General features: G+C 40.7%; 1 protein-coding gene and 1 long non-coding RNA gene across 3 annotated transcripts; both read right to left on the minus strand.

Annotated features, from left to right (window-relative positions):
• Nucleotides 1–1,015: 1,015 nt before the first annotated feature.
• Nucleotides 1,016–69,160, minus strand: LOC132111029 (vascular endothelial growth factor receptor 1-like). Of its 2 annotated transcripts, XM_059518204.1 has the most exons (10): nucleotides 69,033–69,160; nucleotides 68,473–68,790; nucleotides 68,061–68,369; nucleotides 12,265–12,336; nucleotides 12,097–12,144; nucleotides 2,115–2,192; nucleotides 1,790–1,818; nucleotides 1,621–1,695; nucleotides 1,451–1,519; nucleotides 1,016–1,252 (listed from the first exon to the last, which is right to left on the minus strand). In XM_059518204.1, exons 1-10 carry the CDS (start codon nucleotides 69,091–69,093, stop codon nucleotides 1,160–1,162), a joined length of 1,152 nt encoding a protein of 383 aa, XP_059374187.1. In that variant the 5' UTR covers nucleotides 69,094–69,160; the 3' UTR covers nucleotides 1,016–1,159. The 2 variants fall into 2 exon arrangements, with proteins under 2 accessions (XP_059374187.1, XP_059374188.1); XM_059518205.1 differs by lacking the exons at nucleotides 12,265–12,336; nucleotides 68,061–68,369; nucleotides 68,473–68,790; nucleotides 69,033–69,160 and adding exons at nucleotides 15,540–15,827; nucleotides 15,931–16,257; nucleotides 16,593–16,805.
• Nucleotides 69,161–98,177: 29,017 nt separating this feature from the next.
• Nucleotides 98,178–121,978, minus strand: LOC132111037 (uncharacterized). The gene is made up of 3 exons (XR_009424717.1): nucleotides 121,509–121,978; nucleotides 121,005–121,251; nucleotides 98,178–98,939 (listed from the first exon to the last, which is right to left on the minus strand). It is a non-coding gene; the product is annotated as an uncharacterized LOC132111037 (long non-coding RNA).
• Nucleotides 121,979–144,179: the final 22,201 nt, after the last annotated feature.

Genomic DNA, 144,179 nt, shown 5'->3' on the forward strand with positions numbered 1-144,179 from the left:
TCTCTGCGTTCTTTCTAAAATCCCTAGATGGTAAGGGCTTCGCGCTGCTGCTTCGTGCCCTTTTCTTGAGTTGGTTTAAGCCCCGTTCATCTTGGGCACCACTCCACCTAGGTATCCTCGGATACCTATCTAGAACAGGGCGCCGCTACTAGAGTGCTGTAGGGACAGCCCTTTCGGCAGGTTTTTGCGAAAGCTAGCAGTAGCCCCTGTGTGACAGGCAAAGACTTGGTAGAGGAAAGTGCCAGGCTCTTAGCCGTATCCCTTTAAAGGAATCCCCGTGATTCCAAGCCTTTAGCTCTACCCCGGGCCAAGGCCCTACAGGATAAGTTGGGTATGTAGCTTAGGCCTTTGGCCGTAAGGGATAATGTCATAAGGCAGCCGTCAGACCGTCCCAGGGGCGACTCCCGGTGAAGAGAAAAGCGGTAGAGTTGGTACTTAGTGTTTGCCATGATTCTGGTCTGCACTCCCCTCAGCATGGCGGCGTGGGTATACTGTTCCCCATAGTGTCCCCTCAGAGGACGCAGTTCGAAGTTCCCTTGAAAGGGAACGTCTCAGGTTACGAATGTAACCATGGTTCCCTGAGAGGGAACGAGACACTGCGTCCTCTAGCTCCCTGCCATGCTTCGGACGCAAGCTTCACGAAGAAGATAGTGACGGGTCCTACGGGCGCGTATTTATAGTCGCGCTGGTAGTGACGTCAGAGGCTGTCGCCGGCCAACACGTTGGCGTTTTTCAAAGTATGCTTCAGACACGGGTCACGACGAGGTGTTCCCCATAGTGTCCCCTCAGAGGACGCAGTGTCTCGTTCCCTCTCAGGGAACCATGGTTACATTCGTAACCTGAGACGTTCCTTGTCGTCACAATATATGGGTAAGTTGTCACAAGAGCAAGCTTACTTTAGAAGCAAAACAGCCAGATAGAGTAATGAGGCTTTTTAATATTTGACTACAAACACAGTATTTGAATGAACATAATGAAAACAAAAACAAAAAATCATGAATGAAATGAAAGCAAGAGTAGTTTCTTCTGCATTTGGTTGAAATATCTGAGATACGTTTTATATAACTCTTCCACATATATGATGAATCTCATCAATGGTGGAAGCGTCACATCTGCTGCTGATGTGAGGAGCTCATGCACTGATCTGTATCATGAATCTTTATTTGTTCTTGTTCACAGAGGCGTAAAGTTCACCCAGCGGCTCATTTTGTGTTCCTCTGATGGCAGCGTAAGTCACTGAATCATCTTGATCCTGAAAGAACAGCACAGAGTTTCTCCGTCAGTGTCTGAACCACAGCCGCATGTTGATAAAGCTTCATTTATCTGAGATTCAGATTCAGAAACACATCTCAGCAGTGTATAGACGAGAGAAGCTGCTGTGCTTTTCTCTGAATAGGACTGAACAGCAGTCAGTGATGAAGAACAAGAGAATGATCTGCTGTCTACTCACTTTGACTGATTTCACTGGCTTTTTACTGGAAGAAGAGACTTCAGAGTAAGTCACATCATCTGTCTGCTCCTAAACGTTTAACACACAGAACAGACGTGTGTCACTGTAATGTGTCAAATAATATGAGATTATAGACCAGAACTGAACGTTTAATGCTTTATTTGACTCACATTGTCTCTCGCAGCAGCAGGAGTGGACATGTTGATCGTCTCATACGTCACTTTATCTTCATTCTCATCTTTGACCTTCAGACAACAAACAGTTCAGACTGAGGATTCACTCTTTATTGAGCTTTAAAGACAGAAATCAGATCTAAATCACTGGTATTACTGAACTCACCACCGATTCACCGATCCCTCTTTTATTACCTGAAAAAACATGCCTCAAATGATTATTTATAATAAAAGACACATTCAAACACAGAACATTAACAAAGCTAATGATGTTGAGGCAAGAAGCATTAAATGTAATGAATTAAACAATGTTTGTTTGACTTGATAACTCTTCGAGACTGACATTACAGGAATAAACCTGAGTTTGAGGATCTCAGAGTCACATGTTTCTGTGATACACACAATCTGAACATGATGAGCTTGTTTGCTGATCATCACAGTGAGATCTGAACAGTTTTTAATTGTTATAAAGGAGTAAATGTGAAAGTCACCAGCTCTTTTTCTGCAGATCAGCCAGAGAACAGCAGTCAGGAAAACAGCGGCCGCAGCGGCAGCAGAAATCACTATCACTGAAGAAGAGACAGTCATAGTCAGGGACGGGACGGCCCATCGATCACCATCACAGTCAAAGAGAAAGACAACAGCCATCGAGTCAAGAGAGGAGGAATGAGATTCAAACACTGAGATGACAATGTACCTGTAGTATCCAGGGAGTCTGGGACTGCTGTCGTTGTTGTAGCTGGAGCTGTAAAAGATGAATGTTAGTTCAGATGAATCACACTGCAGAATATGACAAACATATTTTAATCAGTTAATACACAAGAAAACTCTAGCATGATGCAGTGCACAGATGAGGACAGTGTACCTGTAGTTTTCTGTGTTTTTGTAGGTGAGGGATTCTGAGAGTCTGGGTCTGCTGTCGTTGTTGTAGCTGGAGCTGTAAAAGATGAATGTTAGTTCAGATGAATCACACTGTAGAACAGAGATCTCCAAAGTGTCCCCGTCATTTTCTATACTGTACTTTCCAGTTGCCTGTATTTCTTTACCAAAAAGTAGCATACTTCAAGTTAATTTTAATAAGTATACTTTATGGAGTAAGTATAAATAAATCAGTGTTCTAGTAGTATACTTAAGTAAGTGTACTGTTTCAATTCTCCTTGGGACTGAATTGGCCCACTTTCTAGTATATAAAAGTATACTTTTAAGTATTCTTTAAGTATAACAGTAGCAAACTTTGAGTACACAACTAGTTTACTTCTGTTTGTAGTTTGTACTGCAGTTATACTAAAAGTGAACTTATAGTTATACTATGGGGCGGTTGAATGCTTGAATCTGATTGGCTGATGAACGTTCTGAGGTGTGACATTATTTTCTGGGAAACGCATGGTGAATGTAGTTCCATGCAGCTCTCCTGACCACATTACAGTTCATATCACTTCACATAGTTAATAGTAATAACGGTCACACAGTTTGCACAAACAGCTGTTGTCAGCGCTGCTCTGATGATTTCATCAGTTAGCCATATAGTGTAGCAACTAACCACACGTGACATTTCTCACTAACGAGGTAATAACAGTGCTGTATGGAGGCGCTGCAGCAGAAGAGTGACACAGAGAAACGTTAGCCTTATTCACACAAGCTCTCTCTCTCCCCCCCTTTCTCTCTCTCTCTCTCTCTCAATTTTCAATTCAATTCAATATTGCTTTATTGGCATGAATGTAAATGATACAATTTTGCCAAAGCTTAGTGTACATATACAGAAAATAATAAAATAAATAATAATAATTAAATGACTGTGTCTCTGTCGCTCTTGTTCTCTTTCTAATAACTTCATTAATAACTGCATTAGAATAACCAGCTTTAAAACTATGTTTTGGTACTAGCAAAAGAGACAGTGGATGAGATGCAGAAGAAATAGTCCTTCTCACAATAGTGATTTAAGTACAAAAACCGGACGAATCCCTTTAAATAATCATGGGATCGATGTCTTGAGGTGTGGTAACCGTAGTATAAGTGTATAATAATTGACTCCAGACCGCATCACCACCTCGGTGTGCATTATTTTTCTAATAATTCAACGGCTGTCGTCAATTATTCCTTACGTATACTGATCGTTTACTAATTAAATACTTTGTACACTTTGAAGTATAGTCTCAGTAAACTATTAGTTTAGTAAATTTATACTGCAATTATAATCATAAGTTTTCTTTATGAAAATAGTGAAATTTACATCATACTTTAAGTATACGACTATGTCCCTATTTAGGTTTTAATGTGTATATATTCTGTTATTTGAACATACAAAACATCCAAATAAAGAATAGGATATCTGCTTGTGAACAAAAACATTTTATTCTAGCTTCATGCATTCTTTTTTTTTAACCCCTTAACTGTTACCTGCCCGTATACGGGCAACCTAAATTTACTTCAATATATTACAATTATATCCTAATCTAATCTTGACAAACTATATATCGTTGGAAAGGTCTAAGACTCCCAAATATATATTTTACCAATATTTTTTGTTAAAAATTATGTAGGAAAAGTAATAGATTAATTTATGACAAGAGTGCACCCTCAGAAATCTACATTACAAAAGGAGTTCTGACCTTTGTTTAAAAAAAAAGACTTCCTCGTTGCCTTTTTCTCTATCACGTTTTAGAAATCATCAGAAGTTATATATCACTTGAAAACATAAAATCTCAAAATTCATCCTTTAAAACCCATTTTAAAATCAGACATTGCATTACCATGTACACTAAGTAGACATCGAAAACGCCTCTTTTACCGCTGCGGGTGCCGCCGCCACGACGTTTGTAAAGTGCATTTGCAGCTTTTGCAGCAAATAGACGTCAGTTTCCCTCACTGATGTATTACATTTGACTGCTTCAGTCATGGAAAATGAAAGAAAAACACTATAGTTTAAATATTTAATATTCACAGATGAAAGTTTGGTATTTATGAAGTTATGTGCATTTCTTAGGTCGAATTCAAGCAGGATAAATGTCAAGCCTGTGCCTGAGTCTGTGCTTATATTTTTCTAATCTACATGGTATTAATATTTTAGATTTGACAGATTTAAAAGGTGTGCTGTATTATTTATATTATATTAATTATCCGTTATATTATTAAAAATAAATTGTGGTTTATTTCGCATCAGAGCATTAAAGTGGTAGCCTATTTTAGGGGGGTTGGCTACATGGATTAATATGCAAAGGTCAATATTTTAATATATTATGCCTATATTTTAATTTATATTTTAAATATAAATATATTTTTTCCTTTAATAAAACAACATGCATTTTTGTTATTCGTTACCTGTCCTTTATTTTGACATAACTTATTGGGATAAAGACATTTGTCTGTAAACTGATTAAGAAATTGTTGCATGTTTAAACGTGAAGCACTGTATAATTTCGTTCCCATTATTTAGGCATAATTAGCCTAAAACAAGAAACTAATAAATTAAACCTGCACGATTAATTCTTTGAAACTCTAAAGAATTAATAAAACGTCCTCACCATTAAACTCAAGTTCTCTCACTATAATCAACAAAATACACACAATGAAAAAAAAAGCTTAATGACCTGTTAATATTTTTTCTAGTTTATATTCCCATCTCGTTATGCCACTGGTTTAGAATTTTTTTTTTTTTCTTTTTTTTTTTTAGAACTTATTTGTAAATAGAGCAGTCACTGTCTGTGTGTCTACACCAGACACGAGAGTTGTCATCTGTGCCCCACAGCGAAAAGTGTGTCTAAACTTGATGACATCACACTATAGTGTCAAATCATCTGAACACAGTGTCAGAACATTTCATCATAAACAGAACGAGCATCAGTTCACTGATGGGGATCGAGTCCAGTGCATCCATCACTGGGTTCTGTTGTCTTTTGTTGGATCGTTCCACTCGTGTCCAGTGTAGACCTGGCATGCGTTTTTTATTGTTTTGTTTTACAGCCCTGCTTTTTTTTAAATGTTTTAATTAAATATCTGTATTGACTGCATGGTCATATTATCGAATTATTTACTGCCATGCGACGTACAAAAGTAAAGCTTGGCGAGTCGATGAACGAGCATTGCTGCAGGTTGATTTTCGGCGGATGTGCTGTGCTTGTGTTGCCGCGGCCGTCTTCATTTCGTCTGGTGAAACATCTCTCTCACTCGCAGCAGAGTCTGTGAGAAGCAACAACTTCCCCTCCACGCTCTGATACCAGAAACACGCTTCACCTTCACTCCGTGAATAAAGTATTTCAGTATGTTTGAAATGTTATGTTCATAACAAAGCATATAAAATAATAATAATAATAATAATAATAATAATAAATAACAGGATAGTTTCAAAGTGGCTTAAGCTATGTGTAAACTTTTTTCCCTATATCACATGCCAAACTAATAACATTGTAAGCATTACATCTTTAATTGCTGCTTTCTGCTGTGAAGATTTTGTTTATGATGAAAATAAAAGTATATTTTTGTCAGTTTTTTTTATCTAAACAGATCGATTAACTTCAAGATTTCAAAATCAGATAGCATGCTGATAATGTAGTAGCACTGTAAGATTACATTTGTTTGAACGCATTATTGCAAAAGCAATTGAGTGTGAATCTGTTTAAATCATGCTTTAACCCGAAAATAATCAGTAAAAGAAACGGACGGAGAGAGCCAGCACTGTGAATATAACCAAAGGAAAAAACAGTCCTATATAAACCGGTTCAGCAAGTGAAAGCCTCATAAGACACTGTCCATATGAAAGAGCAATTCACACCTTTATCTCGACCCCCACATCCATGAATAACTACCCAACCCCCTCCAGCTGAACACAATTCGGTCTGTGTTTTGGCTCTGAGGAACGGTGTGTTACTCGGCTGAAACATGCTTGCATTCAGCAGCACTACTCTTTGTATTCATTATATTCTCGCAGCCCATATTATTATTTTCACAAGACTATAATGATAATAACAAATCATCAATTAATAATTAATCATTATTTTACGAAAATCATTGTTATTTGTGATCGTGGGAGTTTGAGGAAGGCTTTAAGACAAAGCGGAATCCTCTGTTCCCGCCTCACAGCGCACGGGTCTCCGCTCAGTGACGCAGCTTCACTGTCTGCGGTTTGACAGATTGAGGCGAATACAACTTATTGATCATGAGCCCAACATTTAGCAAGCAGGAAAACATTCATTCTACCTGAAGGAAGACGTATTTCATTGAGCTAATGCTGTTAGAGAGAGAGAGAGAGAGAGAGAGAGAGAGAGAGGGAGAGAGAGAGAGAAACGAGTCTAGGGCTATTCTTAAACTTGGAGCTCATTATATTGAAGTACAAATCCAAACACCAGAAATGTTATGCATTTTATTTATTCACATGCTGTATGGTTGAAATAATATTTTAGTTCACAACTTTAAGTTCCGTTGTTTAAAAAAATGCTTTATTGGCTAATGTTTCATAAACCTTCAGTTGTTATGCTCTAAAATCCATGAATCCAAAATCCATTATTAATTTCACAGTATTTTTACCACCTAAATGACTAATCTTTAAAGTCACAATTCTGTAATGGTCAAAATTACTCAGGCCAATGGTATTTTTTAATGACATTATTTTATTATTATTATTTTTTTTTTTTTTTTAATAATTGTAGATTACATAAATAGGTAAAGCAAAACAAATATTCGGATTAAAATGAACAATTCCTGTATAAAATGGGACAGCAACCTTTATATCAGTGGTTCTCAACCTTTTTTTCCAGCGGGCCGCACTATGGTCTAAGTGCAAGTCTACGCATATAATTTACATATTACGTCAGCAATACAAACCAACCTGATTTATAATATTATAGCCTAACTATTATGATATATAATTTATTACATTCATTGAAATAAACAATTCTACTCCCCATAAATAAAACACCTGATGCTGTCGGGACCAATTTTGTGAGATTCAGCTTGAAAGGAGTAACACAAAGAAGTTGCGATTGTAACGCCTGTGTTATACTTTCCGCATGAGCAATCCGGATGCAGACATGACCAGCGCAGACGCAGACTTCTTCAATTTATACTTCCGAGAGCGTACGCTGATGGCCAGCTCTGCATTTGCCCAGAATTATTGCTCATCTGACTGTCTTTATATTATTTTATTGACGGATGGCACAGGTTCGAGTAGCAATGAGCTTCTTCACTCTGCCTGCACATGTGCAATTTTGCTTTTGAAGCCTACTGACCACGCACACCTGTCCGCGCGGTCGTCTGCTCAGAGCCTCGGCACACACTCTCCAATGACGATATTTACGTCACGCCTACCTGTCCATAGCGGACTCGCGGACGCAGAAAGTTTGACAGAGGCTTTAAGATGCAGGCTTGCATGACCTGACGCGCAACATTTCTCTCCAGAGATATTTTGCCACATTTCTTCAATTAAGGATTGCTACGTAGTGTATGGTGTTTCTATTTGCCTGAACTTCTTCAAGTGAGTTGCTATTCACAGTTTGTACATGTTCATTCGCTGGCATTTTTTTAATTTCTTTTTTTCTCCCTTAAAAAACAAATGTGTCCATTCTGATGCGCAATTTTACCTTAAAGGCAATTAACCTAATGGCTGTTGATGACTATTTGAATTGAATTCTGCCAAAGTGCGCGCTTGTATGTGTTCGTTAAATGCTTATGCCAGTAGGTCTGCTCATGTCTGAAAATAATATATGAAAAAAAAATCACATAAAAACATTAGGACATAGCGTATATTTCATTAGTAGCATTTTTTTTTAAATTTATGTAAAAACTTAAATTTTACAAACTGATAAAGTTTTTTTTTTATTTTTTTTTATTCAGCATGTGGTGCGGGCCGCATTTGAATTCGTGACGGGTGCGGGTTGAGAACCACTGCTTTATATCAAACATTTTTAAATCGTCCACAGCTGAGTTTTGCGGGAGGCTGATCTGCGCCAGATCACGTGAAGTGAATGTAATGAACAAAGTCATTTTCAAGTGCAATGAAAAAAAAAAATAATAAAAAACCATGGATAACCTAGATTAGTCCCAGGCTCTGTTCTGAAGTAAAATAATTATAATTACTGTTAACCAAGAGTAACAAATTTTAACGGATTAATCGCCTATTTTCATTTGCTGAATGTTTTCTTTATTTTTAATTTTTTAAACACGCTAAAAAATAAATTAAGTTTGTCAGAGGAAAAAAATATATGAGTCAATACGTTTCATTTTAAGGGATTAATCACCTATTTTCGTTTGCTGCATGCTTTTTTTTTAAACGCTAAAAAATAAATCAGAGTTTGTGAGAGGAAAAAAATAGGCTATAAGAAAATATTTTACAACAAATCCTTTAAATTTAACAAATTTATCAGAACAAAACAATAATTAAAAATATATAATTCTAATGGATAAATATAATTGCAGTATATAATAATATAGGCTTAGTAATAAAAAAAAAATAATAATAATTTAAAGCTAAGCATAAGGTAAGCTTGGGCTTTCTCAATCGGGAGAAGTCAAACGTTTCCATATTTGTGATGTTGCCCATTTGAAGCTTAACTATTATTCATGAGGTAAATAGGCTGTGTGCATTTCAGTATCGATGGAAAAAAAATCATAATTAACAATATGTCAAAGTGCTCACGCTGAATGTCTGGTGAACGACTGCTGTTTCCAGTGAATATGTGCACGAGGCACCAGCACGCTCAAACAGCTGAAACAAATAATACTTAATTTTTGGTCACACATAAGGCATAATTCAAAAATGCAAAGTGTTGGTAGTTTGAAAAATCAAGAATAATAACAGAGTTAATAATAATTATTGCTAAATGCTGGACCGTTCCCATTTCGCTCTGCATATGGAACCTGAAGATTTTTTTTAAACCAAGAATGAACCGAAATGAAAATGAAATTTAAACATTTAGCTTATATATATATATATATATATATATATATATACACACACATACATACATAGGCCTTATATTTATTTACTGTTTAATAAAAATATATGATCCTTTGTGTAAAGGTCTTTTAATTTTTGTTTAGTAGACTGTAGCCTAAGACTATCCTACATTATAAAAATTAACAAATTGTAAAAAAAATTATTTTCTTTTTTTTTTAAATGTTACAATGTTATATCATAACGTTATTGTTGTTTTACTTACTGCTATCTCATTTTATAATTACATTCATTTTGCAATGCGTCCCTTTGCGCCACCTGGCGGTAGTTTCGTGAATGATTTCAGCACGCGACTGAATTACAGTACTGTACGCGCGGCGGTAAGGCCCAGATAGGCTGGCCACCTACTGTAAATGGCACATCAAAATCATGTTACAGAATGTTTTCAGTCATGAATTATAAAAATTTACGTTTGTATCATGCACATTCAAGTCTATCTTCAAAAACGTGAGTGACAGTTAAGGGGTTAAACACTTAAAAAATAAATATCATTTTAAACCAAAAGCTGAAAAAAGACTATGAATTGGATTCAGAATGATAATCAAAACGTAGATGGAGTCGATCAACAACCCAAAGCTAGACTTAATAATTACCTCTCGATCATTTAATTCTATATTTATACATTATACATTTATTCACTTAGCTGACGCTTTTATCCAAAGCGACTTACAATTGCCACATATGTCAGAGGTCGCACACCTCTGGAGCAACTAGGGGTTAAGTGTCTTGCTCAGGGACACATTGGTGTCTCACAGTGGATTCGAACCCGGGTCTCTCACACCAAAGACATGTGTCTTATCCACTGCGCTAGCACCACCCCCACCATATTTCTATATGATCGTGAAAGAACGAATCATTCGATATAACCGGATCTTCTTGAACCAGTTCACCAAATCGAACTGAATCGTTTTAAACGGTTCGCGTCTCCAATACGCATTAATCCACAAATGACTTAAGATGTTAACTTTTTTAATGTGGCTGACACTCCCTCTGAGTTCAAACAAACCCGGAGTAATTCAGAATAGGAAGAACTCACTATAGGTTCAGCAGTTTCTATCACCGGCTGGTTGATTAAAGGGTTAGTTCACCCAATTTGCTAAATTATGTCATTAATAACTCACCCTCATGTTGTTCCAAACCCGTAAGACCTCCGTTTATCTTCTGCTTTGTTTTGAACTCTCTCACAACAGGCACGGAAGAGAAGACAATGCTGAATAAAGTCATAGTTTTTGCTATTTTTGGACCAAAATGTATTTTCGATGCTTCAAAATATTCTAACTGACCCTCTGATGTCACATGGACTACTTTGATGATGTTTTTCTTACCTTTCTGGACATAGACAGTAGACCGTACACACAGCTTCAATGGAGGGACTGAGAGCTCTCGGACTAAATCTAAAATATCTTAAACTGTGTTCCGAAGATAAATGGAGGTCTTACGGGTTTGGAACGACATGAGGGTGAGTCATTAATGACATAATTTTGGTTTTTGGGGGAACTAACCCTTTAATAGAAGGATGTGCGATTAATCGAAATCGTAATAAAATCACACATGCGTGATTTCTAAATCGCTTTATAGCATGATATTCCGAGTCCCTGACCTCCCACAGTATGCTTTCCAAACCAATAAAAATGCAGCGCGCCCAAGCACGAGAACAGAACAGACTGGGCCTAACTCCAGGTTCACACACTGTTTGTGATTCATTTTTTCGAGCCCATGTTAATGGATCAGTGCATTCACTGCACACAGTAAAAGATGTGAACAGAAAAGGTTAGAAATAGAAAGGTGTGGAAAGAATGAATATCTAGCACATGAGCATAGAGAGAGTTGTGAGTGCACAGGACACAGTTTGAGCGAAGGAAACATGTTTTAAGTGTGCCCTCTCCAAGCGAGAGCAGCATGTATCTGAGCACACGTGTCTGGTTTTGTGACAGAGCAAAGGAAATCTGCGTGTGAACAAAGAGATTTCAACAACAAAGTGCTTTCGTGTTACAATAACACGCTCTCACTGCTGATTCTGCACCTCATACACATACTTTATACTCACTGCAGACGGAGAACGTGTGAACCTGTATAATGTATAACACATCTATTTCAACACCTGAGGCACCGCTACAATGAGCTCTATGAACAATGTATGGCAAAAAGAAAAACAATCACTGGACACGGGTTGTATTTTTTTTTGCCATATGTCTAGACATTTTGTTTGACATCTTTACTTAGTGATTATTTTGACTTATGTCTGTTCTAGAGACCTTACAACTTTTTCATAAAGCTTTAATTGGTTTCTTTTGGAAACATGTTTCAAATTTATAGTGAATGCATTTATTACTTTAAAGCATGTATGTGTGTGTCAAAATAGTGATTAAAATTGAAGTCGCAAAACTGATCAAAAAATCGTGATATTGTCCAAATCGCACAGCCCTAATTTAAAACTACATCTTTTCCACCTGTACAGGTAATACACAAGATAACTCTAGCATGATGCACAGCACTGAATGAGAAAGACTGTGATGATGACAATGTACCTGTAGTATCCTGAGAGTCTGGGACTGCTGTCGTTGTTGTAGCTGGAGCTGTAAAAGATGAATGTTAGTTCAGATGAATCACACTGTAGAATATGACAATCATATTTTAATCAGTTAATACACAAGAAAACTCTAGCATGATGCAGTGCACAGATGAGGACAGTGTACCTGTAGTTTTCTGTGTTTTTGTAGGTGAGGGATTCTGAGAGTCTGGGACTGCTGTCGTTGTTTTAGCTGGAGCTGTAAAAGATGAATGTTAGTTCAGATGAATCACACTGTAGAACAGAGATCTCCAAAGTGTCCCCAAATCATTTTCTATACTGTACTTTCCAGTTGCCCTTTTTAAATAATCTGAAATGTGCTGATTTACTACTTAAGTGATAGTGTCTGTAGTGTCGTCTGCCAGTTCTCTGAAGAAGCACACTCAGTCTGGGGTTTTTCTCTCAGAAGAAAAGACTTTATTTCGAGAGTTCCTTGCAAGGAGATCTCCCGAATGTTATTTGGTATCTCCTTATATACACTATATGGGGCGGTTCCACATAGTCAAACTTTTCCTTATGATTACAATTTTAATACCTCCCTGCATGGTTTAGTATGAAGAAAGGCCCTGTCTATATGTCTGACCATATGTTTCTCATCAGTTTTGTACATTCCAGCACGTAGGCAAATTCCTTTCTATACTTAACCTATAGGATTATAATGGAATAATAACTGGCAACAAAAATGGCTAGATTCACATTGATTATATACTTGATTGATTAAAATTTTACTAATAAAAATCTTCCACATGTCCACTTGTATAAAACACAAAATGGCTAAATAAACCATAGACACTTAAAGTAGGCACTGAAGTAGGTTTTTATAGCTGTATTTCTCATATCTGTGTGATCGTATTCACTGATGGTTTTGGGATCATGGTGAAGAGTGTTTGAGGTTTGATAATCAGATTTTTTTTTTTTTTGTGACAGTTGACAGTTTCCCCCAGTTAACCCTTCCCTGATTGTTTAAAGCAGTCATGATGTTTTTTTTTTTTTTTGAAAATTGTTATTTTCAAAATATACGGGGACAACTGTCATTGACAGAAAGAGCATGATGAAATTGTGTGCTTAAAGGTGAGATGTGTAATATTTACAATGATCTATTAACAGAAATGCAATATATTATACATATCTATGTTTTCAGAGGTGTATAAAGAACTTAATGAACTGTTATGTTTCTATTACTTGAGATTGAGCTCTTATATCTACATACACCGGGTCTCCTTACACAGAAGTCACCATCATGTTTCTACAGTAGCCCTAAAGGGACAAACTGCTCTACACACTGTGTTTCATCACTTTGTTTTTCTTGCGAATGAAACCCTGAAACAATGATGAACAAGTACAATAACATTCGCAATACCTCGATGTATTGAATAATTAAGTAAATATAATTCCTTGATTCACCTTTATAATAAATCTCCTTGCTCTCTCTGTCTTTAGCAATGACATCTTGACCTGTGTGGGCCACCGTAGCTTCTCTAAAGGGAGGACTGAACCGCTAGATGCTAATCAACACCTCACGCTAAAATCTACACAAGGTTTGCACTGCGGCTGCTGTCAGATCTTAACTGACGCACATCCTGATTATTTTATCACTTATAACAATAAAGAATATCCTAAAAAAGATTTGTCGTCTGTGCTGGTCATCAGATATTGAGACGAGAGAAGTAGAGGAGAGCAGACCACAGTGTGACACTTTTGACTTCCTCAGTTTGTGTGAATCTACATGAGCTTCATAGAATAATTATTTTAACCACAGTCCTTTCACACTTGTCTAGTGCAAATACATCGCTCTGTTTCATGATTACACTGTATACATTTGTCTTTATTTACCCTCAAAAAATTAAGTTAAATGTGACAATGAAAAAAATATACAAGACAAACTAAAATATTTTGTCAATAAAACAAAATAATAAATTATTATATTAATTAATAATAGTTATAATAAAATTGTAATTAATAAAAGTTAATAATAAAAAATTCTTAACTTTTAAAAATAAAATAATTACTTTTTTAAGAATAAAAAATGATCTGAATTTAGAGTTTGACAATGAACACATTGCATCTAAGACTTAATCAATAATGAATAAATTGCATCCATGCTTGGGACGGTCCACATAAACGAGCAAAAATGCTTTAGATTTCTTGAAATAATCCGCTTCTGATCATTAAAGATTGACTGTCAGTCTTTCTTCACCTGTTCTTCCTGGTTTCTCATTAAAACTCATTAAAGTAAACGGTGTAAATGACATCTCTAATGTCACAGAAGAGCAGACTGTAACATTGTTACTACGAGCCTCATCTGAGCAACTCATTACTGTCTTCTGATAGATATCAAAGCATTAATAAACCGATAAACTGATAAAGAACAGATCGGAGATTAAAATAATAGCAGATTTATCTCATTATAAATGAATACTAATAACTCAGATGAAAAATGTACTTTTACTTTGGTAAAATAAATGTTCAGAGATATCTTTAAAATCCAGTAAATGTTGTTCTGCTAGCGTGTGTGTAAATATAAACCATGTGTGTATCATCTAACCCTGTGTTACTGTGTGTCCCGCTTCTCTACAAACACTAGATAATAAATAATAGTTCAACAATCAAACTTCACGACTTCACACTGAACGAGAGAAAGAGTCTCAGACTGGCTTTAAATACGTTTGGAGCGGCTTGACATTTAAAAAATACTATCAAAGATTGTTTAAATCAATGAAGTTTGTAAAAAATATATAAAGTTTGTAATGAATAGCACTATATATACTGTAGGCCTATGTATTTTATTCACATATTTTCCCATTTTAGTCCTGAACTGAATATCATTAAATGTAAATTATTTGGAGTGAGGGGAAGTAAAATAGATCTTTATAATGTTTGTTAACGTTTGGTTTTAATTTCTGGTAAAAGTGTTAAATTTCCTCTGAATGTAATAATAAAATATGATTCTACATCGATGAGACTTGTCTGTTTTTGTTGTTTTCTATCAAGTTTGACCAGTTGGGACTTATTTTCTGGAGAATACAGTATAATATAATGTGAAGCGTTTGTACCAATAAAACAAGCACATTATGTTCAACACTAGCACATTAACTTTAGTCTTAAACTCTGGTGTAATTATTATGGTCCCTGGATCTAAAACATGTGAAAACCCCAGACGCAGAATATGACAATCATATTTGAACTTTGATCACATTACATTAAAAGTTAAAAGTTTCAATTCCTTCGTTCCCAGCAGCAATTCTTGAGCTGTTAAACTCGACTACAGTTCATTAGTTTGCAGAAGTGCTTTGAGTTTCTTCTGTCAGACTGAAAGAAGCTTTTGTTCCTCAGTTTTTGGCACAAACAGTCTTTAATATTAACATTATGAGTCTAACACTGATAGAGGAGATGTTTTCTCACCTGAACTCTTCTTGACTTGATCTCTGTGAGTAACTTCACATCTCCACTCTCTGTTGGGATCTTCATTCAGGAGTGTTGTAGTCAGAGAGATGATACAGGGATCTGATGAGGATGATATCTGATATCTGGAGTCTGATATATTCAGTTTAACACCAGCCGGATTCACCCAGAACAGATGAATCTTCTCAGAACGGATCCATTCATCACAAGAGAGTCGAGGATATGAATACAGCTGACAGGAGAGAGACACAGAGAGATCTGAACTGATCTGAGTCTGTGAGGATGAGACTGAAACACAGAATAACACACACATCACACACTCTTCAACCATCAGGAGACAGTAAATCAAGAAATTGTCATTTTTAAATCAATCACATAATCGTTTAATTACCATGAAGAACATGCAGATAAACACGTGTGTCATTTTTTAGTCGTGGTCCTCCCACACCAGTCCATTGTTGGCAGATGTAAGATCCATAATCTTCTGTTGAGATGTTCCTGATGTTCAGAGAGCAGTTAGACTCCAGACTCAGTCTCTCATGTCTCTCTGTGTCTTTCTTCTTTATCCCTAAATGAATCAGTTCAACTGCTGCTGAATGTCTGAATCTGTTATAGATCCATGTAGTTGATGTGCAGTCCTGAAGAGCATTATTACAGGGCAGACGGACATCTTCACCAGAACTGATGAACACATGAACATCATCCTCTCCACTGATACCTGAAACACAAGAACATCTGAGTGATCATTATGATATCTATTAATAAATGAAACATAAATCACACCATCACAGAAAGCAGAAGGTTCAGATCAGTCTTTTTCAGCAGTTATTACAAACACACTCTCCAGAATAAACTCTTGTTCTTCATCAGAGAGCTGTTCAAATCACAAACACACTCTTCATCAGAGAAGAATTCAGAGATGTTTGAGAGTGAATCTGTCTAGTTTGAGTGCGTTCAGGAATAATCAGTGTGTTCTGTATGAAACACAAGAATAAACTCTTTCTCAGACTGATTGCACTGAATGTCTTGAAGAGAAAACACAGATGTCTTTACCTGTGAGAAGTGAAGAGAGAGCGATCAGTCCCAGCAGACACAGATGACACTCAGACATTTTCTCTTTCTCTTCATTATTTGCTCTCAACTCTTTCTTTAAATACTCTCAGCTCCTCCTGTGGTTTTAACTTCCTCTGATCTGAGTGTTGATATTCTTCTAGATCTGCACTATATGTCTGTGCATTATGAAGAAGTGCTGCTTTACATTGTGTGAAACATGTTCTTCAGTGTGATAAAGTGCATTCTGTCAACCACACATCTGCTCTGAACACAGTTTATAAGATATTCTTTCCTTTTGCACACGAGTGTTTTACTGATGGTTTTACTTCTGTCTTTGAGCAGTTTCCTGCATTCTGTCAAAATCTAGAAATTATTAGTGATAAAACTGGTTTCCATTATGATTCACAAGTGTGTGTTGAAATGATGAAGATCAATAATATGTTGATAACACGAGCAGTAACTGCACACGAGCGTCAGTAAAGCACTCACTGAAAGGAAAGATGGTAAAACTACTTTACCTCTGGACCTCTGCAAATGCAAACTAAAACGAGCCAAGATATCCATGAAACTGTGCAAGAGCCTGGTACATTAGGACGACAGCCTATTTGGGCATTACCGCTGCGGCATTAACTGAATTCAGCCGCGTGTTAAAATAATTCGCTTAACTACCGCCAGGTGGCGCAAAGGGACGAATTTTGAACTGACTGTAATAATAAAATGACAGTTTGTAAACGAAGATGAAAGGACAAGTAAAGCATCAATAGCATTATATTATAACATTTTAACATCCTTAAAACCCATTATAAAATTTAAAGTAAGAGTTAATTTAAAAACGTGGGATAGTTTTAGGCTGCAGTAAAAATGTAAAAGAAAGACTTTTACACAAAGCCTTACTGCATGCTATTGTCATTAAACAGTCATTACTATATATATATATATATATATATATATATATATATATATATATATATATATATATATATATATATATAATATTAAATGTTCTAATCCGTGTGTGTTCCTATATATATATATATATATAGGAACACACACACAAGGATTAAAAAAATATATATATATTTTCATTCTGGTTTAAAAAATAAATAAATAAATAAAATCCTTCAAGTTCCATATGAGGAACGAAATGAGAACGGTCCAGCATTAAGACCGCACTAACAGCAATAATTCTTATTAACTGCTATTGTTCTTGATTTTTCAAACTGTCTCCAATTATGCCTTAACTGTGTGAGCAAAAATTGAGTATGGTATATTTCAGCTGTTTTATGGTGCCTCACGCGTACATGTTCATTGTAAACAGCGAAGTTCAGCATGAGCAGCGTTCTTGTCACAGTGTCTGGGTTGTGTTCCCTGGGTTTCCACTAGATGTCCTCCTTTCCCCACGGTGCCTGTCACTTCATTAGTCACATTCCTCACGTCCCTGCCTAATCAGTGCACCCAGCTGTCACTAGTTATCAATTATCTCACTCTGCCAATTTCCCATTAGCGTTTGTCTCTCCTTGTGTATTTATACCTGGTCTGTCTTAGTATGTGTCACGGAGTCCTTGTTGAATGTGAATTCATGTCCGTCAATCAGTCTTGCCCTTGCCCTGCATTCATGTTTGTTCATGTGTTGGATGGATGTTTTGATATTGACCCCTGCCTGGACTGTTTATGCCTTTTGGATTACCCCTTAATAAAAGACTTACCTGCAATTGGTTCTCTCCCCGTGTTTCCTTGGATCCCGGACGTGACAGGTCTACAGTAGCATATTTTTGCTCATTATAATATTTTTCCGTCGATACTGAAACACACGTGAACCACAAAGCCTATTTTACCTAATAAATAATAGTTTAGCTGCAAATACGCAACATCACGAATATGGAAACATTTGGATGTGTCCAGAATGAGAGAGGTAAACCCAACAGGTAAGTTAAGTGGATATACTGTATATCAATTTATTTTATTACACGGTGACAAGGCTAGTCACCGTGAACCTTTCAGAGTCGGGTCAAGTCACTGGTGATCTTCACGGACAGAGTCAAGTCACTGGTGATCTTCAGGGACAGAGTCAAGTCACTGGTGATCTTCAGGGACTGAGTCAAGTCACCGGGGATCTTCATGAACAAATGCAAGTCACCAATAATCTTCATGAGCAGAGTCAAGTCAGCACCGATCCTCTGGAATACAGTATAAACACCATGGGATTACCAGAGTTTCGTCCTCCCGTTGGTCTGGCCGCACGGATGTGGTGCTCTTCTGCTCCGCCCTGGGGGGCTCTCGCCCTGACCACATGGTGGTGGTGGTCTTCTGCCCCACCCTGGGGAACTCCAGCCTCTACCACAAGGATATGGTGGTCTTCTGCTCCGCCCTGGGGGACTCTGGCCTCAACCACAAGGTTTTGGTGGTCTTCTGCTCCGCCCTGGAGGGCTTCCGCCTTGACCACAGGGGTGTGGGGGTCTTCTGCTCCGCCCTGGGGGGCTTCCGCCCTTACCACCCCTCCGTCCCTCCTATACTCCCCCTGAACCTCCTCCGGTCCACCTCCCTCTGAGTCTCCCTGGTTTATGTTTACACTTCTGGTGTCTGTTCCCTGTTTTTTTTTTTTTTTCCTGTCCCTCCGTCCCTCCCCCTGAGCCTCCACCTGTCCGCCTCCCTCCTGGTCTCTGTTTTTTGTCTGTCGTGAAGCGTCTGGAAGCCGCTCCGTAGAGGGGGGGTAGTGTCACAGTGTCTGGGTTGTGTTCCCTGGGTTTCCACTAGATGTCCTCCTTTCCCCACGGTGCCTTTCACTTCATTAGTCACATTCCTCACGTCCCTGCCTAATCAGTGCACCCAGCTGTCACTAGTTATCAATTATCTCACTCTGCCAATTTCCCATTAGCATTTGTCTCTCCTTGTGTATTTATACCCGGTCTGTCTTAGTATGTGTCACGGAGTCCTTTTTGAATGTGAATTCATGTCCGTCAATAAGTCTTGCCCTTGCCCTGCGTTCATGTTTGTTTATGTGTTGGATGGATGTTTTGATATTGACCCCTGCCTGGACTGTTTATGCCTTTTGGATTACCCCTTAATAAAAGACTTACCTGCAATTGGTTCTCTCCCCGTGTTTCCTTGGATCCCGGACGTGACAGGTCTACAGTAGCATATTTTTGCTCATTATAATATTTTTCCGTCGATACTGAAACACACGTGAACCACAAAGCCTATTTTACCTAATAAATAATAGTTTAGCTGCAAATACGCAACATCACGAATATGGAAACATTTGGATGTGTCCAGAATGAGAGAGGTAAACCCAACAGGTAAGTTAAGTGGATATACTGTATATCAATTTATTTTATTTACTTATTTATTTCGTGTTTATCCCATTTTTTTTCATTGCATATGAAAATTTAAGAATAAAAAAAATCCTCCTACCCCTTAAAAATTCCCTTCACATTCACTTGTGCGCTCTTGCGCAACACCTTCCTCTCCGTTGCTCAATTGTGGACGACGTAAAAGTGTTTGATATAAAAGTTGCTGTCCCATTTTATACATGAATTTGTTAATTTAAAAAAAAAAATCTAATTATTCTGTTACTTTCATGGTAACATGCAATCAAGGTCTTCTGTTATATAGGCTATATTTAATATTCACTGTGGCATTTTCACCCGTTTAAACTTAAAATTCCATGAGATTTTAAATTCAGTTCAATAGTATTAAAAATTCAGATTTAAACTAATATAAAAACGCATTAAATTGCTTAAATTATTTCTATAAGTTAAAGTAGCCAACCTTAAAAATGTGTTGTCATGACTTTTTTTTACAGTCTTATAACAAGCGGTATTCGTTTTCCTTTTTTTAGGGCTCAAGCCTGGAGGGCGACAGCCCTATTGTTTTCCTTAGGATTATTTTCTATTATTATTATTATTTTTTTTTTTCTAACGTTACGGGGGCTTTGGGATCCTTAACATGCTCGAAAACTCTTGAAATTTGCACACACCTTGGAACCTGCGGCCATTAGGGCCGGGCAGAGACTGATACACGGGGCTCTACAGCGCCCCCTGGAATACTGAGGGCCATATATCATACATACTTGCACGTAGACACATGAAACTCGGTACACATGTAGAGCTCATCAAAGCAAATAACTTTCGTACTGCATGTCAAAGGCTCCCTCCAACAGGAAGTTGGCTATTTAGGGTTTAGTATTCATATTTTTCGTCAAAGTTGTGGGGGCTTTCGGGTCCTTAACATACTCAAAAACTCTTGAAAATTTGCGCACACTTTGTTTCACAGAAACCTGGCTAAAACCTGATGATTACATTATTTTAAATGAGTCCATCCCCCAAGATCACTGTTATAAACATGAGCCGCGTCTAAAAGGCAAAGGTGGAGGTGTTGCTTCAATTTATAACAACGTTTTCAGGATTTCTCAGAGGGCAGGCTTCAAGTATAACTCGTTTGAAGTAATGGTGCTTCATATAACATTATCCAGAGAAACAAATGTTAATGATAAATCCCCTGTTATGTTTGTACTGGCTACTGTATACAGGCCACCAGGGCACCATACAGACTTTATTAAAGAGTTTGGTGATTTTACGAGTTAGTTCTGGCTGCAGATAAAGTTTTTATAGTTGGTGATTTTAATATCCCTGTTGATAATGAAAAAGATGCACTGGGATCAGCATTTATAGACATTCTGAACTCTATTGGTGTTAGACAACACGTTTCAGGACCTACTCATTGTCGAAATCATACTCTAGATTTAATACTGTCACATGGAATTGATGTTGATGGTGTTGAAATTATTCAGCCAAGTGATGATATCTCAGATCATTATTTAGTTCTGTGCAAACTTCATATAGCCAAAATTGTAAATTCTACTTGTTACAAGTATGAAAGAACCATCACTTCTACCACAAAAGACTGCTTTTTAAGTTATCTTCCTGATGTAAACAAATTCCTGAGCATATCCAAAACCTCAGAACAACTTGATGATGTAACAGAAACTATGGACTCTCTCTTTTCTAGCACTTTAAATAAAGTTGCTCCATTACGCTTAAGGAAGGTTAAGGAAAACAGTTTGACACCATGGTATAATGAGCATACTCGCACCCTAAAGAGGGCAGCCCGAAAAATGGAGCGCAGCTGGAGGAAAACAAAACTAGAGGTATTTCATATTGCTTTGCGGGAAAGTAACCTATCCTACAGAAAAGTATTAAAAACTGCTAGATCCGATTACTTTTCTTCTCTTTTAGAAGAAAACAAACATAACCCCAGGTATTTATTCAATACAGTTGCTAAATTAATGAAAAATAAAGCCTCAACAAGTGTTGACATTTCCCAACACCACAGCAGTACTGAAATTATGAACTACTTTACTTCAAAAATCTATACTATTAGAGATAAAATTGCAACCATTCAGCCGTCAGCTACAGTATCGCATCAGTGCACTATAGACCCCCTGAGGAACAGTTCCACTGGTTCTCTACTATAGGAGAGGAAAGATTTTATAAACTTGTTAAATCATCTAAACCAACAACATGTATATTAGACCCTCTACCATCTAAGCTCCTAAAAGAGGTGCTTCCTGAAGTCATAGATCCTCTTCTGACTATTATTAATTCCTCATTGTCATTAGGATATGTCCCCAAAACCTTCAAACTGGCTGTTATTAAGCCTCTCATCAAAAAACCACAACTTGACCCCAAAGAACATCAATTACAGACCCATCTCGAATCTCCCTTTTCTGTCCAAGATACTAGAAAAGGTGGTATCCTCACAATTATATTCCTTCTTAGAGAAAAATGGTATATGTCAGGATTTAGACCGTATCATAGTACTGAGACTGCTCTCCTTAGAGTTACAAATGATCTACTCTTATCATCTGATCATGGGTGTATTTCTCTATTAGTTTTATTGGATCTTAGTGCTGCGTTTGACACAATTGACCACACCATTCTTTTGCATAGACTTAAACACTTTGTTGGCATTAATGGAAGTGCATTAGCATGGTTTAAATCGTACTTACATGACCGCCATCAGTTCATAGCAGTGAATGAAGATGTGGCATATCGATCACAAGTGCAGTAAGGAGTACCTCAAGGCTCAGTACTAGGGCCGCTACTCTTCACGCTTTATATGTTACCCTTGGGAGATATCATCAGGAAACATGGTGCTAGCTTATGCTGATGATACTCAGCTCTATATTTCTTCACAGCCCAGTGAAACACACCAATTTGAAAAACTAATGGAATGTATAGTCGATATAAAAAACTGGATGACGAGTAATTTCTTACTGCTAAATCCTGAAAAAACAGAGGTGTTAATTATAGGACCTAAAAACTCTGCTTGTAATAACCTAGAACACTGTCTTAGACTTGATGGTTGCTCTGTCAATTCTTCATCATCAGTTAGGAACCTAGGTGTGCTATTTGATCGCAATCTTTCCTTAGAAAGCAACGTTTCTAGCATTTGTAAAACTGCATTTTGCCATCTCAAAAATGTATCTAAATTACGGCCTATGCTCTCAATGTAAAATGCAGAAATGTTAATCCATGCATTTATGACCTCAAAGTTAGATTATTGTAATGCTTTATTGGGTGGTTGTTCTGCACGCTTAGTAAACAAACTATAGCTAGTCCAAAATGCAGCAGCAAGAGTTCTTACTAGAACCAGGAAGTATGACCATATTTGCCCGGTCCTGTAAACACTGCACTGGCTCCCTATCAAACATTGTATAGGTTTTAAAATATTGCTTATTACTTATAAAGCCCTGAATGGTTTAGCACCTCAGTATTTGAATGAGCTCCTTTTACATTATAATCCTCTACGTCCGATACGTTCTCAAAACTCAGGCAATTTGATAATACCTAGAATATCAAAATCTACTGCGGGAGGCAGATCCTTTTCCTATTTGGCGCCTAAACTCTGGAATAACCTACCTAACATTGTTCGGGAGGCAGACACACTCTTGCAGTTTAAATCTAGATTAAAGACCCATCTCTTTAACCTGGCATACACATAACATACTAATATGCTTTTAATATCCAAATCCGGTAAAGGATTTTTAGGCTGCATTAATTAGTTAAACCGGAACCGGAAACACTTCCCATAACACCCTATGTACTTGCTACATCATTAGAAGAATGGCATCTACGCTAATATTTGTCTGTTTCTCTCTTATTCCGAGGTCACCGTAGCCACCAGATCCAGTCTGTGTCCAGATCAGAGGGTCACTGCAGTCACCCGGATCCAGTACGTATCCAGACCAGATGGTGGATCAACACCTAGAAAGGACCTCTACATCCCTGAAAGACAGCAGAGAACAGGACAACTAGAGCCCCAGATACAGATCCCCTGTAAAGACCTTGTCTAAGAGGACCACCAGGACAAGACCACAGGAAACAGATGATTCTTCTGCACAATCTGACTTTGCTGCAGCCTGGAATTGAACTACTGGTTTCGTCTGGTCAAAGGAGAACTGGCTCCCCAACTGAGCCTGGTTTCTCCCAAGGTTTTTTTCTCCATTCTGTCACCGATGGAGTTTCGGTTCCTTGCCGCTGTCGCCTCTGGCTTGCTTAGTTGGAGTCACTACAGCAATATCGTTGACTTGATTGCAAATAAATGCAAAGACATTATTTAACCTGTTAACCTGCACCAGAACGCCCTCGTCTTCAAAGCCTCTCCACACGCACGTGTCAGTGATTATGAATAGATTAATGAAACAGGAAAAATTTAATCTTGACAAACTATGTCATTATAAAGATCTAAGCCTCAAGCATTGACGATAGATCGCTGTTTTTCAATGGAAAGCTTATAAAGACTGTATTTGCTACATTTGTGTAAGCAGTACACATAAAAAACATGAACATTAGAAACGCTTTACATACCAGATCCGTCGTAATAAGGAGTCATAAACACATCCACAGCTGTAAATCCCGGTTTAGTTAGGAAGGTAAGGGTCCACTGAACGACATCTCATGAAGCACGTTTAGTCCAACGAAGCAATAACGTTGTAATATGGATCATAATTCCTTTGTTTACATTTCATTTCTTCAGCGAGAGAATTGTTTGCGTCCATTATGGAATGACTCACGGTCAGAAACTGCATCTTGGTAGTAAAAACACGGCATGGTTTTGCAGCGTACAGTGTCACAAACAGAATGAGGCGATCCACCGGAAAAAAGAAAGAATGAAAAATAGGCAGAAGATAGTTTATTTGAATTTGGCGCTCTCTCCTGAGAGCTGGTGACGCGCTCTGACGCACCTGTCAGCTGATGGAGGCGGAACTTATAGCGATCGCATTTTTCCTTTCTTTCTTTTAATTTTAGACAGTTTTTATATATGTGAGAGTGTGTTTTATGTTGAATGTGAATGTATGTGCATGATTACCATCTGTTTGAGTGCAAATCAGCCCAAATCAGCTCGCTATTACTGAATGGTCACGGCTATCAAAGTGAACGCGTCTATATGAATAGAGAGAGTGGATAATTTACTTTGGCACATTTGTGTTATTACCATCTGTATAAGTGGCCATCAGCACATCAGCACTTATTTGCATCGTAATTCATTGTAAAATATGCATCTCTAGCAATCTCAGGATGTTCTATATTGGCAAACAAAGTTAAATCTTTTTGTTTTTTTCTTATTATTCTTATTTTTCTTACTCAAATTATTCTTATTGTATTTTCTAGTGCTCAAATAAATCATTTATATGATGTCTAAGTTTCTGTCTAGTGTTTTATAATTAAAAAAAAAACTATGCAGTGGTATGTTTACTGACTAAATAGTTTGTAGAAGCCTTCAATACTATTGGGAAATATATTTTCTTATATTTGGGGGGTGGGGGTGTAGACATAGTCTCATAAAAATATAGCAGGAGTCTCATTTTTCATGATATTTTATTCAGATTTGAAATAGAAACTCATGAGACATGTGGCTTTCAATCCATTACTTTTGTAGATTGCTCCAGGACTCATTTCATGTATTTTTATATCAAATAAAAAAATATTTTTTAATTTTATTTATTTCTTTATTTGAAAGGGGACAGTGTACATTAATAAACATTAAAACAATGTAAATGTACCCGAGTTAGCTCAAAAGTGCTAATTTTCATCGGTAGTCCCCCAGCCAGATTTAAACAAGGCAACCTTTAAAAAATAATCACAAGTACAAAATCACATACAATAATAAAAATAAAATTGCATACAACACATTATGGTTAATAAGTACAATTCATATAAAAATTATATAATATTTAAATACACACATAAAAGCATTAGTGCCCACAAGTTTGGCTCTTTACAAGCCATTTTTTTGCATTCTTTTTGAATGAAAAGAATGACGAAGACTCTCTAATGGTTGCCGGCACTGTGTTCCATTGCTGAACTGCTCTTACGAAGAAGACAGCCTGACCAAAAGCTGTTTTTCTCCGGGGTATGATGCAGTCTTCCCTCACTGCCCCTCTAGATAAATAACTGGGTCGTCTGCATACATCAAAGTGTCACAGTTCTTACACAAAGATGGTAACTCGTTAATGAATAAACTAAAAAGAATTGGACCTAAAATTGAACCCTGTGGAACACCAGTTGATAATAGTAAGGGGGTGGAATTATATTGGTCAATTCTTACACTTTGTGAACGAGATAAAAGATATGAGTTAATTAGACTAATAAATTTTAAAGAAAAATTAAATTCATGAAGTTTATTCAGTAAAACTGAATGGTTAACTGTATCGAATGCTTTACGAAGATCTAAAAATATTCCTCCCACTATCCCTCCTTTGTCTATATTTGATTTAACCTTTTCCAGAAAATAACATGTTGCTGTCTCTGTAGAATGATAAGCCCTTGTTGGGAACTCAGAAACGAAGACCAGGAGACTCTTGGGTAATCTTCAGCAGGATTCTTTATTGAGAACGGTCTGCGTGGCGCTGCAGTCATCAAGAAGTCTAACTTGTCCCTAAGACATTGTAGTTTATGTACATTTTAAGGGGGCGGGATACACAGAGGTGGAGACAAACCTAAACAAAGCATGCAAATGCAATCAGGAAGGTGCCAGTAACTGAAGGAGCCTTGATCTCATCAGCATAACAGTGTCATTTAAATGCATAGGTGCCTGATAGTATCGCCCATACCTTCACATTATCATGGAGACAAAAGGCACAGCTGTGCCTTGAGCTTAAAAAGCCAAATGGCAAGGAAGAGACAAAGACAAAAGGACATTATCTCAGACACCTGATGTTCCTGATTTACCTCCAAAATGTATACCAAAACGTTTTCAGTTCATATGCTATTACATTGGAACCTAGGTTTAACATTTTATAAATTTGTAATCCCACACCCTAAACCCAAACTGCATTGAGTGCAAAGGAAAATAACTGCAATTAAGATGATTTGTTTAGCAACCAATTTTTCAAAAACTTTAGATACTGTTGGCAAAATGCTGATCGGTCGGTAATTAGATATAAGAAGGGAGTTGCCACCTTTAAATATAGGAATGACACTAGCAATTTTCCATGACTCAGGAAATTTCCCGTGATCTAGTGACACATTGATGATATGTGTTAATGGACCCTTAATGGACCCTTAATTGACTGACCTATTTGTTTTAGCATAAGTGTATCCATCCTATACACATCTTTTGCTCTTGAAGACTTAAGCTCTATAATTGCCTTTTCCACATCGGATATAGATACAGATTTTGGATACAGTGGGGGCTCAATTAACACATCTAAAGTAATGACAGGTAAGTTGTTATACTCCACAGGGAAACTTTTAGCTATAGTATCCACAGAATCAACAAAATACTAATTTAGTGTCTGTGCCACAGCAGCTGGATCCTGCAAAAGCATGCCATTATTCTTTAGCTGTATTGAATTATTACTAGAAGAAGTTTTACCTGTTAATTTATTAATTTAAAAATCAATAATAGACTGAACAGTTCCATGTCTGTAACATTTACCACTCTCATCTTTTAAGTCATAAGGCACTAGGTATGTGTGTGTGATATGAATAAATAATTGTAAAAATTAATATAGTTACATTTCTGAAATAAAAATAGTAAAATCAGCCCTGTGCTGCTCAGTGCTCCTGTAGCCTACCCCAGAGCGCCCTCTCGCGGCTGTAAATGGGACTTATATATGTTTTTTTCCTCATCATGACGTATTTTTGGACTGATGCAACTTATACCGAAAAATACGGGTAACAATATTATTATTATTTATTATGAGAGTAACTGACACAGACTAGAACTTTAATGTTTCACCAAATTCAGCTCAGATCTTCAGTCTTGTCTGACTCGTGTTGCTGTATAACTGGCCAGACTTACCTTCCCAAGAAATCCTATTTAATTTTATTTCATAAATGTAACTATATTTATTTCCACTTCACTGTTATCCAAGGAGACAGAACTATTTGCACTGTTTTTATCAGTGGGACAATATTTATACAATACTACAACCTAGAAATAATTTAACGGGGTCTCTTGCAAGTCGCAGCAGCATGAAATTATGTGCCCAGCATCATCTGATTCAAATATTATGCTAATTAACAGTGAGTGTAGTTTCAGACATTACTGTGCTTCACAAGACCAAGCTGGAGGTGGAGCGATTCGACCACCTCGACCAATAATGAAATATTGAAGCCATAAACCGAAATGATCAAAACGTACACGGACCAACGTGCTTGTCCATGTTCTCTCACTTGAATCCTCTTCTTGAGATTTGAGTCTCTTGACCTTCTGCAAGCCCCGCCTCGTTCACGCAGTGATTGAAATGGCGGTAGGGGCGGACACGTGATCGGCTCGGAATGCATTTTCAATGTGCGCATTGAATTTTGCTACATTCAATGCGGGACACTGAATGAAAATAAAATCGTAAGTGTCTTGACTGTGATTGTTAATGCATTTAAGAAAAATAGCATTTAAATGATCATTTTGCCACAGTTTTTGCTTGAACATGTTATACATATCTAATCATTTCTGTAATACATTTTCATTTTAATTTTGCAACTTATAAAGCGTTACAATTAGTATTCATTTTACATATTAAAACTGGTGTATGAAATGCCAAATGAAAATTATGTAATTTAATTTTCATTTTCATTTTGCACCAAACGTTGCACAAATGTATTGGAAAATGTAAATGTAAATACAGAAATGCATTGTCATTTTACATATTGCATTGTCATTTTGCATATTACATTCTAAATTGAAAATCGCTACCCATGTGCTTCCATAGCTCAGGGGTGCTGGTTGCTCTATTACTTTACACATTTTTTGTAAAGTTCACACTGCCGGTTGAAATCTTGCATACTAAGGACACAATTTGTAATACCATCTTAAACAACTGGTATGACAAGGAGGCGTATTGATATGAGCAAACAAACAAGATCAATGGCGTCTTTGGGTACGGAGAGTACACCTTGGCTGTTACACTTGCAATTTCAAATCGTTACCATCACTGAAGAAAACGCAAAGAAACTCTTTGTAAGAAATCAACAAACAATGCCATCATAATATGCATTTGCCTACTTTTGTCGGGTGACATCCATCAGTTTCCTGGTCCAACTGGCCGAACAAACAGAGCAAACCTTCCTAATGCGCCTAGGATGCCTATGCGGGGTTGGCTTTTGCACGGATGGTGTGCTGGATCTGCGGCCTGATTCACCGGAGGGGCAGTGGTTCGCGTCCGCGGAGAGTGCACCTGCAGCTGCCATTGTCAGCCTTGAGCTTGGTGATGCTTCTATACGGCACTTGGGTTTGGACGATCCGGGGCTTTGCCGTGGATCGCAGGGTGGACGTCCTGCGGCGACAGGAGAGGCTACCGCGGAGGTGAGAGGCCCAAGCGAGGGCGGTCTTCACGGAGTCGGCGGGGTGAGCACCGCTAACATCCACAAATGCTTTACAGTAAATAAAGCAATACGCATGAACCGGAAGTGGAAGGTTGTTCACACTGTAAACAATGCACGCTTAATCTGGGATCAAAAAGCCAAACCAAAAGGTCTCTTTGGCGGACATTTAAATATCCGGATCTTAAAATCAAAAAGCGATCAAATTATCCACATGATGACTGTATCAAATCTGGATCCGAAACTTGGCTGCATAAAAATTCCCCTACTGCTGCGCTTTTAGTTCCGGGGTATGTCTCCTACAGGAGAGATAGAACTGATGCTAAAGGGGGAGGGGTAATGATCTATGTGAGAGACAGTATACAGTGCAGTGAAATTCAGTGGAAATCCCCAATTGATTTAGAATGTGTTGGGTTAAATTTATCTCTTGCACCTCAGATGTCTCTAACATTAATAGTTTTATATCGACCACCATCTGCTAACATAGATTTTTATGACAAGTTCAAGGAAATGTTAACTGAACAGAGATGACATCACTGAATTCAATGATGAACTGCCTTTAACTATCATTTTGCATTATTGACACACTGTTTCCTAATGAATGTTGTTCAGTTGCTTTGACGCAATGTATTTTGTTTAAAGCGCTATATAAATAAAGGTGACTGACTTGACTTGATTTGAAGACTTTATATTTCCACATATTTTCACATCAAAACATTTTGAAGCATGATCTATGTGAGGAAAATCATTAACATAGTCATATACAAGTACGGATTTTGCATTGAAATAAGTGACAAAATAAAAATAAAAATATATCTGTGAATATGTTGTATGATAATTAACATACATTTGAAGCATCATCAGATAAAATGGACTATTAAAAACTTTAGAAAGCATTCTGTAAAATGTAATGATTAGATGAATCAAGTTTAGAAAATGACCATGTTGATCACTGTATTTAATAGTATATTTAAAAGATTCAGAATAGTATGGAAAATATTCCTTAAAGTTGCATGCAAACATCCATAGCATTAACATGAAGATAAATCTTGCAGTAATATGTTATTTGTAGAGTATTTTACTCTATTGTATTAATCAGTTTCCTCTGGGTGCTGCGTGTCCTTCCTCCCTGTAAAATAATTCAACACAAAAGCATTGACTGAGCTCTCATGAGTGCAGATAGTTCCAGATCAATGTGAATCATCTCAAAAACTCACCAGCTCTTCCTGCACAGATGATCTGAAGAAGAATCACAGTAGGAGCAGCAAACACTGCAAACTCTACAATAATCACAATCACTGCAGGACAGAGGACAGAAAGTAAGAAGAGAAACCGTAAATGACTGAAGGCAAGGCTGATTAACTATCGTTTGTTTGTTTAGTTTATTTATATAGCACGATTCAACAACAGTTGTTGACCATTGCACACAATGGTGATGTACATATAGAGGGACAACAAGCTCAGGACAACTCAAATATTATAAGCCTTAAGTATTACTTTAAACAGAGATTCTGTAGTGATTATCCTAATAGATAAAGCAAGTCTCCCTTTCTTTTTAACTGTTACCTGTGAACCTTCAACAGTTTCTGATTTGATAACCTTAAACATCTAGCAGTCACAAGTTTAGCCCATTTAAAACCTTAAAAACAAAGAGTAAAATCTTAAACTCTCTTCTAAAACAGATCTGCAGTCACTGCTGAGAGTAAGACGGGTGATGTGCTCAAATTTATGTGTGACAGTAAGAAGTCTACCAGCTGCATTTTGGACTATGAATGATTATGGCATTAAAAAGCCTAGATTTACTTACAGTTTCAGTGGTGTAAAATGAACAGCATTCAAAGGAAAGGCAAGTTTATTTATATAGCACATTTCGTACACAATGGTAATTCAAAGTGCTCAACATAAAAGAAAGTAAAATGATCATGAAGACATCGCTCAGTGCTTATTCAATAAATGCACAGCTAAACAGTTGAGTTTTGAGTCTAGATTTAAATGTGACAAGTGTTTTAGGACATCTGATCTATTCTGGAAGCTGATTCCAACTGTGGACGGCATAGTAACTAAAGGCGGACTGCCCTTGTTTTGTGTGAACCCTTGGTATTTCTAACTGACTCGATCCTAAAGATCTGAGTGGTCTGTAAGGTTTATATTCAGTGAACAATAATGAAGTCATGATGAGAAAGGGTGTGCAATAGATTTTTAACCCGCCTGCTGCATCTCACCACAGCGGTATCTGGGAACGTCAAATTTGTACAGTGAGCAACAACTCTTAGAAGATGAAGGACTACACACTCTCTTATGCGAAGTTGAGAGCATCATCAATGGGAGACCTTTAACCACATATACAGATCACCCCAACGACCTTGAGCCACTGACGCCGAACCATCTGCTCGTGTTGAAAACACAGCCTAGTTTTCCACCTGGTGTGTTTACTAAGGAGGATGTCTGGAGACAAATACAATGTATGGCAGATCTGTTCTGGCGAAGGTGGACTCACGAATACCTACTGCTTCTGCAAGAACGACAAAAATTACTTGGCCTAAAGAGAAGTTTCAAGGTTGGAGATGTTGTACTCGTCGCAGATTCGTTCCTGCCAAGAAACTCCTGGATGTTAGGCAGAATTATGAGGGTGATGCCCGACGCCAAAGGCATTGTCAGAAGTTCTGAAGTTTGGACGAAGACCAGCATCATTCAAAGACCCATAACTAAACTTTAAACTAAACGTTTGTTGCAGGGAGAAGACTTGAATAGAATAGAAACTATCAGTTGAATAGTCTGTGAGAAGTATTTAGTTGGTTATACTTACCAGTTAATGTTTACATTTACATACTTTCCTGTGAAGAGAAGAAGGTTCTTGCTAAAAGGAATTTAGAAAGTGTTAAATGTAAAAGTGTAAATGACTTCAGTTTAAATTTAAGTTGATAATTGATATGTTAAGGCCTAGTCAATTAGGGACCGGGATATGTTGAAGCCATTTCTATGGAAGTAATAATATTTTGAGTTTATTTTGTAAACTCTGAGAAAAACCTGTTTTGCAAATGAAACATAGAAATTGGAATGTAAACAGTTAGCCAGTGATGTAGTATAACATAATTTGATTGGCTGTTAGATTTAGTATGAAAGAAATAGAACCCTATGAAACAGTCAGAAGCCACTGGACTTTTGGAGCAACACAGTCTTTTGACCTATGCAAAACTGCACAGTTAATTTGTAAGAAAAGTAAATATCCTAAGTTTTTTATGTTTTAAGATTTATAATTAAACAGTCAAATGAAGAACTTTGGATTCAAGACTTTTATTCACTGACGTTTTGTGTTGAGTACAAAAGAACTCTGAAGTCCTAAGCTAGTGAGTCTGCTTGTTGCGCTCACAGTGACTGTGATATGTTGTCCTGGCTTCCCTTGCTGTTTTCCAGTCTGTCTGTGAGGAGCTCTGTGGGCGAGGCTCAGCCGGGATGGTGTCCATCAGCACTCATTCTCTACTATAGGAGAGGAAGAATTGTATAAACTTGTTAAATCATCTAAACCAACAACATGTATGTTAGACCCTATACCATCTAAGCTACTAAAAGAGGTGCTTCCAGAAGTCATAGATCCTCTTCTGACTATTATTAATTCCTCATTGTCATTAGGATATGTCCCCAAAACCTTCAAAATGACTCAGGGTCTCCACGCGGTAGTAAAAATAATTTACCAAAATTGAGGCTCTTGAAAGGTAGTAAAAAGTAACAAACGCAATATGACTTAGTAGTAAATTTTTCAACACCACCTCAGTATACAACGAGTTTCCATTTTTTTGCTTAATATTTGTGTCTCCATGTTTTAACTTCATCTAGCCTAGTTTAAAAATATATACGGTAACCAAGACCGTGAGTGAGTGGGAGTTGATAGCAATGAAGTAGAAGTAAACTAACTTACGTAGAGTATCGTGCGTGGTTGATAGGCTATCAGCGACGCCAACAACATTTTCCGCCTTTTTGCCTCAGTTGATATAAGCCACATTTTTCTACCAAATTTACAATGTGCAATGGGGAAATGTAAGTTTTAGTGAACTTGGGTCGATGACCCATCATTTAAAGACTGGCTTAAGCCCGTCATGGGGAATGACCGGGAAGCATTTTGCAACTGTCTACAGAAAAACTCAGTGGATCGAACATGCACCAGCAGCGGCTTCGCGTGAGGGGGGAGCAGCTCCCTGTTTCGTTGTTTTGTGATGCTAGCAGCAGTACACAGATCATGCAAATCATGCCAAATTAAGGTCAGCTGTTGTCTCACTACCTCAGCAGCAAACCAGTGCAGACCTTACTCAGCCCTCAGGGCTGAGGTTCTTTGGAGCCTGAACACCACAGCCAACCATCATTCATATAATTCGAATCAGGGCATTGGGGAATTGTTCCAAAACATGTTCAGTGACTCCGAAATAGCCAAAAGTTTTGCGTGTGGCAAGGATAAAACAGTGTACATACTTGGATTCGGCATTGCTCCACATTTTAAGAAGCTTCTAATAAATAGCATCAGTGATTCTGGGCCATATGTTCTAATGTTTGACGAGTCTCTGAACAAGTCAGCGAAGAAGAAGCAAATGGATATTCACGTGCGGTTCTAGAAAGATGACCGCGTGACGTCTTCATGTTTTGGGTCGCAGTTCCTTGGACATGCAATGGCTGAAGACTTGCTGCAAAGCATTAAAGTAAGTTTATATTTTCTTGTTTGTTCTATCTTATTGTCGTTATATCCCCATTTGAACATTTTTATGTCATAGTTAGCCTAAGCTTTAGCCTTTAGAGTGAACACTGTTTCCCAATAGTAGCCTATTATTTTGTGTGTGTCGTGTTTTTTTGGTATATTTCTGAAAGATGAATACTACAAATGAAAAAAAAAAGATTGACAGATACTTACTGGGACTGTATTTACTGTCTACTGTTTCCAAGACGTTTGTATATTTTATTTACACAGTAGGAATCACATACTACAACATATATTCATACCAACATGATCAAGTTTGTGACTACACAGTTTTACTTTAGCATGACTTCAGCATGTCACACTTCGGTACTTTATTTTTTTTTTAAATAAACATTTTTTGTGTGTCAATTCACAGGAGTGTGTTGCACAACTCAACTTGAGACACCTGCTGTCTGTCAGTATGGATGGCCCAAATGTCAATTTCAAGCTAATGAAGAACTGGGTTCCTCTTAAAAGTGTTGACATCGGCCTGGATGCTGAATCTGCCATCAAGGTAATTACTGCGCAGATAATTTCAATATCATGTGTGAATTGTGCTGTTGGCATAAATAGAGTTACTTAGAACCGGTAGAAAATGAATGAGTAACAATGAGCATGATTTAACCACCTCTGTGCTAAGCAATATAGCTGTGGTATTTGGTATTGTGGCTAAAACTGAACCACAGCCATAAGGATATACCAAATCTCTTTTTAACTCCAGTTAAATTGTTAGAATTTTTTACATTTGTAACTTGTCATGGTTTCATTTCCAGTCAATGCTGTGTACTGTGTACGATCAATCAATGTACTGTATATGCATCCTGAACTCATCCTGAACTATACTCACATATCCCATCACCACACACACCTTTGCAATACACTACAGCCCCTGTCCCACCCCCACACTCCTCCCCCACACATCACAATTTCTTCCCTCACTCATACACATACCCACACACAATCTCTTTTTCACACGCACATCTCCATCTCCTCTGTCTTTTTTATATATCTTAACCCCAATCCCCCTCACACACAACACCATCCAGCACTCAAACACACAAACATGTCTCTCTCACACACGTGCGTGCACACACACATTTTTCTAGTAGAATTATACTCTCATTTTAAATGCTTCACACTCATACACCATACACCAATTTAGGCTACTAGACTTGCATGTCCCATGTATATATGCCCCTCCCTGTTTAAATTCCTCCCTGCATTACGCCCCCCCTCACCACCACCAGCACCACACACACACACAGCAAACAACCAACATCATTTCACCACATTTTACACAAGTATCTCTATGTATGTGACAAATAAATATCCTTGTATGAATATCAATGTTCTCTATTTGTTGGGCCCTTCAGGAGGCAAGGAGGCAAGATAGGGGAGCTTTCTATGCTAACCTTCAGGAAAGAATGTTTGCAGTGCCTTTTTAAGGTGGTCGGGAAATTGCAGGACAAATTCCCCCTAAAGTTTCCTATGGTTAGGCACATTGCATGCCTTGATCCCACAAGAATCCACCAAGAACCGGAGTGGTGCATCAAGCAAATGAAGAGTGTAGTGCCGACATTCCTTCAGGGAAACAAATTGACAGGTGGCATTCCAGCTGGTGAGAAAATATATGCAGTATGTAAAGGGACAGTAGAAGTGGAAAGTTCATTCAAATGAATGCCATGTTCTGAGGGTGTTCTATTTTGGTAATAGCAGTTAAGCCGACTGAAATGTACTTAAATGTCATTAATGATTATATCTTTGTCAATATTGTAGGTGATGTTATCATACAGCAGTTTGTATCCTTGACCCCAGTGGAAGGATGAGATGAACGCTTCCTGGCCTTTAAACCAATGAAGGACCGCCTTGATGTGTTTCTTTACACAACTCTCAGCATGCATTACCCTGACTTACTACGGTTTTGCAAGAGTCTCCTTCTTCTATCCCATGGCCAAGCCACTGTTGAAAGAGCATTTTCAATTAATAAAGAGGTGGAAACATGCAATATAATTCATTACATTTATATAGCGCTTTTCTAGGCACTCAAAGCGCTTAACATAGACAGGGGGTATCTCCTCATCCACCACCAGTGTGCAGCATCCACCTGGATGATGCGACGGCAGCCATATTGTGCCAGAACGCCCACCACACAACAGCTTACTGGTGGAGAGGAGACAGAGTAATGAAGCCAATCAGCAGATATGTGGATTGTTAGGAGGCCATGATGGGCAAATTTAGCTATGATGCCGAGGTCACACCTCTACTCTTTTCGAAAGACATTCTTGGATTTTTAATGACCACAGAGAGTCAGGACCTCGGTTTAATGTCTCATCTGAAGGACGGTGCTTGTTGACAGTATATTGTCCCCATCACTACACTGGGGGGCTAGGACCCACACAGACCACAGGGTGAGCACCCCCTGCTGGCCTCACTAGCACCTCTTCCAGCAGCAACCTAGTTTTCTCAGGAGGTCTCCCATCCAGGTACTGACCAGGCTCAGCCCTGCTTAGCTTCAGTGAGAAACCGGTCTTGGGCTCCAGGGTGATATGGCTGCCGGCAATGTCCAGGATAGAATGCTGGAATCACTTCGATTAGTCTGTGACCGGATCAGCAGTTTTTGCGGTGTTTTAAAAGTGCCTCTGACAAAGGAGCTCCTTGCCTCTGCCTCATCTGCAAGATCTCAGTATAGACTGTACCTGGAGAATGAAAGAAAAGCAAGGAGAGTGCTGCACATGCTCTAAAGAGGAAGGCAGTGTAGGAGGAGCTTTTGGACCTTAGAACCCAGCTTGAGGTACTAAGCCGTGTTTGTGACTTTAAAATGTCACTTGAAAATGACGTGGACAAGTTGGCCGAGCAGGCTGAGGGAAAGGTCAGGTCCAAAATGGCTGAACTTATCAACAAGTCCAACACACTTTGCAGAAGGTAAAAAGAAAAAAAGAAGAGCTCCACCAACTGGAGGGAAAAAATTGAAGAGAAGTCCTCACAATTGAGACTTTTGTGACTCTGCCTCTCCCCTCCGTCTTAATCTCACAATACTTAATTCTCTCCCTTCTTGTCCGTTCATCTCTTGCTTCTCTTATCACTTTCCTCCCTCTCTAAGATAACTCAAGGGCTAGGGTTAAGGTAAGGACAACTGAAACTCAACTCAACACTACAAAAAAACATATGACAATAATTAATGATCACAATTAAACATTAGTGTACCTAATATGTATGATGGGTGTGACAGTGTCACATTTATACCCTAGTAAGTGGTGCTTTGAATAGTGGTGCCCCCCCCCACCAAAAAAGGGCTGCTGCTTGATGTCGTGTTGGTAGTAAAAATATTGGTGGTAAAAAAGGTAGTAAAAGGAAGTAAATTCATCTCTATGATTCCTGCATACACCCTGTGACTGTAATTAAGCCTCTCATAAAAAAAATCACAACTTGACCCCAAAGAACTAGATAATTATAAGCCGATCTCGAATCTCCCTTTTCTGTGCAAGATACTAGAAAAAGGTAGTATCCTCACAATTATATTCCTTCTTAGAGAAAAACGGTATATGTGAGGATTTCCAGTCAGGATTTAGACCGTATCATAGTACTGAGACTGCTCTCCTTAGAGTTACAAATGACCTGCTCATATCATCTGATCGGGGTTGTATCTCTCTGTTAGTTATATTGGATCTTAGTGCTGCATTTGGCACAATTGACCACAACATTATTTTGCATAGACTAGAACACATTGTTGCCATTAATGGAAGTGCATTAGCATGGTTTAAATTGTACTTATATGACCGCCATCAATTCGTAGCAGTGAATGAAGTGGTATCATATTGATCACAAGGGCCACTACTCTTCACAATTTATATGTTACCCTTGGGAGATATCATCAGGAAACATGGTGTTAGCTTTCACTGTTATGCTGATGATACTCAGCTCTATATTTCTTCATGGCCCGGTGAAACACACCAATTTGAAAAACTAATGGAATGCATAGTCGATATAAAAAGCTGGATGACGAGTAATTTCTTACTGCTAAATTCTGAAAAAACAGAGGTGTTAATTATAGGACCTAAAAACTCTGCATGTAATAACCTAGAACACTGTCTAAGACTTGATGGCTGCTCTGTCAATTCTTTATCATCAGTTAAGAACCTAGGTGTGTTATTTGATAGCAATCTTTCCTTAGAAGGCCACGTTTCTAGCATTTGTAAAACTAAATTTTTCCATCTCAAAAATATATCTAAATTACGGCCTATGCTCTCAATGTCGAATGCAGAAATGTTAATCCATGCATTTATGACCTCAAGGTTAGATTATTGTAATGCTTTATTGGGTGGTTGTTCTGCACGTTTAGTAAACAAACTACAGCTAGTCCAAAATGCAGCAGCAAGAGTTCTTACTAGAACCAGGAAGTATGGCCATATTAGCCAGGTCCTGTCAACACTGCACTGGCTCCATGTCAAACGTCGTATAGATTTTAAAATATTGCTTATTACTTATAAAGCCCTGGATAGTTTAGCACCTCAGTACATGAATCAGCTCTTGTTACATTATAATCCTCCATGTCTGCTGTGTTCGCAAAACTCAGGCAATTTGATAATTGTAACGACTGGGTAAAAGGAGTGGCAGGAAGCAAGTGCGAGTAATGCATATTTAATATATGAATGACACAGTACATAAAGATGGGAACACAGATAATATTTGGCTGGGGAAACACAGTTCAGGAAGATGCAGGTGAGTGAAGGATCCAAAGGGCGGTGATGAGTTGGCAGCAGAAGAGGGTGACACAGGAACTGCGGGGAAGCGAGCCGAGAGGTAAGTGATGATCCAGTGGTGATATGCGATGAGTGGACGGGTTTCCGGGGAGACACGGACATCCAACGCAGAAACACTCAAGAGAGCAAAATATGAGATGGGTAATAGGAAACAACGCTCTGACAAACACAAGATGCTAGATAGGCCAATATATAGGGATGAGTAATTAGTGACAGCTGTTGCTGATGACAATTAGCGGAGACGCTCACAAGCAACAATCAGTGCTGATGCGTAACACACAGACTTCACCCACATAGTGAAAAACCCCAAGATCACGGTTTACCAACTGTGACAGTAACCCCCCCCCTCCAATTAAGGAACGCATCCTGGAGTTCCCAGAAGGGCCTACCTGCTGATTGTAATCATCAATAAGGGAGTGATCCAGTATGTCCCTAGCAGATACCCAACTCCTTTCCTCCGGACCGTACTGGAAGTACTGGAATCCTCATCTCCTCCGTCTCGAGTCCAGAATCCGATTTGCCGAATAAGTTAGCTCCCCATCTAGGCGGATTAATACGTGAATAAAACACGGGCTTAATTTTTGACACATGGAAGGCGGGATGAATCCTCCTGTACGCCGGAGGTAGTTTGAGGCGCACTGTCACCGGACTAATGATCTTGGTGACAGGAAATGGGCCAATAAATTTGGGAGCTAATTTATTAGAAACGGAGCAGAGCGGAATGTTGTTAGTAGAAAGCCACACTTTTTGACCCACGACGTATACGGGAAGCTTCGACCGCTGGCGATCGGCCTTGGCCTTAATGCGCTCCCTTATCTGGAGCAGAGTCTCACGGGCTCTGGTCTGGGTGCGGTGGCACCCCTGGACAAACGCGTGAGTGGAGGGGACCGCAACTTCAGACTCCAGACTAGGAAAAACAGGTGGCTGGTAACCTAAGCTACACTGAAACGGAGAGAGGCCCGTGGCTGACACTGGTAACGAGTTGTGAGCGTACTACACTATAGAGGGTTGTTGGCTCCAGTAAGAAGGATTCTTTGAGACTAAACATCGCAACATTCTCTCTAAATCCTGGTTGGCTCGCTCAGATTGCCGTTACTCTGAGGGTGATAACCCGAAGACAGACTAACCGTCGCTCCTAACATTTTGAAAAATTCTTTCCAAAATTTGGATATAAATTGGGATCCCCTGTCAGAAACCAAATCTACCGGGAGGCCATGTAACCGAAAGACATGATCAAGGACAGTGACCACTGTCTCCTTGGCTGTAGGTAATTTGGGCAAGGGAATGAAATTTGCCGAGAACCGGTCCACTACGGTCAAAACGACCGTCATGCCATTAGAGGGCGGGAGGGCGGTAACAAAATCTAGAGTGATATGTGACCAGGGTCTTGAAGGGACAGACAGCGGTTGAAGAAGCCTATCTGGAGGTCGGTTAGATGACTTACCACTGGCGCAAACTGAGCAAGCCAAAACAAAATTGTGAACATTGCGAGCCATAAGTGGCCACCAGAATCGTTGTTTAACTAAACCCTTGGTTCAGCTTATCCCTGGATGACAAACAACATTACAGAAGTGACCCCACCGAATAACCTCGGACCGTAACTCTTCTGGCACAAATAAATGATTCGGTGGGCATCCGGGCGGAGGCGTTACCCCTTCTAAGGCCGTCTTGACCTTCGATTCGACCTCCCATACGAGTGCTTAGACGACTATTTTATCAGGTAAAATACACTCGGGAGTCACCGGGCGTTCGGAAGGATCAAAAAGACGTGACAAAGAATCGGGTTTAACGTTTTTGGAACCGGGCGGTACGACAGAGAAAAATCAAGGCGGTCGAAAAAAAGTGCCCACCAAGCCTGCCTGGAATTGAGTCTTTTGGCAGAACTGATGTATTAGAAGTTTTTATGATCGGTCCAAAAAATTAAAGGTACACCTGACCCTTCCAACCAGTGACACCACTCCTCTAAAGCTAATTTGACAGCCAACAATTCTCTGTTACCAATGTCATAATTGCGTTCAGCAGGAGATAAACGATGGGAGAAAAATGCGCAGGGATGCATCTTATCGTCCGAGGCAGCACGTTGGGAAAGAACTGCACCTACTCCCACCTCTGATGCGTCGACATCCACCATGAACTGCCGTGTGGGATCAGGGGCTACTAAGATGGGAGCCGAAACGAAGTGGCTCTTGAGGTTGGTAAATGCAGTTTCGGCTTTATTAGACCACCTGAACGGAGTACTGGGGGAGGTCAAGGCGTTCAGAGGTGAGACTATTTGGCTGAAATTACGAATAAAACGTCGATAAAAATTGGCGACCCCCAGAAACCGCTGTAGGGCCTTACGGGAATCTGGACTTGGCCAATCTATCACAGCCTTAACCTTGTCAGGATCCATACGTATTCCCTCGGACAAGAAGATATACCCTAGGAAGGGAACAGACTGTGCATGGAATACGCATTTCTCCTCCTTGACAAAAAGACCATTCTCAAGCAATATCTGAAGCACTAGTCTGATGTGTTGCACATGTTCCTGGAGAGATGAAGAAAAAATCAGTATGTCATCCAGGTAAACATATATAAACTGATCTACCATGTCTCTCAACACGTCATTAACGCATGCTTGAAAAAACCCCTGGCGAGTTGGAGAGCCCGAACGGCATCACCAAATATTCAAAGTGCCCTCTAGGGGTGTTAAAGGCGGTTTTCCACTCATCCCGCTTCCTGATGCGGACCAAATGATAAGCATTATGTAAATCCAGTTTAGTGAATATGGATGCTCCCTGTAACCTCTCGAAAGCTGAAGACATCAACGGCAAAGGATAGGTATTCTTTATTGTGATGTTGTTCAGCTCTCGGTAGTCAATACAAGGTTGCAGAGAACCATCCTTCTTACCCACAAAAAAGAATCCCACCCCCACTGGAGAAGAGGAAGGGCGGATGAACCTCGATGCCAAGGAATCAGAAATGTATTTCTCCATGGCCTCCCTCTCTGGAATAGAAAAAGCGTAAAGCTTGCCCTTAGGTGGAGACTTACCTGGAACTAAGTCTATGGCATGATGGTTCTCCGGGTGGATGCCCGGATTAATCGCCTTGGTAAACAAACCAGTCCATCACGCCTTCACATCTCTCCGGAACGGGGTCACTCGATTCAAGAGAACATGGTCGGTCACAGTCATAGGGACGATGCGGAGGAAGAAAAGCAGCGCGGGACTTACTGAACACTTCCTTCAGGTCCAAGTGCTCTGCAGGCACGTTTGATAAAGCCATGGTCTCCTCCTGAAAGACAGAAACAGGTACAACAGGACAAGCAGAAACCAGACAAGACTCATGACAACTTTCACTCCACAGGTACAACAGGACAAGCAGAAACCAGACAAGACTCATGACAACTTTCACTCCACAAAGTGACAGTGTTGGAACCCCAATCCACTCGTGGATTGTGTTTAACCAACCAGGGGTGACCTAAAACAATGGGAGCGACAGGGGAGTCCATGAGGTAAAAGGAAATGGTTTCTGTGTGTTTTCCTGAAGTGAGCAGAGTTAAGGGTTCAGTGGTTTGAGTGACATGTGGCAGTTCCTGGCCATTGAGTGCGGTGACATGGATAGCACGAGACACGGGAAGGACAGGAAGGTTCAGGTGACGTGCAAGGACAGTGTCAATGAAATTACCCTCGGCTCCAGAGTCCAGAAGGGCGTGACAGTTGTGAGTGTGGTTCTCCCACCGCAGTTTCACCGGAAGGAGAGTTGAAGATGTGGTTGAGGACTTCAGCGGAGATCCCACCCGATAGTAGACTCAAACTTACTACAGGGCTGGCTTTTCTTAGCAGGCATGAATGAAGGGTATGACCCGAGCCACCGCAATACATACACAGGCCCTGGGACCTCCGCCACCGACAAATTCCCTCGTCGGAGGTCTGATAGTTGGTGAGCGGCCTCCCTGCCGGCCGTAGCCTGATCGAAAAACCCTCTTCATCTCCTCAGAGAGGGAGAGGAACGGGGTGCAACACGGATGATGGTTCTTCCACACCGTCGTCCCCCTTAAAGTGGCCCTGCCAGAAAGTAAAGTGAGAGCAAACGCAACCTTGGACTCTTCCATCACGAAGGTGCGGGGTTGTAATGCAAAGTGCATGGAACACTTGTTGAGGTAGGTTTTGCAAAAGTCAGGCTCACCGAAGTAACTCTCTGGCGCCGGAAGTCGCGGCTCTGGCCAGAAGTGGTCATGGAAGACCTCCCGGGGGATGGGCGGCGCAGGCGGTGCGGATGGCGCAGCGAGAGAGGACAGCTGATGGATCCGCTGGGTGAGCTCGAACACCTGTGTCCCCAGCGCTTGGATCGCGCGTCCGGTGTTAACAATACTCTCCTGCTGCTAATCCATGCGGGTGACGCTGTGATGAATGAAGTCGGAGAGTGAAGTGGTGCTCGCTGCTTCCATGGTGGGTCAGAGCGTTCTGTAACGACTGGGTGAAAGGAGTGGCAGGAAGCAAGTGCGAGTAATGCATATTTAATATATGAATGACACAGTACATAAAGATGGGAACACAGATAATATTTGGCTGGGGAAACACAGTCCAGGAAGATGCAGGTGAGTGAAGGATCCGAAGGGCGGTGATGAGTTTGCAGCAGGAGAGGGTGACACAGGAACTGCGGGGAAGCGAGCCGAGAGGTAAGTGATGATCCAGTGGTGATATGCGATGAGTGGACGGGGTTCCGGGGAAACACGGACATCCAACGCAGAAACACACAAGAGAGCAAAACATGAGACGGGTAACAGGAAACAACGCTCTGACAAACACAAGATGCTAGATAGGCCAATATATAGGGATGAGTAATGAGTGACAGCTGTTGCTGATGACAATTAGCGGAGACGCCCACAAAAAAACAATCAGTGCTGACGGGTAACACACAGACTTCACCCACATAGTGAAAAACCCCGAGATCATGGTTTACCAACCGTGACAATAATACCAAGAATATCGAAATCAACTGCGGGCGGCAGATCCTTTTCCTATTTGGCGCCTGAACTCTGGAATAACCTACCTAAAATTGTTTGGGAGGCAGACACACTCTTGCAGTTTAAATATAGATTAAAGACCCATCTCTTTAACCTGGCTTACACATAACACACTAATATGCTTCTAATATCCAAATCCGTTAAAGGATTTTTAGGCTGCATTAATTAGGTAAACCGGAACTGGGAACACTTCCCATAACACCCGATGTACTTGCTACATCATTAGAAGAATGCCATCTATGCTAATATTAGTCTGTTTCTCTCTTATTCCGAGGTCACCGTAGCCACCAGATCCAGTCTGTATCCAGATCAGAGGGTCACTGCAGTCACCCGGATCCAGTACGTATCCAGACCAGATGGTGGATCAGCACCTAGAAAGCACAGCCCTAAAAGACAGCGGAGACCAGGACAACTAGAGCCCCAGATACAGATCCCCTGTAAAGACCTTGTCCCAGATGACCACCAGGACAAGACCACAGGAAACAGATGATTCTTCTGCACAATCTGACTTTTCTGCAGCCTGGAATTGAACTGCTGGTTTCGTCTGGTCAGAGGAGAACTGGCACCCCGACTGAGCCTGGTTTCTCTCAAGGTTTTCTCTCCATTCTGTCACTTCAAAATGAAGTTTTGGTTCCTTGCCGCTGTCCCCTCTGGCTTGCTTAGTTGGGGTCACTTCATTTACAGCGATATCGGTGACTTGATTGCAAATTAATGCACAGACACTATTTAAACTGAACAGAGATGACATCACTGAATTCAATGATGAACTGCCTTTAACTGTCATTTTGCATTATTGACACACTGTTTTTCTAATGAATGTTGTTCAGTTGCTTTGACGCATTGTATTTTGTATAAAGCTCTATATAAATAAAGGTGACTTGACTTGACTTGCTGAATTGATTGACACACTCTGCTGAAGGATGATGGAGGAAAAAGTAGATATTGTCCTTAAACACTCTAGCACCAAGTTTGTTTGGGTGGAGGCCATCCAGTTTAAACAGTTCTCTATGGCCCCAGAAAAGATTGAAGTTGTCAATGAAATTCACTCCTTTTATATTGAAAGATCTTTGTAGCCATGTGTTCAGCCCAAGCATCCGTGAAAACATATTTGTTCCCCTTGCTGGGAGTGGTCCATTGATGAATGACTGAACTTTGAGTCTTCCAAGGGTTTCAAAGAGATCACTGAAGTCTTTCTTAAGGAGTTATGACTGCTCTTTCTGAATATCATTCTTCCCCACGTGGATGATTATTCGATCTGCAATCTTGTGCTTCATCAGAATATTCTGAAGTTCCTTGTTCACATCAGAGACCGTTGCTTGAGGAAAGCAGCATGTTGTTGTAGTCCTGCTACTAATGTTTCTGATAATAGAGTCACCCACTATCAGAGTCTTGGGCTCGGCTGCGCTCTGAGCTGAATGCCAAAGACATTTCATTCCAGTTTTTTTATTTCATTTTATTACATTTTTTTGCTTTAGAGATTCAAAGCTCATGATCAGCGGCTCTAATGTCTCTAGAGAAAACACAGTTTATATCTTGATACTGATTCTAGAAGAAACCACTGGAGGATGGATTTGAGCTAAGATTGAAAAAAAGAAATAATAATATTTGAATGCATAAAAACATCACATTAAAATCATTCTTTCTGCAAACTATAAGTTCTCTTACGAGAGCTCTCTCGTACTGCGTCTTAGCTAAGACGCTACGGGAAAAGTCTCTTTTCACGAAATACAAAAGCAAAAAATTATCCTTAATTTTGTATTTTTGTAAAGCGCATTTGCAGCAGTACACAGCCATAGGCGAGACGGCTCGTTCGCTCATTGGCTTTTTCTGCGGCAACTGCACAGCTTATCGAGCGCGGGCTGACGCTTTGCGCCCTTCTTGCCACTTCCCGGTGAAACGGGTGTGGCCCAACCTATAAAAGGAGCTCGAAAAGGCTGACTCACCTGATTTTTCATCTCTTCAGCGAAGCTCACGCATCGCTGGATCACGGAGGAAGCAAGCGTCGTCTGAGAAAGCACATCAGCAGGACGAGCCATTCTGAAACTGCTGGCATCGCCGCCTTCCACTGCCGTTCCTGCTGCGCTATCCGGCGCCTATATCCTTTCAATTCTGTTATATCCAAGCTGTTCTTATGTGTGTGTGTTCGCCCTGCGACACACACTCGTAAAAGAGCTCGCGTCTTTTTTAAGATGCCTTCCTACGGCTCGTCAGAGCCCCACTCAGCGAGGGAGACCAGTACGTCATCTGTGTCTCCTGCCTGGGTGAAGATCATGCAGCGCTCGCACTCGCTGACGGCGGATGCCCCCACTGCGAGCTGTTGCCATGGTGACTCTGAGGACTCGCCTGGCCTTTTTCTCTGAGCCTGCATTCTCCGCTGTGCTGAGGCGCCGTAAAAGCATCGCTTCCAGCGGATTCCGGGACCGTCTTCAGCTCAACCGAGCTCGCCGGTTCGCCCAGCTTCACCGGCCCCCCCTGCATCGCTTCCCGGTGGGCAGCGCCTGCTGTTTGCCGGCGCTGTTTGCCCCCTCTTGTTCCCGGCTGGATGGTATTTCCCTTTCGGATGAGCGTACTTCTCAAAGCCCGCCTCATATCTTCCTGAGCTTCACGAAGAGGTGGCGAAGGCTTGGAACGCTCCATATTCAGCGCGAACTCGTTCGTCTGTCTCACTACCATTCTCCACACTGATGATGCTAAAAACAGGAACTACCACTCTCTTCCGCCGGTGGAACAGGCAATAGCGACGCACCTTTGTCCGCCCTCTGCTGGACGGCGGCAAAAGCGGTGTTGCCATCTAAAGCCTGCTGTGTGACGCTGCGTCGGCACTACTAACGATGGCTGCTTCATCGAAGCGCAGGTGTACGAGTTCCGCTGTGGCCGAGCTCTCACCCAAGCGTGCCGCTGTTTCAGTTCCAGGAATTGTGACTGTCTCAGCGTTGTCTGCAATGCGCAAGCCTGCACAGTTGCCCGCTTGCCTGCACACGAAAGCCGTTATCACAACAGCTTCAGCAACGCAGCTCGAGACCCCCGTTCTCGCTCTACCAGCCGTCGCCCCACGCCGCGGGGACCGCGGCAGAGGATTACGGTGAGGACGGGAGCCCCGAAGCCATCCTAGGAAAGCCATCTATGCATGCTGCATGACGCTGTGTCGGCACTACACACGTTGGCTGCTTCATCGAAGCGCCGGTGTATGAGTTCCGCTGTGGCCAGGCTCTCATCTAAGCGCGCCGCTGTTTCAGTTCCAGAGATTTTGACTGTTACAGCGTTTTTTTTGCAATGCGCAAGCCTGTACGGTTGCCCGCTTGCCTGCACACAAAAACGGTTATCACAGCTACCCAGATATTTCCCGAAAAAGTGTGTAATTTCTGGTGTCCCGGCCACGGCCGATGGTGCTATAAATGAAGTGACGATGCCCACTGCTCAGTGCCCACCTCCACATATAAGCACAGCCCTTCACACAGGGCTCGCGCCCATAAAAGCGACTCAAGTCGATCACGTGCACTACATAGTAGACGTGCCCACTCCTCAGTGCCCACAATCACTATGTCACACGCGTCATGTGGTTTCTGTAAAAACGAAACCCGTGCACGTTCGTCCGGCCACGGCCGATGGTGCTATAAATGTAGTGACGATGCCCACTCCTCAGTGCCCATCTCCACATGTAAGCACAGCCCTGCACACAGGGCCTGCGCCCATAAAAGCGACTCAAGTCGATCGCGCACACTGCATAGTAAGCGTGCCCACCCCTCAGTGCCCACAATTACTATGTCACACACGTCATGTGGTTTCTGTAAAAACAAAACCCGTGCACACTCGTCCGGCCACAGCCGATGGTGCTATAAATGCAGTGATGATGCCCAATCCTCAGTGTCCATCTCCACATGTAAGCACAGCCCTGCACACAGGGCTCGCGCACATAAGATCGACACAGGTCGGTCGAGCGCGCCGCATAGTAAACGTGCCCACTCCCCAGTGCCCACATACACTATGTCACATACGGCGCGTGGCTTCTGTAAAATCGAGGCCCGTGCACGTACGCTCTGCACAGGCAGACAGCGAGTTGAAAGTGGTAAATGTGCACATATGCAGCCCACAGTTACTCGCAGACATATCGAGTCCCACGGGACCTGCTCAGCCTTCCCCCAGTCGGTTAAGCGCCGTGACGGGGTCGAGGAGGAGCGATCTGCCCGCTGTGATCAGCGCGCTCCCCGCCTCAAATGCGCAGCACACCCGAGCGCCGCCGTTGCCCGGTCAACAGAGCGTGCTTCGCATCCAGCCCTTAGCCATTCATGCAGATGCATGGTCAGCGCTTCCAGGGGTTTCGGATTGGGTGATCGCTACAGTTTTTTCGACGCCCTCCGCACTTTTCAGCGCGCGTCGAAACTATGGCCAAAACAGAAGTAGCACACATACTTCGGGCCGAAATATCAAAACTGTTGAGCAAAGGGGCTGTAGAGCCTGTGTCTCAAGCTCAAGCGAGGGGGGGCTGTACAGCAGATACTTTCTGGTGCCCAAGAGAGACGGGGATCTCAGGCCCATACTGGATCTAAGACAGCTGAACAAGGCATTGATGAAACGCAGTTTCAAAATGCTTACGACCAGGAAACTCCTCGCTCAGATTCGCAGAGGGGACTGGTTCATGTCAATAGATCTGAGGGACGCGTATTTTCAAATAAAGATAGTGTCAAACCACAGGCGATATTTGAGATTCGCCTTCGAGGGCCAGGCATACCAGTTTACAGTCCTCCGTGGCTCCTCGTACGTTTACGAGGTGCATGGATGCAGCGCTCGCTCCTCTCAGACTCAGAGACATGCGAGTGCTGGATTATTTGGACGACTGGCTGGTTCTGGCCCGATCACGAGCAGAGCTTGTGGACCACAGGGCCGTTTTACTCGATCACCTTGAGAAGCTCGGCCTCAGTGTCAATTGGGCGAAGAGTTCGCTGAACCCCAGTCAGATGATTCTGTTTCTGGGTATAGTTCTGAACTCGTGTTCCATGACAGCGCGGCTGTCACCACAGCGCGTGATGGGCATTCAGCGCGCAGCAAGTTCTTTCCGCTGCGGCGCGACCGTGTCGCTCAAACACTGTCAGAAGATGCTGGGCCTCATGGCCTCAGCATCTCCGGCTCTGCAGCTGGGCCTGCTCCGCATGCGCCCCCTGCAGTTCTGGCTGAAGACGTGGGTGCCGCGCAGAGCGTGGGCGTCTGGCCGGCTGCATCTCAAGGTCAATCAGAGCTGTGTCACAGCTCTGGCACCTTGGACAGCGAACGGTTGGTACCGATCAGGTGCAAGCCTGGGGACTTCCCCGAATGTGAAGATGGTGTAGGGCAAGGGCAGACCGTCCTTTGGCCTATGGTCAGAACGGGAAAAGCTCCATCATATCAACTGTCTGGAAATGCTGGCAGTGGAGAACGCGCTGATGCGCTTTTGTCCCCAAATCAAGGATCACCACGTCTTAGTCCGTTCGGGCAACATGTCTGTGGTGTCCTACATAAATCGCCAGGGCGGTCTGGGTTCCTGAAACCTGTACAGGCTAGCGGAACGCCTCCTGGTTTGGGCTCAGCGCGACATGCGTTCGCTGAGGGCAGTGCACGTGCCTGGGCTACAGAATCTGGGTCCAGACAGGCTGTCCAGAGGCAACGTTCCTACGGGCGAATGGTCTCTACACCCGCAAACAGTCCGGCTGTTGTGGGAGAGATTTGGCAGGGCGGAGGTGGACCTCTTCGCGTCCCACGAAAACGCTCACTGCCCTGCATTCTTTTCCAAGAACGAAAGTGCGCTGTCATGGGAATGGCCGTGCTGCCCGCTTTATGCTTTCCCTCCCGTCTCCCTCCTTCCGCAGGTGATAGAACGGGTGAGAGAAACGAGATGTTCAATACTGCTTGTAGCACCTCTTTTGAGGAACCAACCATGGTTCCCAGATTTGATGCAGTTAGCAGATGTCGCCCCGTGGCCAGTACCGTTGAGGGGGGACCTCCTCTCGCGGGCCTCGCCGTCTACATTTATCAGGTTCTATAACCTGGAGGTTCCCGCCTTGCAAGCAAGGCTGCTGTCGGTATAGTCGAATCAGGGCCCTGAGGGGAATTCTGAGTTCATGAGCGCTATGCGCTGCCGACTGTTATATGGGCAGTATTGCGTAAGACCCGCATTGCCACATTGGTCAGGCTTGCCTCGGCTGTGTGATGTCATAGTGCCGCATCTACGGATGCTGCTAGATATGGGACGGAGGGCTTTCCCCCTTTTCTGTCCTGGACTCTCTGTGAGTCCCTCAGGTGACTGTGCACTGTAAATCCTGGGCGTTGCTTCAGGTTTATTGGTGTGTGATCCCTGCGCGCACGGCGTTTTGCATTGGGTTCCCGTAGCGTCTTAGCTGAGACGCAGTACGAGAGAGCTCTCGTAAGAGAACGTACTCGGTTACTAAACGTAACCTCGGTTCTCTTTAGAAGAGCGAACGAGTACTGTGTTCTCTGCCGTGCGCACGATTCACTCTGGTTCGCTTCGGCGATGAAATAAATCAGGTGAGTCAGCCTTTTCGAGCTCCTTTTTATAGGTTGGGCCACACCCGTTTCGGCGGGAAGTTGTTCTTATTGGTCTGATGTTGCATCAGCCCGCGCTCGATAGGCTGTGCAGTTGCCGCAGAACAAGCCAATGAGCGAACGAGCCGTCTCGCCTATGGCTGTGTACTGCTGCAAATGCGCTTTACAAAAATACAAAATTAAGGATAATTTTTTGCTTCAGTATTTCGTGAAAAGAGACTTTTCCCGTAGCGTCTTAGCTAAGACGCAGTACTCGTTCGCTCTTCTAGAGAGAACCGAGGTTACGTTTAGTAACCCAGTACGTTTATCTCAAATGCATTTGTCCTACACAAGGTTTGTGAAAAGCTGGACATGTAAATTAGTTTCTAAAGTTATACTGTAAATGTCACTGTAAAGCACTGAAATGAGTTGTTACAAACACACCAGGTTCCACCTCCACACAATGACAACGCACACCCTCACCGGAGTTCTAAATCACATCTACCTGATCCTCATTACCAGCCTATCACCGCAGCACCATAAAAGCCACACACACGCACTCAAACATTGTCCGGTCACGTTCGCGACAAGATCATTCCTGTATGCTTACTATAAGGACTAACTCCTCTTCTACTCTCTCCAGCGATTCCCTCCGAAGACCCAGTTCCCCAAGTGTGCGTGTGTGTGGCTCACCGTCCCTCCAAGAAGTCTTCACCCTACCTTCACGGATCCATCCTCATTGTCACTCATCACTACCTGCTCCTCTGCTTGTGTCTGTGTACAATAAACATCTTCATTCTGTTACTCCTCAGCTTCCCGAGTGATCCGTAACATGAGTAAGGCATGCATAAATACCTAAATAAATACTCTTCTGTGTAGTAGCTGCAGGTCTGTGAGCATCTGTATTCATCTCAGAGTTTGATGTAATCTGTTTATCTGTAGAAGTTGGAGAATGTTAGTTCAGATGCATAGTCAAAAAAATTTAATAAACATTCATCTCTAAACGTCTGTTTAGCAAAAAGAGCCCTGTATCCCCTCAGATGCTACAGACAACAGTCTATACCATGATGCATTTCTATAAACAGCTGTTTAGGACCCTGAGTATCCAGCTTTTTAGCTGCCCTAGTGAAATAATGGTATACTTAAGCACAATGTATTCATATTTGCTTACTAGTATAACTAAATGTATTTGTGGCACACTGTAAGTTATTATACTTAAAGCCTGCTAAACTGGAACAACTAATTTTGCACTAAATGCCTGCGGGTGTCGCTGTTGGACAGTGTTTTCTCTACTTCCTGTTGGCCTTCTGTAGCAAATCGTAGCTCCGTGTAGCTGTTTTTATTTTATTTTATCTTACTATCACTCTCTGTTTTTTTAAAGTGGTAAAATATAACTTAATTCACACCATATTTCTGATATTATCGATCAATCTTATCAGATTAACTTTGATCGTTCACATTTATTTTATATCCGTGAGTGCAGTACACCTGCAAAGCGTTAGCACTCGTTAGCTTGTCATTAGCGTTTTCATTCGAACCTATCGCTGTTTTCTTTTCTCCTCTCGCTCCAGTTTTTCACAAGTTCATCAAACAACCGCAGTAAGAATTTTCATCAAGCACGGTGAGTAATGGCTCCTCCTGTCATTGTTACTTGCACCTCTTGCCACATGTACAGTTTATCTATCTCTGTCGCTGATGAGGGATTCACATGTGATAAATGCAGGGAAATAGTTAGGCTGACAGAGAAGATTTCAGAATTAGAGACACGCATCCAAACTTTAATTGAGGACAGTAAGAATGTTAGGGCTCTAGATACGTCTTTGGATGCGTCTAGCGCAGGGATTCCTGTACATTGTTCGGTTCCGGAAACAGAGCCCCTGCAGCAGGGCAACTGGGTGACGGTGAGGCAGCGTAGTCGTGGGTCAAAACACCACTCTTCTGTTCCGATCAAAACATTAAACCGGTTCTCCCCACTCAGTGATGCACCCACTGAGAAACCTGATGAAAGTGCTCTAGTTATTGGTGATTCTATTGTACGGAACGTGAATATAGAGACACCAGCCACCATAGTCAAATGTTTACCGGGAGCCAGAGCGCCTGACATCTTGGCAAATTTAAAAGTGCTGGCTAATGCTAAACGTAAATACAGTAAGATTGTTATTCATGCCGGCGCTAATGATGTTCGACTTCGCCAGTCGGAGATCACTAAAAATAACATAACAGAGGTGTGTGAACTTGCAAGCACGATATCAGACACTGTAATATGCTCTGGTCCCCTCCCTGCTTACCGTGGTGATGAGATGCATAGCAGATTGTCATCACTCAATGGCTGGATGTCTAAGTGGTTCCCACAGAATAACATAGGTTTCATAGACAATTTGACGAGCTTTTGGGGCAGACCTGACCTGTTTAAAAGAGATGGTCTTCATCCCTCCTGGGGTGGCGCCACTCTTCTCTCTAGAAATATGGCAAATAGTCTTAGTGTTTATACTTGACTAACTGGGGCCCAGGTCAGGAAGCAGACAGACTGGCTAAACCGATCGTCTGCTAGCTGCCTCCCGTCACAGAGGTCAGTTAATTCTCAGCACATAGAGACTCTTTCACCTAGATATCACACTATAGAGACTGTGTCTGTTCCCCGAACTAGAAAAAACAAAAAACGTCCAAACAGAGTTAAGATTAACAATTTAATTGAGGTTCAACAAATAAAAAACAGAAGCAATATGGATAAACAAATGATAAAGCTTGGCTTATTGAATATCAGATCCCTTTCTACGAAAACACTTTTTATAAATAATATGATCACTGATCATAATATAGATGTACTCTGTTTGACAGAAACCTGGCTAAAACCTGATGATTACATTATTTTAAATGAGTCCACCCCCCAAGATTACTGTTATAAACACGAGCCGCGTCTAAAAGGCAAAGGTGGAGGTGTTGCTTCAATTTATAAGAACGTTTTCAGGATTTTTCAGAGGGCAGGCTTCAAGTATAACTCGTTTGAAGTAATGGTGCTTCATATAACATTGTCCAGAGAAACAAATGTTAATGATAAATCCCCTGTTACGTTTGTACTGGCTACTGTATACAGGCCACCAGGGCACCATACAGACTTTATTAAAGAGTTTGGTGATTTTACATCCGAGTTAGTTCTGGCTGCAGATAAAGTCTTAATAGTTGGTGATTTTAATATCCATGTTGATAATGAAAAAGCATTGGGATATGCATTTATAGACATTCTGAACTCTATTGGTGTTAGACAACACGTTTCAGGACCTACTCATTGTCGAAATCATACTCTAGATTTAATACTGTCACATGGAATTGATGTTGATGGTGTTGAAATTATTCAGCCAAGCGATGATATCTCAGATCATTATTTAGTTCTGTGCAAACTTCATATAGCCAAAATTGTAAATTCTACTTCTTGTTACAAGTATGGAAGAACCATCACTTCTAACACAAAAGACTGCTTTTTAAGTTATCTTTCTGATGTAACCAAATTCCTTAGCATATCCAAAACCTCAGAACAACTTGATGATGTAACAGAAACTATGGACTCTCTCTTTTCTAGCACTTTAAATAAAGTTGCTCCTTTACGCTTAAGGAAGGTTAAGGAAAACAGTTTGACACCATGGTATAATGAGCATACTCGCACCCTAAAGAGAGCAGCCCGAGAAATGGAGTGCAGCTGGAGGAAAACAAAACTAGAGGTATTTCGTATTGCTTGGCGGGAAAGTAACATATCCTACAGAAAAGAATTAAAAACTGCTAGATCCGATAACTTTTCTTCTCTTTTAGAAGAAAACAAACATAACCCCAGGTATTTATTCAATACAGTGGCTAAATTAATGAAAAATAAAGCCTCAACAAGTGTTCCCACATTTCCCAACACCACAGCAGTAATGACTTTATGAACTACTTTACTTCTAAAATCGATACTATAAGAGATAAAATTGCAACCACAGGAAGAATTGTATAAACTTGTTAAATCATCTAAACCAGCAACATGTATGTTAGACCCTATACCATCTAAGCTCCTAAAAGAGGTGCTTCCAGAAGTCATAGATCCTCTTCTGACTATTATTAATTCCTCATTGTCATTATGATATGTCCCTAAAACCTTCAAACTGGCTGTTATTAAGCCTCTCATCAAAAAACCACAACTTGACCCCAAAGAACTAGTTAATTATAGACCAATCTCGAATCTCCCTTTTCTGTCCAAGATACTAGAAAAGGTGGTATCCTCACAATTATCTTCTTTCTTAGAGAAAAATGGTATATATGAGGATTTCCAGTCAGGATTTAGACCGTATCATAGTACTGAGACTGCTCTCCTTAGAGTTACAAATGATCTGCTCTTATCATCTGATCGTGGGTGTATCTCTCTATTAGTTTTATTGGATCTTAGTGCTGCGTTTGACACAATTGACCACAACATTCTTTTGCATAGACTTGAACACTTTGTTGGCATCAGTGGAAGTGCATTAGCATGGTTTAAATCGTACTTATATGACCGCCATCAGTTCGTAGCAGTGAATGAAGATGTATCCTATCGATCATAAGTGCAGTACGGAGTACCTCAAGGCTCAGTACTAGGGCCGCTACTCTTCACGCTTTATATGTTACCCTTGGGAGATATCATCAGGAAACATGGTGTTAGCTTTCACTGGTATGCTGATGATACTCCGCTCTATATTTCTTCGCAGCCCAGTGAAACACACCAATTTGAAAAACTAATGGATTGCATAGTCGATATAAAAAACTGGATGACGAGTAATTTCTTACTGCTAAATTCTGAAAAAACAGAGGTGTTAATTATAGGACCTAAAAACTCCGCTTGTAATAACCTAGAACACTGTCTTAGACTTGATGGTTGCTCTGTCAATTCTTCGTCATCAGTTAGGAACCTAGGTGTGCTATTTGATCGCAATCTTTCCTTAGAAAGCCACGTTTCTAGCATTTGTAAAACTGCATTTTTCCATCTCAAAAATATATCTCAATTGCGGCCTATGCTCTCAATGTCAAATGCAGAAATGTTAATCCATGCATTTATGACCTCAAGGTTAGATTATTGTAATGCTTTATTGGGTGGTTGTTCTGCATGCTTAGTAAACAAACTACAGCTAGTCCATAATGCAGCAGCAAGAGTTCTTACTAGAACCAGGAAGTATGACCATATTAGCCCGGTCCTGTCAACACTGCACTGGCTCCCTATCAAGCATCGTATAGATTTTAAAATATTGCTTATTACTTATAAAGCCCTGAATGGTTTGGCGCCTCAGTATTTGAATGAGCTCCTTTTACATTATAATCCTCTACGTCCGATACGTTCTCAAAACTCAGGAAATTTGATAATACCTAGAATATCAAAATCAACTGCGGGCAACAGATCCTTTTCATATTTGGCGCCTAAACTCTGGAATAACCTACCTAACATTGTTCGGGAGGCAGACACACTCTTGCAGTTTAAATCTAGATTAAAGACCCATCTCTTTAACCTGGCATGCACATAACATACTAATATGCTTTTATTATCCAAATCCGTTAAAGGATTTTTAGGCTGCATTAATTAGGTAAACCGGAACCGGACACTTCCCATAACACCCTATCTACTTGCTACATCATTAGAAGAATGGCATCTACGCTAATATTTGTCTGTTTCTCTCTTTTTTCCGAGGTCACCGTGGCCACCAGATCCAGTCTGTGTCCAGATCAGAGGGTCACTGCAGTCACCCGGATCCAATACGTATCCAGACCAGATGCTGGATCAGCACCTAGAAAGGACCTCTACATCCCTGAAAGACAGCGGAGACCAGGACAACTAGAGCCCCAGATACAGATCCCCTGTAAAGACCTTGTCTCAGAGGAGCACCAGGACAAGACCACAGGAAACAGATGATTCTTCTGCACAATCTGACTTTGCTACAGTCTGGAATTGAACTTCTGGTTTCGTCTGGTCAGAGGAGAACTGGCCCCCCAACTGAGCCTAGTTTCTCCATTCTGTCACCGATGGAGTTTCGGTTCCTTGCCGCTGTCGCCTCTGGCTTGCTTAGTTGGGGACACTTCATCTACAGCGATATCGTTGACTTGATTGCAAATAAATGCACAGACACTATTTAACTGAACAGAGATGACATCACTGAATTCAATGATGAACTGCCTTTAACTATCATTTTTGCATTATTGACACACTGTTTTCCTAATGAATGTTGTTCAGTTGCTTTGACGCAATGTATTTTGTTTAAAGCGCTACATAAATAAAGGTGACTTTGACTTTGACTACATATATTTAGTTGTCTGAATTTTAACTAAAGTTGTATTAAATATACTTGTTTGTGCTAAAGTGAAGCTATTCCTATCATAATTAAGTACACTTTAAATATCAATACTTATATTTAAGTTTTTAAAATGCAGAATTCACTCGGCATAACCTTCAAATGTATTTTGGTGACATTACCTTTATAATTCAGTTACATTGTAAGAGTGTTGAACAACAAACTGAGGTCAAGTTAAGGTCATTACAATAAATACATAACTTCCATGACAGATAGAGACAAATTATTAACAATTCAAACAGCATCAAACATAAAATGCACCAACCATGTTCTAAGATAAAAAAGAACACTGAAAGAAACAAACATTAAAAAAAGATTTTGTAACAGCAACAACACGCAAATTAATGTTTTTGCTGAATTTGCTTTTGATTTTCTTAAAGACTTTGGGCCTTATTTTAACGATGTAAACGCAAAGTGTAAAGCGCACAGTGCAGGTGCAGGTGCACTCAGGGCGTGTCCAAATCCACTTTTGCTATTTTAATGATGGAAAACGGTCCGTGCGTGAGTGCACCATTATTCTCTTAATGAGTAATGGGCGTAAGATTCAATATACCAGAGTGTCATCACCCATTCCCTTTAAGAGCGAGATGCGCTCGCTCCATTGCGGGTCACTATTTACATGGCCAGATTTGTTGGCGGAAAAGCTGAACGCTTCTCAAGCGAAGAAACCGATCTGCTTGTGCCTGAAGTTAAAGCGTGCGAGCAGATCATCTACAGGACAAGCAGGAATACACCAAAGCTTCCCGAGGTGAAGAAGGTGTGGGATGAAGTGTTGGATGCAGGCTTTCAAATATGAGCCAGTTAATATATGTGTGTGTGTGTGTGTGTGTGTGTGTTTTGGCATGATTTTTCAATTAATTAGCCAATTTTATTCATCATTATAAGTAGTAATAGGCTGGATAGGTAGCCTAATTCTAATACATGCTATGACTATCCATCATTACATTTTTATATTTATGTAGCCTACACAATATTATTCTTTTACTCTGTAATCCTTTTGATTTTAATATTTGGCATGTTTGTATGATGCGCATCCCTGTGTTTAATAAGCCAGGGCACACTGTGGAGCCACTCAGGTGCATTTTCTACCAACGCACTCTTTAAATATCAAAAAAAATATTGTGCCATTGACTTTAGACTTTGGACCAGGTTTGAGCTGGTCTATGGCGCAGTCTATTTTCAGCTCCTTAAAACAGCAGTGCGCCTGAACACATCTTTTTTAGGCCGGCATTAGGGGCAGCTGTGGCATAATGGTTAGAGAGCCGGACTAAATATAAGAAGGTTGCTGGTTCGAGTCACAGTGCTGGCAGGAGTTGTAGGTGGGAGGGAGTTAATGAACAGTGCTCTCTTCCACCCTCAATACTCATGGCTGAAGTGCCCTTGAGCAAGGCACTGAACCCCAAGTTGCTCCCTGGGCGCTGGATCTATAGCTGCCCACTGCTTCAGGTGTGTGTTCACGTGTTCACATTCAGAGTATGGGTAACCATACTATGTCATGACTTTCACTAAGAGTTTGAGAGAGTTTGACTCCTAACCCTAGGGTTGTGGGTTTGAATCTCGGGCCGGCAATACCATGACTTAGGTGCCCTTGAGCAAGACACTGAACCCCCAACTGCTCCCCGTGCTGGCTGCCCACTGCTCCGGGTGTGTGTGTGTGTGTGTGTGTGTGTGTGTGTTCAGTGCTCTGTGTGTGTGCACTTTGGATGGGTTAAATGCAGAGCACGAATTCTGAGTATGGGTCACCATACTTGGCTGAATGTCACGTCACTTTTTTTCACTTTTCATTTGCTAATTAAACAACAAACAACATGTTTGCACATGTTGCATGGTTATCGTACAGCAAACATTTACATATCTACAATAAAAAAAAAAAAATCTCTCCCCAGCATATGCAATTTATTTCCACTCGGCTACTTACACGCACATGCAGCGGAGAAAGAGACATAGATTATATCTCATCTCCATCCCCGCCGGAAAAACAATGTCTGCAGTATGGGAATACTTTGGATATAAAAAAAAAAATTAACGTGTGGTTGTCCTTGAGGACAGATCCGATTTGCAAAAAAAATGTGGACTCAAAGTGGCTGCAAAAGCAGACAATACATCCAACATCTTCATTCATATTCACTGACCCCACCTGAAGCTGTGTCACACTAATAAGTTACAAGTTAAAGCCGTATGATTTCCATGATGCAGAGGGAACCCTGGTGCAGTTGTGAACATGGAATTTATAATATAAAGAGGATAAATAAAACACTCAATCTGATGGATGGATAAGTCAAAGGTAAATATAATGTGTGTCTGTGAATATGTATGTGCAAATAGACAGCTATATGAATAATCTGCTTGTTTCTGCATGTCTCTGAGTGATGCCGTTTTATCTACTACATACTAAAGTAAGATTTGTTCACTCAAATAACCTGTTCTTGTTCTTTTAAGAGTCATTGTTACTGATAAGAATTATTGTTTTATATATATACCGTGATAACTGTAAAATTATATACTGTTATTGTTTAATATATTATTATTATTATTATTCTATTACTAATATATTATTGTTTAATATATTTCGTGATATTTTTTCTGAGACGATTATCATATTGTGAAAATCTCATACCATTACAACCCTAGTGGAAATGACATGAAAAAAGAATTTGTTAAAGTAAAAGAGGCAAGGTCTGAGGGCATTCATACAACTTTTCTTTTTAATACGTACCAGGCTGTAAATATCCTGTATTAAACCCATACTACTTACAGTAGCAGAAGGAACATCATGATTTGCAGTGAGGAACTGTATCAGTACGTCACGTCAATATTGCTTCCAGTGTATCAGTCAAACACACAGTATACAACAGAAGTGAGTACACCCATTGCATCCCTATAAATCATGATACAACACTCTTCAAGGTGAAGAGTGCAGTATTTACAGACCAGATCAGGATAAATTGAAATGTAGACACATCTATTTTCTGTAAATCTGCTTTGAGAAGTTCATTAACTCTAAATGAAGGCATAAAGTGCAAAAACAGCAGCAGTGCACTGACCCTAGACTTGGTTGACATTACCTCTTCATCTTCAAAGACAATCAACACTAGAGGTCGACCGATATTTGATTTTTCCAATACCAAACGCTAGGTTGGACCACACTGGCCGATACCGATCAATTAACCGATAGTTTTTAAAATGGATACTGAACAAAAACTAAGTGCTTTATTTAAAAAAATATATATATATATATAAAAAAATAAAAAACAGTACTGAACCATACTAGTAGTAGTAGTAATAAAAGTAATAATAATAATAATAACAGTAATAGTAAATGTTGAAATAACCACACTCTAATACGGCCCTAAGAAATCAGTAAAAAAAAAAATTCATTTTATTTATTTCCAAATTCTGTTATTACATTTTTCTGGATTCTGTTTTTTCCATTTAAATTTTCTCTATTTTAATAGTTAAATTAACATGTATTTAATCATAAAGCAAGTCTAATTATTACAAATCATGAAACTTATACATTTTCAAATCAATTTAATAAAAGTTTAACAAAAATTACATGATTAGGCCCCAATGAAATGTTTTATTTTTTCTAAATAAAACATAGGGCCCTACAATTATATCAGCACAATGTTACTCTCACACTTTAACTGATTTTATTATTGAACACTTAATGATTATCTAATCAAAATAAGAGAGCGGCGCTGAGTCTAGGAGAACTCACCGGTATCACACACACTCTGGACGCGTCTCGTTCAAGATTAAATAATGAGGTAAAGAGAAGTTTGAAGTTCAGTGTTTAAAAAATGGAGCAAACGGAAAGAGCGATCTACATTATAGCTCTACAAATGAAGAATACAGACTTTATTAGAGCCACAGAAAGACAAATGTTTTGATGATAATGCTCAATATACAATTCATTATGTACATTAACAATGATTTGGGGTGAATATAATGTAATTTAATGGACAACTATATGAATGGCGCTCTAAGGCGCGTCAGGATTTTCTGTCTGTAGATCGCTCTGTTCAGCGTGCAGCGTCACGTGTCTAAACACACAGCACATGCTGTCAGTGATTTCAGCCACTAGAGGCCGCTCCTGCACTGTATAATGAAAACAGATCCTTCTCAGCCGCTCCAGCAATGGACCCAAACCAGGAAACTATCAGCCACTCCAGCAAAGGATGAAACGCGGAAAACTATCGGCATAGATTTTTGCCGATAACCGATTGTCCCAACAATCAACTATCAGTGCCGATTAATCAGGATGTGTGTCCATTTAAAACCATGTAGTACTTCTCAAAAACTTGCAATATTTTTCACATCATGTCTTCCAGAGCTGTTGGTCAACTGGATTTAATTTGGAAAAACTTTCAGAGGTGTATAAGCTAAATGTTACTGAGATGTAATTGAATTTTTATTAATAAAACATCCAAATAAATATAATTTAATAAATATATAATAAATCAACACACCTTTACACAAACCCAAAGCAATTTTAAGAATAGTGCAAGCGGAAAAATAACACAAAAGATCTTTTTTGTAATCCATATTAAGAAAGTCTATAATAACTGGAACTTTCCAGAACCAACTCATATTCTTCTGAAGCATAATTACTCTGAATCAAAGGCAAACTGGAATTTAATGTTATTCATTCTGCCAATACTTCACGAGTTCATATTTACTTATAATTAAATAAAAGTTATGCGTATTTGGCGTGCTGTCCGGGAGAGGGGTCTGAGCTCGGCATCAGGCCCAGCCCAAAGTGCTTCCCCAAGTTCTTCTCCCCGAGCTAGGGTAGAAACTTGGCTGAAGGTGTGGGATCGGGGTGGAGGAGGGATTCTGAAAGTCGAGAGATAATGAAGGTAGGGCGTATTGATTATTTATAGGTGTTTCTCTCTTGAGCTGATTGGTAAACAGTGTAATCACTAATGATGGACTGGCTGTGTTAATTATCTGTGCATGCTCCTCCCGAAATTTGTTTATGAAACATCACGATTTCACATTTACTTATAATTAAATAAAGGTAATGCATATTTGGCGTGCTGTCCAGGGAGAGAGCTCCGAACCCGGCAAGACTCCCAAGCCAAGACAGCAGCCATATACGCACATTTACGACTCCCCGAAAAGTTGGGCTTAATGTTAGAGGAGTGCTGGACGTCATTTGGTATATAATTATTGTGGCAGTATCTAGGAAGAGAATTTGACCTCCATGGAAGCTTCCACTTAAAAATAGAGAGATGACGACTCCTGCTGGAGATGCAATTATTGCGGCAGTAGGGAAGATAGAAAAGGCTCCTGCGGGAGCTGACACTGCTGCAGCAGTGAGAAAGTACAGAAAAGGCTTCTGCTGTGGCAGTAGGGAAAGACAAGAAAGGCTCCTGCGGGAGCAAAGACTGCTGCAGCAGTGAGGAGACATAGATAGAGGCTCCTGCGGGAGCGAGTTAAAAATTCCTGGGTAACCTACTGTGTTGCCGGCTTAGCAATTGGTTGCCTGATTTGACAATTCTCCAAGCCTTGTCCACATTAATACGTTCCTGTTGAAAAGCATCTTTTCCTCTCGTTTTGGCCTTCCAGCCACTCTCCAGAGCGGATAAATTTAGAAAATGCTACACATTTCACATTGTAGTATGGACTGGAAACAGAGGCTTTTTGAAAACGATAAAGTGAAAATGTTAGTGATGGGAAGTTCGGTTCTTTTCTGCAAACCGGTTCTTTCAGAGAGTTCGATCCAATAAACCAGTTGGAAAAAGAATGCCCTTCATTCAAGCCTTCGGTTTAACCGCGCTCATAACATTAGCACAGAATCAGTTCAGAATCAATCACAAAAAAAAAAAAAAAAACAGTTCAGTTCAGACGGGCCGTGTATCTGTCTGCTTTACGCTGATTCACGTATGTGCAATATCATCAGCTCCTCAGTTCTCAAAACGAATGCATCCAAAAGAAACTGTTCTCAGATCAGTGTACTGCTGATCCGAAAACGGATGAAACCGGTTCTTGACTCGAGATTGAGAACCGCTCCAGCAGTGTACGTGTACATTTGTTATATGGCTCTGCTTGTTGTTCATCTTCAGTTCTCTCTTCACAGCAGTACAGTTAGAGTACTGTTTGAGTAAATGAATTACTCAGGGCTATTGGTTTATTTTGACTCGGAAGGAGTCCCACCCAGAAATTTTTCATGTTTTGGGAATGTTTTCAGCGGCAAGTTTTATTTTAGTTCCCAGAATGTTCTGCTAAAAGGTAGAATAACATTCTCATAAAACATTCTAAAAATGTCTATTGATAACATTGTTAGGACATTATCCTCTATCATACTAATAAAGCTTCCCATCACACTAGATGTGGACTTACATTGCTCAGAAGTCAAATGTTGGTTGAAAGTGTAAACCCAACTTATGTTTGATGTCAAACTCCAGCATAAAAAATTAAAAAAACAGTATAACCAACTTCACTTATCATAAACAATATTGACTTTCTGTCATAATTGTAAACAAGTTCTTTTTGAGATTAACAGAGGTGTTGATGGTTTATTGAAAATAAGTGTAGTTTGACATCACCATTATGGTGATCAGTACTTAGGCAGTATGACTCTTTTCAATGTTACTTTTGATTTGACTGCTGTAACTATATTTGTTATGGCGAAAGCAGTGAAAGAAAAATGTCATCAAAGTGATGTTGGTTACTTGTTGATGTTAAATATTTCGTCATGTAATGATCTGATCAACTGGTTTTATCTGGAGTCTAATCTATGATAATAGTATAATATTAGTGGCTACAGCAAATGTGTTGCATCGCATAGGATCCTGCAAACTTATATATCATATGTATTTTTAAGTATCATTATTCATGAACCATTGAATGCTTAGACACACAGAGACCTCAAGAAGTAGTGTATGAATCTCAACAATGGTGACATGCTTCATGCTGCAATGTATTCTGGGTACATCATACAAAACTCATCCATGGCACCCAGAATGCATTGCGGCATGAAGCATGTCACCATTGTTGAGATTCATACAGTAATTCTTGAGGTCTCTGTGTGTCTAAACATACAGTGAATCTTGATGTTTGTGAGACAAAGAAAATTAATCTTTTCAGATCCTTGAAATTATCTGGTCTCAGGCTGTTGACCCATTGAGTCACTTTAACAAATAATATGCAACTAATACCATACATTAGATTGGTTAAAACCAGGTAACCAGACCTTGCATGTTGTGATGTCTTAATCATCTGCAAGCAACCAGCGTCATCTAACCGCATGTTATCTTGTTATTTTTGCCATAATAAACATCACATCAGTTAAAGAACAACACTGACAAATCAAGTGTCAAATTGCACAACTAAAGCCAACACTTCCACCATTATGGGGACATCAAACCAAACTATTACTTTTAAACAGACATCAAAATCAACATCAAATCCTCTGCTTAAATCTTAATAAGAATGTTAGGGATAACGATCTTATAATGTTATTAATAAACATTTTTTTAATGTTTTTAGATAAAACCACCCACTAAAAACATTATTAGAACAATGCATGGTAATGTTCTTAGAACATTTTTAGAACAAAAAAATTCTAGCTGGGGTGTCAGCCACATTAAAAAAGTTAACTGCTTAAGTCATTTGTGGATTAATGCATATTGGAGACGTGAATGATTCAGTTCGATTTGGTGAACTGGTTCAACTGATTAGTTCACGAGACGGACATTACTAGAAAATGTATTCAATTTATATTTTACTTTTAATTCAGTTGCAATGTCAGCACAGGCATTACAAATAGCTTTTACACACTTGTCAGATTCTGCGAGCTATGAAGCTTGTCTATGCGGGTTTGTTACACTTCACGAGTAATTACTCACCTATCATACATGCAATAATCCACTGTTTACATCTGGTAGTTCTGTAATCCGGTATAATATTGACGAACATTCACCTCAGACACAACCCACCATTCACCAAAACAAGACGCTTAACTTCCTATTTTGAAGTTCATTCCAGTTGTGACGTCGACCTCACCTGAATGGTGGCCAGTGAACCAATTTTGTAAGGACTGATTTGTACTTAAATAAAAGTACAGAAGTACTTGTTTTTAAAAGTACTTAAGTATCAAAAGTAAAAAGTAAATGTCAATGTATTGTTTTATTACTGTTACATTGTTGTATGTAATACTTAGAGTACCATATGCCTCTGAATCTATGCCTGCCTACCCTCATATCAATATCAAATATATTTCTAGAATACAGTTCCAGTAGTAGGACTGAATGTGAGATTAATGCACTCAATAACGTCCATAATGGTTCCCTCGAATAGTGCCCTATTTTTTTATTTATTTTGTGGCTTTTAGTATGAATATGTTAGACTTACTGTTACCTAACTAATATGATTCACCAGGCATTTGCCCTGTCGATCAAGAGACTGATTACAGCAGTTCACACTACAGCAATAATGAACCAAAATTAATCACCAAATGACCAGCGTTACCTACTGCATACTATACGCTACTATACAGTACTCTTCATGCTTTATATGTTACCCTTGAGAGATATCATCAGGAAACATGGTGTTAGCTTTCACTGTTATGCTGATGATACTCAGCTCTATATTTCTTCGCGGCCCGGTGAAACACACCAATTTGAAAAACTAATGGATTGCATAGTCGATATAAAAAAACTGGATGACGAGTAATTTCTTACTGCTAAATTCTGAAAAAAACAGAGGTGTTAATTATAGGACCTAAAAACTCTGCTTGTAATAACCTAGAACACTGTCTAAGACTTGATGGTTGCTCTGTCAATTCTTCGTCATCAGTTAGGAACCTAGGTGTGCTATTTGATCGCAATCTTTCCTTAGAAAGCCACGTTTCTAGCATTTGTAAAACTGCATTTTGCCATCTCAAAAACAAAAAACAAAAAATTACAGCCTATGTTTTCAATGTCAAATGCAGAAATGTTAATCCATGCATTTATGACCTCAAGGTTAGATTATTGTAATGCTTTATTGGGTGGTTGTTCTGCACGCTTAGTAAACAAACTACAGCTAGTCCAAAATGCAGCAGCAAGAGTTCTTACTAGAACCAGGAAGTATGACCATATTAGCCCGGTCCTGTCAACACTGCACTGGCTCCCTATCAAGCATCGCATAGATTTTAAAATATTGCTTGTTACTTATAAAGCCCTGAATGGTTTAGCACCTCAGTATTTGAATGAGCTCCTTTTACATTATAATCCTCTATGTCAGCTACGTTCTCAAAACTCAGGCAATTTGATAATATCTAGAATATCAAAATCAACTGCAGGCGGCAGATCCTTTTCCTATTTGGCGCCTAAACTCTGGAATAACCTACCTAACATTGTTCGAGAGGCAGACACACTCTTGCAGTTTAAATCTAGATTAAAGACCCATCTCTTTAACCTGGCTTACACATAACATACTAATATGCTTTTATTATCCAAATCCGTTAAAGGATTTTTAGGCTGCATTAATTAGGTAAACCGGAACCGGAAACACTTCCCATAACACCCTATGTACTTGCTACATCATTAGAAGAATGGCATCTACGCTAATATTTGTCTGTTTCTCTCTTGTTCCGAGGTCACCGTGGCCACCAGATCCAGTCTGTGTCCAGATCATAGGGTCACTGCAGTCACCCGGATCCAGTACGTATCCAGACCAGATGCTGGATCAGCACCTAGAAAGGACCTCTACATCCCTGAAAGACAGCGGAGACCAGGGCAACTAGAGCCCCAGATAAAGATCCCCTGTAAAGACCTTGTCTCAGAGGAGCACCAGGACAAGACCACAGGAAACAGATGATTCTTCTGCACAATCTGACTTTGCTGCAGCCTGGAATTGAACTACTGGTTTCGTCTGGTCAGAGGAGAACTGGTCCCCAACTGAGCCTGGTTTCTCCCAAGGTTTTTTTCTCCATTCTGTCACCGATGGAGTTTCGGTTCCTTGCCGCTGTCGCCTCTGGCTTGCTTAGTTGGGGACACTTCATCTACAGCGATATCGTTGACTTGATTGCAAATGACTGCACAGACACTATTTAACTGAACAGAGATGACATCACTGTTTTCCTAATTAATGTTGTTCAGTTGCTTTGATGCAATCCTTTTTGTTTAAAGTGCTATATAAATAAAGGTAACTTGACTTGACATCTACTTCCGTACCGTGATTCCCACAATGCATTGCGACGTGACGTAATGATCCCGACCTCTATACTGTTTATGCATCAGTGAATCAAGCCAGTGACTCAACAATCAACTTCACATAGTTTCTCTTAGTAGCATGAAACAATTTAAATTGTGATTAACTACAGAGAGCGATTAAAGAAGCTCCCTTTATATTGTTTGGAGCTGTCAATCACACATCGAGTGTGTCTGCACACTTGCCCAAACTGCCGTTATACTGCACAACGAAGTTCTTACTGTATTCATGTCGATATTGTGTTTGCTGTTAGTTGTGGTGAAAGCATTTTGTGAGAGAAATCGCGTTGCAATGACGAGATCACTGCATTCACGCGATAAACAGGCTCTATCTACTCAATACTCATCACTGCAATGATTCATGTGATGGGAAAAGATCTAAAAAATAATGCTTTAATCAGCACTTCCATGATTTGTTATTCTCGACAGCTGTAATAGTAAAAAAAACGTAGTAAAATTATTGGAGAGGGGATCCCCATGTAATACACATTTTGAATGCAAAGATGTCAGCCAATCACAACAGTTGTCGTTTACTCTGAGTCAAAGAGTATAGAAGTAACAAGAGGCGAAACTCAATAGAACGTTCCATAGCAACAAACACACCCATGCGCAGAGCTGCAGCTCCGCCATCTTGGACTGAACGCAACACAGCTGTCATAGAATTGAATGATACCGGTTCCAAGTCAAAAGCGGTTTAGGGAAATAAATAGTAGTTTCTAGTTTTTAATATCTCTATAGCAGACATCCCATGTCTCTAAAATGTGAAACACAACTTGTTCAGATTTGTTGCTTTCATTTTCTTGCAGTTATAGTGTAAGATATATTTTGTAATATATATATATATATATATATATATATATTATATAGAATATAAATATTTAATAAACTCAAACTTATATAACTTTTTTTCTGTTTCACTTTTCATAATTTATTTCACTTCAACAATAAGTTAAATAATTGTTAGTATATTTGCAAAGTACTATTAAAACAGGGAATATATTACAAACATAATAAAGTATGCTTTTTCTTCACAATATATCTGTGAATATGATATTCTATCAGAGGGCCTTCTGAAATTGAGTTAAGTTTCTCACCTGATCTCTTGACAGTGTGTGTGACTGAAGTCTTGACTTGATCTCTGTGAGTAACTTCACATCTCCACTCTCTGTTGTGATCTTCATTCAGGAGTGTTATATTCAGAGAGATGATACAGGGATCTGATGAGGATGATATCTGATATCTGGAGTCTGATATATTCAGTTTAACACCAGTCTGATTCACCCAGAACAGATGAATCCTCTCAGAACGGATCCATTCATCACAAGAGAGTCGAGGATATGAATACAGCTGACAGGAGAGAGACACAGAGAGATCTGAACTGATCTGAGTCTGTGAGGATGAGACTGAAACACAGAATAACACACACATCACACACTCTTCAACCATCAGGAGACAGTAAATCAAGAAATTGTCATTTTTAAATCAATCACATAATCGTTTAATTACCATGAAGAACATGGAGATAAACACCAGCATCAGGTTTTAGTCGTGGTCCTCCCACACCAGTCCATTGTTGGCAGATGTAAGATCCATAATCTTCTGTTGAGATGTTCCTGATGTTCAGAGAGCAGTTAGACCCCAGACTCAGTCTCTCTTGTCTCTCTGTGTCTTTCTTTATCCCTAAAGTAATCAGTTCAACTGCTGCTGAATGTCTGATATAAAGCCATGTAGTTGATGTGCAGTCCTGAAGAGCATTATTACAGGGCAGACGGACATCTTCACCAGATCTGATGAACACATGAACATCATCCTCTCCACTGATACCTGAAACACAAGAACATCTGAGTGATCATTATGATATATATTAATAAATGACGCTTCATAAACTAGCCCCTGTGACAGCAGGTCATTCTCAGTATCAGATATCAGTGCATTCAGGAATAAAACAGTATTTCAGATGTGACTGAGATCAGAACAACGTCAGGAAGAATCAATAATGTTCAAACTCACTCAATACCAGCTCTAGTAAAACACTTGAACATATATTAATATAATAATGTGTTTACCTGTGAGAAGTGAAGAGAGAATAGCCAGTCCCAGCAGAAACAAATGACACGTATCAGCCATTTCTCTTTCTCTCAGTCTTTCCAGATCCTCAGCAGCTTCTGCAGTTGAGATGTTGAGACTGACACAAAATTCAACCAGCTACACCAAAGAAGTGAAAAGATTAAAAGAGTTAATTTCCTTCAGTCTCACTTTCAAACCTCAACAGTGAGATCACAGCTCTGAAAGTAACACAGGAAAGATGTGATGTCACACGAGATACAAGGCTTACTATCCACAGCAAAGGTTCTGCAAAGAGTGTGAATATATGAAGTATATGAAATATGTGAAAACAGGGCCACGTATACTTGCAAAAGAAGTGAAGCGTTGCAAAATAAAATTAAGTTTTGCAAACAAAAATAAAGAATTGCAAAATATAAATCAAACAAAACAAAAGCAATGATTTTGCTATACATATTTTCCATGGCCATATTTACTAAATTATTTGCATCTCTGCTGTTATTTCAGTCAAGTGTGAGCTTTTCCCTTTTGCGCTGCACGTTTCTCTTTGTGACACTGTTTTGACAGGGGGTGGGGTCAAGGGATGGGGGCGTGTACAACAGGCCTGGACACGCCTCCCAGGAAGTGACATCATCTTCCCGAGACGCTGCTCACTGGTCCAGGTACAATCATTGAGCAGAGGCATGCAGGTGGATCGTTTCCTTTTATTCACTAGCATTAAAACATGCATGTTTTCATTGTACTAACTTTATTAACAAATGTGTACGAGTATTGTTAGTGTTTAGTCGAGTTAAAGAAGTTGTTAACATGAACATCTGCTGTTTATTTCTCTCGATGTGCACACTTTTATTTATTTATTTGGTTAACTGCATGGGTATTAACAGTGTTTCTTTAAAGTCTCTTAACCTGTGGGACGACGTCAGCACACAGAAGTGTTTTTTGTTCACATTAGTTCAGAGTTAATTCACATTAGTTCAGAGTTAATGCTATATGTAAGAAAAGGCAATTAACTTCATAAACTATACATCATTGAACAGGTGTAAGACTCAAGCTTCATGTAGCAGGGTGGTATAACACTTAATGCTATTGGCTGGTGCCATGCTAAAACTTTAAATCTATCAGAGCTCATTGTGAGGGTTATAAAACGAGAGTGTTTTGTGTCTCGGGATGCATCCATGAACCACTCTTTCTCTGTGGATCCTTCCAGGTGTGAACTGAGAGTAGATGTCGTATCAGTGATGCTGCACATCTGCGTATAGATACACGGGATGGTAATATCAGTGCAAAATCCATTTTTATATCAATATCTCGATATTATTATTTTTTGTACGATATTCAGTATAAACCTTGTTTGCATTTGCTTTTAAATAATAAAAAACATTATTTTATTTTGCCCCATTAAAAAAAATAAAAAAATAAATAAAAAATTAATTTAGATAGAACAGCTTTTGTTACAAAGTAAATACAAAATATTTAGTGCACATTTAAATGGTTAAACAAAATCTAGACCAAGTGATCACGAACTGTTTATTACTAAATGAACACATGAATATGTAACTGAAAAAGGGTTGGGTACCGAAACCCGGTGCTAATGCCGCATTCCAGCCATTTTCCAAACTTATACTCATCACAAACTGCTTTGTTTTGAACTGAACTGTGTTCATGAGATAAATGGAGGTCTCACGGGTTTGGAACAACATGAGGGTAAGTTATTAATGACATAATTTTCATTTTTGGGTGAACTATCCCTTTAATGTCATGTGTGAAAGGAACCGATGATCTAAAGGGTATTTTAGCTGCACCATTGGAGTAAGACAGGGCTGCGTTTAATCGTTTCTTAAATGAATATATAACAGTGTTGAAGAATAATTGTAAAGGTAATCAGATTGAAAGTATGACAGTAATGACCTTGCTATATGCTGATGATATGGTTAATATAGCAGATACACTTGGAGGGTTACAGAAACAGATTGAACATTTAACTAATGGTTTTTAGAAGAGGGGACTCTCTAAATAAAGATGAAACATTTTATTTTGCTGGTGAACAAATTGAAGTCGTTAATTGTTATAAATATCTTGGTATGTGGGTTATACCAGAATTGTCACGGTGGAAAACCCGACAACTTTTAGCAAGCCAAGGCAAGAAAGCAATGCTTGCTTTGTTCGTAAACATAAAATTAGCTGCAATCAATCTTTGTATTTGTTTGATGGCATGTGTGATGGGATGAATATTGCTAGCACAACCCCCACTGCTGGAGAACAGGAAGAACTCACTATAGGTTCAGCAGTGTCTATCACCGGCTGGTTGATTAAAGGGTTATTTCGCCCAATTTGCTAAATTATGTCATTGATAACTCACCCTCATGTCGTTCCAAACCCGTGAGACCTCCGTTTATCTTCTGAACACAGTTTAAGATATTTTAGATGTAGTCCGAGAGCTCTCAGTCCCTCCATTGAAACTGTGTGTACGGTCTACTGTCCATGTCCAGAAAGGTAAGAAAAACATCATCAAAGTAGTCCATGTGACATCAGAGGGTCAGTTAGAATATTTTGAAGCATCGAAAATACATTTTGGTCCAAAAATAGCAAAAACTATGACTTTATTCAGCATTGTCTTCTCTTCCGTGTCTGTTGTGAGAGAGAGTTCAAAACAAAGCAGTTTGTGATATCCGGTTCACGAACGAATCATTCGATGTAACCGGATCTTCTTGAACCAGTTCACCAAATCGAACTGAATCGTTTTAAACGGTTCGCGTCTCCAATACGCATTAATCCACAAATGACTTAAGCTGTTAACTTGTTTAATGTGGCTGACACTCCCTCTGAGTTCAAACAAACCAATATCCCGGAGTAATTCATTTACTCAAACAGTACACTGACTGAACTGCTGTGAAGAGAGAACTGAAGATGAACACCGAGCCGAGCCAGATAATGACTCGTTCTTGATTCAGCCCAGATAGGTCCTCTTTTACTGTATACTGTATTGAAAAAATCTCAACACCTGAGTGTGGTTCCTGTTTCTCATTAGCAATGGAATAAAATACAGGGAATATATTTGTGTTTCAATTCACAATATGAACAGCTGTTCACTTTGACTTTAGCCTATAAAAGTTATGTTTAGAACATGATGTTATGTGTTCTGACATACAGTGTGAAAGCTTTTGTAAATTTGACTGTAAAATGACATTGATTTGGTCTTGGTTTAGCTTGTGTGTAAAAGAAGTTCAAGCATTTTTGATGTGTGTTAACTCTATGCATTTTGTGTCAAAGCAACAAGAAATGTGTTAATTGTATAGCCTACAAAGACGGATGTTGTGCTAACCATGTTAAGAGTTTAGGAAACTTGTTAAAGGTATTGAAAAAACTGTCATAGCGATTGTAAAAAACTGTAAATCCAGCTTCAGCGATAAATACAAATGAATGTGGTGTTTCCAGTGCTTCCACCTTCATTACTCTTATCTGGTCTACTCTTACATTAGGTCTTATCTGGACATATACATACGTTCACTGTTTCTCTCGAACGGTACAGTGTATAACTGTTTCATTGTAACTTGGTGTTTCTGTAGGACATATATATGTGTATGTGTGTGTGTGTGAGTGTGTGTGTGTTCACTAACAAGTCTAAAACAAGACACCTTTCATCTGAAATTGCAATCAGCAGTGTTTGAAATCTCTTCTGTTTTGAATGTGTGCTTCACAGTTTTGACAGCAGTGTGTTAGCATTTGAACAAAGTGCTGTAAATCCACAGTGTTGTGCAGGTTGTGGTTAAAGTCATGGGATAAGTGTGTAGAGTTTTGAAAACTGTGTTGAAGCAATGAAAAACGAACTAGAGTTTGGTCCACATGAACTGCTGCTGTGCAGACTGTAGTTAGAGTTTTGTACATGTGACTCCAGTTGTGCTCGCTGTCGTTTAGCAATCGAAAGAAACTGTAACGCTCTCACGCTTCCTGGTTATTATCACATGCTCATGATCATCTTCCTCTCTGTTCACTGTAATCTCCTCCTCATCCTCGGTCACTACACTTTCTTCTACCTCAACCTCAGCTGCCTCCTCAAGCTCTTCAAGCATTGTCCCTCGTCCTATCCAATAACAAAATCACATCTAGAACTCTTTTTCCATGTTCTCACTCATGACCTCATATGCATTTTCTGCAATTTAATTTTTATATAAGGCCTAAAACTTTGTACTATGCTCTCAACATCTACACTTACTCTGGTTTTCAAGTGATCAGGATCGGATAACTCTCGATTCACAAGGTGTTCACAGAAGTCTATGACTTTATACTCTGGAGGAGGAGTGTGTGAAAAACAGATTATATACATCAAATAAATCAATAGCTTAGCTATGAAATCTAAAGCTTTAGAAGCACAATACATCTAATATAAGTTATAATTTAAGTTGAAATGTGAACAAGAACCACTCTATTGTACCAAATGTTTATTTAAAATATAAAGTAATATTATGCTTTGAAATCATTTTCTGCTCTCTCTCACCCCCCTCTCTCTCTATGTGTGTGTGTGTGTGTGTGTGAGTGTGTGTGTGTGTGTGTGTGTGTGTGTGTGTGTGTGTGTCTGTGTGTGTGTGTGTGTGTGTGTGTGTGTGTGTGTGTTTGTCTGTGTGTGTGTGTGTGTGTGTGTGTGTGTGTGTGTGTGTGTGTGTTTGTGTGTGTGTGTGTGTGTGTGTGTGTATGTGTTTATTACCATATTATTTAAGGTTAGGTAAGTGTCTCTTTAGCTTGAAATGTTTATGTGTGTTATATGAAATATAAAAATGTAGAAAGTTGATTGTGATGGTAGGTTTAGGGGATGATACTGTATAAAATCATTAATATAATGTAAAAATGGATATGAAAGGTTCTACATATAATGTAGAAACTTAAATTTTCTGTGAAACGAAATTGCAAAAAGGTGTTTTATAAAAACATTAATGTGAACTGAATTGTGTTTATGGAAAGCCTTCATAACATGTGACAGGTCAGAGGATCCCGATATCGTTCGGCCTGTTTAATCAACATGAATTCTTCTCTCTTAAAATGGATATTCTTGTACTTCTTTTTGTCATTGATTCTGTTTGTCACATCTGTGTAGGAAGAGTCAAACCTCAGCTCTAGCGTGACACGTGTGTAATGTGACTCAAACAGATGTCACGTCACATACCGGAGGTCCGGCGTCTGACCGTAACCAGCTCTTATTTGATGATATATCTCAAACAGATGTCATTAACAGACAGCGTGAGTCTTCTCTGATTTTAACCAGAGGTCAGGTAGATATATCACAAACACGTATCCTAACACATCCTCAGTTCAACAGCTAAACGTGATCTATTATAAAGCAGCTGCGCGTACTGGTCTGTGTCTGTATTAATAACAGATATTATAACACTTGTCATAAGGTTCATCCAAATCTTCACGAGCTTGAGAGGCGTCTGTTCACCGTGGGCAAGCTAAAATACTTAAGTACTCAAATGTGGGAATTCTTATTTTACTTATATGGCATGAACTCTTCTTATCTGCATGGAAATGGCCCAGTGCATGCTGGGACTGATGTAAGGTGTTTCCAGGATTCCTTAAAGGGGAAGTTCACCCAAAAATGAGAATAGTGATTAATTCCTCACCCTCATGTTGATTCACACTCATAAGAACTTAGTTCATCTTCATGAAGATATTTAGATGAAATCCGAAAGCTTTCTGTTCCTCCAACAAAACTTACAGATTCAAGGTCGAGAACTGTAAGAAAGACATCAGAGTAATACACGTCACACACTTTAACCCCAGTTTTATGAAGAGATGTGATATTCTAAATATTGTAGAAACTTAATTTTCTGTAAAGTTGCTTTGTAACAATTTGTATTGTAAAAAGCGCTATACAAATAAACTTGAATTGAATGTGAGTGCTTTAACACTATTAACCACCTATTTACAAAATAATTGATCAAGTGCATTAACGTGACAGTGTCGTCTCTTGTGTGAACACAACATGAACGCAGTGTGGTGCTCTTGTGAAAGTGCATTGCGGATCAATGTTTCAGTAAATAAAATGGTAAATTATGTTTTTGTTTTGTGCAAATGTTGCACTCACATCACTTCATCAGACTGAGGTTAAAGCTCTGGAGCCACATGAAGTACTTTAACGAGGAAAGACTACTGTTCTGGAGCTTGAATATGTAAGTTCATCTCTAGACTTTGCTTGTTTTCAGAGTATGGAACGAATAAAGTTTTTGCTTTAGAGATGCTAAATGTAGTTTTAGATGTGGATTTCTTATGCTGTTCCGGTTTATATCGTGATATTCCGGGAGAAAGTGAATAACTGTCACAATCAGACAGGTGTAACAAGAATCGCTAGTAAGATTAACATATTCAGGATCCAGTTTTAACTAATCAGTGGAGATATAAATGTAATTAAATAACTTCTGTCTTTTCTAATACTGATTCTTCATTTAGTTCAGGAAGATGTGTGTGTGTGTGTGTGTGTGTGTGTGTGTGTGTGTGTGTGTGTGCGCGTGTGTGCGTGTGTGTGTGCGCGTGTGAGCCCAAGTGCTCCCCAAAAAGCAATTAGAACGGGACAGCAGCCAGGTACGCAAATTTACGTCTCCCCAAAAAGCTGTGCTTAAATGTTAGATGGGTGCTGGGCGTCCTTTGGTGTATAAATGTTACGGCAGTGTCTATTTGACTTCCATGGAAGCATCCACTTGAAAGAGAGAGATGGGAACTCCCACTGGAGACGCGATTATTGCGGCAGTTGGGAAGATCGAAAAGGCTCCTGCGGGAGCATACACTGCTGCGGCAGTGAGAATAATATAGAAAAGGCTCCTGCGGGAGCATGCACTGCTGCGTCAGTGAGGAAATATGGAGAGGCACCTGCGGGAGCATACACTGCTGCGGCAGTAAGGGAATATGGAAAGGCTCCTGCGGGAGCTGGCACTGCTGCGGCAGTGGAAAAATATGGAATGGCTCCTGCGGGAGCTGACACTGCTGCGGCAGTGAGAAAATATGGAGAGGCTCCTGCGGGAGCATACACTGCTGTGGCAGTGAGAAAATATGGAAAAGGCTCTTGCGGGAGCTGACACTGCTGCGGCAGTGTAGAAATGCGAAAAGGCTCCTGCGGGAGCATACACTGCTGCGGAAGTGAGAAAATATGGAGAGGCTCCTGCGGGAGCATACACTGCTGCAGCATTGGGGGATACAGAAAAGCTCCTGCGGGAGCTGGCACTGCTACTGCAGTGGAAAAATACGGAATGGCTCCTGCGGGAGCTGACACTGCTGCGGCAGTGAGAAAATATGGAGAGGCTCCTGCAGAAGCATACACTGCTGCGGCAGTGAGAAAATATGGAGAGGCTCCTGCGGGAGCATACACTGCTGCGGCAGTGATGATAATATGGAGAGGCTCCTGCGGGAGCTGACACTGCTGCGGCATTGGGGGATACAGAAAAGCTCCTGCGGGAGCAGACACTTCTGCAGCAGTGAGGGAATATGGATGGGCTCCTGCGGGAGCTGGCACTGCTGCGGCACATGAGGGAAATATGGAAAGGCTCCTGCGGGAGCATACATGACTGTAGCAGTGAGGAAATACATAAAGGTTATTGTGGGAGCTGACATTGCTGCGGCAGTGAAAAAATACGGAAAAGCTCCTGCGGGAGCTGCCACTACTGCGGCGGTGAGGGAAATATGGAAAGGCTCCTGCGAGAGCATACATTGCTAAGGTAGTGAGGGAATGCGGAAAGGCTCCTGCGGGAGCGGGGTGCCATTGGAATGAGAAATGGAGATGGCTAGGGAAAAAAGGGTGACTGATGAGGGTTTGGTGGGCTTTCTTGAGATTTAAGAGGTCTGATCGGATGTAGCTCTTAAAAACTTCTGATGACCAGCGACCGAGTGTTTGGATCTGATGTTGGGAAAGGCCATTTTGAGCCTCTGTGATAGCTGCACCTATTCTGAGGGAATGGCTGGAGAAATCATCAGCTGAGATAGGAGAAAGACATAAGACAGACTTTAGGCATTTTTAGAACCAAAAAACGGGAGACAGGGCGGCTGGAGTCATCTGTGAAAAAGAGGGTCGGAAAGGGATTTGGCTTGGGATTTCCTGAGCTGAAGGAAGGCTAGGGGAGTTTGGTATTGGAGAATAGGTGAATGGAGGTTAAAAATATAAATAAAGTGGCCCTTCATTGTCTGGTCTGTCTTACTTTGCTTTACATGAAATGACATGGCTTCATCGTCCAGGACTGCTGGATCAGAAATGGTGGGGTGGATGTTCGGTTTAAAGCTGGAAGTGGTAGTGAGCTCTTAGCATCTGAGAAAGCCAAAGAAGGCTAGGATAAACATGGCATCTAGCGTACGAGCGATGTGGACGGAATGGTAACCTTTGCGGAGCGTGGAAATGCATTTAGTCAGGATTTCAAAGGTTAAGGGCTGCCTGGTGTCTGGGCGCGTGGGGTGGGCTCTTTGAATGCCTTGATGAGAAGGGAGGTCTGTGAATTGGCTATTAGGGGTGAGGATGAACCGAATATGAGTTGTTAACATTGAGGTGCAAAATAAATGAAGTGATAGAGAGCAGGGAAGAATCGGGGAACAGTAGATTATAGGCAGAATGGAATGCTTTAAAACATTTCCCTGCTGTTAAGTATGATTGCAGGGTACTTGGGGAAATGTCTTGGAGAATAGCATCTCTTGAAGTTTCGAGAAGGAGTCTCAGAGGATGATTCAGAGGAATATTAGTTCTGAATAAGGAGGTACTGGGGTTGGGAGTGGTTCTGCCTGCGGTGCCAACAGCCTGAATTTCTGAAAGGCAAAACTTGCCTCAGGAATGTGTTTTGAGGTTATGATGAACTGATCGTTAGCGGAGATCTAGATTAAACGTCTTTGAAAGGTCATTAAGGTGGGTGAATGAGAACGGCCATTATTAATTCAATGTACAGTAGCCTCGTTATTGCAGTGAATAACGATGCTGGACCATTCTTTTCCCCACAGAAAGGCTGCCAGGACAAGATGATATAGCTCGAAAAGGGGTGAGGATATTAATGGCTGGGGAAAATCTAACGGCTGGGAGGGCCATGTAGAAGCGGACCAGTGATTTTGGTGAAATCCTCCGAAACCGATGGAGGGGGCGGCGGCTTTTGATTATTGGTGATTCCATAGGCTCTCTCTCGCGCACCTGCGCGGTTTAAAAAATCCAATAGTTATGATTTTTAAGAACAAAGGGTTTAGCTCCACCCATGCATGATAATATCGTGCATTGTCAATCTTACAGGCTGACGATATGAAAAATGACCATATCGCCCAACTCTAACGGGAGCGAGAACTGCTGCGGCACTGAGGAAATATGGAAAAAAGGATCCTGCCGGAGCGGGCACTGCTGCGGCAGCGGGGAAATACAGATGGACGCTCCTGCTGGAGCAGGCACTGCTGGGATGCTGGAGTGAGGATGGTCTATTATGGATGGATAAGGGGATGTTTAAAGAGGGTTAGTTATGGTGGATCACGAGTTTGAGTGAACAGGGATGGACTGGCGTTAAGGGGGACTTGGCTGATGAGGGTTCGGTGATCTTCTTTTATATGGAGACATTAGGGTATGGCGGAACAGAGAAGTAATGAGGAGCATGAGAGGAGGAGGAAAGATAGCTGCTGGAGCTGCCTGCGGAGATGTGCTTACGCTTGGGACGGTTCTGGTAGTGGAATAAAGAGAGGATAAATGGCGGGCATTGGGGCCTGTGCCATTAGAGGAGGAATGCTCATACTTGGGATAGCTCTGGGAGTGGAAGAGAGAGGGGAAAGGAGGGGAATGGCGGACAACGGGCCTGAGCCAAGGGTGTTTGGAGGGATGGGTAGGGCGGAACATAGAGAAGGAAGGGGGAGCAAGAGAGGAGGAGGAAAGATAGCTGCTGGAGCCACCTGCGGAGACGTGCTCACGCTTGGGACGGCTTCGGAAGTGGATGAAAAGAGGGGGAAAGAGGAGGTGAACGGCGGGTATAGGGGACTGCGCCAATATGAGAGGCAATGTCACACTGGGGTTAGACTGTGGGGCTGCAGGCCATGAGTAGGGGAGAGGGTTGTCGGAAAAGGGGTTGTGGATGGGTCTGCACCGCTATCGGAGGCATGTTCGCGTTAGCGTCTGTTACGGGAGCTGGAGGCCACTGGAAGCAGGAAGAAAGTAAGGGTCTGGGTTGCAAGTGGAAGCAGCTTCGCACTTGCTTCACATGTTGTTGGTCACAGGAAGGGAATCCTGAAGAACCTATGTGCAACCTGCACTACTACCTGAGGCAGCCTCACGCTAGTGTTTACTACGGGAGCTGGAGGCCGCTGAACAGAAAATGGTTTATTAATAGCATGAGGGAGCGGAAGAGTTGTGGGCATTTTTACAAATGGAGGCAGCCTCACGTTTGCTTCAGCTGCTGTAGCTGTAGGCCATGCGAAGGGGTTCGGGTGTGTGATGTCTTGAACCTGAGTAGCCTGCACTGCTAGCAGAGGCAGCCTTATGCTAATGTCTGCTACTTGAGCTGGAAGACACTAAAAAAGAAAAAAGGGGGGGTTAGAAGTAACAGGATGCAAATACTGGGATGTGCAGGCCAGTGTTGCAAGTAAAAGCAGCTTATGCTTGCTTCGGCTGCTGTAGATGTTGGCTGCGGGAAAGTAGAGGGGTTAGTAACATTAGACAATTCCTTGAGCCTTGTCCACATTAATATTTTCCTGTTGAAAAACATATTTTCCTCTCGTTTTGGCCTTCCATCCTTTGAACGCTCTCCAGAGTGGATACATTTGAAGATGCTGTTTTCACGTTGTAGTATGGACTGTAGAAACAGAGGCTTTGAAAACGAAGCATGTTTAGTCTTGTAACACATTCTACCAATGGACATGTTTATAGCAGTTAACTTGCAGTTATGTGCTATTCACTTTCACATGGTTTTTAAAAATTATTTTACATGCTTTTCATATTACAGTCCTAAGAAACAACAGAAAATTTACTCACGATTGCTGTCCTGTGGAAAACACGAGGGCAGTTGCGTTTTAGATCAATTCTGAGTGATCGCGCCAGTAAATGGTGAAATATTTCCATAAATAAATTGATCCTGCCAGAAAATATTATGAAACTTATGTCTGTATCATCTGAGTGAGGTTTGGACATGCACGGTAAGGCAGGTGTAACGTTAATGGGTTCAGACATTTCGTTGTGGATAACAACTCTGAAAAAATGCCTTGTTGGCTTCATGGATAAAAATGGCATCGACATCGGACAGAATTACGTCATAACATCGTTTAACAAACTTTAGCAGCGAAACCTGCATTTGAGCAGCTTCACCTGAAAAATATTAATTTTCAACACACGGTCTGCGCTACTAGTGGAGGCAGCCTCAAACTGCGTTGCGGCCGGAAAGGCCGCGGTGAAGGGCTGAGCCGCGGCAGGAAGTGAGTGAGGCTTTGCTTCGGTGAGATCTGGGGCGCGGCCCCATTACTTCTCTGGTGGTGTCGAGCGAGGCGAGCTCGGGGCTTTGCACGGTCTGTTGGCCACAGCGTTTGGCTGATTGAGAAGAGCAGGTGTCGCGATAACGCTTGATGCTCGGCGGCTGTGTTAGGCGGGATAGGAGTGATCATGGGGCCGGCGAATTGCAGGAGATCTGAAAAAATCCCCGGTCTAATGTTAGATCTCTTCGTTGGATGGAAAATTGGGTCTGTGATGAGATGACAAACTGCGCGAACTGAATTCTGAAAGTTGAGAGATAACGAAGGTAAGATGTACTTGATTATTTATAGGCGTTTTCTCGAGCTGATTGGTAACCAGTGAAATTGCTGATGATGATGAACTGGCCGTGTTAATTATCCATGCACGCTTCTCCCGAAATTCGTTTGTGAAACGTCACTTATTAAAGCAGCAATTAACTTGCATTTTAACCAAGTAAAAATGTACTCATCTTTCATATTCATTTAAATAATGTTTTCTTCAGGTAAAATATATAAACAGTTCACAGCTGATTAGTTAAATGTTACTTTTCTCTGATAAAATCAAGTTATGAGTGCTGTACGGAACACCGTTAACCCTATCATCTTCCGTACACTGGCGGAGGAGGTACTTTTCACCACTTTTCTAAAAAACTATTGGTCCTAAAGACATCAGAGTGTGAACTATAATAATAGGTATTCCGACAGAGAATGAGCACACAAACATGCTTGTCTGTCTATCAACAACGGAGGAGTGGTCACTGGTGTGCGGTGAATAGCGGAAAGTGTACCGAACATGGTCTACGTTACAGATAACGTAAAACGTTGAGCATGCACGACTGAACGAATCATTCCCCGAAACAACTCGTTCTCCCCGAGTCACATTAAAGATTTGTTCAAAATGAACGAATCGTTTAAGAATGACCTATGACTAGCTTAGGACGCAAACTCTTCCTCTGCATATACTGTGAGTTTGTGTTGCTTAACATTCATCTGGGAAAATTTATAACCCTATGCCAACATGGGACAATTCATCAACATATCTCTAAATATGCAATTAGTTGAACATCACAATTTAAAAATAAAAGTTCAAACCCTTGCTCTGAGTTTGCGTGTGGCCAAATGTTAAAATGACATTGATTTAAATGTCATTGAATCACACTGTAAAGTGAAGCATCACAAAGCCGTTGCAGGTGTTTGTTATAATACATAATAAACTCAAGTTGGTTATGCTCATATTTTGTGTAGGCTTATTTTATCAGGGTTGTTCAATAAAGCCATGTTTTGATACTTTATTTGAACAAATTATTATTACCTCATCATTAGTTTATATATAAATAGTCATACAAAAGCCTGTTTTTCACTTATGTCTATTTGTATTACAAAAAAATATCTGCTTACTCAATTGTCAAAATAATCATTAGATTACTTGATTACCAAAACAATTATTAGTACAGCCCTCGATTAGTTAAAATATTACAAATACATATTCATGGAAAAAATAATCAGTTTGAAGAAGGAAATGAGTCCTTGAAAACAAAAACAGTAGTGCTTGAAAAGTCCTGGAAATTAATTTTGCAGTTTCTGTACGAACCCTGTGTCTCAAATACAGCACACTACATTGAGAGTTATCATTTTCATCACAGTAAATTATTTGAGAAAAATTATTAGTTGATCATGTTGAGGAAACCTATACTACATCTACAATAGCGGTATTAGAGAAGATGAGCTCCATTTTTCACATTTTCTAATGTTGCCACTCTGTTTGTTTCACTCATTAATTAAGTCTCTTTTTCTTTTTGGGCTTCCTTTGCAGAAAAACTAAACAAACCTCAACTAACAATCGAGAGAGTTGGCCAGGCTCTCCGTTTTCAAAAAAATCTATCAGATTTAGAGTTTCCACCTCATTGCTACAAATTCAACTACATATACACCATGTTGTCACAGTGTCTGGGTTGTGTTCCCTGGGTGTCCACTAGATGTCCTCTTTTCCCACGGTGTCTTTCACTTCATTAATCACATTCCTCACGTCCCTGCTTAATTATTGTATCCAGCTGTCACTAATTACCTATCATCATACCCTGTCAGTTTCCCATTAGCAATTGTCTCTCCTTGTGTATATAACCCGGTCTGTCTTAGTATGTGTCACGGAGTCGTTGTTAATTCATGTCTGTCATCTTGTCGTGCTCTTGCCTTGTGTCCTTGTTTGTTTATGTTTGGTTTGGTTTGGTTTTGTTTGGTATCGACCTATGCCTGGACTGTTTACCCTTTTGGATTGCCCTTAATAAAAGACTTACTCGCAATTGGTTCTATCTCCGTGCCTCATTGGATCCCTGCCGTGACAGAATGACTCCGTCACACTAGGAACCAGCGGTATGTCATTTTTCCGTTCCCCAGCCAAGATGGCGGAGCGGTGAACCAAGTACCTTCGGTTGATCGCCCTCCGCCAAGAGGGCAATGAAGTGGGTGCCCTGGCTCAGGTGTTCTGGTCCCTGGCCGAGGGCATGGGCTACAACGATGCGGCCCTCAAGGACTATTTCAAATGCGGGCTGGATGATCCAGTGTCTCATGAGGAGATGGCGCAGTTAGAGACACTGGAATTCTGGGAATTCGTGCGCTACCTGCAGCATCGGCTTCGGTGGGATGCCCCAGCCACTTCGGTCTCTTCCGGCGGGGTGGTCGTCAGCCCAGCACCACTGCCCAGGATGGCAACCAGCCAAGCGCCACAACCCAAGATGGCCGCCAGTCCAGCACCACTGCCCAGGATGGCTAACAGCCAAGCGCCACAGCACAAGATGGCCGCTAACCCAGCGCCAATGCCCAAATTGGCCACTGTTCCAGCGCCACAGCCCAAGATGGCCGCCAGCCCAGCGCCAATGCCCAAATTGGCCACCGGTTCAGCGCCACAGCCCAAATTGGCCACCGGTCAAGCACCACAGCACAAGATGGCCGCTAACCCAGCGCCAATGCCCAAATTGGCCACCGTTCCAGCGCCACAGCCCAAGATGGCCGCCAGCCCAGCGCCAATGCCCAAATTGGCCACCGGTTCAGCTCCACAACCCAAGATGGCCGTCAACCTAGTGCCACAGCACCAGATGGCCGTCAGTCCAGCGCCACAGCACAAGATGGCCGTCAGTCCAGCGCAACTGCACAAGATGGCCGCTAACCCAGCGCCAATGCCCGAATTGGCCACTGGTCCAGCGCCACAGTACAAGATGGCCGCCAGTCCAGCGCCACAACCCCAGATGGCCGCCAGCCCAGCACCACAGTACAAGATGGCCGCCTGTCCAGAGTCATGGCCCAAGATGGCTGCTTGCCCAGCGCCGCTGCACAGGATGAGAGTCTCAGCTGACCCTCCAGAGTCGAGTCAGGTGCCTGTGAACTCCCCAGAGTCGAGTCAGGTGCCTGTGAACTCCCCAGAGTCGAGTCAGGTGCCGGTGAACTCCCCAGAGTCGAGTCAGGTGCCGGTGAACTCCCCAGAGTCGAGTCAGGTGCCGGTGAACTCCCCAGAGTCGAGTCAGGTGCCGGTGAACTCCCCAGAGTCGAGTCAGGTGCCGGTGAACTCCCCAGAGTCGAGTCAGGTGCCAGGGAACTCTCCAGAGTCGAGTCAGGTGCCAGTGAACTCTCCAGAGTCAGGGCTAGTCACCGATGACCTTCCAGAGTCAGGGCTAGTCACCGATGACCCTCCAGAGTCAGGGCTAGTCACCGATGACCCTCCAGAGTCAGGGCTAGTCACCGATGACCTTCCAGAGTCAGGGCTAGTCACCGATGACCTTCCAGAGTCAGGGCTAGTCACCGATGACCTTCCAGAGTCAGGGCTAGTCACCGATGACCTTCCAGTGTCAGGGCTAGTCACCGATGACCTTCCAGAGTCAGGGCTAGTCATTGATGACCCTCCAGAGTCATGTCTAGTCACTGTTGGCCCTCCAGGGTCAGGGCTTGTCACCGCTGATCCTCCAGAGTCAGGGCTAGTCACCGTTGACCTTTCAGAGTCAAGTCAAGTCACCGTTGACCTTTCAGAGTCAAGTCAAGTCACCGGTGATCTTCAAGGACTGAGTCAAGTCACCGGTGATCTTCAAGGACTGAGTCAAATCACCTCTGATCTTCATGAACAAAGGCAAGTCACCTCTGATCTTCATGAACAAAGGCAAGTCACCTCTGATCTTCATGAACAAAGGCAAGTCACCATTGATCTTCATGAGCAAATGCAAGTCACCAATGATTTTCATGAGCAGTGTCAGGCCAGCACCGATCTTCTGGAGTCCAGTAGAGACACCATGGAATTACCAGAGTCTCGTCCTCCCGTTGATCCGGCCGCACGGAAGTGGTGGGTTTCTGATCCGCCCTGGGGGCTTTGTGCATCGACCACAGGGATGTGGTGGTCTTCTGCTCCGCCCTGGAGGGCTTCCGCTTTGACCACAGGGGGGTGGTGGTCTTCTGCTCTGTCCTGGGGGCCTTCCGCCCTGACCACATGGTGGTGGTGGTCTTCTGCTCCGCCCTGGGGAACTCTGGCCTCGACCACAAGGTTGTGGTGGCCTTCTGCTCCGCCCTGGGGGGCTTCTGCCTTGACCACAGGGGTGTGGTGGCCTTCTGCTCCGCCCTGGGGGGCTTCTGCCTTGACCACACGGTTGTGGTGGTCTTCTGTTCCGCCCTGGTGGGCGCCACGTGAAGTCCTTCACGGACTTATGTTTTTTCGTTTTCTGTTGTGTTTTCTGTCGGTTCCCCTCTGTCAGTCTGGCCCTCTGTCCCTCCCCCTGGACCTCCGCCGGTCCTCCTCCCTCCTGGTCTCCCTGTTTTGTGTTTACACTTCTGGTGTCTGTTTCCTATGTTTCCTTTCTGGCCCTCCGTCCCTCCCCCTGAGCCTCCACCTGTCCGCCTCCCTCCTTGTCTCTGTGTTGTGTCTTGTCGTGGAGCGTCTGGGAGCCGCTCCGTAGAGGGAGGGTACTGTCACAGTGTCTGGGTTGTGTTCCCTGGGTGTCCACTAGATGTCCTCTTTTCCCACGGTGTCTTTCACTTCATTAATCACATTCCTCACGTCCCTGCTTAATTATTGCACCCAGCTGTCACTAATTACCTATCATCACACCCTGTCAGTTTCCCATTAGCAATTGTCTCTCCTTGTGTATATAACCCGGTCTGTCTTAGTATGTGTCACGGAGTCGTTGTTAATTCATGTCCGTCATCTTGTCGTGCTCTTGCCTTGTGTCCTTGTTTGTTTATGTTTGGTTTGGTTTTGTTTGGTATCGACCTATGCCTGGACTGTTTACCCTTTTGGATTGCCCTTAATAAAAGACTTACTCGCAATTGGTTCTATCTCCGTGCCTCATTGGATCCCTGCCGTGACACATGTGCGATAAGGTAAATCATGTTCTGTATTTTTATATAAAATAGTATAAGATCTTTATACACTATTACATATTATCATTCTTACTAAAGCTTTAAATACACATAAAACTGTCTTATTTTAATCCTTAAGAGTATAGAATAAATGAAAAAGTAAATTGAAACAATGCAGTATGTACCGTATGTAAGCAACACTTCTCGGACTGTCGGACTGTCAAGGGAGCTGCTGGACAGAAGGGGGGAATCTCTACCAGGCAGGTGAATATCCAGGTACGTATACCTCCTCAAGGTGCGGAGCGGGACAAGGAAGGGGAGCGGCCCTCTGCCAAGCGAACAATGTGAGTGCTTCCAACGCGAGTCTCTTTCTTCAAGCAGACCTCCACCGGGGGGGGGGGGGGGGGGGGGCTTTGGCAGAGGGATTCTTCTGCGAAACAGACAAGTAAGTAACTCAAGTACATGCATGCTCCTCTTCAGTATAGAGACAAGGCTTATGGCTGGGTTGTGCTTCTGTAAAGCAGACAGAAGTATATCCAATGTGTGTCTCTCCGTCAGGCAGGCATCACATAAGAGGACATATGTAGAGGACTTCTCTATTGAACAAACAGAGTAAGTTATTCAAGTGCATGTATTATTCTCCTCAGTACAGGGACAAGAGCTTACTGCTGGAGTGTATTTCTGTTAAGCAGACAGGGTTGCATCCAATGTATGTCTCTCCTCAAGCAGGCATCACATAAGGGGACATCGGCAGAGAACTTCTCTATTGAATAGACAAAGTAAGTTAAACAAGTGCATGTATGTTTTTCCGCAATGTAGAAACAAGAGCTTACGGCTGGAGTGTCTTTCTGTAAAGCAGACGGGGTTGCGTCCAATGTGTGTCTCTCCTCAAGCAGGCATCACATAAGGGGACGTCAGCAGAGAACTTCTCTATTGAATAGACAGGGTAAGTTAAACAAGTGCATGTATGTGTCTCCTTAGTGCAGAGACAAAAGCTTACAGCTGGAGCATGCGTTTCTGTATAGCAGACAGACATGTGTTCAATGTGTGTTTCTCCTTCAGGCATACATCACATAAAGGAGCATTAACAGAAGAATTCTCTATTGAGTACAGAGTAAGTTATACAAGTGCATGTATGTTTTTCCTCAATGCAGAGACAAGAGCTTACGGCTGGAGTGTGTTTCTGTACAGCAGACAGGATTGTGTTCAATGTGTGTCTCTCATCAAGCAGGCATCACACAAGGGGACATTCGCAGAAGAGTTCTCTATTGGACAGACAGAGGAAGTTACACAAGTGCATTTATGCTTTTCCTCAATACAAGACAAGAGCTTACGGCTGGGGTGTGTTTCTGTAAAACAGACAGACGAAGAAGTATTCCTAACGTGAGTCTCTCCTCCCAGCAGACATCACGTAGAGGGACATTTGACAGAAAGATTCTTCTATTTGAGCAGACAAAGTAAGTTATACAAGCATGCACATTCTTCCAACATGCAAAGGTGAAATGTTCACATTCAGCACCTGAAATCCCTCTTCAATGACAGCGAATAAGAATAAAAAGATGGGGAGTGCACGGCGGTCAGTATATATGATCCCCACACACTGCAATCTCATTTCAAACCCATGCGGTGTAACACATCAAATCAGGCACTGCATATCCACTCTCTCTCTCAGTGCCATAAGGCCAGCACTCACCCAACGATCGATCCTTCCACTGTCATACTGAATCAGTTCTCATCACATAACGAGGGAATTCGGGTGCCTCCTTACTGGCACAGTGGACAGAGCTTCCTCGACACTCGCTCACGCTCAGAAGAAGAGAAACAAGAGTTCAATAATAACTCAATCCAACCCCTCTCGAGTGACGATTTACTCGTGATTAATACACTTCACAACGTCGTCTTCAATTCAGTGCAGGTGCATACATTCAATCAAAACCGATTTCATCCTACTTATCTCCCTTCCAAAGATGATAGTGTTCTCCAGTCTTCACTCAATCTCCATATCTCACTCGCTTTCCAGCATTTGACGTCTTCGACTCGTGCTCACACAATCGCCGTTGCACCCTCAATGCAGCCGAGCTCTCACAACACTTCCCCAGAAACCTCCGTAAATCAGCAACACCACCCCAGAAAAGACTTCTCTCGAGGGAGAACCACACCAACTGTCTCTTCGCTTTTTTCTTTTTTATACACACCATTTGCCCAGCTTAAATCCTCCACACCTGATGCGTATCTGTCATGATCCACCGTTGTTATGGTGACAGATACACAACCGGAACCGTCCTGATGTTACCATGGCACCGTCCCGGAGGGAACACAACTTCAGCGGGACTTAGTTCCGCTTCAACTCTGTCACCTCGTGACACTCACAGAGCTACTTACATCTCTTAGTGCTGTTTGTCCAGCAGTGATTGTGACTGGAGACATTAATATTCATGTGGACAACTCAAATAGTAATCTAACAGTTGATTTCATGGATGCATTAAACTGTTTTAACATGATTCAGCACGTGAAATTTGAGTCAATACGTTGAAGCACTCAAAGCAGCAAGAACAAAGTACTACTCACCTATTATTAGTGATGGTGCTGCAAACCCAAATAAGATTTTTAAGACAATCAACAGCCTTCTTGCACCAATCAAGTCACCAATGTGTTCCTCTGTACAGGAGTGTAACAAGTTTCTCAGTTTCTTCATGGAAAGAAATCAGTTTGGTACCCTGCTCTGCAGTTCCTGTGATCTTTCCACCTAGTTTTCCCGAAATTGTATTTCCTAGTTTTAACATAGTCACTAATGATTGTATTCTGAAATTAGTGATGGCAATGGATACAACTACATGTACTCTTTACCCAATCCCAACATCTGTTCTAAAGGGATGTCTCTCGTCAATTTGTCCCCTCATCTTGAACATTGTGAACACCTCCTCACTACTGGTTCAGTTCCAAAAGCCCTTAAAGTTGCAGCTATTAAACCAGTCCTTAAAAAGCCTGGATGTGATAAGTCAGATCTATCTAATTACAGACCTATCTCAAACTTACCCTTTCTTGCTAACGTTTTAGAACGTGTTGTTGTGGCACAGCTCCACTCACACTTGTCTTCCAACAAGCTTTTTGAACCTTTTCAGTCTGGGTTTAGAAAGGGACACAGTACAGAGACAGCCCTGGTTCGAGTTATGAATGATCTGCTTATCTCAGCTGACTCTGGAGCCTCCACCATCCTGGTCCTGTTGGATATTAGTGCTGCATTTGATACAGTGTGCAATTCTATCCTGATAAACAGGCTGGGGAGATGGCTTGGTATCACTGGTACGGTACTTAACTGGTTTAAATCTTACCTCACTGATTGTACCCAGTTTGTTGTTTTGGGAAACAACAAATCTGAACTTGGACAGGTCTGTCATGGTGTTCCTCAGGGATCTGTAATGGGTCCTATATTGGAAATATGGTTTGGAAATATTATATTTAAATAATATATATTAGGAAATATGGTTTGGGGTATCACTTTTATGCAGATGACATGCAAATTTACACCAGCTCCAAGTCTGATCCTACTCTCACCTCAACAGTTCTTTCAGAGTGTGTGCTGGAAATAAAAACGTGGATGCACCATAACTTTTTAAAACTGAATTGTTCTAAAACAGAGGTTCTACTAATTGGCACACCAGCGGCTATCATAAGGGTAGCAATCTTAATTTAATTATGGATGACAGTGTATAGTACTTCCATCTGCTCAGGCTCGTAACCTTGGAGTGATTTTTGACACTCATCTGACACTAGACTCTCACATTAAGAGTATTACAAAATCTGCTTTCCATCACCTCAGAAACAAGAATTAGGCCTTTCCTCACTCTACCTGACGCTGAAAGACTTATTCATGCATTTGCTACTTCCAGGATTGACTACTGTAATGCACTATTCATTGGCTCACCTGCTAAATTAATCAAACGCCTGCAGTATATCCAGAATTCAGCAGCTCGTATTCTTGCATATGCTCCATCACGTCAGCATATCACAGGCGTGCTTTATAGTTCGCATTGGCTTCCTGTACAGTCACGTATTGTTTTTAAAACTCTAACATTAACATACAAAGCTATACATGGAACTGCCCCTTCTTATAGTTGTGACTCGATAAATGCCTTCCCGTTCCCTTCAGTCTGCTGATTCCCTTACTCTTCAACAGCCTCCCTATAGATTAAAATCTTTGGGGGAGAGAGCTTTCTCTGTTGCTGCACCAAGGTTATGGAATGCGCTTCCCATTGCTGTAAGAGAGGCTCACACAATAGCCAGTTTTAAGATGTTGTTAAAAACTCATCTTTTAAAATTGCTTTTATGGACTGTCAGTAATATTCTACTGTGTTGTACTGTAATGAGTATTTTATGATTTATACTTTTTACTTTGTATTGCATTTATTTTAGTTTTTGAATTTTATTTGTTTGTAGCGCTTTGGGTTCTAGAAAAGTGCATTATAAATAAAATGTATTATTATTATTATAATTATAATAGATGCCTGTCAGTTCCAGCCTAAAACACGTAGCCTACAGTAAGCTTGCTCTATTTGTTTTAGCTAACATTAATTTAAAAAATGTCTACCAATAGGGGAAATAACTGGTATGACAAAGAAGTAAAAGAGCTTCTTTTAATTAGAGCAGAGGAAGAAATTATCCGGCAAATTGACAGAATTATAAGAGACAGCAATGTGTACTGTACTATTGCTGAGAGACTTCAACTTCAGGGTGTGCAGACAGATAAGGAGCAGGTTACAGCTAAGCTCAAAAGTCTGAAAAGTTTTTACCTAAAAACAAAAGATCACAACAACATCAGTGGAATGACTGCCAAGTCATTCACTTTTTTTTGGCATGCAACATCTGGGGACATCATCCCTGTGCTTTGCCGGTAAATGCTGTTGGATGCTTGACGCAGACAGAAGAAAGTTACAGCACCACCGAAGATGGAGATGATGAAGACATTTGTCCACCAATAAGGAGTTAATTTTCTGATATTAGTACTCTTATTACTCTTACGTTAAGATGATGTAAGAGAAACAGGTCAATTTAGCTCAAAGATAATCATTTAAGATTTTAAAGGGAATTTGGTAGGGCTTGCATAGAGTAGTCGAGTGATCGATTACTTCAACCACTAGTCGGTGCTGTCGGAAACAATCGACTACTCGAGCATGCATTAACCATAATGCGTACATAATTGTGAGTTTGCAAGTACGACGTGAATTTTAGGATTACAATATTGCGTGTAGCTGGTACTTTCTATGACCTTATCTATGTTGCATGTAAAATTTAAATATGTAAATAGGGGTGTGTCTGAAGCCGAATTCCTTATTCTGAATGGCACGGATAATGGCTTCAAAAATAAATAACAGACAAGGAATAATTCTGCCTGAATACTCGGCTGAAGCTGACACAGTCTGGTGTTTGCTAGATAACAGGTGAGCCAGAGAATCAGTGCAATATATAGCTATACAGTGATACACTTTATGAGTGAAAAGAGTGCAAATCAAACACAGCATTGCTGTTGTATCTCTGTGCATCTCTCAGAAATCAGAGCTTGGCAAGAATAATATAACCTTTAAATAAAACATCATATATGTTCTATTGTATATATTTAAAAGACAATGATTTAAACCTTAGGCTACGATATGATGCGAATGAATGGATAAAGCACAGTGCGCTCACCAATCAAACAGCCGCTGCGTATCTCAGTCTCTCAAAAACCAGTTCTCTCTCAACAGTAGGCTAATAATCAACTTAGATATGGTTACATTTTCTATTTCGCCTACATATTTGCATCTTTATATTTTGCTGGTTTGGTACATGCACATTTGTTTAGTGAAGTTCACTAAACATTAAGACTTGCTTAAAGAGATAATGTAATGAAAATGTGCGCATTTAATTGATTCAGTCGTTTTCAAATGATCACTAAATGTTTGTCATGACATCTCTCTGCTTGCATGATAAATATTATTTTAGAAATTGATAATTATTTTAGTTTAACACTGCATACTTGTTCAGTGATAACTACGAAAAAAAAGATAGACATAACGGTCTTATCAAGTACTGTACGACGTTGTATCCGAATGCAGATATGAAAAATGTTGTGATTGTTACAGACACAAATACAAATACTGGCTGTTACATTAAAATGTAAATATGTAATGTCATAATAGTTTTGACAATTTATATATGTAATTGTTGCATAAGGCTATGAATTAATGAGCATTAAAAAAAGAAATGAATGTCTTTTCATTTACAGTAGCATGAAACACGAGTAGTCGAGTAACTCAAGTATTTTTTAAATAAAAAATCGACTAGTAGAAATCAGTAGTCATGCAACCCCTAGAATTTGGACAGAATCACTGTTTTACTACTGATCACTGAGTCGGCCAGCAATTTACTGAAACAGCCATATAACATCAACTCTGCAGTGGATATTAATATCCAAAATATAGTGAAAACACTATTAATTAGCACAGTAATGAGATCGGCAGTTTAAGACATTAACTGGTCCCCACTATATTAAGTGACCTTATCAACTATGTACTTACAAATTAAGCATTTGATACAATGTACTTATGCTTTACTTACCTGTATTTACATTGTGCTTACATTTTAAGTACCTGCTTGATTTGTCTGTGGTTACTGAAGTGTACTTACATCTGTAAGTGCACTTTTGTGAGTACACACCATAACTGCAATATTGTAACTATGCTACAGTTTCTGTGACTGGGTGGTTTCATGTTTTTACATGTGTAAAGCATTATTGTTCATGCCTACAGCCATTTGCTTAAATATGAGTATGAGTGTGGATACTTATTATTCAAATCAAATCAAATGTTCCTGTAGCTGAGGTGGTAGAGCATTCTGTTAGCAAGCGCAAGGTTATAGGTTCAATTACCAGGGAATGCATGTTAAGTAAAATATGTTTGCCTGAATGCACTATAAGTTGTTTTGGATAAAAGCGTCTGCTAAATGAATTAATTTATTTAAATTTAAATCATTTAATAGTCAAGGTATTTGCCAAGTGCATTCCAAACGGTTTCATAATGGCATGCACTTGCCCTGTTCACTTCAAATTCCCTACTTCAAGGGCTCTACCCTTCCAAGGGAGTAGGGCATAATATGATCACTTCCATTTGGAATTTGCCCATGACTTATTTGGTAAGAATAGACAGACTGTTACACCACTATTTGTACAGCATGTATTAATCTCAGTTAATGTTAGTTACCAACCAAGGTTGTCAGATACAACTTTTGATCTTAAAAACATATTAGTAAATGCTGAGATTAAGTCAGGTCGCCTTTATTTATATAGTGCTTTAAACAAAATAGATTGTGTCAAAGAAACTGAACAACATTAATTAGGAAAACAAATAAAGGCAGTTCATCATTGAATTCAGTTATGTCATCTCTGTTCAGTTAAATGGTGTCTGTGTATTCATGTGCAATCAAGTCAACGATATCGCTGTAGATGAAGTGACCCCAACTAAGCAAGCCATAGGCGACAGCGGCAAGGAACCGAAACTCCATCGGTGACAGAATGGAGAAAAAAACCTTGGGAGAAACCAGGCTCAGTTGGGGGGCCAGTTCTCCTCTGACCAGACGAAACCAGTAGTTCAATTCCAGGCTGCAGCAAAGTCAGATTGTGCAGAAGAACCATCTGTTTCCTGTGGTCTTGTCCTGGTGCTCCTCTGAGACAAGGTCTTTACAAGGGATCTGTATCTGAGGCTCTAGTTATCCTGGTCTCCGCTGTCTTTCAGGGATGTAGAGGTCCTTTCTAGGTGCCGATCCACCATCTGGTCTGGATACGTACTGGATCCGGGTGACTGCAGTGACCCTCTGATCTGGATACAGACTGGATCTGGTGGCTACGGGGACCTCGGAATAAGAGAGAAACAGACAAATATTAGCGTAGATGCCATACTTCTAATGATGTAGCAAGTACATAGGGTGTTATGGGAAGTATTCCTGGTTCCGGTTTACCTAATTAATGCAGCCTGAAAATCCTTTAATGGATTTGGATATTGGAAGGATATTAGTATGTTATGTGTAAGCCAGGTTAAAGAGATGGGTCTTTAATCTAGATTTAAACTGCAAGAGTGTGTCTGCCTCCCGAACAATGTTAGGTAGGTTATTCCAGAGTTTAGGCGCCAAATAGGAAAAGGATCTGCCGCCCGCAGTTGATTTTGATTTTGACATTAAAATCAACTAATCGTCAGTTCATGTTAACCCTCTGGAGTCGATTAATGCGTATACGCGTTATGAGGCATTTTCTCCTGATAACCCCGAAAAGAACTTAAATTACACTTTCAGTTTTGATCATACAGATAAGAGCAATCGCATCAATCGAATCTGTAAAGGGTCTTTATATAGAGAAAAAAGGGGTTTTGTATACAGACTTTATAGCAACAAAACTTTGTGCATTTATAAAATAAAGATAACAAACAAGGTGTGCTGTCTGCAGCCTTTGTCTGTGCTGATCTTCATTTACAAACACATCATTAAAATGAACTGAAACTCAGTGAATACTCAACGAAGAGACATGAGAGAGATATCTATAGAAAGCTTAACATGTCTACTTTTAAACTAAACAAGTGCTACCGAAAACATATTCTGTGATAAAGTAATCCATATGAAAACAACGCGATGTCCGTTTTACACGTCTCCCTCCATTATCTTCTAATGTGACCACGCCCCCGCGCTGAACGCCCTATTCAGATTATAATGTTTCACTGAAGCGCGCAGCTTGAATACACCCACACAACAGAACACAATGCAGCCAGACTGTTCTTCAAGTTCTTTTATTTTACTGTTTGCTTCGCGATGAGAGGAATAAGACATAATTCACCCCAAAAAGATGTGATGTGGATTACCTTAGCATTTGAGATTTGGATTTCATCAGAAAAAAAGAATGAAGCACTTTATTCAGCAGAGATCATAAACATAAACAAGTCTCTTTTATTTATTTATATACTTGTACTAGTTTTCACATAGTGTAAACATTTTACTAGTTAGACTTTTTCCTAACTATAATTGCTGACTAAACGTATAATCAAATGAAACATTATGAAGTTTCAATAACAATATTAAATACTATACCATTCAAAAGCTTGATGTAAATAATATAAATGTAACAAATAAATATAACTATAAAAAATGTAACAAACAATGCTGTTCTTTCAATTTACCCCCCCCCCCCCCCCCCCCAAAAAAAAAGACCCTGATAAAATATTCTCATCTCTTTTCAACATTAATAACAATAATAATAATAATAATAAAGGTTTCTTTATTTTTTATTTTGTAGAAAATCAGATTTAAATAAGATTCAGATTCTGAAGGATTGTGTGACTGGAGTAATGATGCAAACAGTTCAGCTTTAAAAGTCAGCTTTGATTGTTCCCAATAAACTGTTTAACTGCACTCACAAGTGGATATTAAATTATGTTGTGGGATAATTAAATATATTCTAAAACTACAAAAATAAAATTATATACATTTATTTTGTCCTCAAATTCTTTCTTGTAACTCTTCCCTCTCAGTGACACAAGCTGACTTAAAGGCTCATTATGCAGCTCATTATGCAGGCCTTTGTCTTCTCAGGTGTAAATCACAATGATATTCATGATAGTTGACACCTACTGTGTGAGTAAACAAGATGATTTTCACATAATTTAGAAAGAAAAATTCTAAGCTACAAGCTCCAGTTTCAAAAGTCCCGGGAACCAATGTTATGTATGTGTTTTATTGCCTTATTCAAGTGATTTAACAATTTTAGTTTTTCACTAACCACGCATAACAATTTTTTTCTCAAAAACTCAATCGTGTAAATACATGTAGCTCACATATTATTATAGCCCAGTATGTGCTGATTACAATGAGATTAGACTTTAGCCATTTATATATTTTACATTTTATAAGAAACTGAAAAAAACACAAATGTCAGGGCATGACAAAACTTCTCCAGGTGGCCCAGGCCCCAAAAATAGCCTTAGACACCAGAGGGTTAACTAATGCAGTTAACTAACATTAACGAATGAAACCTTATTGTAAACTGTTACCAGTAAGGGTCCGGAACATGCATTGATACCCAGGAACTAATGTGTACTTACTCCAAAAGTACACAAAACTGGACAATTAAATAAATAAACAATTAAATGTGTAACCTGTACTAATGTGTACTTACTGTAAGGGCTCTTTCTCTATTGGACAGCTGGGGTGAGTTATTTTGAACCAACCGGTTTATTTATTTTTCTTCTTCATCAAACTTTCTGGATTCTCATCTCGTTGTGGTCAGACGGTCACTCACATCACTGCAAGCAGGTTTACAAGGTAAGTTAATATGATGATATGATTATTTACATCTGTATTTAATAAGTTGTGGTAAGAGCACACTGAATTTACTGTTTAATACTATATTTGATCTGTCGCTGTTGGAAAGGAAACAATCTGCAGTTGCGCAATTGTTTACACGTGAGCAAAAGTGTTTTTATGAGTCTAAGGGTGTATTCACACCTGTCTTGTGTGGTTCGATTGACCCTTTGGTGTGGATCTTTTTGGCAGGTGTGAATACAGCAATCATACTCTGGTATGCACCAAACAACCGAACAAAGACCCAGCTGAAGAGGTGGTCTCGGTTCAGTACCAAACAAACTCTGGTACAGTTCATTTATGGTGTGAATATGATCTGACCCAACTGCAGAAATCACTGTGCCTTTTGAGATAACAGGCTCCCATAGTTGGAGTTGCCTTATGGGAAAGTGTTGGTTTCACAACATTTGCTAGTCATTGAAAAAAGAGACATGCTGCCTCATTGATATTTGGGCAGATACCGTAATATCACAGCTTCTCGTGAAGACGCATAAAAATGTGGATGTGTTTAGTAAGTTCAGCGAAAGGACGAATGAGAGGTGATTTGAGCGGTCTCCCGCGCGGTGTTGAGTAAAAGTAAAAGAAACTTTGGCAACTTTATATGGAGGTGCGTGATGCTCTAAGCAAGAGAGGCAGTTCCAGAGACGAAAAAGACAAATGTCCGTGGTACAACGAACTGGACAAAATCCTAGGACACGTCCAACCGTTCGTCCCATGGACATTGTCGAGTCGTATAGCTCTACAGACCTTATCAAGTCAAATGACTCAATCTCCTTCTCGCAGCTACTCTGGAGAAGTCAAGCTTGATGAAAATGGTCAGTGAATAACGCTATACACATAATCAATGCTACAATTAATGATTTTGGTCTGACTCTGACATAGACTAGGCTATATAAACTTCAGAAACTTCATGGTCATGAAATGTATTCAGTTTAGACTACAGCTTGGTGGCATTCAGTAAGACGTTGTTGCCTTTTTAAGTTTAATGTTATTTATTATTATTATATTATATATTGACAGGACAAAAGAGAATAACGGCCTCTGATCCTGAACCAAATGGCCCTACAAATACTTACCACTTCTATTGACAAAGAGGACAGCGATACTACACTCAGTTGTGATGAGCAGAGTGGAGAAAGCAGTGCAAGGGTGGCCATTCCTGGGGCTCAAGCTACGAAACACCTAGGAAGGAAGCATAAGGCCAAAGATTTTCAGGCTGATAGTGAGCTGCAGGCTCATATGGCTCAGCAAAGCAAGCAGCTACAGGACATGTATGAAGCTGAGCAAAAACAGCAAGCACAGGAGAACTCAGTCCTTGGGAATCTGCTGAGGGCACATCAGGAGGCAAAGGAAAGGAGATTTCTTGCTATGCAAGCTCAGCAGGAGGCAAATCGTCACGTTTACACACCTAGTGGCTACTCTCGCTAATGTGTTGTCCTCTGGTCAGTCACAGCACCCAACCTCACAGCCCCCAACCCACTTCATTCCACCAGCTCCAATGAGTTCAACCCCAGCCAGTACATGGTCCATTTCTCAGCCACCCAGGGCCCAACCACAGCAGCCCATGGCCCTGCAGCTAATGCTACCATATATGGTGAGACCAGATGAAGAGGCTGCAAATGTTTAATCTATTGAATCACATCTTCTGGGCATAACAGGAGATCAGGAGCCTCTTCTTTGCTTAACTCAGGAACAGGAGCCTCTTCTGGGCGTAACAGGAGTTCGGGAGCCTCTTCTGGGCATAACAGGAGATCAGGAGCCCATCCTGGTCTTAAGTGGGGATCGGGAGCCCGCCGTGGAATTAACTGGGGATCGGGAGCCTCTCCTGGGCTTAACTGGGCATCGGGAGCGCATCCTGGGCTTAACTGGGGATCGGGACCCCATTCTGGGCTTGACTGGGGATCGGGAGCCAATTCTGGTCTTAACTTCAGAACAGAAGCCTCTTCTGGGCTTAACAGGAGATCAGGAGCCCATCCTGGGCTTAACTGCTCTTAACATCTGCTCTTTCTTTACACTTTATTGATCAGATACACGATTAATAAGAAACATAAGGGAGGATGAACAGCAAACTCTGTATCTGTGGGAGAGTGTAGCTATTGAGTCACTATAATGTATTATTGCCGACAGCACTTCAATGTTAATGATGAATCAAGACTAGTTAGTAGTGAGTAATGCTTTAATAAAAACATTTTGTTATGGTTACACTTGGATTGGTTACAAAATGGATGAAGGATGAAAAAGTTAAAATACAGATTACATCTTTCCACACGGAGCTAAAGGTGTGTCGGTTAGCAGATCTCTTCCTATTTCCATCTAAATGGACCAATCTTAGCCTTGCCCATTAAAGTATATCAGTGACTAGACTTACTACAGTAAATGTGCGAGTAGATAAGATTCAGTAGATAATGAACACTGAGCTGCTCGTCCATCCAGTCTTCTCAGCTTCAGCAGCACAGTCTTGAGTCTTCCAGTGTTAAGAATAGATACTTCATCATATTTTTTAAGATACATCTGCTTACTCAGTAGTAGATAAGTATTCATTTTCACCAAAATACAATAAGTATACTGACTCCCTTACTATTGAAAGATTCAGTAACATGTGAAATAGAGAGTGGAAATTAGAGGCACTCCTCCCAGGGTTTTTCAGGAAATGTGTGCAGTTCATCCAGTCCAGGGCCTGCTGGGAACACATGTGTGTATCTAACATCAGCTCCAGATCATCTCTCTCAGACACACTGATCATGTGTTTGACTGCTGCACTGGCCAGCACTGATCTGAGGAAAGACAGCAGAGAAACACAAAAACAACAAACATATTATTATTATGCCCACTGTAATATGTCATGTAGGACTATAGTATAGTAGGATAGTAACTCCCCAAGCCCCAATTTTTTTTTTATTTGGCTAAAAATAATGGTTAAAAAAATAATAAAAAAAAACTTTCCTCCATATCGATCAAATGACTTGGTAGGCCTTAGCATACTTTAATTTTTCTTAATAATCTTGTGGCAAATGAGCTGCTCTATTAAATGACTGAAGATCTAGATCTTATAGTTTTGAATCCATGGCCAAAAATATGAGCATCATGTAATTCCTGGTAATGACAACATTTGTGATATCATGATAATTTTGAAGTTATTAATTTAGATCTAGCCCTAAAATAAGAGCTATTATCCAAGATGGAGTAACCAGCAACACAGCTGCCATTCATATTTTTGTTCTTGATCACTGTGTGGCCCCTTTAGAGAGCTCAGTAACATTCAAGCTCATCAGCTTTGTCTTGAAATCTGAGCCTAAAACCTCTCTCTCTCTCTCTTCATTGTTCAGCATCACTGAGTTGGTTAAAGCAGTAACCCCTCTACCAAGTCCAGTCCCAGTTTCAGTTCATTGTTGAGTCAAGCAAAACGCTCCACCTCCCCTACTTTTATTTAAATAATAACAGCTAAAATCTACTGAAGGAAAGCAGATACAGAGTGTTAGTTTAAGGTGAGACACTGCAGGCAAAAACACAGTTTTTTCAGTCACCAGTCAATTTTGAGATTTTGGGCCTTTTCAGTGTTTTTTTCAGACTAGTGAAAAGAAAACATTCAAAAGACACTGTTAAGTATTTTTTTATAACACTTTATCTATTTGTGTCAATAGATTTACAATACATATTTTTAACCCCTTACCAGTCACCCCCCTTTTTGGCATGGAGACAGAAATGACATACCAAAAATAAAAAGGTTTCTGCTCATGATTCTTTCTGACTAGATACATAATTGAAAGTGAAAAAAGTGAAAGTGAAGTGACATTCAGCCAAGTATGGTGACCCATACTCAGAATTTGTGCTCTGCATTTAACCCATCCGAAGTGCACACACACACAGAGCAGTGAACACACACACTGTGAGCACACACCCGGAGCAGTGGGCAGCCATTTATGCTGCGGCGCCCGGGGAGCAGTTGGGGGTTCGGTGCCTTGCTCAAGGGCACCTAAGTCGTGGTATTGAAGGTGGAGAGAGAACTTGACATGCACTCCCCCCACCCACAATTCCTGCCGGCCCGGGACTCGAACTCACAACCTTTCGATTGGGAGTCTGACTCTCTAACCATTAGGCCACGACTTCCCCTTAAATCAATCAACATTTGTTCACAAAGCTGACACTTCAAAGTTTACTGTTCAGGAATCAGAATCACTCAGACTGTTATGATAATAGAGATATATAAGCTCAAACATAAAAACAAACAAAAAAAATATTAAAAACATTTTTTAAATATATTAAAAAAATTGTTGATGTAAGATATGAGTTTAGAGATACAGTGTAGCTAAAGCCACAATTCTTTCAAAACTTCATTAGAAAGTTCATAATCGAATCTGTAAAATATTCTCTAAGACCAATATTTTCTAAGGCCATGTCATGTGTGTTTTTAGAGAAGGCTAATCTGATTGATTTATGGCACTTGTCATCTCTGTAAGATCTCACATATAAACACTCCTGTGTTTTCTATATGTGTGTTGGCTTTGAAAACTCCCTGTTTCATGGTTCTATTGTTCTCACCAAACGAGTCTTTCACACCTCCGCCAGGTATGACACATTATCTGCATTATTCTTTTATCATTATTCTTTTGTTTTTATTCAACCTTTATCAGCCTTTTTTGTGGAATTTCAATGTTTACAAAGCAACAAAGCAGCGATCTCACTTCAGTCTCTGTATGCATTTAGCCCTTATTTATCAAGTCTTACTATAAAAATACAACAAAACATTTTCTTACGACCTTACGTGAATTATTGTGACAGAAATGCATTATGAAGAAGAAATGCACCTGTTATTAGTAGCATTAGAGCTAACGTTAGCATCAAGCTACATCAGGCAATTTATTAAATTATTAGTACACTTTTACTAAAAACTCACTTTGAACTCCGATCGAGTGTTTGTAATAACATCCTTTTGCGATCACGGGTGGAATTTGGTCGTTTACTATTGTAAAAATATGCTATTTGTAACCTTTTTCATCACTGCACAATTTAGCATTTCCGATGTACATTTTTTATATTTTTTATAAAATGCCCCAGATCTCAAGAAAGTCTCATACCAAGCTTTTCTATCGTAATCGCAGGTTTATTATTCAGATATTTCGTGTGTACAGAGGTGTTTCAGTTTTGTTGTGAGCAGATATGAACCAGGAAGTGTTCTCGAACCATGTGACACGATGTGGCGGTGTCCGGTTTTGGGACTGTCAGATTGACAAGCCGAACGTCCAATCAGAGTCTGTCTGGGTCACAGCTCAAATACACGGAAGCAAACACACAGAGACAGCACTGGGAGAGGCTATTTATCATCAGATCGAGTAAATCAGTGGAAAACGAATAGAAATTATGATTCTGTCTGAAGAAATATGAAGTAAACATCAGTAAATATATCCATATATCTCCGCGGATATGCATCTTTGGTCTATAAATCCTTATTGACGCTGTTCAATGAGTCTATGTGAACACAAATAAACCGCTGCTGACGTGACTGAATATGAATGAGTGGTGAATTTCTATTCAAAATGTGGCATAATACGGATTTATTATTTTGCACTCCTGACATAAATTACTAAGTAACTGTCACTGCAACAATGTTTGATCAAAATATTGGTCAAATATCGAAGCTTGAGTCTTTAAACTTTCAATTGATGCACAGTTTGTCCAGATCAAGTAAGAGAGTGATGTTTAACGTGCTGTGAAAGTGAAACAATAATAAACTGGGGCCGTCAGCGATGCTTGCACGTAAAGGAGTTAAAGTCCATTTTTTTTTCTAAATAAGTTTTTTTTTCTCCTACAGGTGCATCTCAAATTAGAATATCGTGGAAAGGTTCATTTATTTCAGTAATTCATTGGTTCATTAGGCTACACAATCATGGGGAAGATGATAAGATAATCAGTGACACCCTTCATAAGGAAGGGTAAGCCAAAACAAGCTGTCTGTTCACAGAATGCTGTATCCAAGCATGTTAACAGAAAGTTGAGTCGAAGGAAAAAATGTGGAAGAAAAAGATGCACAACCAACCGATTGTCAAGCAAACCGAATGTCAAGCAAAATCGATTCAAGAACTTGAGTGAACTTCACAAGGAATGGACTGAGGCTGGGGTCAAGGCATCAAGAGCCAAAACACACAGATGTGTCAAGGAATTTGCTGAACCACAGACAACGTCAGAGGCGTTTTACCTGGGCTAAGGAGAAGAAGAACTGACCTGTTGCCCAGTGGTCCACAGCCCTTTTTTCAGATGAAGTTTTGCCAGTTTTGTATTTCATTTGGAAACCAAGGTACTAGAGTCTGGAGGAAGGGTGGAGAAGCTCATAGCCCAAGTTGCTTGAAGTCCAGTGTTAAGTTTCCAGAGTTTGTGATGATTTGAGGTGCAATGTCATCTGCTGGTGTTTGGTCCATTGTGTTCTTTGAAAACCAATGTCACTGCACCCGTTTACCAAGAAATCTTGGAGCACTTCATGCATCCTTCTGCTGACCAGCTTTTTGAAGATGTTGATTTCATTTTCCAGCAGGATTTGGCACCTGCCCACATTGCCAAAAATTGGTTAAATGACCATGGTGTTGGTGTGCTTGACTGGACAGCAAACTCACCAGACCTGAACCCCAGAGAGAATCTATGGGCTATTGTCAGGAGGAAAATAAGAAACAAGAGACCAAACATTGCAGATGAGCTGAAGGCCACTGAAAAAAAACCTGGGCTTCCATACCACCTCAGCAGTGCCACAAACTGATCACCTCCATGCCACACCGAATTGAGGCAGTAATTAAAGCAAAAGGAGCCCCTACCAATTATTGAGTACATGTACAGAAAATGAATTTCTGAAGGCCAACAGTTCACTAGATATGACTCGGACAAACAAACAGAGTTGCTAACTGTCTTACAATGACAGCTGTCAGTCTGAAAACCTTGTCCCAGTTTTTGATAATGGTTGAAATGAAAATGGTTTATTTGTAATTTTGACAGTCAGCAATGAAATCGTAGGAAGACGATGGCATAACCCCAGATGAAAGGGGCGTTACCCCTTGCGAGGTCTATGCAAACCTTTGTCACGATGTCCCACGTGACTGCAGAAATAAAGACTTTCTGCGGTACAATGGGTTCAGAAAAAGATGGGCGATCCGAAACATCAAAAATATGGGATAACGCGTCCAGTATGATGTTCTTAGAACATGGACGATAAGAAATAGAAAAATCAAAATGACCAAATAAGAGCCCACCAAGCCTACCTAGAGTTTAATCTTTTGGCGGACTTGATGTATTCAAGATTCTTGTGATCGGTCCAAACAATAAGGAACCCCCGAACCTTCCAACCAATGACGCCACTGACTGCCAACAGTCTCTCTCTGTTACCAATGTCATAATTAATATCCATGCACACCCCCTCGTCGAGACCCAAAAAAGGAACAGACTGTGCATGGAAAATGCATTTCTCCGCCTTGACAAAAATCCCATTCTATCTAACAGCCTCTGAAGCACTCGCCTGACGTGTTCAACATGTTCCTGGAGAGAATGAGAAAATATCAGTATGTCATCCAGGTAGACATAAATGAACTGATCTACCATATCTCTCAACACGTTGTTGATGAGTGCTTGGAATACCGCGGGGGCGTTACAAAGGCCAAAAGGAAGAACAAGATATTCAAAGTGCCCCCTCGGGGTATTAAAAGCGGTCTTCCATTCTTGCCCCTCTCTTATGAAAACCAAATGATAAGCATTACGGAGATCCAGTTTCATGAAAAAGGACGCCTCCTGCAGACGCTTGAAAGCCGACAACATCAACGACAAAGGATAAGTATTCTTCACCGTGATGTCATTCAACCCTCGATAATCAATACAGGGACGAAGAGAGCCATCTTTCTTTCACACGAAAAAAAATCCCGAACACGCTGAAGAGGCAAGGCAAGGCAAGTTTATTTATATAGCACATTTCGTACACAATGGTAATTCAAAGTGCTTTACAAGGCAAGGCAAGTTTATTTATATAGCACATTTCGTACACAATGGTAAACCAAAGTGCTTTACTTAAAAGAAAGTAAAATAATAATGAAGAAAAATAATAACAAGAATAAAACAAGCAATTTTAAAACTTTTAAAATTATTAAAAAAAAATTACTTATTTAAAATGAATTTAAAACAGAAAATGATTTTACTTAAAACAAAATTAAAAAAACTGAAAATATAGTGCAATCAGTTCGGACATTGCACAGTGCTCATTCAATAAATGCACAGCTAAACAGATGAGTTTTAAGTCTAGATTTAAATGTGACTAGTGTTTTAAGACATCTGATCTCTTCTGGAAGCTGATTCCAGCTGCGGGCGGCATAGTAACTAAAGGAGGACTCCCCTTGTTTTGTGTGAACCCTTGGTATTTCTAACTGACTCGATCCTAATGATCTGAGTTGTCTGTTAGGCTTATATTCAGTGAGCATATCTGAAAGATATTTCGGTCCTAGGTCATTTAGTGACTTATATACAAGTAAAAGTACTTTAAAATCAATCCTAAATGTAACTGGAAGCCAGTGTAAGGACCTGAGGACTGGTGTGATATGCTCAGATTTTCTGGTTCCAGTCAGAATCCTGGCAGGAGCGTTCTGGATGAGCTGCAGCTGTCTAATGGTCTTTTTGGGAAGGCCGGTGAGGAGCCCATTACAATAGTCCACCCTGCTGGTGATAAAGGAACGAACAAGTTTCTCCAAGTCTTGACTGGAAACAAAACATCTAATTCTTGCAATGTTTTTTAAATGATAGCATGCTGATTTAGTTACTGCTTTGACATGACTACTGAAACTAAGGTCTGTCTCCAGAATCACACCAAGATTCCTGACTTGATTTTTAGTTGTTTGACCCCTAGAGTCAAGGTATGCATTCACCTTGAACACTTCATCTTTGTTTCCAAATGCAATGACTTCAGTTTTTTCCTTGTTTAACTGAAGAAAGTTCTGGCACATCCAACTTTTTCCTTGTTTAACTGAAGAAAGTTCTGGCACATCCAACTATTAATTTCATCAATGCATTGGCAGAGGGAGTCCATGGGGCTGTAGTCATTTGGAGATAAGGCTAGGTAAATCTGGGTATCATCAGCATAGCTGTGATAGACAATTTGGTTCTTTCTCATTTGACTTAGTGGGAGCATTTACAGGCTAAACAAGAGCGGTGCAAGAATTAACCCTTGTGGGACTCCGCATGTCATGGACGTCCACTTAGACTTATGCTCTCCTATACTCACATAATAGCCTCTCCCTTCTAAGTATGACCTGAACCATTTGAGTACCATCCCAGAAAGCCCGACCCAGTTTTCCAGTCTCTCTAGTAGTATGTTATGATCAACAGTGTCAAACGCAGCACTGAGATCTAGCAATACCAGCACCAACGTTTTGCCACAATTTAAGTGAATATAATTTATTATCTTAATGAGTGCTGTCTCTGTGCTGTGATGCGATCGAAAACCAGATTGAAAATTGTCCAAGTATCCATTTGAGTTTAAGTATTTGTTCAGCTGATTAAAAACTACCTTTTTTATAATTTTGCTTATGAAAGGAAGATTAGATATTGGTTTAAAATTGCTCAAAATGGTGTTATCATGATTGCTCTTTTTCAGGAGGGGCTTAACAACTGCAGTTTTAAGGAGTTTGGAAATGTCCCAGAAAGAAGTGAGATGTTCACCACTTCTAAGAGATCTGATTCTAAGCAGTTAAGCACACTTTTGAAAAAAGATGTGGGAAGTGTGTCAAGATAGCAGGTTGACGATTTTAGGTGCTGCACTATGTCTTCCAGAATTTTTCTATCAATTGCTTCAAAAATAGACATAGTATCTTTTTGATATTGTGGCCTAATCATTCTGACCTCTGCATTACTTGAGGATGTGCTAATCGCCTTCCTGATATTGATGATCTTCTCAGAAAAGAAGGATGCAAACCAGTGGCGTAGCCACGGGTGTGCCAGGGTGTGCCTGTGCCACCCACAGTGGCAAGTGGCACACCTAAAAATAGATGCAGAATTATTTTTTATAGTCTCAATAAAAAATGTTACTAAACTTGGGCTATTGTTGTTTACTTAGAAAATATCTATATTTTTAAATCAACCCTTTCACGCGTAAATTACAAATATTTTAACTGACCCCTTGTTTCCATGGCGACGCGTCATGATTGTCACGTGACACACCGCAGCCACTAACAGATGTATCGGTATTGGTTTTATTTAGTTTTTCATTTTTTATTAAAATATACACACAAACTTGCTTACCATGTCAACTATCTGATATTCAGATTCTTCGTTTAAAAACCTTTATAAATGATCTTGATCTACTATAACGAGATGAGCGCTGCAGTTCAGAGTCCTGTCGGTCGGATTTAACGTACAGCACTTGAATTCGCCAGTTTCTCCCGAAATACATGAAAGTAAGTGGCTGTTGAACTGGACGAAGAATAAAGTAAACTTTATTGTTCTGCTATGTGTGTCTGATATATGAATAAAACACGTCAGCAAATTACATTTGATTAGATAGTTTTTGCTGCTTCCATAGACATCAGTGTGTATACCAATGTATTGTTTTACTAGTGATTATGTATATTTAAATGTATGAAACCTAAAATAAACAATATGTGGTTGAAAACACTGCATATTAATTGTGATATATGACAAGCGCTGAGCGCGTCCATCTCTGGCTCAGTGCCAGCCAACGCGCGAAAGCAGTTTGAATCTGGCAGTTCTGTGACGCCACTGAACGTTCTAAATCATACTCTCAGGAGCACAGAAATAAGAATCCAATATATGGTGCAATAATGCTAAAAATGTTAAAATGTAATTTACATTTTAAATTATTTTTGTTAAAATATATCTGCCGACATTTGGACTGCCAACCAATCAGCAAACAGCAGCTGACTGTGGCCCCAGCAGTCTATGATATAAACAGATAATTTTTGATTGCACATTGCTAGCTAGCAATATGTCGCAGAGCTCCTTTCTTAATTTTTTTTTTTTTGCAAAAAACCTTGGCTTGATGGACAGCCGGACACAAGGCCTTAACGTTACACCTGATGAGGATGTTTCTCCCTCCCCGGGCCCAACATCAACAGACAGTGTTGCCAGATTGGAAATGTGCAAGTATCGTACCAGAAGTTCAAAATTATCGTATTTGGAAGAAAATTATTACATTTAACAATTAACTACATTTTGACACGACCTGCAAATTACCACTAGGAGTATGGTTGGACGGTAGAGCTGAAACAACGAATCGATTTAATCGATTAAAATCGATTATTAAAATAGTTGTCAACTAATTTAGTCATCGATTCGTTGCTAAATAACTTATTTGCCGTAAGCGGCTCATTTCGTGCATATTTCAAATCTGCGGTGACCAAAGTGTGGCAGTAATGAGCCACCGGAGGATTTACTCATCCAGTACAACAGGAGAAGTAGCGAATAGCCAATAGCTGGCCTCATTTTATGTCACGTACTTCCCGAACAGCGTCTCTGCAGCATTCAGCGGGATGTGGGAGTACTTTACTTTGAGCCTTCAAAAAAGAAGATTAACCTGTAAACTCTGCACTACTGAACTGTTTAAGGGGCCGTTCACATATCGCGTCTTTTGCGTGCTCTGTTCGTTATTTCCAATGTAGGTTCTTATTGAAAGCGACGCGGTTGCAACGCGCCCGTTTTTCCGATACTATTGGGCGCGTCCGCACCGCATCGAGTTAAAAACATTTCAACTTTTCAGAATGCGGCTAGCGCACCGCGGGTCATGTGACAAGAACTAAATAATCAGCTTCGTCCTTTCCCGTAACAACGTTAAAAGCTCAGCCAAGATGAAGGAACAGCTGATCATAGCTGTATATGGATTTCCATTTTGAAATAAATTTAGTAGCAGAGCTACTGCAAGCGATTTTTAGAGCTGCAAATCCATTTATCCTTTGTTGAAATTTCCGCGTCTTCAAGGAGAGAGCACGTCATGGTTGCTTAGCAAAGGCAGACGCCTCAGGGGCGCAACTGCACGAGCGCTTTGGAAAGGAGGAGAAAGCGGTGCACCTACCATTTTCTACGCGTTTTTAGGCGCGATATGTGAACGGCCCCTAATACTTTTATTCGTGCAGATTCTCCAGTACAATTTTGTTTGCAAATGTTTAGTCGTAAAAGCTGATAACATTGCTTTTTAACAGTTAACATTTAAAGCTTTACAAACATGTTCTGTGATCAGTTTGTCGTTTACCAGTTCATAATTCAGTCGTGCAGCCTAATTATGACTGAATGAGAGAGGTAAATGTTTAAAGATATTTGAAATGCACTTTTTTTTTTAAGTATTCACTGCTCTTTTTCACACAGCAGGTTTTTTGTGTGTGTCCGATTTTTTTTTTTCTGGACAACCTTCTGATGGATTTTACTTTAAATTGTGAGTTCCATTCAGGTTTCATGCCATTGGCACTTTATTCGAAGGATTGTTTACAATTTCACAGCTTAAGCTATAAAGCTGTTTCCCAGTAAATAATAAAATACAACACACTGCAATCTTATTCTGTTTTATCCTTATTCTTCGTGAAAATATGTTCTGAAAGATTCCTTAATAAGCTTTGTTCGGGATGTTAAACTACTTTAGGAGCTCTAAGGACTGCCATGGTGAAAACATTATTTTAAAATCTCCTTGTGAAATTTGCTAGAGTATGGGTCAGTGTTCTGATTGCAGAAGAGTTCGACAAAGGATCACTAACACATAATAAAACAACTCCAGGTATATTTCTGATGAGGATATGACAATGCAAAATGGTTAAAATCTCTTAAAAATCTATGCTGAATGATAAAGACCCTTTATTAATAATTTTCTTGGGGAAAAAAATGGAAAAAACAAAAATATAAGTACATAAACCGATTAATCGATTAATCGTCAAAAATAATCGACAGATTAATCGATTATCAAAATAATCGTTAGTTGCAGCCCTATTGGACGGAAGCAGTGCAACAAAAATACTATCCCATAATGTTGCACAGTAATCTGACAATAAATGTGGCACACTCAGATTTTCATATGCACACCCAGAGTCTCTTTTCTGGCTACGCTACTGATGCAAACTCATTGCATTTGCTGTCTGAGAGCATTTCACTGGGAATCTGACTTGGGGGGTTTGTCAGTCTCTCAACAGTGGCAAAAAGAGTATGAGTGTTATTTAAGTTACTGTTTATAAGGTTTGAGAAGAAATTCTGTCTAGCTGTGGCTAGTTTCACATTAAAATCATGAAGGCTGTCTTTACAGATGCTATAGTGAATTTCAAGTTTTGACTTCCGCCACATACGCTCTGTTTTTCTGCATTGTCTTTTCATAGTCTGAACTGCTGTTGATCTTCTCCAAACTGATTTCTGTCTGTTAGTTTTCTTACTGATTATTATTGGAGCAATATCATCAATAACATTCTTAACTTTTGAGTTAAAGGAATCAAGGAGAATATCAACAGAGTCTGCAGAAATGCTTGGTGTTAAAGATATAGCCTCCATAAATAGTACACTTGTCTTCTTGTTAATGCATCTCCTTCTGACAGAGACCGATCTAGATTCAGTAGTAGCAAAATCAAAATATCAAAGAAAATACAGAAGTGATCAGATAGTGCTATGTCCTTAATAACAATGGATGAAATGTTTAGACCCCTACTCAGAGGTGGGTAGTAACGAGTTACATTTACTTCGTTACATTTACTTGAGTAATTTTTTGGGGTAACGAATACTTTTCGGAGTATATTTAAAGATGGGTACTTTATACTCTTACTTGAGTAAATTTTTGGGGAAAAATCTGTACTTTTACTTCGTTACTGTGGGCGACGCTCCTCTCGTTACTTTATCTTAATGCAATAAATGTTATAATGCTTCAGTTTATTCCAAACGCGCCGTCTACTTTTCTCTGGGCAATGAGCGATGCCCATTCGCGAATGATTCATTCTTTTGAGTCATTTCTGTTCAAAGGCTTGATCAAACCAATTGGCAAACGAGTGAATTGGTTCATGAATCAGTTTGAATGAGTCGTTCAGTTCCCTGCCGCACACGCTGAGCGTCTGAAGTGGTTCACTCGGAGTTGTAACGTTTAAGAACAGAAAGAGCGTTGAAAACGTGGCTGGAACTGCACTGAATTGAAATCTGCAAAGGTTATTATTTGCTAGCGATGGAGATCCTTATTAGATGAACACCGCGTGTGCTGTCTACTGTTTAACAGGTAATAACTTGGGCTACATTCGATTACAGTACACGATACCACTGTGACATTAGTTTGTTGTACATGTGTGGCTTATAACAGAGGGGAGTCAAGTTGAATGCAGCTTCCAAAAGACAAAAAATAGCGATTAAGATTTTATTAATTTTAATACAATCACACTGGTGCAAGTACGTTCAGCGAGTCATATTATCAGCTGCTAAATTCAGATCTGTGATTGCTTGCTGGCGCTAGCCAGAGATAGATGCGTTTTTACAGCAATGCGCATTATAACAAATCACACATGATTCTTTTGAGCTTATTAAAGCATTGGCCAACCAGAGGCATTCAGATGAGTCATCGCTAAAATGCCAGTGCTTCCTTCACTCGCTCGCTGACTGAATACCGCTTTCTGGCGAATTCTCTCGCAGAAACAACAAAGTGCAGATGTGTGTACGAATCTTTAATTAAGATATTGATTTCACAGTGTTAACAGTTTCAGTGATTTTAATGGGAGTTTCTGAGAGTGATTGAAATCTAGACTGTGAGTGAAAATGATCTTTAATAATGTAAATGTTATTTGCTCTCTTTCTGAACAATGAAAGATTAGTAGTAATATTTATATCACATTAACTTTCAATGTTAAATTCACATTTAATATAAAGTCAGTCGTATTAAAAATATGTTATGGCATGACACCTATGTCTGTTACTTAAGTAAACAGACAGGGTTTTATAATAAATTACATAAATTGGAGTAAAGGCTGATGAAATATATACATTTATACAGCACACATACATTACATACATTTTATCTATATATCTAAATAAAAATAGGCTCAGTATATATGACCCAAAGTAACTAGTAACTAACTACTTGAGTAGATTTTTTATCCGATACTCTTTTACTCTTACTCAAGTAACTATTCAAGACTAGTACTTTTACTTTTACTTGAGTAAATATTTCTAGAAGTACTTTTACTTTTACTTGAGTACAGTTTTTGGGTACTCTACCCACCTCTGCCCCTACTGATGATTAAGTCTAGAGTGTGTCCACCTTTGTGTGTGGGTCCATGCACATGCTGAGTCAAGTCAAAAGTGTTCAGAACCGTTATCATTTCTTTTGTGGTTTTGTTTTCTGCATTATCTATGTGAATATTAAAATCCCCTGCAATAGCAAAACAGTCAAACTCTGAGGAAATCATTGATAACATTTCTGTGACCTCTTCAACAAAGGCTGGAGAGTATTTTGGAGGCCTGTAAATAATAATAAATAGAATGCGTGGAGCACCTTTCAGCACAATCCCTAGATATTCAAAAGACAAGTACTGACCAAATGACACTTGCTTGCATTGATAGACATCTTTAAATAGAGCAGCTACACCCCCACCTCTCCTAACAGTCCTGCAGACACCCGTGTAAGTGAAGTTAGGAGGGGCTGCTTCATTAAGGACTGTTGCATTGCAGCTGTCTTCAAGCCATGTTTCGTTTAGAAACATAAAATCCAGATTGTTTGTGGTTATAAAGTCATTGATTAGAAATGATTTATTTTTCAGTGAGCGAATGTTTAAAGATGGTAACTTGATGGCAGTGCTTTGTGTCTTTACATTAATCTTAGTTTGATGCATAATAGGCCGCAGATTAGATGAGTTTGCCTTTCGGCTTGAGATGGCCTTAGACATTCTATCACGTGATAAAACTGAAATAGAGAAAGCTACAGGCACACTGGTTTCCCGCTTGTTCTGTAGGCATTTGTGAATGTTGCTGTTATTATAGCGGGGACCCGACACATATCACAGAGAGCTGCTATCAGTTGTTTTTGGTTCACCTTCAGCAGATAGAGGGTTTGGGCCCTGGCGTTGTGGCAGTGGTCGAAGAGCTCTCGCAGGAGCAGGGACCACAGGCTTTGGTGGTTGGGGGGCCCGCCATTTTTTTTGTTGATATGTGCGGGCTTGCAGCAAATGAGTGATAAAGTTAAGTCCCAGCATACATCAATTCCTCCATTTTCTGTGAAAAGCACAGAAGTGGAGATGCTGGAGAAAGGGATAATGTGTCTGGTGAGATGGGATGTGTCTATGGTGTTTCCGGTGGCTGTGATATGTTGTCCTGGCTTCCCTGCTGTTTTCCAGAAAGTCGTCCTTGGGTGCTGAATCTTGTAGCTGTTTTGATACATCAGAGTCTGTCTGTGAGGAGCTCCGTAGGCAGGGCTCAGCCGGGATAGTGTCCATCAGCAGTGCTTGTTTCGGCTGCATGGTGTTATCAGTGTCCTTGTGGGATATGTCAACCACATGATGACTCGGACCCGGTGTGTGTGTGCTGAATGGATTGACACACTCTGCTGAAGGATGTCGGAGGGAAAAGTAGATATTGTCCTTAAGCACTCTAGCACCAAGTTTGTTTGAGTGGAGGCCATCCGGTTTAAACAATTGTCTATGGCCCCAGAAAAAATTGAAGTTGTCAATGAAATTCACTCCTTTTATATTACAAGATCTTTGTAGCCATGTGTTCAGCCCAAGCAACCGTGAAAACATATTTGTTCCCCTTGCTGGGAGTGGTCCACTGATGAACGACTGAACTTTGAGTCTTCGAAGTGTTTCAAAGAGTTCACTGAAGTCCTTCTTAAGGAGTTCTGACTGCTCTTTCCGAATATCATTCTTTCCCACATGGATGATGATTCAATTTGCAGTCTTGTGGTTCATCAGAATATTCTGAAGTTCCTTGTTCACATCAGAGACCGTTGCTTGAGGAAGGCAGCATGTTGTTGCAGTCCTGCTGCAGATGTTTCTGATAACAGAGTCACCCACTATCAGAGTCCTTGGCTCAGCTGCGCTCTGAGCTGAATGCCGCTGTCTACTCAACCTTGAGCGTCTGTTAGTAGCGGTGTTAGCTGCTGGCTGATCCAATAGATGTTTAATCACATTTGGGGATTCCTCACCCACATTCAGTAATGTTTCAAATCTGTTCTCAAGATGTATAGGGGGTGGTTGAATGCCAGTATTCACAAGCCTTGTCATAGTCGAATCTGGGGTAGAGGAAGCTATGGCAGCAATACAAGAAACTTGTGACAACCTGATGTCTCGTGTTCCTTTGGGTCTCGCTCCCTGTTTGTGCCATCGATTAGTGTGACGATCAGTTTCGGCTTGTTCCTCTACACTTGGTATAAATTGTTGAGATTCAGAAGATTCATGGGACTCACCGGCTGTCTGCTGAGAGGGTCCATGACGATGGTCTGCTAAGTGTTCCGTCTGTTTTGGAAGTCCAGCAAGTAACTTTGTTTCAAGAATCACAATCCTTTGTAGAAGTTAGCAGCAGTTCATGCAACAAGTAGATCCAACAGGAGGCATTTTCTCTCTCTTCTGTGTGAATGTAGGCAGTTGTTTTCCCCTCTCCAGAATGTAAGCGGCTGGCAGCTGACAAAGTTTTCTTTTTGTAGTATTATTCCAGTCCCAAAGAGTTTTTAGTTTTAGCGTTTGTGCCAAAAATCTGTTGTTTGAGCACTGTGCTGATCTGCTGATGTAGAAATCAGAGAAAAGTACAGAAATAAGAAGCGCAGAGCAGTAAGCTAGAACGTCCGAACGGTAGCAAAGCCGGAAGCATTGTGGAGAGGAAGAGGGGCGGATGATCTTGGCTGCAAGAGAATCAGAAATATATTTCTCCATGACCTCCCACTCTGTATTGGAAAGCAAATCTAATTTGCCTTTAGGCGGAGACGTACCTGACAATAACTCTATAGCACAGTCATAGGGACGATGCGGAGGTAGAGAAGCAGCCCGAGACTTACTGAACACTATCATCAGGTGGAGGTAGTCATGTGGCACGTTAGACAGGTCAGCAAGATGTGAAAACCATCTTGTTTACTCACTCACAGAAAACAATAGATTAATTTAAATTTTCTAAGACACTTTTTGTTTCTAAAGGGCATATGCGAGTATGCGTGGTTGACCATGAATATTATTGTAATTTAGACATGAGGAGACAAAGGCCTGCATAATGATCTGCATAATGAGCCTTTTAGTCAGCTGTGTCAAAACTTCTCCAGGCCCCAAAAATACCCTTAGACTCCAGAGGGTTAATACCGGAACATGAAGCCGGGTGGCTGGTGCTGACGAGTGTTTAGTAAACACTCTAACTGAGCACTGCAAAGGAAACTCACAGAGTTTATTAGTAGACACATAACCACTAGCAATTTAATACACATAAGTATATACAGAAAGGCTTACATACTCACCCACCCTCCTGCGCTGGAGCCCCGCTCAAGGGGCGCCTCCTTGTAGTCCGGACCATCAGTAAGGTAGTTGTTATAAACACAGACCCAGCCAAAAACATTATATGTCCAGCATAGAAGACTGTTATGTGAGAGGTTTTCACCTAACCTTGATCAGGTGGAGAGCTAGTGGTTACAGGGGAATTAGGAAGGGGAGGATAAAAGCAGAAGTTAAAAAAATCCTCAAAGGGAACGAGTAGATACCTAGGTATCACTCTGATTCGGACGAGAACCCTGCCTCGTCTGGATCACATCCCTTAGGTTCTGCTTACCTCCTTGTGATCCACGGTTCCTCTTACCCTTGCCCGCAGGTGGGGGAGGAGCACGGGTCGCGACACTAGCCTTCTGTGCCCGTCTTTGATCCTCAGATCGAGACAGGTCAGGACCCCTATATTGTTTTGGCTCAGACCTGGACCTTCGTGGAACAAAGAATCTGAAAGCAACGGAGCACGCCTTCATCTCCCTGAACTTCTCGATCAACATCTCAACAGAAATACAGAAAAGTTCAGAAGGTGAAACATGAGCATTGAGAAAAAAGTATTTTCTTTCTTCTCGATGTCTGCCAGGCTCATCCACAGATGTCTCTCCGCTACCACCATGGCTGCCATAGTCCTGCTCATGGTTTAGGCAGCCTGCTTGGTAGCATGGACAGAGATCCGTGGTGTGGCGCAGCTCAGCTACCTGATCACGAGAAAGGCCCTCGCCTCTATCCAGGTCTCTTAGCAGATCAGTATAATATGCTTGAAGCACCACCATCGCGTGTAATAAAGCCACAGCTTGACCTGCTGCTGCATATGCCTTGCCTTGATGTCGGCACAACTCTAATGCCGAAACCGATGTATGCGAGAAGAGAACAACCTCTTTCATTTCTTTTCGATCTCTGTGTGCAGATCAGGCAGAAATGGAAGGCTCACCTGAGCTGGAGAGATGTGTTCAGAAAGATAATGCTCATCAAGGTGGCCTCATGGTGTCACCTTGTTACAACACTTTCATGGCAAGTCCAACTTTGCCGTGGCGCGATCCATAAACTCCAACAGCTCTACATACGCAGGGCAGGAGAATTGAGAAGGCTCATCCTCAGCTTCTTCACCATCCTCAAATATCCTCTGAGCACTAACCTCAGTATCAGAAATTGTTAAAGATATAACATCATCCTCCCGAGGCTCTCTCATCCACGGCTATTATGAGCGCGAAAGGGAAAGTCTCTCTCTAAACCATTAAATCACGCTTCAAATTTTCACAAGCTCATTCTCCTCTGTGCCTCAGCAGCGGCAGGTCCTGAACCGCGGGAATCAGATGGCTGCCTTTTTTTTTCTCAGAAAGAGAGACGAACAAGAGAGGAGCTTTTTTCATTGAAAAAAGGCTCACAATGTACACAGATTGCCTCCTCAAAGACATCGTGTGCGTGCTCTTCACCCAAACAAATTACGCAAAGATCGTGTGTGTCATCGGGTGTCAAATAACGCCGGCACAGATGCACACTTTGGGCCCTATCATCCACCCGATGCAAGGCGCAGTGCAAGTGTGCTTGCTAGTTTCAGTCCAGCGCTGTTCGCATTTTCAATTTATACTTTGCGTTTAAATAATTAAAATAGGGCCCATTGTCTAATTGATTGCTAGTAGTCACCATGATAGACAGAGAAAGATTGCTCTTACCAGTTCTTTCAGATGCACGCTTCAAACAGAACAGTCAGTAAAGACAAAGAAGAGAATGACGTGTTCTCCCGGTGCCTGTTTATAGTTGTGCCAGTAGTGGTGTCAGAGGCGGCCCTGGCCCGAGACGCTCAGGCCCTAGCCCGACCCGTGTCCAACAGCTCATCAGAATTATCAGCCCGAGTCCGACACGAGTCCGTGTTTTTATTTATTTATTTATTTTATTACACAGCAGAAGCCTGCCCTATTTGCAACAATTAAAAAAAGGGTCAGTTTTGTGTTATGTTTCTTTTCATTTCTTTATCAAGTTAATTTAGAAAAATGTTTGGAGCACTTTTTTTGTAAAGGAAGATTTACGTTAATCAGCCGAGCCGACAGCGAGTAGCCTAAAACATATTTAATCAATTAAGCCTCTCAAATTAACGCTAATACTTTACTTGGCTACAATAAAATCCATAGATATAAAACACTTCAAGCATATCACACAGACAGTTAGTTTAATATATGTTTATTTATTAAACCACAGTGAGTAAAATTAAAAAAAAATTGAAATACTGAGGCAGGCTCGCAACAGCACTCGCAAACGAAATGAGAAATAGCCTACAATCTAAACAAATTAAATTAATTAAAAACAAACTTGCAGGTTATCTTACCTCAAAAATGCACCACAAAACATGTCCATTCTTTTTTCCATTAGTTTCCAACAGTTAAACGAAAATAAAGTCCAGTCAAATGAAAAGTTAGAACAGTCTCTTACAGAGCATCGTGGAGAAAAAGAATAGCATCCAGAATGGAAGGTTTTAACCCACTCCTCTCTTCCATCACTCTTCCCGCTGCGATGAAGACACGTTCGCTGCTGCTGCTGGCGGGACACTAAACACAGAGCGAGCCAGTCTTGACAGTTGCGGTAGCAGGGTCTCGTGCTGTTTCCACCATAGCAGCACATCTCGTCCATCACCTTCCATGTTGTGATTGAGGCGCATGTATTGCTGTACTTCATCGTCGTCATCCTCGTCCTACTCCACAATGTTTTCAAACTCGGCCAGCGCTCTCTTCTTTGCTGCGTGGCCCGCAATAACAGGTGCAGACACAGAAATGCTCGCCACTGCATGAATCATCATTTTATAATTATTAGTTGGCCAACTAGGCTATGATTAATACATTAATTTAGAGGCCTATAATAGCTACTACTACAATAAGTGGATATAAGTGAAGTATAATCGTGGGTCGCGCTGACGGAAAAGCGTGCGTGCGTGCATGAGACTGTCATGTCAGTATGTCAGTATAATTATAACGGGTTGAATTATCAGATTATGAAAGTTATGAGGTTATGAAATGTCTATGTTTGTTTTTCTATCGTCGACGTCAACTTCTCATTTTTTTTATTTTTATTAATGTCTAAAAATATAAATAGAAGGATAACCCAAAAAAGGCCCGAGGCCCGGCCCGCATGTGAGCTATAACGTGAAAATTGGCCCGAAGCCCGGCCCTAGGGGCATAAATAAGTCGGGGCCCGTCGGGCTCGGGCTGAAATGCAGGGCTTTAACGAGGTGTTCCCTATAGTGCCCCCTAGAGGATGCAGTTCGAAGTTCCTTTGAAAGGGAACTTATACATCATAAGTGATTTATTTTAGCAATACAAAAACACAATAAGAATAATTTGAATAAGAAAAATAAAAAAAGATTTAACTTTGTATGAGATATAAAGCACATCCTTAGATTGCCAGAAATGGAGTAATTACAGTGAATTACAATGAAAATACGTGCTGATGTGTTGATGGCCAGTTATAGAGATAGTAATAATACAAATGCTCCATAAAGTAAATAAATCGCATTCTACTCACATAGACGCATTCACATTGATAATCATGATTACACAGTAATAGCGAGCGGATTTGCACTCAAACAGATGGTAATCATGCAGATACATTCACATTCAACATAAAACACACTCACACATATATGAAAACTGTTAATAAAACAAACAAATAAAATAAAACAAATAAAGAAAAAGGTGATTGCTAAGTTTTGTCTCCATCAGATGATAGGTGTGTCACGAGCCGTCACGAGAGAGCACCAGAATTCAAATATGACATCACTGAATTCAATAATGAACTGCCTTTAACTGTCATTTTCCGGGTTTGGTCAGGTGACGTTCGACATATACTCTATAGTAGTGCTTCCCAAACCTGTCCTGGAGTTCCCCCTGCCCTGTACCCTTTGTATGTCTCCCTTATTCCAAGGGAACACAAGTTGGTTGATTCAAGGGAACAAACAAAGCACACAAACAACAAGGAGGGAGCACAGGAGACACAGACGGTGCACATTCTTGAAGTCATGTGAGATCAGCACAACGAGGTCTGATAAGCAATCTGAAGCTCAAGGTGAGTGCAGACACTGAATGGTGTATGCTTTTGTAGAGATGTGCTGATTAGGGTAGTCCAAGACAGGTGTGGTAATTGTGAAGTGGGAACAGTTGTGAGCTTGAAGGGATTCTGGGATATGTAGTGTGCTGAAGTGACAGGCAAGGTGAATATAGATTGAAAATGTCACAGGCAGCACATACAATTGTAAGATTTTTTTTTTGCTTTGGAAAATGAGAGGATTCTTCAGCTTGTTTCATCGTTGATCTTAAGCATTTTTAACAGCTCACATTATTTACATACAAAATAACACATGGAACTTAATTTAGAGTTAGACTTTTTTTTCAGAGAAGATTCTAGTATCTAGTACAATTATGTCAGGATCTGGCAGTAACTGTCACAATGCAGGAATATGTTTTTATGTATCTTCATCTACCAACATGTTACTGTAGGTGTAAAATTAGATTACTGTTATTCTATGGAATTACATTTGTTTCAATAATAATGAACGAAACTTTATAAAACTGAACGTAATTTTTTCAGAAACTATCAAAAATATGCTATTACAAAAGAAGAAAAACACTATGAAAATGAAAAAAATGAACCCATTCGCACAATTTTAACAGGCTCTTCAAATATGCTTCATTCTTTGTTGATGTTTTTCAAATATTCGTTTTCGCTAATCGTGGATTCTAAATTCATTGCCACAGATTTCGCTTACGTTTCGCTTCGCAGTTTTTCGTTTGGTGTTTTGACACAAAACTCTCATGGGGGCGGGCCTAACAGTGATCTACTCTGATTGGATAGTGAGCTTTTGATGGACAAGTTCTCTCTGACCGGGAAGTACTGACGCCACCCAGTGGCGCGTATATTGGAAAGCTCTCGCGGTGATTAAATCTGGTCTCTACCGCAAAAAAAATATTTTTCACGGACAAAGTGAAATACATTTATTTTAAACTCATACACAGGTTCTACCCCGTAAAGAAGTGTATACAAAAAATTTAAATATAGCATTGATCTTACACGCTCTTTTTGTTCGAGTTCTGAAGAAACTGGACACTTATTTTGGTCATGTCACTACACTCAGAAACTTTGGGATGATAATGGTGTGTCTGTCAAGTGTAAGATTTTGCCAGGCTTCTCAGTACATATGAAAAACATTATATTTGGGTATTATGACTCTGACCCCACAAACGAAAATAACAGTTTTGTTATTAATTTAAAAAAGTTCCTAAACAAAATTTCACATTCACAAATGTAAATTCTCCAACTGTAAACCTATCTTCTCTGTTTTCCTAAAAGAGATTTCAAAAACTATTTGAATGTAATCTCAGTGTCTAATAAGAAAGCTATAAGGACTTTTAGATTTGCTCTGGTCTCCTGGTTTAATTTTGTTTAGATTTTGGCCCTCTTTTTATTCTTTATTTTTCTTTTTTTTTGTGTGTGGTGGATATTATGTATATTATAATGTATGTTTATACCTTTGTATGTTTTTGTTCTCTGCATTAATAAAAATATTATTTTAATAAAAAGAAAAAAAAGCTCTCATGGTGATTTGTATGCAATACGTCCTGCCTTGTGTTACTAAATATATAAATAATATTTGACCTTCGATCGTCTCAGTAAAGATTAGCTTTCAGAAGACAAAGACACGGAGCGGCATCATCTTCCTCCTCCGCTTGTCCTTCAAAGCAGCTTGATGTAAGCTTGTGTTACTGAAGTAACCAATAACATCGATACAAGTTTTTCATGTTACAGTGTACTACAGTTTGTTGCGGATTATTATTGTCATTCAGTAACACAAGCTTACTTCAGGCTGCCTTGAAGGACAAGAGCTCATCTTTACAGACTGAGACGATCGAAGGTCAAATATTATTTACATATTTAGTAATACAAATCACAATCACGAGAGCTTTATGCTCGGTGTGCATCATTGAGTGGCGTCTGTACTTTCCGGTCAGAGAGCACCTGTCCATCAAAAGCTCACTATCCAATCAGAGTAGTTCACTGTTAGGCCGCCCCCACGAGAAGTTTGTGTCAAAACACCAAATGAAAAACTGCGAAACCTAAGCGAAATCTGTGGCAATGAATTCAGAATCCACGATTAGCGAAAACGAATCTTTGAAAAACATTAACAAGAATGAAACATATTTGAAGAGCCTGTTAAGAGTTATTTTTTTTAATTTTCATTGTTTTTTTTCTTCTTTTGTAATGGCATATTTTTGATAGTTTCTGAAAAAGTTACATTCATTTTTATAAAGTTTCGTTCATTATTATTGAAACAAATGTAATTCCATATTATTCTACTCTATTATTCACAATGAAAGAAGAATTAAAGGGATAGTTCACAAAAAAATATAATTTAGCCCATGATTTACTCACCCTCATGCCATCCTAGGTGTATATTACTTTCTTCTTTCAGACAAATCCAATCAGAGTTATATTAAAAAATTTCCTGACCCTTCCAAGCTTTATAATGGCAGTGGGCGGGAGTTTCTGTTCAACAGTCCAAAAGAAGTCCAATAAAGTGCATCCATCCATAATAAAAAGTGCCTCACAAGGCTCCAGGGGGTTAATAAAGGTCTTATGTAGCGAATCCATGCATTTTGTAAGAGTCATGTAGCTTGCGCTGTTGTAAGCGGAAGCCATTCCAGGCGGATGACCTAGGATGTATGCATAGCATACAAAAAAACAAAACAAATACCATTAAAACATTTAATAATTTATTTAATAAAACCATTAAAGTATTGATCAATGTTTAGTTTTAATTTCTATTTGACTCACTCCAATTAAATAATCCAAATACTGCATTTAGCTGATTAAGATATATATTATATTCCATATTTTAATTAAAGAGACAGTGATAATAAAAGAAATATTTCTCACCTGTCAGAACATACACTGACAATCACAGGAGCCACAATCACAGGATCCACAATCACAGGAGCCACAATCACAGGATCCACAATCACAGGAGCCACAGTCACATGAACCAGAATCACCAGGACCAGAATCACTGGGGCCACAATCACAGGAGCCGAAATCACAAGGGAAGCAATAACAGGGGGCACGCTCTTTCAAAGGCATTTCAGGCGCCTCAGATGTCTTCTCCTCCACAATCACTTGTTTAGGTTTAGGACTGATAATTATTGTATGACAATGACATTGGCATTTACTGCAATCCTTTTGGCATTTACATCCTTCTTTGCTGTTCACAAACTCCATGGTAGGTTGAAGTGATCCGCTCGAACCTGTGAGCAGATTCAGAAATATTCTCAACTCTTACAGGAAATCTTGTATCTTGTGTGAATCAGGGTGTGGATAGCTCTCTCAGGATTGTACTGAGCATGTGCAGCAGGCACATCTCTCTCCCTCTCTCTCTCTCTCTCTCTCTCTCTCACACACACACAAACACTTTGTTGCAGAGGCATTAGCCTCTGTGGTCACCAAAAAAAAAAAAAAAAAGAACTCATAATGTTCCTTATTCTTGCATGATTAATCTTTTTATTCTAACAGGTTTATATATGCTTTCAAGGTTGAGATGCCCAGCTCCTGAGCCTGGTGAAAGTTAGTGTGTTGAAAGTATGCAGATACAGGACACAAGTACAGGCTTAAATTATTCAAAAGTTCAAGATGCACTTTAGACCAGTAAAAGAGAAGAACCAATTATACTGGAGAAAATGATGTAATCATATCATGCTATCATTGCTCATTTCCTATATAAAGTGCTGTAATTGTTCATACAAAAACATACTTGGGGTGGAGGTCTTCCCTTATGAAAAAAAATATATATATCCTCATATATTTGCAACCAATATATAAATTGATTTAAATAATTTAGAAAAAAAAAACATACAAATAATAATATGCTGTGTCAATATATTACAATATAATGAATGTAAGGAACTGTTATGTTTCATATGCTAAAAAATACAGTATGTGACAATATATGTACTATGTTAACATTTTAGTGAAGAAATCTAAAGGAAAGTTTTGGTGAAAGACGAGCAGGTTGGGTACCGAAACTCTCATAAATTCCTGAGTGATCGACTGAAATATTTGTCCTGGTTCTTCAAAATGTACCCAAGAAGCAAGGGCATCGCTAGGCTTTTTTATTGGGGATATAGCATTTAGCTCCATAAACTGTACTCAAATTAGCGATCACCTCAGAGTAAGTCCCCTTAAATTTAATATGAAAACAGTGGCAGACCTGCCTCCTCCCCATCTTTCAGCATGACCGCGGCAGATCAGCACGAGTAGACTCAAACAGAAACAGAGGACACAAGGTGTGTTTATTGATAGATTGATAGAATATTTGTATTTGTGTATTTTAGAAAAGGTCACGAGGGAGCAATCGGTTTCCCATCTACTGTAAAGTTTTCGATCCATTTACCGCTTATCACCACAGCTAAATCTAGCCCTTAACACATATGAATACATAGGCCTACTTTATAAAACAATGTTGTTGCTACTTTGTAAAGAATGACCATACAGTCATTCACAGAACTGATTAAAGACAGTGATAGACAGCACTCATTTTAACTAAATATCAGAGTGATTGACAGAGAGACAGTAGAAACATAATGTGTGGTTTTGTATTAAATAATGACCCAGATCATGAAATACATTTATTAGCCTTAGTGGCAATCACAACTTGAGAAAAGAGAGCATCCAAGGAGCATGTGAATGTTATGGATTTATTTGTAATATTTTTTATGATCTTTAATGTTATCCATAGTTTTTTGTGGCTCTTTTAAAAAAAATTTAAGTATCAGTTCAGGCACCAATTAGACACGGTACTGTTTTAAAAGTATCGATATGGCACGAGTATCATAACAAACCCATTCAATATCCAACCCTAAAGACGAGACATGCTCACAGTGTCCAAACAGTCCAAAACATCACATAGCTTGATAATACACGCTACTCTTAGGAAAAAGTAGCTAAACTACCCCTTTGAAAATTAGCTAATTTCACTACAAGTTACTATCAAAAAGTAGCTAGCTACACTGAAACTAATTTTTTCCAGAACCACTTTTACAAATAGATGAATAAGCATTCATGAGGAATGTTTTAATTAAAATATGCTGTAAACAAGATGGTGCAGAGAATGGCAGCCACAGTGCTGAGCTCCACAATTCTTCTGATGTTTTTGTTTGTTTGTTCTGTTTAATCAATCTTCTTCTATAAGATTTACCGGATATGAACTCCTTAACACTAAGCAACACATCACAGACATTTTTTCCATGTTTTCATTATTCAGACATTTTGTTGGACAATCTATTTAGGGGTTGCAGTTCAAACATGCGTACAGACACAGAAGAGGGAAGCCGGCATGCTGGTTAAGCTTCGTGATCACAGCTGTCGAACTCCGCTCCCAAGCATTCATTTTGCGAATGTCCGTTCCCTTCTTAACAAAACTGATGAACTGCTTTTCCTCACCCACAACATAAAGGACTTTTCAAACTCTGCTGCATTGTATTCACTGAAACCTGGCTAAGTGAAGCCTTTTTGGACAATGCTCTACATCTGACGGCATCCAGCTGTTCAGAGGGGATCGCATCGTGGAGTAAACAGGGAAAACGAAAGGTGGTGGATTGTGTTTCTTCATCAACAAAAATTGGTGTTCAGAAAGTTTGCTGAAAAAGATATGCTGTACTAATTTAGAGGCACTCTTCATAAATTTTAAACCATTCTACTCACTGCAGGAGTTTCCCCCATTCATTTTTGTGAATGTTTACATCCCTCCAGACACATGCAAGAGTGCAGCATTGTAACAGATAGCTGAACAAATAACTGTAATGGAGCTGCAACAAACCCTTTCTCTTTAAGGCGTTACTCTGAGGGGGTTAGCAGAAAAAAAACAACTGGTACTGAAACACAAACCACTTCACTCAGCAAATATTCACTAATTCTCAATTTTATTCTACTTGTGCATATAATTACCCCAACAATAAACAACCTAAAGAAACCAGCAGTCTTTTTCTCTGTTTTTGTGAAATAATAATAATTGTAACTTAATGTTCAATGTCCAGTCTTTGGATGAGCTGAACAGATGTTGTTGATGAAATGAGAATATATCCACAATGGTTATTTGAGAGCGATGCAATGATTATCCAATAGTCCATATAAGAGTGATGAGTGAATGATAGTCAATGAATAGATCACTACTTCTTGCTTCTAGTTGTCATCCATGTAGTGGATCATGAAATAGTACAACAAAAATGGTATGGTCCAATAGAGATAAGTACTAGTCAAGAAAAATGAATCCTTTATTTGAGCTTAAACTCTATGAGTTCTCAAAAATAGGACAGATTTCAAATTAGTTAGCAGGTAGCATCCAACTCAACCATGTGGTTTCCCTCTACCAAACTGACTGACTTCTTCATGGGCTTTAGGCTTATCTCTGGTAGCCACCATGATCTAGTGCCCTCAAGTGGCTCTTAGTGGTAATACACTTGACTTGACTTAGATAACTCTTAAGAATTAAGGAAAATACTAAATAAAACAAAAGTAACGATTAGACCGTTACAGAGCAATGGTACCCAGACTCTCTTTCATCCCCCATTCCTGGGGATTTTAATATAGCAAATCTCGCCTGTGAACAACCAAAACAAAGACAGCATGTTACATGTATTGCAACACTGTTATACACCACTATAAAGGATGCATATTACTCTGTCCCACGGGCAGCTTTGGGGCTTTCTGATCACTGTTTGGTTCATCTTATACAGACCTACAGGTAGACACTGAAATCAGCTAAACCTGTACTAAGGACTGTTAAAAGATGGACTAATGAAGCACAGCAGGATTTACAAGTCTGTTCTGACCTTATTGAGACTGTTAAAAGATGGACTAATGAAGCAGAATTAGATTTACAAGCCTGTTTTGACCTCACTGATTGGAGTGTTTCTGAAGCTACTGCCACTGATATGGACAAGCTCACAGAGACTAACTTCATATACAATTTTCTGTGTGAATATGTGCATCAGCATCAGCACCAGGACATTCTTATCATTCAATAATGATAAACCGTGTTTTGCTAAGAACCACAAACAGCTCTGTAATGCCAAATGGATGCTCACAGAAGTGGGGATCAAATCTTGAATTCTGGAACAGACTAACAAAGGAGATAAGAGTGGCTTTAAAATACTATGAAAAAACAGTTTGCAGCCAATGACCCGGCACCAGTCTGGACTGGTCTGAGGAACATCAACAAGTACAATAAACTACATCCACAGTCTGTGGAAAATCAACAACTGACTGACTATCTGAATTTGTTTTACTGCTGGTTTGAAAAGCCTAGCCTCACACCCTTCACCTGCTCTGATCTGCACTTCACACATTTACGTACCCCTCCTGCAATGATTACATACCCGTCGCTCTCACGTCTGTGGTCATGAAGTAATTTGAGAGACTGGTCCTGGGCTACCTGAAAGACATCACTCATCCTTGCTGGATCCTCTTCAATTTGTCTACAGAGCAGACAGGTCTGTGGATGATGCATTCAACATGAGACTGCATTATATTCTGCAACATCTTGATAGACCTGGAAACTATGCAAGGATCTTGTTTGTGGACTTCAGTTCGGCCTTTAAAATTTTACCTGCCCCAGGAACTGCTTCTACTCTGCCATCATAGAGTCTGTGTACATCCATAACTGTCTGGTCTGGCTCAGCTACAAAATCAGACATCAAGAGACAACAACGGACATTCAGGACTGATGAGAGGATTATTGGCTCCCCCCTTCCCTACGTCCAGGATCTGTACACCTCCAGATTGAGAAATAGGGCTAAGAAAATCACTTTAGACTAGAGCCCGACTGATTAATTTGATGGCCCATATGAGCTAGGGATGCGCCAATCCGATATTCAAATTGGGTCCTGCAATTTTTCTAGCATCAGGTATCGATCAGAGAGGGCCGATCCAAATCCGAGATTTGGACATCACAGGATATTCCGCCATGATTCCGAAATGAATGCATATTTTCCATTAAAAGTGCACTGAAATTTGCAAGACGTGTATTTATTTAAAGAGGTATATGATGCCACACGTGTCCTTGTGTGCAGATGTTGCACAGCGCAAATCCATGAATGAATCATCCGAACTGTGGTAAACTTCAACAGATTTACCCTGCTCAGGGTGTAGGGAGCATGTCAGTCAGAACACAGTTCATGCACGGAGCGCACTTCTAACGAAATGGTTATCTGAATCAGATTTGTTAACAAAGAGAGACTGGGGGGCGCGAGGACTGGAATTGAGAACCGTAGGCTTAATGTGAGCTACATGTAAATATTTAAGTCCTTACATCAAAGTTAACACAAACTTTTTTCTCTGCTCTGTCTGTCAGTCAGCCTTTCAGCCTTTAAACCCTGGTCGAGTTTGTTTACGACAGTCAGCTCAGTAAAGCTCTCCCCAAGATCATTCTGTGTTCCTATTGTTATACTTGATTTATAAATACATGTCTATGAATTCGCAAAGAGGACTTTAATTTCTTGCCGGATTTTAATGTTGTTTTATTACTTGCTACCGGGTGTCTGTGAGAACAAAACATGGGTGTAGAAAAAGCTAAATTGTTTTTAATGTGCTCAGTAACTGAAATTTAAAACTGTTAAAAGAAAGGTTCTATAACTGTTAAACGTATAGAATACACTACGGGACTTTGCTTCACCTTTAAGAAAACTTTAAATTGACTGTACTGTTCACTCGTCACAAACAAATATTATAAACCATCATCTGCAATGGAAGAGGGTGCACCCCTCACTGATTTCTTAGATGAAGCGTTCGTTCAGCGCAGAGGACCTGTAGTTAATCTTATTGATACCTTCAGTGAGCTATATTTAGACTCTGAGGAAGAGAGAGAATGTACATATATGTCTACTAATCAGATAGGTGACCATAATTCTAAACCAGATAATTTGCCATTACCTCCTCTGTTTTGCCTCATTTTCTCATTAGACTAGTGTGTGATCGTCGTTGCTAGGAAACTTTGGGTTATTTACTGTGTGTCTTAGCCTAGTAAATACATGCTGAAGTGGCATTGGTTTTGTGTTTGCCTGTCGCGGGACTGCCCAGTTTCGGTCTGCTAAATAGAGAGGCATGGCCAGCTGACTTCATTCACAGTTAATCAGGCAAATATAAAAGCAGTAGTTTTCACCGTGGTCGTGGCAGCCCTCGTGTGAAGCCTCCTCATGTGAAGACCGACGAGTGTAAAGACCATAGACTACCTGCACAACTCCACTGAACAAGGACACCGACAGGGCACTTGAGTAATGCTTTTCTCCCCTTTTAATTTTTGTATAGCTTGTTCTCAAAATACTAATTTAAGTGACTTGTAGTCACTATGTGCTTTCAGATCTCTACTATCACTACTAACACTTGGAGAGCATGCAATATACGTCAAAGGAAGGCCTATCCGACAAATCTACGGCCTGTACCTCTGACCTCTACTACTACGCTCTCTATTCCTGTTGGTCTCTGGAACTGCCAGTCTGCTGTTAACAAAGCAGACTTCATTTATTCTATTGCTACTCATCCCGGTCTCAACCTCATGGCCCTAACTGGGACTTGAATCAAACCTGAAGACACTGCCACTCCTGCAGCCCTCTCCACTAATTTCACTTGTTCCCACACTCCTTGTATGACTGGGAGGGGTGGAGGTACTGGTCTCCTTATATCAAAAGATTGGAAATTTGATCTTCAACCATCACCTACAGGTAACAGTTCATTTGAATCGCATGCAATTACTGTAACCCATCCTGTTAAAATCCACTTTGTGGTCATTTAGTGTCCCCCAAGTCAATTGGGAAACTTCTTGGAGGAGTTGTATGTGTTGCTATAAAACTTTCCTGAAGACGGTACTCCTCTGGTACTGCTTGGTGACTTCAACAACCACCTAGATAAACCCCAGGATGCTGACTTCAACACTCTGCTCGCCTCATTTGGTCTAGACCAGCACGCACCACCCCATCTGCCCCCTGGCTGTCCAATGTTCTCTGTGATCATCACTCTAAACTCAGGGCTGCAGAGAAGAAATAGCATAAATCAAGAAACTCTACCGACCAATCTGGCTTCAAAAGTGGCCACTCAACTGAGACTGCCCTGCTCTCAGTTGCTGAAGTCCTGCGACTGGCAAAAGCAGCTTCAAAATCCTCAGTACTCATCTTGCGGGACCTGTCTGCTGGTTTTGACAATGTTAATCACCAGATTCTCCTGTCCACCCTCAGAAAGATGGGCATCTCTGGAACCGCACTCCTGTGGGTTAAGTCCTACCTCTCTGACAGATCATTCAGTGTGTCTTGGAGGGGTGATGTTTCTAAGTCACAACACCTTGCTACTGGGGATCCTCAAGGCTCAGTACTTGGACCACTTCTCTTCTCCATCTACATGACGTCATTAGGATCTGTCATTCAGAAGCATGGCTTTTCTTACCACTGCCTTGCTCATGACACCCAACTCTACTTCTCATTCCAACCAGATGACCCATCGTTTCATCACAACTTCTCTATACAGCTGGGTTCGTCAACCATAACTCCTTCCAGGACAGCCAGAAACCTAGGAGTTGTGAAGGATCATCAGTTAAGCTTCAAAGACCATATTGCTACAACAACCCGGTATTGCAGATTTGCCTTATACAACATTAGAAAGATAAGACCCTTCCTGTCAGAGCAAGCCACCCAAAATCTTGTCCAAGTTATTGTTCTCTCCAGACTGGATTGTAATGCTCTCCTGGCGGGATTACTACTATCAAGCCTCTGCAACTGATCCAGAATGCAGCAGCGAGGGTTGTCTTCAATGAGCCAAAAATAGCTCATGTTACTCCTCTCCTCTTCAGGTTACACTGGCTACCAGTGGCTTGCATTAAATTCAAGGTACTGATGCTTGCCTACAAGATGACCACTGGCACTGCACCAACATACCTGAACTCACTAGTTCAATCTTATGTGCCCTCCAAAAGTTTGTACTCTGCAAGTGAACGACGTCTTGTGGTGCCATCCCAAAGAAGTTCAAAATCACTCTCATGGACCTTTTTATGGACTGTGTCCAGCTGGTGGAATGACCTCCCAATCTCAATTCATACAGCTGAGCCTTTACTCATTTTCAAAAAAATAACACTTAAAGATTTTTCGCCAGCACTTAACCAACTAATACTAGCACTTAAGTTTTATGTTCTTGTCTTTTTTATAAAAATAAAAAAAACTGGCTATGCATTCTGTACTAGATTAACTGAGACTTGTCGTGGCACTTGTATACTGTTGTTGTTCTCTTGTTGATCTGATTGCTTCTATTGTTCTCATTTGTAAGTCACTTTGGATAAAAGCGTCTGCTAAATAATTAAATGTAAATTTAAACTACTCCTAAGATGTCTCAAACCTCATCCAAGATTGAGCCAGCTACACAAAACAGCACAAAGCAAGTATCTTATCTTTCTTCATCTCCTAATCCTCCAGTTAACCTCTTAGCCTGCACCCTGATGCCCGCATCCTGAACGCCCCTCAACTTGCATGTGTCAGTGTTTATGAATAGAATAAATGAAATGGGACAAATGTAATCTTGACAATCTATGTATCATAATAAAGATCTAAGCCTCAAGCATCGACGACAGATCGCTATTTTTCTATGGAAAGCTTATAAAGACTGTATTTTATATATTTGTGTAAGCAGCACACATAAAAACATGAACATTATAAGCGCAGTACATACCAGATCCGTCGTAATAACAAGTCATAAACACATCCACAGCTGTAAATCCCAGTTTAGTTGGAAAGGTAATGGTGCACTGAACGACATCTCATGGAGCACGTTTAGTCCAACTAAGCAATAACGTTGTAATATGGATCATAATTGTGAGAGTTTCAGTTCTTCAGCGACAGAACTGTTTGCGTCCGTTATGGAATAACTCACGATCAGAAACTGAGTCTTGGTAGTAAAAAAACGGCATGGTTTTGCAGCGTACAGTGTCATAAACAGAATGAGGCGATCCACCGGAAAAAAGAATGAATGAAAGGCGAAAGAGAGTATATTTGAATTCTGGCGCTCCCTCATGACGCGCTCTGACACACCTGTCAGCTGATGGAGGCGGAACTTATAGCGATCGCCTTTTTCATTGTTTGTTTTATTTTTCAACAGTTTTTAAATATGTGAGAGTGTGTTTTATGTTGAATGTGAATGTATCTGCGTGATTACCATCTGTTGGAATGCAAATCAGCCCAAATCAGCTCGCTATTACTGTACGATCATGGCTATCAAAGTGAACGCGTCTATATGAATAGAGAGAGTGGATTATTTACTTTATAGCGCATTTGTGTTATTACCATCTGTATAAGTGGCCATGAGCACATCAGCACTTATTTGCATCGTAATTCATTGTAAATTCTGCATTTCTAGCAATTTCAGCATTTTCTGTAATTGGCAAACAAAGTTAAATCTCTTTTTTTTATTATTATTCTTATTTTTCTTACTCAAATTATTCTTATTGTATTTTTCTAGTGCTCAAATAAATAACTTATATGATGTCTAAGTTTCTGTCTAGCGTTTTATAATTTAAAAAAAAAACTATGCAGTGGTATGTTTACTGACTGACTAAATAGTTTGTACAAGCCTTCAATACTATTGGGAAATATATATTTTTTATATTTGAGGGGTGGGGGGTGTAGACATAGTCTCATAAAAATATTTGCAGGAGTCTCATTTTTCATGATATCTTATTCAGATTTGAAATAGAAACTCAGGAGACATGTGGCTTTCAACCCATTACTTTTCAAGATTGCTCCAGGACTCATTTCATGTATTTTTATATCAAATAAAAAAATATTTAAGTGTGGTAAAAAAAATTCAAGGCACTTCAGTGTCTATGACTTAATATTTTTGAGCATTATCAAATCTGGTTGATAACAAGTAAAGCCCAAAGGTGTTTGTGTGTTTATAACACACTGAAGTAGGAAACTGTTACAATTATAAGTTAGGTAGAGCACTTTCAGCTGTGAGTCCCATAATGGGGGGTGCTGGCTAATAGGTTAAACTTGAATTGGCTTTTTTTCAGTAATCTTGATTCTGAAGACCCGATGGATTTTATTGATCGAATTCGAGTATATAATGAGCTGAGACCTCTGTATCCTGAAAAGCTTTTACCATCATTGTCTGTGAGTCTTAAAGGTACTGCTGAGAGCTGGTGGAGAGCAGAGAAAGAATCGGAATCCCAATTCTATTTATTTTTCCAGGAGAAAAACTTGTCAACGCTGCCCCACGGCTTTTATTAAATCAGTTTAAATAATGAATTGCTACATTATATTTTCCAGCAGCAAGAGGATAAAATCACTGTTTTTAAGTAAACTCACTCTAAAAAGAGAAACGTTCAGACGCGCATACACGCAACTTCCAGCTCTCTCCCTCTCTCTGTCTCTCAATAGGTGCGTTTACATGCTTCCATTGGAATGAATTCACTCTGATTGACGAATCCAAATGTAATGTTTACATAAACGCTGAATAAAGTGATCGGGTTTATATGCGCGTTTACATGTCACAAGCTTCTGATTGGATTTACTCTTTTGACATGTGCACACTGCATCAATATACAGAGTTTTCCACTGCTGTTGCATACTGTTTTAAAACGCACACATGATATTTATCTACTTCAGGTCCAAATTAGGCGACAACCAGCACATTAACTGTTGTGCTGCTTAATGTTACATAGACAAAAAAAGGAGAGGTGTAAAAGTGCCCCTTCCTGCACCCAAAACTAGTCATCTATTGACGAGAGTCTTAAACAAGGACTGGTGGGACGTGGTCCTGTTCCACTTCACATACGCTGAGTGAAAGGGGAGTTTTATAATTGACAGGACAATTATTTATGACACTTTATTCTACGTCACTGTGCATGCGCAGAACTTTCCAGTTTTGGTTTTCAATCTGATCAAGTGTTTACATGTCCTCTCGCTCGGATTACAAAAGAAATAAACCACCCCTTACAATCCGATCAAAATTTTAGTCGGATCTGGCCAATTCAATCGGAGTCCGAGTCCAGACTGTTATGATTATGATTATGGTTACGGTTACGTTACACTCATGTTAATTTATCTTACTAGTTTCCTAAAGGAAACAGCGTTATGTAATAAAGATTAGCACAATTAATTTGAGATTGTTGAAGTGGTAATTGTTAAAAGTAATGTTTTGCATGTAATATTTCAGACTTGTTGAGCTTGTGTCTTCATTGTGTCCGCGCCAGGATTAAACTAACGTTACACAGAAGCCTGCTTCTGTGAGGAGGAGGCGGTTCTCTCAGCTTCTTCTGAAGAGAAGGAATGACAGGTTTAAGGCAGGCAGTGGTGGAGCCAGAGGGGTGTCCAGGGTGGCACTGGACACCCCTGACATCTGATCGGCCACCCCGGGTGCCACCCCTATAATAACTATGCTAGTATTTCATTTTCTTTGTTTAATCATACTGAAAGAAGCATTTATTTTAGCCGCGAAATTAAGGATTTGACGCGTCAGTTCTAGTGTTCGCATCGCGCTTCATCGCATCTATTTCCAACCTCTCGTGTATGCACTCTCGCGGGGCAGGAGTGCATTCTTATTAGCATGAAGTAAACACTAAAGGAACATCCGATCCATGTTGAAAGATACACTACAACTTACTGAATGTATGTGTATCATGTAATCACTTAACGAGTGTTTCATCCGCGGAAAGACAGCAGCTAGAAGATATTAACAGTAGAAAATCCACTCACTAGTGTCCATAAACTAATAAGAAAAATGTAATGCAAAAATTACTCATAATTGCTTTTATTATTATAATTAATAATAATGTATAAATATAATGTTATTATAAAAATGGTCTAATATAAACTTGTATACAAAATAATTGCTAAGTATAATAATTAATAAGTATAATAAGTATAATAATTGCTGAGTATAATTATTTCATGTTTCTTTGATGAATAGAAAGTTCAGAAGAACAGCATTTATCTGAAATAGAAATCTTTTCTAACATTATAAATGTCTTTATCATAACTTTTGATCAATTTAAAACATCTTTGTTAAATAAACGTATACATTAATATATTTCCCATTTTTTATACCAGGTTGGAATTAGACACAGATTTTCTGTCATGTACCTCCTGAATTAGCCTTGGCCACCCACTGTATAAAACTATAGCTCTGCCACTGAAGACAGGTAAACTTCATAATTCCATCTCAAAATATAATAAATTATAATACTTGAGACAGGTAAAACAAAATATTTAGTGAATTATTGGCCTTTCTATAAAGTATGTTAATTTACTGTACATGTACTAAATACATGGTAGGGGGCTCCTTTTGCTTTAATTACTGCCTCAATTCAGCGTGGCATGGAGGTGATCCTTTTTTTGGCACTGCTGAGGTGGTCTGGAAGCCCAGGTTCCCTTTCAGTCGATCACGTTCGACGTTACGAATGGGATCTCGCCCGAGAGCCCAATCACCTTCGAGTGGTACAAAACGAGCCAATGGTACACAAAGTACCTTGGTCTGCGGAATTTGCATCGCGAGCTCCGCCCCGCAGAGCGGGTATATAAGGAGCAACGCGAGCAACTTCGCATTCAAGCTTTCGCTTCGGAGCCGAGCACATCGCTTGCTGCTTTCACCGGAGTGCTGCAAGAGTCACTGGTGTTGGTGTGACGGCGCGATTCAGCGGTTCGTCTGGGTTTCCTTCGACAGCTCCCGCGTTCCCCTGAGCGCTTCAACACCGCTAAAAGAGCAATTTCTTTCACAAAAGAGATACGGGCCGATTTGCGTCTTTTTAAAGATGTCATTTCGCCCGTGTGTTTCTGGGTGTGGTCGATATATCGCTCCTCGTGACGGTCACGATCGCTGTGTCACGGGCTTCCAGCACGCTGAGACTGCGTTCGTGGATGGCTCATGTTCTCATTGCGGGGACATGACCATCTCGGCGTTGAGATCGAGACTCGATTACCTTAAAAGGTATAGAGTCCCCTCTGCCACACCCCGTTCTAGCTTTTCTTCTCGTAAGGGGGCTACTTCGGCTGGTGGCCAGGGTGATCTGAGGGTTACTGTGTGGGCTTCCCCAACGAGCGAACCTCCTCGGGCCACACCCCCCTCACATACGCCACAGCCGGTCGAGTTTCCGGATGAGTTTGCTGGACCCTCTCAGGCTCCTGACATCTCATTCGGGGCTCGCGAAGAGGACCGTATGTCGATCGCCGCATCACAAGGCAGGCTTGAGTCCTCGGGAGATGAGGATTCGGCTGCGTTGCCTCCCTCGAGAGTGCCAGCGTTGTCCGAGTCCGATCCCGAGCTGACGGCCGTGCTTTCCCGGGCAGCGGAGAGCATCGGGCTTGAGTGGAACCCTCCACCCTGTCCTGAGTGCTCGAGGCTGGATGATTGGTTCCTGGGGGCTGCTCATGAGGATCGCCAGCACCCCCCTCTGGTTCCTTTCTTCCTGGAAGTGCACCAGGAGGTAACCAGTTCATGGAAGGCACCTTTAACTGCCCGAAACCGTTCTGGTACTTCCTACGCCTTCACTGCCCTCGATGGCGGGGCGGCCAAGGGGTATGCTGGGATTCCCCCGGTGGAGCGTTCTGTTGCGATGCAACTGTGTTCACAGAGCGCCTCCGCTTGGCTTGCTGCTCCCAAGCTGCCCTCCAAGGCCTGTAAGTTCTCATCCACGCTTGTGGCCAAGGCTTACAGAGCTGTGGGCCAGGCTGCTTCTGCCCTGCATGCCATGGCCTCACTTCAGGTCTATCAGGCCAAGCTGCTCCGGCAGCTGCACGAGGGCAGTGCTGACCCAGGGGTTTTGCAGGAGGCGCGCACTGCTACCGACCTCGCTTTCCGGGCGACGAAGGTCACTGCGCGCTCCTTGGGTCAGGTGATGTCCACTTTGGTGGTCCAGGAGCGCCACCTATGGCTGAACCTGGCAGACATGAGGGAGTCTGACCGGGCTCAGCTCCTCAACTCCCCGGTCTCCCAGGATGGCCTCTTCGGTGACGCGGTAGAGAGCTTTGCCCAGCAGTTCTCTGCCGCCCAGAAGCAGTCCGAGGCCATCAAGCACATCCTGCCCCGGCGGCCCTCTGCTGCCTCCACCCTGCCGCCGGCGCCGCCTCAGCCTGCTCGTCGCCGAGGGCGCCCCCCTGCGGCCTCCTCCACTCCTGCTCGGCCACAGCAGCAGCCTTCACCCCGGCCGCAGCGAGGAGATGGCCGCAGAAGGGCGGCGCAACCCGTCTCTGCCCCTAAGCCTGCCAAACGCCAGGCCAAGCGGCGTTCCTGAGATGGGCGACCCGGAGTTCGAGACGTCAGCTCTTCAGGAGATGGTAGCAGGACCACTCCTTCCCCCGGAGGAGGGCCGGGGTAGAATCCTTTGTTCTCGTTTTCTTTTTGTTCCGCCACTGGCCCTGCGGCCGGTGGTACCAAAACCTTCACTAAAAGAGCTGTTTCCTCTACCTCCGGGTCCCAAGAGGCCACGAACGACAGTTGGCGACGTGCTTCCTCGCCGCTCTCGTTCCCCTCTCCCCTTGCCAGTTTCCAGGCAAAGCCGGCCCGAGAACGCTCCGCCTTCTCATGCCCTCTTTGCTACTTGGAGTCAGATGAGTGCCCGCACTCCGCCCCCGCTAAGGGACGCTATGCCTCCCCCAGGTTTCGGGGTGTCCACGCAACGATGGTGGGCAAAGATGCCCCTGTCATGCGCGCGGAGGTCGCGACCCTGCTGGCAAAGGGCGCGATAGAACCAGTCCCTCCAGCCGACATGAAGTCCGGCTTTTACAGCCCTTACTTCATGGCCAATCCTGGACTTGCGTGCCTTGAACCGAGCTCTGCACAGACTCCCGTTCAAGATGCTAACGGCCAAGCATTCGTCCGATGGATTGATTTGCAGCGATCGACCTGAAGGACGCGTACTTTCATGTCACCATTCTTCCTGGACACAGACCGTTTCTTAGGTTTGCTTTCGAGGGGCAGGCATATCAGTACAAGGTTCTCCCATTCGGGTTGGCCCTGTCTCCCCACATCTTTACGAAGGTCGCGGAGGGAGCCCTGGCTCCTCTCAGGGAACAAGGTGTCAGTATCCTCAACTACCTCGACGACTGTCTGATCCTAGCTCACTCTCGAGAGCGGTTGTGCGAGCACAGGGATCTGGTGCTCAGACACCTTGCCCGACTGGATCTTCAGGTCAACTGGGAAAAGAGCAAGCTCTCCCCTGTGCAGGGGATCTCTTTTCTCGGTATGGAAATAGACTCGGTCGCCATGTTCGCGCGGCTTACGAACGAGCGCGCGCAGTCACTGCTGAATTGCCTGAGACAAATTGAGGGCAAGAGAGCGGTTCCACTGAAATTGTTTCAGAGGCTCCTGGGGCATATGGCATCCGCAGCGGCGCTCGTACCGCTCGGGTTACTCCATATGAGACCGCTTCAATACTGGCTTCACAACCGAGTCCCGAGATGGGCATGGCAACAGGGCACGCTCCGAGTGACCATCACTCCGGCCTGCCGCCGAAACTTCACCCCATGGTTGGACCCCTCGTTTCTACGGACCGGCGTACCCCTAGAACCAGTGTCCAGACATGTTGTTGTATCAACAGATGCCTCTGCCACGGGCTGGGGTGCCATGTGCAACGGGCATGCTGCGTCAGGCTCCTGGACAGGACCCCGACTTCAGTGGCATGTCAATTGCCTCGAGTTGCTAGCAGTACGTCTTGCTCTGCACCGCTTCAGGGCCCTGCTGAAGGACAAGCACGTTCTGGTCCGTACGGACAACACTGCGACCGTAGCGTACATCAACCGTCAGGGTGGTCTACGCTCCCGCCGCATGTCGCAACTCGCTCGCCATCTCCTCCTGTGGAGTCACAAGCATCTGAGGTCGCTTCGTGCCATTCACATTGTGCAGCCGACGAGCTCTCACGGCAGCAGTCTCGCCTCGGGGAATGGAGACTCCACCCCCAGTCGGTTCAGCTGATTTGGGAACACTTGGGAGACGCGCAGGTAGACCTGTTTGCCTCTCCAGAAAATTCCCACTGCCGGTTGTTTTATTCCCTGACCGAGGGCACCCTCGGCACGGATGTCCTGGCACACAGCTGGCCGCTGGGCCTGCGCAAGTACGCGTTTCCCCCAGTGAGCCTTCTTGCACAGACGTTGTGCAAGATCAAGGAGGACGAGGAGCAGGTCCTCATGGTTGCGCCTTTTTGGCCCGGCCGGACCTGGTTCCCCGAACTTGTACTCCTCGCGACAGCCCCTCCCTGGCCAATTCCTCTGAGGAAGGGCCTTCTTTCTCAGTGACGGGGCACCCTCTGGCACCCACGTCCCGATCTGTGGAACCTACATGTGTGGGTTCTGGACGGGTCACGGAAGGTTTAGGTACCTTGCCACCACAGGTGGTAGCTACTATCACTTCAGCTAGAGCCATGTCCACCAGACATGCCTATGCTATGAAGTGGAACCTCTTCGTCACTTGGTGTTCTTCACGCCATGAGGACCCCTGGAAATGTCCGATTGGGTCAGTGCTTTCCTTTCTTCAGGAGGGGTTGGAACGAAGGCTGTCTCCTTCCACCTTCAAGGTCTATGTGGCCGCTATTTCGGCTCACCATGACCCTGTTGAAGGTAAGTCTCTTGGGAGGCACGATCTGGTCATCAGGTTCCTGAGAGGAGCAAGGATGCTCAATCCGCCTCTCCCTCAGCAAGTCCCCTCTTGGGACCTCGCAGTGGTTCTATCAGCACTGCAGAGAGCTCCCTTCAAACCCTTGAACTCAGTAGAGCTAAAATTTCTATCTTTGAAAACTGCGCTCCTGACGGCCTTGGCTTCGGTCAAGAGGGTCAGGGACCTGCAGGCATTTTCAATTGACGAACGTGACCGACTGAAAGGGAATGTCTTGGTTACGTATGTAACCCTCGTTCCCTGAAGGAGGGAACGGAGACGTTACGTCCCCTTGCCACATCGCTGTTCCGCTGAACGGCCGGGTCACTGGCTCGGCTCCTCAGCGAAGACTTGAATGCGAAGTTGCTCGCGTTGCTCCTTATATACCCGCTCTGCGGGGCGGAGCTCGCGATGCAAATTCCGCAGACCAAGGTACTTTGTGTACCATTGGCTCGTTTTGTACCACTCGAAGGTGATTGGGCTCTCGGGCGAGATCCCATTCGTAACGTCTCCGTTCTCTCCTTCAGGGAACGAGGATTACATACGTAACCAAAACGTTTCTTTGATAGTGGCCTTCAGCTCATCTGCATTGTTTGGTCTCTTGTTTCTCATCTTCCTCTTGACAATAGCTCATAGATTCTCTCTGGGGTTCAGTTCTTGTGAGTTTGCTGGCCAGTCAAGCACACCAACACCATGGTCATTTAACCAACTTTTGGTGCTTTTGGCAGTATGGACAGGTGCCAAATCCTGCTGGAAAATTAAATCAGCATCTTCAAAAAGCTGGTCAGCAGAAGGAAGCATGAAGTGCTCCAAAATTTCTTGGTAAACAGAATGGACCAACACCAGCAGATGACATTGCACCCCAAATCATCACAGACTGTGGAAACAGACTCTATGACCTTGGTTTCCAAATGAAATACAAAACTTGCTATCATCTGAAAAAAGTTCTTCGGACCACTGGTAAGACACCTCTGATGTTGTTTGTGGTTCCGAAGTGGCTTAACAAGAGGAACACGACAACTGAAGCCAAATTCCTTGACACGTCTGTGTGTTTTGGCTCTTGATACTTTGACCCCAGCCTCAGTCCATTCCTTGTGAAGTTCATTCAAGGTAGTCCAAAATGCAGCAGCTAGAGTCCTTACCAGGTCAAGAAAATATGATCATATTACCCCAATTTTACAGTCTCTGCACTGGCTACCTATTAAGTTCCGTATCAGTTACAAATTATCATTACATTCTTATAAGGCCCTTGATCGTTTAGCTCCTGCGTACCTAACTAGCCTTCTACCACGTTACAATCCATCACGCTCCCTAAGGTCAATAAACGCTGGACTTTTGGTAGTTCCTAGGATAGCAAAGTCCACTAAAGGAGGTAGAGCTTTTTCACATTTGGCTCCCAAACACTGGAATAGTCTTCCTGATAATGTTCGGGGTTCAGAAACACTCTCTCTGTTTAAATCTAGATTAAAAACGCATCTCTTTCGCCAAGCATTCGAATAATGTATCTCTTAAATTGTGAGTGTAGTTGCATCTGATCAAATGCGCATTCTTATTCTTTAGCTTGGGTTAAACTAATTAATTTTACTTTGTTGGATCAGCAGCTATGCTAATGATGTCTCTATTTGTTTCTCTGTTTGTTTCTCAGAACTGATTGCACTATATTTTAACTGTTTTTAAATTCATTTTACGTAAATGTTTTAACCATTTTAAAAGTTTTAAAATTGCTTGTTTTATTTTTGTTATTATTATTTCTTTTCATGATTATTTTACTTTCTTTTATGTAAAGCACTTTGAATTACCATTGTGTACGAAATATGCTATATAAATAACCTTGCCTTTCCTTGCCTTGTTTCTGCTGGAATCTTCATCCCGTGGTAACTAGGATTTACACAAGCTCCAGTCTGGATCCAGAACACCTGAGAAGAGATGATGCTGACCCTCAGAGGACCCCAGATTATGCTAACCCTGAATCAACAAACATAACTGACAAATATTGCTACAAGTGTGACTGCATCATATAATAATTAGTAATTATTAATAATATTAATAATGTTCATCGTCTGGCTGACTACGTCTTGTATTAATTTTTCTAAAAATCCTGTCATACGTGCACAGACTGACAGTCACCACTTATAAGCTACTGTACTACTAAATATTGTAGTAACATAATTTTCTGTAAAGTTGCTTTGTAACGGTTTGTATTTTAAAAAGCGCTATACAAATAAAATAAACTTTAATTTTGTTTGCCAATTCTCATAAGGCTGCGGTTCTGTCGGTTGGTTTTGCATCCTTTTCTTCCACACTTTTTCCTTCCACTCAACTTTCTGTTAACATGCTTGGATACAGCACTCTGTAAACCTCCTTGGAAGGGTGTCAATGATTGTCTTCTGGACAACTGTCAGATCAGCAGTCTTCCTCATGATTGTGTAGCCTAGTGAACCAAACTGAGAGACCATTTTGAAGGCTCAGGAAACGTTTGCATGTGTTTTTAGTTGATTAGCTGATTCGCATGTCACCATATTCTAATTGGTTGAGATGAATTGTTGTTTTTTTTGTTAAATGTGAGACTAAGTCATCACAATTAAAATAACCAAAGACTTAAACTACTTCAGTCTGTGTGCATTGAATTTATTTAATACACAAGTTTCACAATTTGAGTTGAATTACTGAAATAAATTAACATTATTTTTTCCATGACATTCTAATTTATTGAGATGCACCTGTACATCTTTTATAACAAACTCATATGATTCTATTTTCAACAATCAAGGGACTCAAGATGCCTGTCTTTCTTATTTTTGTTTTAAGTTCACTTTTAATACATCTATATTTTTTTACACATTTTTAATATAATTTTTTAATGTACAGTTCAATTCTGAATACATTTTCATAAGATTGACATTGCTCCTTCATATTGTTTTGTTTTTAAACTCTAAACACATATCCATGAGGAAAGCAGTTCAACACTAAAAGCACTGATTCTCTCTGAAAGTCTCGTTAGAAAGTTAAGCTTGTACACAAATCTTAGTCTATTTTCTTTTTTAATTTGTTTGTTTTATTGTTTTTCAAATGGTTAACTTGTGTGCTCTTAATTATAGGGGTTTGTAAAGATATGATTTAGAGAGAGTATTGATTTGGAGCTATTTAGTATTGAACAGGGTGCGGGTAATGTGTCCTTTTAAAATATTATATTACACAGAGTCACTATACAGGCATTAAAAAAGGATAGAAACTATGATCCAATCTACATGCATTAGCTATAGAAAAAAAAAACATTAGCAGGAGCTTCTCATATGAGATCACTTTCAGTAAAAAGACAGAAGTAAAATCTCTCTGGATCCACTAATAAGGCTTTAAGTGTTCGAGTTCGAGTGATGGAGGTAATATACAACTGGGACTTTAGTAAATCTCATTTCCTGAAATGAACCCAGGACCTTTAACAGCCAACACCCTTAACCACTACTGCCACAACTCTCCTGTGAATGCTCCTTGCATTAGTGTCTGGGTCATTATACGAAAACGTGCCATTTCCCACTTTTAATGTTTGATTTTCAAAGTACTGTTTTGAAAATCTTTAAGCTCCTTATTAGATGAAGTAGATCCTTACCTCTCAGGAAAATGTGCCGTGCCATCTCAGGCTATCTTATTTTTTTAATTTTTTTCATATAACTAATTTAAATGTGTGTTTTTGGTCAACCCTGTTACCAACATATTAATTACTTTTTGAAAAGGTTTTAAATACATGTATAGAACAAATCTGATATACTGTAGAAGATATACCCCACTTTGTTACATTAAGAGTGTTTGTGAATTGAGAATATTGAAAGTTTTATTTTTCTAAGTGGATGAATACGTTCATTTCCAAATTACACTCTCCCAGTATCTTCTGTTTTAAGAAAAATGTATGGAAACAAAAATGAAAAACCTCAATTCAATTTTGAGTGGATTATTAGCCTCTCTTACTAAACATTTACAATTAATTGATTACATTTTTATTTAAATTTTTAAAATTATATTAGAATATTATACAAGTAACAGGGTTGACACATCAGTAACAGGGTTGACAACAGTTACCGTATTGGTTATACTGCTTGTTTGAGTTACAGTTATGGTTGTAATGGAGTCTTAATTGGACATTCATAAACCTTTAATTCAACATGACTAATCAGCATATTTTGTAGACGGCTCTATTGAGATATTTTAGCATAAACATGATGAAAAACCGAAACTTATCTTTTGCATGAACTTTATATTAAAAATGTTTTAACTGTTGCCCCGCCTTCTACTTCTCAAACCTCGTACTTTCTATGATATAGTGCTGAGAAAGCACAGAGTTACCCATTGTGTGATGGTAGTGGCGTGTACCACAGTTTGCTTTGCCAATTGCGAAACGTGATTGGCAAACGGTTTGCCAGAATATACCCTGACCCAGATCTATCCCGTTAGTGAAGCATTGGTTTCCACACTGGTTTCGTTAAATAAATAAAGGAAATTATTATTTTAAAAGATTCACTCATAAGAATCATCTGTTCACGAATTGGATCGTGAACTTGAATTACTGAGCCAAAGATGATACTGAACATTTCGAATGAATAAAGAATTCAAGTTCATCTGTAAAGCACATAAAGCTATTGTTTGACTTCATAAACCTTTATTTTATGCATGCTTCATATGGATCTGTTGACTGAATGCAGAGAGGGATTTCTAGGAGAATGTTTGTGTCATTATGTGCTTTATGTGCTAGGAGTTGCTAAATGAACAGCTGCTGTACACAGTTTTTTTGTTTCAACGGAAAATATCAGTCGCGGTATTGGTTGAAATCCCCAAACTTAAATATTAAATTAATAAATGACATTAAAATAAAAGTAATCACTGGTAATCTAAAATAGTTTTCAGATGTAACTGTAATCTGATTACCCCTTATAATGTAATTATAACAAAATACAGTTACTCATATTTTGTATTTTAAATACGTAACGCCGTTACATGTATTTCGTTACACCCCAGCTCTGATTATTTATGATTGTGTAGCATACTGTAAATGTAAGTAGTTCACATGCCCTGAAATAACCATACAAGTCACACAAGCTTGATTTATTTTTTGACAAGAAAACTTTTTCAAACTGTTTGGATGGAGTGCATGTATGGAGAGTATCCCAAATGCAAACTGAAAAGCTTGTTAATTTATTGACTTCTCATAATAAAAATAATAATGACTTTTGGTTTATAAAGCACATTTATAAAACCCAATGCACTTGTGTGTATCAGTATAGATCAGTAACCTCAACCCATTTTAGCCTACCTATCAGTAGAATAAATAAAAAACATGATTTTTAGAGATGAAAACTGTAAAAACATGTATATTATGTATACTATTTGTAAGAAAAGTACTTCTGTTAAGATTCTCAGTCATCCAGGTCATAGTTATCCAAGAAGGGTTGGCTCAGGGGTGACAACCCCACAGAGGTTAAATGCCTGGCACTCCCCATCAGTCATTTAGAAATGAAGAAACCCCTTGGATGAGAGGCAATATCTTCAAATATGAACGTACCAAGTCCATTTGCCCTTGATTTAACCCTTCTTGAGTATACAACATGGGTAAGACACACAAAAGCGTACTTGCGTCAACCCTCTTACCCTGGAATGGTCACAGGGTTGACGGTAACAGGGTTGACGAAAAAGGTTATTGGCGGCCATTACTAGCCATGAGGTATAGGTAATGACACCACATTATGTGCCTTAATGAGAGGCTTAAATATTATCATATATGTAAATTTTTAAATATGTACAAATAACTTTTTAACGTATGCTTTTCTGGTAACAGGGCTGACACAATGAGCTTGTCCCTGTCTTTCAGACATTACATAACCTCAAAGAAAATTCATTAAAAAGAAGAGAACTTGTCTTCTACCATCAACTTCATGAAAGTCAGATGATGTCACT

This window comes from Carassius carassius, chromosome 30 (assembly GCF_963082965.1).
Source record: "Carassius carassius chromosome 30, fCarCar2.1, whole genome shotgun sequence".
Classification (NCBI taxonomy): Eukaryota; Metazoa; Chordata; class Actinopteri; order Cypriniformes; family Cyprinidae; genus Carassius; species Carassius carassius.

Coding starts and splice junctions, on each gene's coding strand:
- LOC132111029 (XM_059518204.1), bottom strand. CDS start 69,093: ATGGCTGATACGTGTCATTTGTTTCTGCTGGGACTGGCTATTCTCTCT. Junction 68,791..69,032: donor TCTCTCTTCACTTCTCACAG/GTAAACACATTA, acceptor CTTGTGTTTCAG/GTATCAGTGGAGAGGATGAT. Junction 1,253..1,450: donor AGCCAGTGAAATCAGTCAAA/GTGAGTAGACAG, acceptor CTGTTCTTTCAG/GATCAAGATGATTCAGTGAC.